Source organism: Pelecanus crispus, chromosome 9 (assembly GCF_030463565.1).
Source record: "Pelecanus crispus isolate bPelCri1 chromosome 9, bPelCri1.pri, whole genome shotgun sequence".
Classification (NCBI taxonomy): Eukaryota; Metazoa; Chordata; class Aves; order Pelecaniformes; family Pelecanidae; genus Pelecanus; species Pelecanus crispus.
This window is the reverse complement of record NC_134651.1, coordinates 30,070,003-30,214,181: the sequence shown is the minus strand read 5'-3', so window position 1 is coordinate 30,214,181 and position 144,179 is coordinate 30,070,003. Positions and strand designations below refer to the sequence as shown.

The 144,179-nt window shown below is 45.7% G+C and overlaps 2 protein-coding genes across 2 annotated transcripts; both read right to left on the bottom strand.

The window, feature by feature from the left end:
* Positions 1 to 1,933: 1,933 nt before the first annotated feature.
* SLCO2A1 (solute carrier organic anion transporter family member 2A1) lies at positions 1,934 to 31,417 on the bottom strand. Its single transcript, XM_009480722.1, has 14 exons — positions 31,328 to 31,417; positions 18,540 to 18,677; positions 16,336 to 16,498; positions 12,275 to 12,490; positions 10,052 to 10,150; positions 8,280 to 8,413; positions 7,082 to 7,163; positions 5,746 to 5,910; positions 4,996 to 5,185; positions 3,227 to 3,386; positions 2,694 to 2,863; positions 2,461 to 2,525; positions 2,184 to 2,304; positions 1,934 to 2,054 (listed from the first exon to the last, which is right to left on the bottom strand). The coding sequence occupies exons 1-14, from the start codon at positions 31,415 to 31,417 to the stop codon at positions 1,934 to 1,936; spliced, it is 1,914 nt and encodes a 637-aa protein (XP_009478997.1).
* Positions 31,418 to 73,476: 42,059 nt separating this feature from the next.
* Positions 73,477 to 138,660, bottom strand: RYK (receptor like tyrosine kinase). Its single transcript, XM_075716304.1, has 15 exons — positions 138,318 to 138,660; positions 117,458 to 117,579; positions 115,624 to 115,723; positions 114,626 to 114,760; positions 112,271 to 112,327; positions 110,728 to 110,872; positions 106,721 to 106,821; positions 103,344 to 103,478; positions 100,105 to 100,191; positions 86,809 to 86,878; positions 84,738 to 84,870; positions 82,854 to 82,963; positions 78,756 to 78,915; positions 75,178 to 75,314; positions 73,477 to 74,341 (listed from the first exon to the last, which is right to left on the bottom strand). The coding sequence occupies exons 1-15, from the start codon at positions 138,658 to 138,660 to the stop codon at positions 74,230 to 74,232; spliced, it is 1,947 nt and encodes a 648-aa protein (XP_075572419.1). The 3' UTR covers positions 73,477 to 74,229.
* Positions 138,661 to 144,179: the final 5,519 nt, after the last annotated feature.

The following is a 144,179-nucleotide window of genomic DNA, read 5'->3' as shown; positions in this document are numbered from 1 at the left end:
CACTGTGCCTACAGTCCACTGCACCCTGTCTGCAATGCACTGCCTGCAGCCCCCTGCACCCAGCCTGCAACCCTCTGCCTGCAGCCCCACACCTGGAACCCCCTGCACTATGACAGCAACACCAGGCCAGCAGACCCCTGCCTGCAGCACCCTGCTCACAGCCCCATGCACCTGGTACGCTGCCTAGAGCTCCATACCCAAGCCCCCTGCACTCTGCCTGCAGCCCCATGCCTGATGCCCACTCTACACTACCAGCAGCCCCCTACCATCAGCCCCATGTCTGTAGTGCCTCTGTCTGCAGCCCCGTGAATCCTCCCTGCAGGTGCCTGCCCACAGACCCTTCCCACTGTCCCATGAACCCTGCCTGTATCGCCATATGTGCCACTCCATGCCTGAAGCTTACAGCCCTTGCCTGCAGAGCCCCACAACCTCTCTGCAACCCCCTGCCCTCTGCCTGCATCCCCAAGCACCCTGACTACAGCCTTTTCCTTGCAACCCCCATGTCCAAAGCCCGGTGCCTGCAGCCCCCTGCACCCTGCCTGCAGCTCTGTGTATGACAGCCACACCAGGCCACCAGGCTCCTGCCTGTAGCACCCTGCCTCCACTGTCTGCAGCACCCTGCTCACAGCCCCTTGCCTACAGACCCCCCCTACCTGCAGAGCCCCCTGCATGCTTTCTTCTGCCTGCATCCTCATGCCCACTGTACCCTGCCTACAGCCTGCTGCCCACAGCCCCATGCCTGTAGCACCATGCCTGCAGCACCCTGGGCCATACCTGAGACACCCTACCCACAACCCTATGCCTGCAGAGCCCTGCACCCTGCCTGCAACTCCCTAGTCATGCTTGTGGCCCGCTGCCCGCAGCCCCATGCTTGCAGCACCCCCCTCCCCCACCCCGCACTCTGCCTGCAGACTTCTGCTGCTTTGCCTTTGCCCCCAGCTGAATTGTGCAGGTGCCTTTTGGCATGGGGTTCCAGGCAGCAGGCTGTAGGCAGGGTGCAGGATGGTTTAAGCAAGGTGCAGGAGGCTGTGGGTGGTGAGGTTTGAGCATGGCGCTGCAGGCAGGGTGCAGGGTGATGTAGGCAGGGTGCAGGGGGGCTGCAGGCATTGTGCTGCAGGCTTGGGGCTGCCAGCAGGTTTCATGGGGCTGCAGGCAGGCACCACTGCCCCAGGGCTGCCTGGCCCGTGAGGTGGCACAGCCTGCCCATCCTGCGCAGCCCCTCATCACGGGGGAGCATGTGCCCCATTCACCACCATTTCTTCACCTTTGCCAGCAAGGGATGCACTCAGCATCTGCCAGGAAGTGACCTGCAGGCATCCCCACCACCTTGCCGGTGGGGACAGCCCTCAGGGGGAGACCAGCAAAGCACCACAGTTGGAAAAGTGACCTTTATTTAAAAAAAAAGAGCAACAAAATCCCAAATGTTCTGCAATAAACCACTAGTGATAACTTTTCACAACACATATGCCATGTCCATGCTGATCTCTGTGAGGGGTGCAGGCAGGGGGCACACGGGTCAGCCCCACAGGGTTGGCAGCCATTGCCCCTGCTCCTGTCCCAGCCAGGAGGTCATTACCCATCTGGAAATGTCACGCCGGGGGTGGGGGGGCCATTGCCCACAGCAGGCATTTCTCTGGGTGTATGGGATGGGGCTGCACTCCAGCCCCCATCTGCCTCCTGCTTCAGGTCGGGATAGGCTGCCCTCTCCCCAAAGTGATGGGCAAGGCACAGCTGGAGAGCCTGGGAGAAGCTGGTCCCACGATGGGGCTGGCATGGAGCATCCCTCGCCAGGAGCACAGCGGTGCCATGGGCTGCAGGAGAGGAGCTCAGAGCTGCTAAGTTGAAGGCGCTCCCTTAAAAGGAAAAAACAAACCCAAAAAAGACAAAGTACTGGCAGTGGGTAACAGGGGTGCAGAGTCAGTCCTTGGGTGGGCTACACCAGCCCCGCTGCCTTCTCCTGCACGTTGTACTCCTTGCTCCTCTTCACCTTCCAGCCAATGAGGGCGAGGAGCACGGTGCCCACCACCTTGTAGCCCACCTGCAGCCCCAGGTATCTGGCGGGAGAAGAGCAGGGAGATGCCATGTCTGGAGGTGCCACCTCCAGCTGGCACCAGGCTGAGCTGGAGACCATCCCTGTGGTCATCCCTGCCAGGGGGGACATGGGGAACACACGGCAGGGGTACCTGTTGCGGAGGAAGTCATTGTTGTAGTAGGCACAGAACCGGCGCTGGGTGCACTGCTTCTGCCAGTGGATGCAGGAGGAGTCAATGAGGGCACCGAACATGGCTGGAGCCGGCAGCCAGGCTTTGGAGAAGAGAGGATGGAGTCAGGCTGCCCACCCTGCCCTGCCTGCATGCTTTGCCTGCTGTCCCCAAGGAGGTTCAACACTTCCTGGGGCTCAAGCAAGACTCTGAGCACCCTGCTGCCTCCCCCCAGCCTCATTAGGACATGGACACTCACCCAGCAGCCTCATTAGTAAGAACTGGACTCCGATGGCAAATGACTTCTCATCCTGGTTCACCACCCTGCAGGGGAGAAGCCATGTGTGGTCAGAGCTGGCATGGCAGCTCTGTATTTGGCCAAGCATCTTGGCCTGGTTGCATGTTTAAGAGTCCCTGTTGATCCCAGCATGGGGAACCTATCACATCATGCTTTACCCAATGCCTTGTGATGCACCCCTGCCCGTTGCTCACCGTAAAACCATCATGTAGAGGGGGTTGTGGGACAGGCACGCTACAAGGGCAGCAAAGGAGATGAGGAATATGGCAGGAAGAAGCATGTGGGAGCAACTGAGAGGACAGGAGCCTGTCTTGGCAGAGGACAGCCCATTCCCAGCAGGGATCAGGGAACAGTTCTTGTAGATCTGTTGGAAATGTTTGGAAAAAACAAACATAAAACTTCCAAAGCCAAGAGCAGGGTTTTTAGTGACACACCAGATCACAACACTTTGCAGAAGACTGACAAGAGCATCAGCTCCAATTTTAAGGCACAGCCATGGCATCTTGCAATGGGATGTGCTGCCATCCCCATTTGTCCACCAGACTCCCAGGGTGTTACAATTCTCCATTGCACCGTCTTCAGCTCCCTGGTAGACCTCCCTGCTCCCAACATCAAAAAGGTTCTACCATGTTACTGCATTTATCAGGTTCCTACAGCATCGCTGCAGCTTCCACTGTAACCAGCAAGCAAGGTGCACTCTGCTTTGCTAACCATTCATTTTACTCACCACTTGTTTGGGAGTGGAAGAATTAGCGGTGCTGTTTGTGCAGCCAGCGAAGCAGGGGGAGATGTACTCCACGTTGTTTTCTCCACACACTGGGTGAAAGATGTGCTCAGAGCACTGGCACCCACTCGGCGTCTTAACCTGCTGCTGGGAACTCAATGTACTGCCAAAAAGGAGCAGAAAAAGATTTTAAAAAATTAAGAAAGAGGACAGGAGGAAGAAAAATCCCTCTTTCTAGTTAACCAGTTTCCCCATTCTTATTTGTGCTGGGACACTGCCAGCAGCAGGCTGGCCTTCAGCCAGACCCTGATCCCCTGCAGGTACCTCTGCAAGTGTACAGTGAACTTAGCAGTAATTATGTTATGTCTACAAACAAGTACTCGCACACTTACTGCCCGCCCCCCCTCCCGCCCCACCCCAGCTGAAAACTAATCAGCCAAATGCCTGGAGAAATATATCTGGGCTCCATCCAGAACTGCACAAACAGATGTGCAAACAGCCCAAGCTGGAAACACCATTCAGACAGCAACTGGAAGCAGGGGCTTGTTTCCAAACAAGCTTGATGACAGCGTGAAAGTCCAGAGGACAAACTGAATTATCTGTCCTGTCTTGCCTTACTACCTAAGGGAGTTCATCTGCTGGAGCAGCAGGGTCTGTCTCCTGCAGGAAGCCGGCACCAGGGACCTACCCTTGGGCATGGTGGGATGGGGCAGAGCTCGTGTTCACCCATCCATGTAGCCCACAGCTACCTGGGCATCCAGGCAAAAGGCTCTTATGCACTGCTGCCATTGCAAGGGAGGAGGTCTCCAAAGTAATATAAGGCAACAGCCTCCTTTTCCATGCAAGTCCCTCCAGCACCTCCCAGTTACATCAGCAAAGCCCATCAGGACTGGTGTGTTACAGAGGAGCCGAGACAGGCAGTCAACCTGACACTGGCAGCAAGAAGTGAATGTTGTGAGGCCAAGGTGCCCTCCAAAATCTAGCACTTGCAGCACCTGATCTCAACCTGAGGGATCTCCTCTCATTTGAAGCCTTGCTCTCACACAGCTTGAGATGCCAGTGCCTCAGTGGACTTCCATACACTCCTGAATTCGTGGTGTGCAGATGTGCAGATCTCGGAGCAAAATATATTATAAACACGTCGCCCACACATGAGTTTGCAGAGTGCTGTTGCTTTCCTTCACGGTTATTTAAGTGTCTTTTAAGTGGGAGAAGTGCATGGACTACCCTATCCCTCACCCCCCACACACCATACCGCTGGGACAGGAGGCTTATGGTAGACAAAGGGAAACATTTGTACAAAAGCCCCTTGCTGGCAGTGCATTGGGAAATGAGCACAACACACTTGACAGCAAGCCTGAGGTTTAGTCTAAATGTCATTTTTATCTTAAAAAGACATGGTAAGAGCCAAAGGTTTCTGCCCAGGTGAGGAGAAAGGTGATGTCCAACTGGAACAAAGGGAGTGCGCAAGGTGCCCATGTGTGGGGTTGATATGGACACAGGCACTAATACTACTGATGTCCCCCTAGAAATCCAGAATGAAAAATACACCCTGCTTGTTTGGTATGGAAAATCAGGAATACATGCCCTCCCAAGCTTTTTGTGCAGTATAGCACTTAGATCTCCTCCAGGCAGTGGGATCAAGGAGCAAGCAGTAGTGTGGCAATGTCTACTGCCTCTTCCCCTCCACATACATGTATCCCACCCCGTGGATAATCAGGCCCAGAGTTGGAGGAATAATGAGCTGCAAACAACCCAAGCACCTGCATTACCTGGGGGGGTAGATCCCATCGATGCGCCCTGTGGAACAGCCCATGAAGAAAATGGGCAGGCAGATGAGGATAGAGAAAACGAGCACCACCACAGCAAACCGAGGGATGGCCCGGAGGGAGAAGGCAAAGCGTTTCATGATGATTCCTCCTAAGAGCATCCCAAGCGCTGCTGCTGGCAGGTTCACAGCTCCTGCAGAGGAATGAAGGCATTAGCTGGGGTCCTGCCTGCTGAGCACCTCTCTGCTGGCAGGGGGTGGAGGTAGCAGCTTTGCGGAACTTGTGGTTGTTGGGAGAACCCCCAGACCCCACCATTACCCAAGACAACCAAAACCCAAGGCAGTCAGCACCTATGAGAAAACTCAGCCTCAGGAATCTGGCTTAGAGATACAAGACCAAGCTTGGTGCATAGTTGTTTGCTCTTGCCAACTTCTTTAAGCATCCAAGTGATCCAGACCTGCTTCACCCATGTGGTAGGGGCTGCACGTTTTCAACGAGAGCGGTTGCTAGCCCACAAGAGAGAGCAAACAAATGTCAGTCTCCAAGAGGCTGCAAGACAGCCTGGCCTTCTGCAGCCACGTCAGGTCAGGAAAGTCATCAACCATCTCAAGGTGATCCCTAGGTCTCATCTGAAAATGAGTTTCCAATGACTTCCTCCCATGGGATTAAAAAGCTCAGGGCATATGAGCAGGTGGCTGCCTGCTGATGAATATGTTTTTTACCCTGTGGCTGCCGCTGCCTGGCTGTGCTCACCTATGAGAAAGTTGGCGTATGACGAGGAGGCACCATACTGCTTCTCCAGGAACTTGTTGAGGAAGGTGGCGAGGCCTGCAATGACTGAGGAGAAGCTGCACTGGGCCAGCACCAGAAGGATGAAGAGGGGGTTGAGGAGCAGCCTGAGGAAAATCTTTGGGAATCCTACAGGGAAACAGCAAGAAAAACGTGTTTTGGCCATGTGATTCTCATGTCAGCAATTCATACTGTGAAAAAAACCCACCCTTAGACTGCTCCCAGTGAGTTAATACAAGGGATGGCTAAGGCCATGGGAAAATGGAAGGGGAGACACCCTAATTTGGCCTGGCAGCTGTCATAACCATGGCCAAAGTGCCCTGAGAAGCAAGGTGGAGGGCCAGTTCTGCCCACCACCCTCCCTCCCACACTTGCCAAACTCGCAAGCCTCTGAAGCACTCAGCAGCCATGGTGCATTTGTTTTTCTGGAGCAGGGGCCATACCCACGGGTGGTGCAAACTAACAAAGCTGCAGGGGTTTTGGCAGAGCACTGCTGGCTGCGCACGGGCAGGGTCTGGCTCCTGCAGCTGATGAACACAGTGTATTTTAGTGGTTGGACATCATGTCCCCCTGCCCAGCCAGGACAGCCTTTCAGCAGAGGCAGACTGACTCCAGGGTCTTCAGGGGCAGCTCTGTTTATTTGGTCTTTAATTAGCTTTCCCCTTCTAGTACAGAGTGCTGTGAAGACCCAGTGTTGTTCATCAAAGCCCAATGAGAGAAGAAGGAGCTGACAACCGCAGGATATGACTTCAGTGGACGGAAAGGGAAGAGCCGGGGGGGGCTTTAGCTGGAAAGAAGTCATCACGGAGCTAAAAAAAGTCATTAAACTGATCTCTCTCATCAGTGACATCCCTACTCAAGTCCATTTCAGCTATTCATAAACAAACTGGTGTAAGCTGCAGTGCAGTGACCTCAAAGCAGCGGCTGGTGGCGCTGGCAGCCCCATGCCCTCTCCTGGGGCTGTGGGTTAAACCACCCAGCTAGCATTCTCTAGTGCATTCATGCCATTAAAGATCCTGAAACTATCTTCAGACATGATTCAGGCTCCACAGACCTCAACACGGCTGTCTTATAGCAAGAGGGAGGCTGTGTGCATCTTCCCATGGTCCTTAAGGAAGGGCGTGCCACAGCCCTTGAGGTGCCTGAGCTGGCCCTGGCATCTCCACACAATATGGTGGAGAGACTCAAATGCCCCCAACAAGCACCCTCAGCTTGAAAATGCTGGCATGGTGGTCTCCACCCACCCAGCATGACCTGGCATCCCCGATCACCCTCACTTTTTAAGTGCCCAGCCCTTTACTTTTTATAAACTCCAGCAGGGAGGTTTCTTCAGCCACCCCCTTCTCCATCTTCCTGAGCATGCCAGACTCCATGTTCGGGTCCTGGGGAAGGAGAGAAGAGCAGCTTGCGGTGAGAGGGGAACACCCACGTGTGGCTGGCATCTTCCTAGTGTGCAGCAAGGCTTGGGAGGAGCAGGGTCTGTTCTAGATGCCTTTGACGCCAGCCAAGCCTGATGGTTTTCCTGCCCATCACAGTAAAGGGGCGAATTATCTCAAAAATCACTGCAGCCCTTGAGCAGAGCAGCAAGACAAAAGCTTGTCCAGCTTGTCCTGCTGCAAGAGGTTCTAAGAGCTTGGAAAGATTTCCTCTCTTGAACCCTGACAAGATACCTCTTTCACGAAATATTTTGGGTTTGATTTTGACCTTTAAAGAATCGATGATTAAACAATTTCAAAACAAAACAAAACTATTTTTGAAACTAAACCAGTGGGACTTGGCTTTGAAAACACTGAAATGAAATGTTTTGATAGTTTTGCATCTTTTAAAATTAATTTTAATCGGAAACTTGTCTCTTTTCTGCAATTTTTTTCCCAAAGGAAAAGCCCATTTATCAAACCCCACTGCCCAGCTTTATCCCAGTGCTGCTCCTGTGTATACCACACTTGAAGATGCTCTGCTCCAAGCAGGGGCTGTCACTGGTGATGATGCTGTAGTATCAGGGGAGCATCACCTTGCAGTCAGTGTTGCAGTGGGGAGATAAGATACAGCCATCACCAGCAGAATCAGGTCAGACACCCCAGGAGGGTCGAGTCCCCACAGAGAGACCCCTACCAAGGAGGACTGCATGCAGGAACCCCAGAAAGACACCCAGCCATTGCTCTGCCCCAGGGAAGGCGCAGGCCTACCCAAAACTTTCCCAACAGATGCTGTCAATGCAGCTAGCAGGAAGGGCATGAGGTCTGTTTTTGGTCTGCTGAGCTGTGGTGGTTCTGGCTTTCTAGCTAATGGTGAGGAAGTGAAGGGTCTGGTCTTTCATGTGTTAGAGGCACAGAGCTTGTTTGGAAGACTTTTCACTCATGAGAAGTTGTAACCACATCTGAGAAGGGTTTCTGGGCTCCCTTCCTCTCTCCCACCCCTCTCCTCTGGGGACAGGGATTCCCTTCCCGAGCACAGCCCTGGCACCAAGATGTTCTGGCCCTCCGGAGATGAGGTCTCACCTCTCCTTTCGGCATGTACCGAGGGAAAAAGAAATAAGGAATGGACGTGAGCACCAAGCAGCCTGAGGAGATCAGCAGTCCCAGCCACCAGGCTCCAATCCATCGCTGGTCCCTTGGTGTCAGGGCCACTGTAGCTGCAAGACACAAGGACCCATTGTAAGAGGTCTGTTCCTAAACATCTAAGGGTGAAAGGGGCAAACGACCATGCAAATATGGACTGGTGGTGGAGCACAAAGGGTCCATGTGGGCACAGTCCAAGGGTCTCTCCACTGGCATGGGAGAGCAAATGGATGGAGGTGGGAGCTCCCACCAGTGCTGGTAGCAAGACCAGCCCTGGTGATGTTTGATCTCCTTTCCCCTGGCCAGGATTCTGCACCGCCACTCCCCATCCAAACTGTGCTGAGCCTCCCAAATGACTGTAGGATGGATTTAGTCAGCATCCAGGTATGCTGATGGCACAGGTTCAACTCTTTCCCGCCGAGCCAGCCAGCAAGGCGGCAATTACGGGGGCCTGACTCCATTCTCCTCTGCCTGGGGCATACAGTGGGTTTGAACCACGCTGCCTGCCAGGGATGCCGAGCTGAGACAGGGTCCAGGAAAGGGTATTTTCCTGGAAAAAATTGCTCTCCCATTGTTCCAGGCTTGGTCACTCTCTGCTTGCAAAGACGAAGGGAAGGACCCGTGCCGGCAGAAGAGCGCTGTTAATGAGCCTGGTTTCCGAGTGGATGAAACTCTGGGCGCCGTCTCCGGAAAAAGGAGAAGGTGAGAGCCACTGTGTCTCCAGAGCAGACATCCTTTGGCTGGGCCAAGCGATGCTCACGGGAGGTTGACAGATTGCTTGGCTTGGCATGAGGACCGCATCTCCCCATCGCCGGGATGCTGCGGCTGGGAAAGGAACCAGTAGCAGCCTCTGGGTGGGAGCCCCGTGCCAGGGTGTGGCAGGAGAGGAGCCCACGCCCCACCAAAACAATCGCCCCGCTTCCCCAAACAGGACCACTCCACTCCAGAGCTTGGACGTCATCACGGAGCGACTGGGCAGAGGCTGTTAAATCCATCTGCCACTGCAGGGAGCGAGCCAAATCTTCTTGCCATTTCCTGCCCCAGGTTAATTTATTATTCTTATCAGGCACCAGACAAAATGTCAGGCGAGCTCTGATCTCTCTAAGGAAATACAGGAAAAGCCACATTAATGATGGAGCTGGGGAGAATTCCTTAGTGATTAAGTTACCAGAAATAATAAGCATGCACCGCAGATAAAGAAAATAAGCCCTGCAGTAGTGTTGGCTTGGTCCTTCTCTCTGCAGATTCTGGTGAAGGGTGGTGGGGAGGAGGACAAGTAGACTTGAGCCTTCCCATGCACCCATAGGGCAATGGTTTCCCTGTGGTTATCTCCTCCGTCCCTGGATGCTTCAGGTGTCCCTGCTCCCCTCCACCACCATGCTGGGGTACTGTGATACTTCCTCAGTGTGGTGGCAGTGGGCAGACCTCAGCAATGCTCACCAATGCTTCACTGCAGCACCACATGTAGGACATTGAAGTGTCCCTACTGCAGGGCTCTGCTTCAGTGGTGGCTTCAGGACCATCTGTAGCCTTCCACACAAGGAGATGGAGTGGAGAAGTGCACTGGGGATGCTATTCCAGGTCAGGTCTTTCCAGGGGAGTGGGTTTTGCAGGTCACAGGATTGATGGCTTCTGCCACCAGTCATCTCAGAGTGGCCTTCTGACTCACAGAAGGCTTTCAGGAGGACCACTACTACTTGAGAAGTACTCACCAATGTCAACTCTTCCAATATCCACGAAGAGCCGCAGTACCACAGATCCCAGCAAGTATCCAAAAGCAGGGCCAAACACAGCAATGGCAAAGAGGATGGCTGAAAAAAGGGAGTAGCAAGAGCCGGTGTGAGCAGGGAACAGTAGCTTCAATGCAGATATGGCTTTTGTCTTCCCACGCTCACGCAGGAATGGTGTTACAACATGCAGGGGAGAGAAACCATCTTTTATGAAGTGGCAGATGATGAGGAGATCCCTATTGCTTATATACTGAATGTGGAGTTTATCTAACAGGATTAGGAGGAGGGCAGGCAGCTGCCTGCAGAAAAAGTCCCTCTGCTCTGCTACAAACAAGGCTTTGCCGATGTGCTAAAAGTTGTCAGCTACATCGTGAATATCCATGATTCACTGTGACAAAGGGGGGAACCCCAGAAAGCAGCAGGACAGTGGCATCCTGGGCTACTGCAGGTGATGGAAACCTTAATCTCCTACAGGAGGCCAAGTAAACAAAGTCATCTCAGTCCTTAGATCCAAGCAAAAATATTTGGTGCAAACTTCAGGAGAGGCGAAAGATGCTGAGAGCAAAAAGGCTAGCAGCTCACCCTTGGTTCAGCTGAACTGTCCCGTTCAAAAAATAGATAACTTGGACCTAACCCATAAGGTCAAAATGTTTCCTTTTGACTTTTTTTGGAATGAAAGGATTCAGGTTTCCTCCCTGAAAGAAACTCTTTGCACAGCCTTCTTAAGATGTTCAAAAGGAGACAGCTTGCTTCAACTGCATTGGCCATTTCTGTGCATTTTGTTGGTCTGGAGCCTTTGAGCATATGGGGTATGAAAGTGTCTGATCCCACTGCTATGCCTCAGCTGTGCGCCTATCTTAAAAGGTTTTTTTTTTCCAATTAGGCAAGGCAGTGCTTTTGTTTCCACAACACAAACCTAAGAATTGAAGGGCAGCATCTTTAGAGAAGGAGTATTTAACCTCATACATAGCTAGTAGTGTTGCCTTTCACAGGAAGATGCTGAGACCTAAAATAAAACAAGACTCAAAGGGCAATGATATTTATGTGGTATTGAGGCAATCCAGACTCACAGTAGCCATACCCCCTGACATGGACATTCCCATGGCCCTAAAGTGACCACCTATATTATAAAGAACAAGCCAGTCCCATTTTCTTTCATCTTCAGGACCTGCAGGTTCCGGAATCCAAAGAGCACGCAGAGGTCCTGGGAACAGTGACCCCTCACCGCAGGGAGAAGACAAAGATGCTCTGTCCCTCCTTTTGCCAGCCCAGACTCTATATTTGAGCTGAGAGGAGGAACTACTACCTGCACGGGAGACATTCTGCAGAGCTCTTAGGTGGTGCAGCAGCCCTGTCCAGCAGGAGCCTGGAGAAGAGGATGGCTGGGGTGGGTCTGGAGACCCTGCCAAGCACTCCAGTGCTTGTGCAAAGCCTGTCCTCGGGAGTCTAATTCCGAAGGCTTTTCTCTTCCTATAGTGCTTACCTTATTTTGGAACAGCTGCTTTCGACTCCTAAATCACTCTGATGCCTTTGGCTGCTTTAAAGACATTGTTTGGCACCAGGAGGAATTGGATTTTTAAATAACTTATGGACAGAACTCAAAGCTCACGTAGGCAGGCCAACACCAGACGGGGTTTGCCATTCACAGGGAAAAAAATGCAGTTTAACATGAAAGCCAGCACCTATCTCTTTGCAATCAAGAAGTCCTCCTGAGCCTGGGCAGGCCCCACCAGGCAAGGACTGATTCCACGGCAAAAAATATAAATTTTGAACCCTTGATGCAAAACTTGTGTTAATTGGCTCCTGCAGGCTGTCATACCTCTGGTTAACCCATGACAACCGATGCTCAATAAGAGCAGGACATGGCCTCTGAGAAAGTTTCCTTACTGCTCTTTCCCCCGATGGATGGCATAAGTTCTTACAGACACATGGGAGAAGCCCCAGCTCATCCATCTCATCTCTTTGCCCTGATTCTTTGGCTTCCTAACACCCACAACATAAATATAACCCTACAGAGAACAGCTGACTATCAAGGGGAGAGAAAGCCCAACCTTTTAATGGAGGAGGATCTCATCTGAGTCCCACCAGCGGCTCAACCCATGTCCACAGGTTCCTCTCCAGATAAGCACCTCTACATCTCACCTCTACATCTCACCTCTAAGGTCTGGAGGAAACAAAACAATATACAGCAACAGTCCCACTTACCAACGTACAGCGGGGAATTGTTCGCTTCTGCAAAGTCATCTACATAGGATATCCCAAAGGGCTGGATGGGAACTGTCCCGATTCCAGCCAGCAGCTGGGCAATGACCATCATTGCCCATATACTGCTGGCTTCCTTCTGAGGATCCTGGGTGGTGTTTGGGCACACAAACTTATTCTCTGCATAGCAGAGTTCAGCCTGGACCTGGCTTTTGTTACCTGAAAGGGAAAAGAATGAGCATCAGAATGCTGGGCACCTTCCCTGCCTCCTTCCACGCTAAATCTGTAAATACCGGGGATCTCCCAAATTTGCTGAGTAGGCACACACTCTTGGATTTCAGACGGATTGCTCATTTTATTTAGCAATTCTCATCACCTTTCCCTTCCTTTGGGGTATTATAGTGAGGTCAGCGTAGCAAACAACCAGGCTGTGATTTTTATCAAACTTTCAAAGACAGGCTGATCAGAGAAGATGGAAGCAAATTGATTTCTCCTGCAAGGGGTCAGCCCTGCAGCCCAGCTCCACTGAACTGCATTCGAGCTGTCAGCAGAGGATAAAAAGCTCTCCATCAAAGCTGAAGCAATGCTGGACCCAGCCAACTGACAAAAGCCTTCGGACAGATGGTGTCAAAGTGAGTGGAAAAGCCTAAATATTCATGGATGGAAAAACCTGTTTTTCATGCAAAATGAAGTTGTTACAGAACAAACACAGTAAGTCCTGGTCTTTCGATGCTAGCTCTTCCCACTCTGGCTTATCTTTTTTCTTTTTTTTATTATTTGTAATTAGTTCAACATTCCTATCACATCTTTCTCATTAATGTAATAACTGTGGATTTTCTACACCTCTGAGCAAACAGACACAAACCAAAACCAAATATTTGTCAGGTGATTAGGGGTTTTCACTGGCGTAGTGCGGCAGCACTTTCCTAATAGTAGGTGACCACAAAAATCCTTATGTAAGTCCATTCGAAGCTGCATTATCTGAAGGGTCCATGTTGCCAGACAGAAGGAGCCTCCTTTTCTAATAAAGATTTTATCACAGCAAAAGCGAAAGCCACAGAAGCCTCTCATGCTAGATTGCATGCTGTGGAGTGAGGCTGCTCTCGATTTAATGAGGGCAAACCCAACCCATGGCTGGCTTTTTGTTATCAATGGTCTTTGCTCCCTTGTGGTACCCCAGCAGGAACAGGGAGTGATGCTCTCTGGGGTGACCTGGCTGCCCTGAACAGGACACCCTGCCCCTTAATCTCTGTTGCCCTCATTGCTCAGGAGCAGCCCACCTCCTTCCAAAGCAAGGACCTTACTTCTTAATACCATCCGGACATGGGGAGGTCTTCACCCTTCTCAAGACTGCCATGCAAACTCCAACCACTACTGGAGTATGTTACTGGAGTATATTACTTCATGGGCTATAAATATCAGGCAGAGACACGTACAGCTCCAGGCAGGGAGCAGGATGATACCTGTTCCTTTGACTTGTTTTCTTCGCAGTAAGAGCAGTGTCTGTCCTGAATCCTGACCAGTTCATGGCCTGACACATGAATTTTAGCTGTCAGAAAACTTGGCATCTGGTGCCTGACCCATTCTCCAAACTGTCCAACTCAAAAAACATGGAGACATTTGAGGCTGTGCAGCAGGGAGGCAGTTGCAAGCCAGCAGAGAGCTTGTCTTCATATTTCTGTGTGAGTGCTGGCACACTCTCAGCCCCATGCTGGGCCATCATTTTTAATAACGTTTCATGGGATCTGGGCTTGGCAGCGCCAGAATTCCAAGAGCTGATGCAGCAGAGTAAAGCCAGAGGTTCTCTAACCCTTTGGGGGGAGCAGAGATTGTCAGGTACCTGTGAGAAGCTCTGTGCTGTCTGGGGTTTGCATTCTGCTGAGCTGCAGAAAAGTTGGGACCTAACTAAAGGGAGCAACTTGCTTGAGGCCACCCAGCAGCTCCCGGCACAGCCAAGGCTCCCTGAGCCCAGAGGATCAGGCTGGGATGCAACTCATGGGGCTCAAAGCCTTTCCAGGAGAAAGTGTCTGCTAACTAGAGGTGGAAGGCTTTCCCTGGCTGGCACTCCTGTGACCGCTGCCACCCCTCTCAGTAGCACAGGTGCAGGGGGAGCAACTTGGCACAGAGCCAAGGTGACTTAGGGTTTTCAGAGGTAGTAAGGAGGCTAGAGGTGCATTGGCATCCTGAGGATTTAGGGGCTCATGGGAAGACCAAAGCCAGCCTTGTGGCATTTGATTCAGGCTCTTCTGCATATTGCATTCTGAATGGAAGCTGGAGCTGTGGTCGTACACACTAGCTTGTTCCCAAAGCCTGCCCAGTTAAACCAGTAGCCCTCCTTAGTATGGATCATAAGGCTTACTGGCTAGAGCAGAACATGCCCTGGGGACAGGAAATCTTGACTCTGCTCTATCACCCACATACTGCTCAGCAGCAGGGAGACGACCTCACTTCTCATGCTGCAATACCTGTGTGACTCCAGTAAAGATAATGTTCCTTTCCTTTCCAAAATGCTTTGGGCTATAGGCGAACCATCAGCTGCAGTCGTGTTCAGCCTGGGCTCTCAGCAGGGCTGCAGGGAAGCCAGGTTGCAGTAAGAGTGTTTGCTCTTCTCCCTTGCACTGCCACAGCTCTCAGCTGCCTGCAGTGAGACCTCCAAGAGCAATGTCTTTCGTCACGCATAAAAACAAGGAGAAAGGAGAAGAAGGTCAAAGCCTAGCTGCTGTGACAAGGCACATCAAGACTGCACTTTCAAACCTTCTTATCAGCCAGATGAACTGGTTTGCCCCCAGAGCATGTGAAGACTGACTTACAGTGCCACAACTATTAACTACTTGAGCAGGAAAAGGCTATCCAAATGAGACTGATATGGCAAGAACTCTTCTGGTATGAATCCAGCTCAGTGTTCAGAAAAGCACAAAGCCTCAGTGGCAAGGTACTGCAGAGCCTTTGAGCCCCCTCAGGAAAGGCAACAGTGCCCCAAAAAAGCCAGAATTGAAGTGATTTGTCCACAGTCACACAGGACATCAGCAGCAGAACCAGCATCTCCTGCATCCCAGGGCTTCTGCCCCAAATCTGCTGCCCCATCAGCAGCCCTCTGCTCACAGTTGGTTTCACACTCTCTCCCTGGCTGGCTTTTTTGGATAGCTGAATGATGTGTCATTGTTAATAACAATACTGTCATCATTAGCCAGCAATGCAGCTTTAGAGCTGCAGCTGGGGCTCTTCTGATGCCACAGAAAGCAAATCTATTTCCAGGCTGCTCAGGAGCAGGTTGGAAGGAACCAGACCACCTGTGCAGAAAGCAAGGGCATGGCGTGCTTTGAGATCTGAAGAGAGATGGGTGGGCACAGCCAGGAGAGAAGCATATTAAAATAACATATTAAGCTAGTTAAACAATTAGTTTTCAAGTATATTTTATAGTATCCACATGAAAGGATATGCTCTCTCACTGAATGTGAAACCTCCTTACAAATATTCCTGAGGTGGCACGTCCATGTGGGGTCTCAGCCCTCCAGCAAGCTTCTTGTGCACTGATGGGAGGGAGAGGTGTCTTGGCAGCCTGGAGAGAGAAATCCTGCCTGCTGAACTTGAAACACAGACTGCTCCCTCTGGAGGCCTTCAGGAGCATCTATGGGGAATGTAGGTACCTCACCATGACCACAGCACTTGGCACCTGAAACCGTGGCTTGAACAAAATGCGCAGAAGAGGTGGAAGGGATGCCACATGTAATGATTGCATTCAGAAGGCATTGAAAAACTATACTGAAGTCAGGCTTAAAATAGCAAATCTCTGCCTTAAGTCTTTCCCTCCAAACACTGGATACAACCCCTCTTTTTGGGCAGGTATGAGTAACCAGCAGCTCAGTTGGTTAGAGCATGGTGCTAATAATGCTAAGGTCACGGGTTCAATCCCTGCTCACTGCAGGGGGGGTTGGGCTCGATGATCTCTCAAGGTCCCTTCCAACCCAAAGCATTCTATGATTCTATGATTCTAACCCAGTCCAGAGCAAGTGGAGATGGATTTGTGCTGGGACAGCTCATGGCAATAAGGGTGAAGGACTTACCAGCACCGAGTGTGGTGTATTCGTAAGGGTCTGATAGGAAGTGGGGCAGGGTAACCAGGAACGCTCCCAGTGCCAGCAGCAGCCCCCCAATGCCGATCACCCGTGGGCGGTGAACTCGGCTGCCGAAGTAGCTGACGAAGATGATGAGGACCACGTTGCCGATCTGGAAAGGGCACAGCAAAATGGGGAGAATGCTAGAAGATGTCACAGAGGAAGTTAAACCTCTATAACTGGTCCCCCATAACTGTGTCTGCGTGGATGGAGAGCTCTCTTAACAGGTGGTGTTTGACCCCCCACAAGAGCAGGAACTGGACAGCCATTCACCCTGCATGTTCACAGCAAGTCAGTGCTTCCTTCTCATCAAAAGACAGTGGGCCAACTCCTTGGCTTCTGTCACCTGTGTGCATCCTGTGTTGTCATGGACGGCTTCACAACCTCCCTGTGGTCTGGCTGGGGCTTTTTTCAGCACCCACACATGCCCTCCCACCCCATAGGATGTGGCATAAACTAAACATAGCAAGAAATGAAGCATATTGCCTCCATTCCCATGACTCTAAGCAGGCATGAGCCCAGCTACAAAGTCTAGGTCACTGCAAATGTTTGTGACTGGACATTTGCAACTGCAGATATGATCAGCTAAAAAGATATGAAAACATGCATCTTACTCATGCAAGGGCATGAACACCATAAAATTACAATTACATGGGCTTTGTCAGCTTGGGACAAGCTAAGCATTATTTTAACCTTGGCATGTATGGCTAAGAATACTTTCTATTTATGTTTGCGCGGGCTTCAGTGTTTGTGTCTCTGTGGTTTTTGTTCTTGGACTTGCTGCAGCCATCAATGTCAAAAGATTGTGGTCCTGGACAGGCAGGGGAGCTCACACAGAGCTGGAGTAAAGTGGTGAAATCCCTCTCATAAAGCAGAGAAATAAAGACATATGAGTTGTCTGAAAGCTGTTATTCTTTAACAGCATGGCATATGAACTATTCCAGTCCTTTTCCCTTTATATTCTTGCAGTAACAGACTGCTCTACATGTTTGCTTTGCTATTACTTTTCCAGGCATTAAGTCTCATAAGTAGAAGTAATTTCTCTAGCGGATGAGGAGCACATGGGTTACAGATGTATCACTGCTGTGGGTGGCGGGGTACTCTGCCAGGCTTAATTATGCTAGATGAGGATTACCAATGTTACAACTGTCCATACTGGGTCTCTCTTTGCATGGTTTGGACCTAGTCACATTCAGTGGGAAGTCCTTCATTGGTCTCAATAGGTTTTGAACCAGCCTTTTTTATCTCGGATGTAGGTGCTGGTTGGGGTAAGACCTGGGCATCTGCTTCCCTAAGGACTCAGGAGGATTCCCAGTGCTCAGCCTCTTGGTGGAGGATCCCATGTGAGAAGACCAGCTGTACACAAGGTAAGCTGCGACCAAGCACTTCTTTGTGTCATCAAAAGAAAGTCTCTCCCAGCAACACTTTTCCTAGTTGGCCTTGGAGAGCTACCAGAAAGGATACAATTAATGACAATGTGAACTAGAAAACTTATTCCAGAGGAGTAAGTGTCTGTGGGAAAATCCTTGGCCAGCTCAGCAATATGATGCCAGTGAAAGTCAGTCCTTTGCCACAGGGCCATCAGGAGGTGGGACCACTGAAGAAAGGCAGTAGATCTTGGAGAGACTGCTGGCCAGGGTCTCCTTTCAGAGAAAGCTGGGAATGACTCATGCCAGGGTCATTCCTAAAGCCAATGAGATGCCTATGAAAACAGATACTTTTACTGGAACTTGCTCACGGAGCTGTAGTTGTGTGGGTACTACTCATCATAAAACACTTTTCTTTGCAAAAGCTGTACGAACTGTGACCAAAGGAGAAGAATCACATTGCATGTCTCCCAGTTGTGTCTCTGCTAGAGATGTGTGGCATCCCAGGGTGGATTGGTCTCCTCTGACACAACCTGCTTTCTGCTGCTGCCCTCCAAGGCCACATCCTCACCACCTAACCCTACCTTCAACATCCTGGTATATAGTACAGCAAGAATGAAGTGTGAAGAGGTGTCCAAGTGTACAGCAACATCTGCTTCATCCACCATGTGTAGTCATGGCTGAGGAAGCACTGAGTGTGAACAACCCTGAGACCCTATTTGGGGAAGGTCCCCCAATTTTCTGGCCACTCCTGGGGTCTCCCAGACAAGTGTCTCACCCAGTTACCTCGTGCAAGCTGGAGATGAAACCCGAAGAGAGACTGGAGAGCCCAAAGCGCTTCTCAATGGTAGTGAGGCTGCTCTTGAAGTTGGCACTGTAGAGGAGCTGGGAGAGCTGGAGAAGCCCATGGCACAGCACAAACACCTGTGGGCAAAAAATATGCCGTCCCAGTTAGTACCCAGTTAGTGCCTTGCTGATGTGTAACTGCTGGAGACCATGCCTAGTGCGAGGAATTTGAGAGTCATACACACATGGATTCAAGTTGGCCAATATGGTTGCATCTCTGCCATGCAACAGATCTACTGAAGGGCTCAGTCCTGGATCCCTAATTAATTTAGCTTTGCAAAATGAGCGATGCAGTGTTCAGAAGAGAGGGCAAGGAGCTCTGGTTTTATTTTTCCTCTGCTTTACCGTTATTAACATTCATTATTATTTACACTGTGGCAACCCTTGTGCAGGCCTCAAGAGCAACGCTCCAACCCTAGGAGGACCTGTTGCACTGGGAGTTGTACAACAATAAATCAATGACACAGGCTTGACTTTGCATAGACTTGGTGGGTGCTCCTGAGACCATGTTAGAGCGAACCCTGCAGCTGCCGTGCTGCAGCTGAAAGGGAGCCATGCTGGTTTAGACTACCTAAGATCCAGTATTTCCAGTTGGCCCCTTGGATTCACTCAGCTGTAAGGCCAATTAACAGAACCTGCTCCAAGGGGTGTTGCAAGAAAATGTTGAAAAAGGGCTTTAAAAGCCCCAGAGGGAAAAGATGAAATATGCACAATGTAGTCTCACTACTGGAAGACCTCTGTAGTATTCTAAAAACAGCATTTTTCCCTTGAGCCAGGCTGTGAGCCGAGCCAGAAACCAAGCCGAATGGAGGCAGAGCCTGCCTGGAGCAGAGGAGGGAATACAGAGAGTTTACGGGGCAGGGCAGAAGCACGGTCGAAAGAGCCCGGGTGGCCTGGGAGAGGAAAGCGCTCTCAGCCGGGGATGCAAGAGGCAGCTCACAAGTGTCTTTTGATCTATATTTAGTCAGAACAGTTTTCCTTTATTTTTCTTGGAATGGAATGCATTCAGACAGTGCCAAAAGTATTTTAAAATAATTAAAAAAAAAAAAAAAGAAGGGAAAAGGTCTTTTTATTTAAATTCACAGGAAATCAAATATTTGCTGAATACCGGAAGCGTGTCCCACAAAGATAACAGTGGGAAGCCTAAGATGATGAATGGGGGATCAAAGGTACTTCAGGGCTGACAAATTCTTTACGTCCATGGCTAGGAGCACAGAAATACACATTATTAGTATTTATTTGAAATGGCGGTAGTGCCCAGAAGCCCTGACCCATTGTGTAGAGAAAAAAAAAAAAAACAAACCAGAAAAAGAATGAAATTGTCCACCCAACATGGAGAATGCAAATGCCGTAGGTGGGTGGAGTGGCTTTTTGGGGAGCAGAGTAGGACACAGAGCCCTGGGGATCTACCTGGGGCTGGTCAGGTGATTGCAAAAGAATTTGGGTAGGAGAAGATGGGCAAGAAGGTGGCTTCTTGGGAAGCTTCTCCTGAGAGGGAGGATAGCACCAGCCAGGAGACAGAGCTGGGTATCTAAAAGCATAAGAGATAGGAGAGATGCTGACAGACTGTGGGAGAGGAGAGGACAGAGATGAAAAGGAAGGAGAAAATGAGGCCCTGGCAGTGTGAGGGCAGGCTGTGACCAACCTGGAGACCACAGAAACGTAGAAGGAGAAAGACAGAAAATGAGGGAAGAAGGGTCACAGGGACAGGCTGCTGTCATGAACTCCCCAGTCACATCTTGGAGGGGTGTCAGCAGACAGGCTAACATCAGGCAGGTATCTGTCACCGCAGTAGCCAAGCAGGAGAGGACAAAGTCCCAGGCTGGGACTTTGCCCCGTCAAAAAGCTGCAGAGAAACAACGTGGGGTGTAACGTGGGAAACCCTCGCAGACAGGGACAAAGTGGAAGTGAAACATCTGAAAGTAAACTCCTGAAGCAGAATGACCTCTATACCCTCCAGCTATCAATTCCTACATTCAAAAACCCATCCCAGCACACATGGTCCTGCAGGTGATAGCTGGCTCCACCACCTTCTCCTTCCCCAGTCCTGACTTGGGATCACTAGGTAATTAGTCATAGAATCATAGAATGGTTTGGGTTGGAAGGAACCTTAAAGATCATCTAGTTCAACCCCCCCTGCCATGGGTAGGGACACCTTCCACTAGACTAGGTTGCTCAAAGCTCCATCCAACTTGGCCTTGAACATTTCCAGGGATGAGACATCCACAACTTCTCTGGGCAATCTGTTCCAGTGCCTCATCACCCTCATCACCCTAGTCCAGCCAGGCTGGTCTGGAGCAGAGAGGCAGCTCCTGCGAGGATGAGAAATGGAGAGGGGATCTTGTTGCCAGAGAACATTAGTTTTTGTTCCTGCAGCTCTGGCCAGACCCTACTGAAGTCATTCAAATAAGGAAGTGCTGGCTAAACAGCAGAGGGCTGGGATCGCCTGAGATGCAGAGCAGCTGGAGGGAGAGCTCTCCCGGTGCAAGGCGTTAGCTGGAGAAGCCAAGCTGTTTACCAACGGGGAGGGAAGAGGGTGGATCACTAAGGCTGAATTTAGCGCAGCAAATGTCAGCCTAATCCCAGGGCAGATGGGGAGATGAGAAGTGCTGGGGAAAGAGAGGATGCTGGCAGGGAGGGAAGATGAGGAGGAGAGGCAGCCTGACTCCCTGAAATGCTGAGGTTGGCAGGGGATGGGGAGAAGGTAGAGGCATGGAAGGATCATGGGGAACCAGCACTGGCTCTGATTCATGAGAGGATGGAGGGCAGAAGTTGAGAGGGACAAGCTGTGGTCAGAGAGGGCAGGCAGGAAAAGCTAGAGCTGGCAGGAGATGGCCTGAGATGGATTATGCATGGGTGATAATCTGGGGACAGACAAAATGGGGCTGTGGATCCTGAGATGCCTGGGAGCAAGCTGGGGCTGCCTGCTCTGAGGGAAGGCAAGGTGGGAGAAATGCAGTTGGAGAGCACCGACGAGGGGAGAGGAAGACTTTGGGGTGCGACTGCTCCCCCCTGCCCATGAGTCCTGCGAATCCGGCTCCTGCAAATAGGGTTAGCAGGAAAGGCAGAAGACCAGGAGGGATGCTCAGGGCACCCGATCCCGCCCCGCACTGCTGCTGGCACTGAGACCACACAGCCCTTGGATGCAGAGAGCCCGGAGGATGGGATAGGAAGGGCAGAGGAGATTTTTTTTTGCTTGGGAAGAAGCTGCCACCCAAAGCAGCTAGAGCAAAGCAAAACAGCCTTTGCTCCAGTACTTGTGCAGCTGGAGCTTGGCTTTTCCAGACACACTTCAACTGTCTGGAGGTGAGAGATGTGCCTGATTTAAGACTTCCCCTGCATTCAACAGACTCAATTCTAATTAAAATAATGATGGCCCAAACCTTGAAGGCTTAGACTGCAAATAGCTGGGGGAGGGGCTTACTTGGAAGGCTCCCCAAAAAGAGCCCATGCACTGCCTGACCTTGGCACTGGCCGAGACGCTCTGGCTGTGAAGAGCAGACCTCTGAAGCTGGTAGAGATGAAGGGCACCACTCTCCCATGTCCCCTTGCAGGTCTTCACAGGTATCTCCCAATCCCCGTCCCTCTCCCCATGCATTCCCATCCCCACATGTTCATGCTGACCAGCCACAGTGTGCTGGTCCATGGAAACCAGCACTGACCTGGTCCCTTCTGGCTGCAGAGAGCATGAGATGTGCTGCGCTGGCCCCAAGCATCTGTCGAGCAACCCCAGGAGGGATAGAGCTGCTGTCATCCACCTTCCATAACACTTAACGAAGAAGGAGGTTTTAAAGAAGAGCCAAACTCATCAGAAGGGAGGTTTTGCTGATGCAAAGCAGGCACAACAGCACCAAAGGCAAAGGCATGGTGGGAGGTTAAGGAGTTGGACACTCCCACAAATATGAAGTGCCGACCCTCTGGAGCAGATGTTCCCATCGGAACCTGGTGTATTTTTGGAGCTGCAGACAAGCAGCAATTGCGGGCAGCCAGGAAGCAGTGCAAACAGGCCAAAGGCGTACACCCACATGCGCCCATGCGCGTGCACACACACGCGCAATCCCCTCTTAATCATCCCTACATCTCCTTCAGAGTGCCTGAGTGATCCTGACTGCAGGCTGTTTATACAAGACACTTGACTCCTTTCCAAGACACACTTCATTTAAAAGGAAAGCAAATGCCTGGAGGACGGTCTCTTGAAGACATGCTGCTCCCCCCGCCTCCCAGTTCATGGGGACTAGCACCTCCCAAGGGCAATGCTTTTTCTTAAGGAAGAGAAACCCACGCTGTTGCAGGGAAGAGAGGGGACCAGTCCCTCCATGATCTGGACAACACTTCTCAGGCTCAAAGCAGAGAGCTGGCAGCTATTCGGTCAATCCCAACCCAAACCTCCTTCACAGAAGACATGTTTGACAAATACTCCACCTGGAAGGCTGGTGGGGCTGAGGCAGGGAGCAGGCTGGGCTGCAGGCAGCCCCCAGGCATGACGATGTGCCAGCAAGGCTGAGATCCTACACTGGCACCAAGACGTCCCTGTGGGATGACAGGTATGGCCACAGTGGCTGGTGCACTCTTGGGAGATGTCTGAGATCATGTTTGAGCCCTTGCAGCCACCACAGAAGACCCACTTGCACCCTTTCCACTTCTCTGAAGCTCACAGGGAATAAAATAAGGGTCTGGGAGGAGAAAGGGGGTCTCCCAGACTCGTGCTGAACCCATAAAGCAGACAAGGATGAGGAAGCCAGATCCAGGAGGTAAACCCTTCCTTGAGGTAGGTGTTCTTGGGATCAGAAGCTTTTGGGGTCAGAAGGAGGTTGCTGCTCCCAGGGCTAGATGCATGCAACGGGAACAGGCACTGTTGCGGGCAGTGCTGGTAGGCAGCAAGTACTTGCACTACCCCATGTCACATACTGGTTCCTTTCTCTCATGTCTCTCTCTTTCCATATTGCTTATATAAGATAATGCACTGTCACCACTGTCACTGACCTCAAACAAGTACACAGAGATTGGACTTTAGAAAAGCCTATTATGAAAGGTGGATTGTTTCATAAGAGGTTTTTTGGGGGGGCAGGCTGGGGGAGCATCCCTTGGTCACCAAGGCAGCCAATAAAATTCTTGGCAAGTTGGGTTAAACAAGACAAAAAAAAAAAACAAACATGAAGGGCTTGATAACCCCAGCATGCATGTGTCATGACCCATGGCCATAGGTCAGAGTCAAGGCCAGGTAAAAAAAATCAGGTTTCTTTTTATTTCAAAGGAGTAAACTGTCTCTATGGAGCCTCCACGAGCCAGGGGCCTCCTCCAGGAGCCAGCCTGGCTCTGCTCTGCAGGAACCAGGGGTTTGCGAAGATGCTGCTACATGCACCATGGCCACTGGCCCTTCCTCTCTGCCACCTGGAGGAGTGAGTTAAGGGTTAATTCCTTGCTCCGCTTCCACAGCTTCATGCTGTGGTAGTGGCACTCATGTCCAAAGTAATCTCTCACCTCGTTTTTCAATGTCTTCATCTTGGCAGCCCTGCCTGGAGATAGAGAACATGGAAATGTTGACAGTGCAGGTCACCCTGTGAGGAGAGAGCATTGGCAGCTTCTGGCTCTGGCTCTCGTGTGCTAACCTCCATGCCCAACAGCCTTCCCAGGGCAGTGCCTGTAGCAGCTTGCAGGGAAAGAGCCAGGGCTTAATTCATTAGATGGACACAAGAGCTGCCTGGGGAGCTGTAAAGAGGAGTGGAGATCCTTGCAGGACCTATCAAACTGCTCCCACCTGACTGATGACACTGAGGTAGGACATGGCCAAGAGCAGTCATTACAGGAAGGTGCAAAATGAATGTGGCCAGAGTAAATGTTTGGAAAGGACTAGGAATAAGGATGCTATGTTAGCTCTTTCCCTCTGCATAGTACTATTAGAGTTGCATTTTGAGCTCTGGAGAGCCAAAGCAAAATTGTTTGTCCTTAGTGGAAAGTCATAGCCCAAAGCAGGAGACCACAATGTGCCCACCTCTGAAGGCTTCTTCCACTTTAGTCTCCTGAGCTTCCAAGGGGAAAAAGAAAGGGAAGGAGGGAAATTTAGAAAGTAATAAGAATATCCCCGAAATTTTAATAGTCAGGGAGAAGACAGGCTGTTTATTTTAGAGCTTATATATGATCAACACTCACTACACTAAGAGATCCTCCTGCAGTAGGACAGCTGAGATCACTCAGTCCAAAAGAAATATATCAGCTGGAAATGAGAATTATGCGGACATGCGTGGGGAAATATGTCCCCTCCTTGGCATCTCTTTCCTACATGCAGCTGCCTAGATTTATAGATCAAAAAGCACCGTGAAAGATGAAAAAAAAAAAAAAAAAAGCAACATTTCCACAGAAGGAACCAAATACCCTGCCACACAGCACGTCCCTTAGCACAAAACCTCTGAGCCTGAAGCATGGTCCAATGGCAGAAGCTGGCTCCTAAATTTTATTTTTACTGCAAAAAAGAAACTAATAAAAAAACCTAAAATGATTAGGGATTGTCCGAAGCACACTGCTGACCAGATTATTAGTTGCAATGATGACTGTCTACTGCCAAGTAATCCACAATTTACAACCCCCAATTGTCAAGTGCAAAGACAATGTTTGCTCTTTTTGCAATGAATGTAGGCATGGGATTTCCCTGCACCATATCCCAATGCCCTTGCAAGGTCCATGCAAGCCTTGCTTTGCTCAGTTGCTGTAGAGGGAGAGCTCCAGGGGACATAAAAACTTGCAGATGTTGGAAAGAAAGGAGGTTTTTGGCTGTGTAGGATTGCTGAGACCAGACCCTCAGCATGTGAGGTGAGAGGGTTTGCTGCTTCCCAAGCTGCTGCTGAGAAAATACTCCTGCCTGCAAAATATGATGCATATCGCTAAACAGCCTTCTTTCTTCCTGCAACTGGACCGAGCGTGCAGGTAGGTTGTGTGGTTGGGTCTTTGTTCTTTCATTTTTTCCAAAAGTCTCTTTTCTTTACAGTGCATCAGGATCCGATCATGATTTCCTTGAGGGTAGCTTCAGCTTGGCTTTGTTTTCCCTGACCCACAAGTGTATGTAAACACCCCTCTCACACGTCTGCAGCCCTGGCCATGCCTCATGTGCCCTATCAGCGACACTCCTCTCCCATTTTGCTCATGGTAATCTTATCTACGCTGACCACTCCTTGGTTGTGTTTGGGCACTGAACCACCTCGCCCCTCATAAAATTATCTTGTTTCATGTCTCCTAGACCTTGATCCCACTGAACTTTCCAACCTGTTTTACCATCTCACTCTTCCCCATCTTTTTCCTTGTGCTGCTGCTGCTGTTGCTGGTCCCTTTTGAAACCTGATCCCACCAAAACCAGACATAAACACAGTGTTGGATCCATCCAAACCCAACCTTTGCTTTCTGATGCCAGCACCATCACCACAAATGCTGGAAGACCCCAGTCACAGGGGGTCCTTCTCCCCCATGCCTCCCCACTTGTCTGAAGGACCCTGCTTGCTGCTTTGCTACAAATACTCATCCAACTTGCCATCTCTCCTTGCACAGTGCTCAGTATCGGAATATCGTTTGATTTTCTTACTTAAACCAATGGTCCCAATCAACAATGACTTATCTCCTCTCAGTGCTTCCCTCTCCAAATCTATAGCCAGGCTGTCTTCAGACCAATGACTTGATGAACCTCCTATTCTTGCTAACAGCTAAATAAAGCAATTCATAATCTTTTCCAACAGGATATGAAAGCACAAGTATTACATCTCCAGGCTTCTGAAATACACTCCTCTTGGCAAATTCCTTTAGTCCCTTTAAAGGAAGGGACAAAAAACTTGCCCTGATGCTGTTGGGGCCTCAGACCCCAAGGCAAGGCTCCAGTTTCTTCTGTAGAAGGCATCCAGCCTCCCCAGGGAGGGGAGAGCTCCCCACTCCTGGCCATTGCACCCCACATGCCCCCATCATCTTCACCCTGGGATGCTTTAAAGCCTTATCACACTCTGAGAGCCCACGGTCTCCTTCTGACCTTGCTGTCCCCCCTCCTGCACTCTTCCATACCATCTCTCTCCCTGCCCCAATACAGCACCCAATTTAAATCTGCCCCTAAGGCTTTTAAATCTGCCCCTGGACTCCCTCCAGCTGACATAAGTGACAATAACTCTCTATTATCCTCCTGCTTCCTTTCCACGCCAGGCAGTCCACAGGGTAAACGCCTCCCCCTGCCTGCACTCCCAACCATTTCATGCTGCTCCCCTGCACTCTGCAGCTAACCACCTTCCACCTGAAAGCAGTTCAACTCCGCTAAGTAACAAGATATTCATGAAGATCTCCTTGTCATGTTTCTGGGGATCCTGAACAAACAATTATCTATCAATTAAAATAGCACAAACTCATGAAAGAGACAATAAAGGTGAAGAAGCAAAAACATCTGAGGCACTGCAAATAGAGAATGCCTTTGAAACAATCCTTTTTCAGTGGATGTCTGGAAGGGCAAGATGGACATAATGATTGGAGACAGCAGTTAGGACTCTGGACTGGGGGCCATCAAGGGGGTCCATGGCCATGCATATGGGTATCAAAAAGACTAACCATCCACTTCTCCAACTTTCAAACCTGTTTTATTCCTTTAGGCTCTGAGGTCCTTGGTGTCCCCCTGCCACTGGGTGCTGGCATCCACCTGAAGGTTGACTTCATCCTACATTTGCCAAGCAGCACAACTGCAACATCCCAAAATGAGGTGAACTTCAAAGTACAGGGCTGTCCTTGCTCATCATCACCCATCTCCACCACCACTGTAGGATTACCAAGATGCTCTAGGCTTCTCATAGAGGACAGTGCTCAGGAGCAGCCTCCCAGCCCCAAAAACTGAAGGCCTTTGGCATTCTGCTTTCTCTCTTCAAGGTGATTCAAGACCAACAGCCAGCTTCTAGAGGGGTTCAAGCAACCCTGCCACATCTGAGGGGGCACTCAAAGACATAAGCACAATGACCAGGTTTATTCCATCTGTGAGATACAGTGCAGACGGCAAACACACTGTTGGCTGAGCCAGGTGGCACCCTTAAATATCAGTGCAGACAGAGCCTTGGTGCTGTTCGGTGTAATTGCAGCTGCAGTCATTAATACCCACATATAACAGGGAGTAACTTCCACAGCAGCGACAAGGAACTGTCACCAACCACGTTTCCGTGGGGTACAGAGATCAGCTGTAATTGCCTGCTGTGTCAGAGCACAGATATGAGCCAGCGGCCACATCCACAGGGCATTGTCTCCCTGAGCGTCTGCTTCTGCACCGGTCCTCCTGCATCCCCAGCAGAGCCTCCGTACCATCCATTCCCAAAGCTGCCATCCCCATCCTGCTCTTCAAATCCCTGCAGAACCGTTAAAACTGCTGCTTTCCACCAGGGCCTTTCCCTCTCTGATGCCCATCCCCGGCACCATCATGCTCCCACACCTCCAAACATCAGTGGCAATGGGACCAGTGCTGAAAAACACCCTGAGAGTGATGGGAACCAGTGCAGGGAAGTAGTGGTCCCCGTCGTGGCAAACATGGAGGAGCAAGATGGTTTGCATAGAAAAATAATTTGATATTTTTGGCCCCAGCCCCGCAAAAGACACTCTGAAAATGATCCTGGCGTGTGAGCCTTAGGGAATAAATATGAGCTTCATGGTTAGGACTTGGAGCCTTCTACAATTAGGGGATTTTTTTTTTTTTGTGTTGGAAATACCATCCCCGTCAGAAACTGCCATCACTTATAGGAGGACGCTGCATCTAATTAATTTAAACCACTTTATAATACCTGTCTCTGTGTGGGATGATGCCAGGAGCTTCCCACACAATTAGCACTGGATGAAAACTTTATATAATACATTATTTGCAGCACCAGGGTCTTCTCATACAAACAAGAGCTATGACACCATATAAACTGAGATGTTTACTGTATGCCTTGCCCTCTGATGATCCATTCACAATCAAACAACTTCACAAACCTGGAAACTCAGTTGTGGCACTTAGATTTTCCGCTAATTTTGGGGGGCTGAGAGGATTGACAACTGCACACAGGCTAGTGCTTTTCTGCCTTGAAGCAGTTATTTTTTAAATGTATATATATTTTTAACACAAATGTCACAGCACAGGAAGAGTGAACAGGTCAGGAAAGGGTGGGGGATGTCATTGCCTGTCAATGTATATACATTTCCTCTTCAAAGCAAGAATTTTTCACCAAGGGGTGGGTGTCCTGACTCCCCACCATCCCAGACAGTACCTATCATCCATCTGATGCCAACAAGCATGTTTTGACAGAGCTCAAACTGTTCCTTAATGTGCTTGCATGATGCCAGTGTTGGGTTGTGCTAAATTGAAGGCTAGTTCCCCTTGATTTAGCAAAAACCTGTTGACTTTTTAAAACCAAAGTGCTTCTTTTCATGTGCTGTTTTTCCCTCAGTGCAGCTGTATTAGCACCAGCCAGGGCAGGCGGGAGGCAGGGGTCTCTGGAGGCATCTCCTGCTCCTGGGGTCACTTTGCATGTGGTCGCACACATGGTCGCCACACGGGGTGCTGCAGCACCACCTCTCCCTCCAAAATCACCTCCTAGGACCCTCCAGACAGTCTCAGTGGTGGGTGCCTGGTTGGTCTGGGGAGCTCGAGGCTCCTTGCTCATTTTGAAATTAATACTTGAGCCCTCCAGCCAGCACCAGATGCTGGGCGATTCAAGCTGGAGCTGATGGGCGCAGGCAACCGGCCAGGCACCTCCCAGTGCAGCCAGAACTCCTGCTGCTGGCAAAGTGACATCCCTGTGTCATTTGCCCTTGGCCAAATGCCCCTAAGGAGGTCCCAGACACAGCCCCTGACCAAGTGCCCTTGGGTGTGTGGGGTGCTGAGTGCCCAGCCTGACTTCTGCGGCACACACAGCCTGCATCCTGTGGCTGCCTTTGGGATGCAGAAATGGATTAACGTTTGTTGGAGCTTTTTTTTTTTTAACCCTGAAGTTTTACATCCTGAAAAAGGTATCAAGTTTGGCAGTGTTTTTTTCAGTTCCATGATATTTTTGCAAGCATGCAGCTGAAGGGAGCTGTACATATTTCAGGAAAGAGCATGAGCTGCATGAAGGTCTCTGGTTTTGGGTGGCTTAACTCATACTGAGCCATGGTCATTACTGGAGCAGCCCAGAGGGGTTTAGGGCCAACTTTTGCACCTCCACCAGAGGAGGGATCAGGTCACCAGTCCCTTCCAGAGGCATGTCAGAGTAGCCCAGAAGCAGCCCTAAATTATACAGGGTAATCTCAAGCTCTTCCTCCTGGAGTTCACAGCCAAAAAGGGCCATCAAGTCACCTGCTGGAATAGCCCAGCCTGGGCAGTGAAGACCTTCAGGGATGTAGGACTGGAAGACATCATCTGGGATGATGCCTGAGCCCTGGGAGCCCCCAGGAGGAGGAGCAGCCTGTTGGGAACAGCCCCATGGTACCCTACGGCACACCCACGGCACCCCAACAGAACTGTTGGGGCCCCACGATTTGGTGAAACTTTTGATGCCCAGAAACCAACCCTGAGCAAGCACAGCCCAAAGAGGAGCAGGTAGTGCCATCCTTCATGCAAGGTGAGGAAAGATGGGTGGCAAATAAAACCCAAACCAATCCCGGACTGCGATGCCCTACCCATGGCTGCACGTTCCTGAAAATATGCTTAGCTGGGAAGTGCCAACAAACCCTTCCTTGCAGCAAATACATGCTCATATTCAGTAATGCTAGTGGGAAATCACACCCCAGCCGTGAGCATGACCGGCAGCACCAGCACAAGGAGGTCCTGCCAGCTGGTGGCCCCTCTCATATACACAAAGCTGCTCTGCCCGTGGGCTGGTGCTGCTGGGAGCTGCCGTTCCCCAAAACTGCACCCGGCTGCTTCAGATACCGATGTGCTGAGGTGCTGCCAAGTGAGGCACAAAAGTCCCCCCCACCCAGGGAAATCCTGGCCAATGCAGGCAGATGTCCCAGGAACAGGAACCAGCACGTGCAGCAGCCTTAGTGTTCATCCAAAAATAGGCCAAAATGTGCTGCATGGGGAAAAACAGACAGGGTGAGGGGTGGTATAAAAGCACAATGGTTAGTAGGGTTTAAAACATGAGAGGTGGCCAGGGTGGCTGGTGTTTTCTCACGCAGGCAATGAGCTCAAGAGCCTGAAGCTCAGGCAGGGACCGGCTTTAAGATGACAGCTCTCACCTTGCTAATAGGGGCAGGTGAGTAACCAGGCAGCCAACACCAGAAAACCCACTTCAACCCGCCAAGATTTTGCTTCTGTCACTCAAAACGCCCTGCTCACCAAGGTTTTTAAAGCAAATCAGTGTTATTATAGGGCAGTGTTTTCTTTTCGCACCAGGATGTGGTTAATCATTCCCTAAACAGCAGCACACTGTGTACCGGACACTGTGGGTAAGCTCCACAGCTCACAGAGTGCTGCCCGTGCCGCTTCCACGGGGCATAACACCTACACGCCATGCAGGGTACCACTCCAAAACCCACTGAGCGCCCCAGCCCTTCCTGTGCGCCAAGCAGGACGGACCTCAGCAGCATTATCCAGGACTGCCCGAGGAGTTGACTTTCAGATTCTGCATCTTAGCAAACACCCTTCGTTTTACTGGCAGTTTGTATCACGGATGTGGAGACCCATGGGATGGGTTGGGGTCGCTCTCTGCACAAGTATCCTCCTCCCTCCCCGCTGGGGAAGCAGCTCATCCCTGCCAGGCACCACTCCTTACCTTGATGTTGCAGAAGATACTCCGGGAGCAGGTGCCGGACCTTTTGGGGACATCAACTGGGGATTTGCCAGCTTCTGGGTGGACTCCCATCGTGGGGACTTCCCAGGGAGCCCCGAATAGCTGGGCTGCAAGTGGGGTCCTGTCCCTCTCTGGCCTGTCTTGCTGCTGGCAGTGTGCACGGTCCGTGCCGAAAACCCTCCAAGCCCGCGACTGAGGCAGGCAGCGTGAGCGCAAAGTTTTTATAAGTCTGCTCTCCGGAGGGATGATGAAACCCTTTCTCCTCCCTCTTTTGCTTTGTGTGCCGAGGGAACTTTAAAGTCGCAGGAAGCTAACGCAAGCGTGCAGGGAGCAGGTGGGAGCGAGGGCTTGCTGAGCCCAGCTGGTTTCAGGATGGGGACCGTGGCAGTGCGAAGATGTTTGCCCACCTGTGGGGGACACCCAGCACCCCGGCCCACCACTCATCCCTGCAGCAGATCCCCTCTGCTGCGCTCACATCCGAGGCTGCAGGACACAGCTGGATGAGCCACTGGTACCGGCAGCACAGCCTTCCCGCAGGGAAAGCGGCTGGGGTTTTAATTCAAGTCCCCCTGAAGGGGTGAGAGGAAGGGGAGGCACCTTTCAGCAAACTGAGATTTGGCTCCCAGGTGGTGGGAGGGGTTAAACTAGGTGGCCAGACAGAGAAATCCTTCTCTGGGTTAAGGGGTTACAGAGAAAAAAAAAAAAAAAGAAAGGAAAAAAGAGTATTTCCCTTGTGGAAATAACTGCGTTTGTGGTCCTGAGCACTGGTTTTTTTCTGTTAATACCTCTTCAGGGCTTTCTTTATGCAAAGTACTGATTTATTCTGCAGGCTCCTCACAGGGAGGAAAAGTGTCAGAGGGAGAAGGGCAGGTTGATCCCAGCTGAGGGGAAGCCAGCTTCAAGTATTTTGTTAAAATTATTGCTTTTCCCTGCATAAAGCAGGGATGACAGAGGTGGGGAGGACTCTGTGGGAAATGGTGGAGCCCACCTAGGGGTGCCCAGAGCCTGGAGAAACCAAATCCCAGCTCCTTGAACAGCTTCCCTGTGGGAGGGCTGGCGGGTCCCTACGTACACCCCGTATGATGCCAAGCAGCCGAGCCCTGCTCAGCAGGCACCCACTGACACCCATGCCCTGCCCTGGCACCTGCTGTGGCCGCTCACCACGAGAGGGTGCATTGCACCCGTGGGAAAGGCTCCCTGGGCACTCCCTTCCTCCTGCCTCACCCAAGCTGTCCTGTGAGAGGACCCCCAGGTCAGGACCTTCAGGGTCCAGCATCGGTCTGGCCAGACGTAGGGATTGAAAGCAGTGTGAAAATTAGTGTTGCTAAGATAAAAAGAGCTACTTTTGGCTGTCAGCTTCCCAATTTCCTAACCCTGTCCCAGGAGCACCGTTTGCTGGGACATGTGGCTATCACTGGCCTGTGGGTGGCAAAAAAAGGCATCCTATTTTCCCATCTCTCTTTTTCCACTCCCACCCCCAAATTTGCTAGATTTGGGGTCAGGATGCAATGTGGAGAGACCCTTTTCCCCCCATCAGAGTTAGCCAAGCTCTTTTATCTGTCACTCAATGGCAAGAGACAGAGTTTCAGCCTCACCAACAGCAAAGTTCAAGCAAGCCAGTGTCTCCTCTGCTCGTCTCCCACCCTCCCCGTGAGTCTGATGAGCCGCTGAGCTCATTTTTCAGGCAATGCCTGACCCGCTCGCTAATGACCCTGTCTTTTCAGTTTATTCTGCAGACACCTGTGACACTCACTTTGTTATAACAACCATCTCCACGCAGCAGCTGTTTTGGCCAATAACTTCAGCTTTACCATACAAATTTGCCTCCATGCAGCAAATGTCCCAGGGAAGAGGCATGATTCCCGACATGCCTGTGCCCTGCCTGGCAGTGGGCAGGATGGTCAGTGGGCAGAAATGCCCCTGCCCTGATGCTGCATCCCATGGACAGGATTGGAGACCCCATGCCAGTGGGGTTAATAACTCCTACAAAGGGAAGCAAAAGGCTGTAGTGAGTCAAAAGGGAATCAGGGCTCTCTGCATGCAGCTTCTGGTAAACACCCCTGTGAGGTGGATGTCGCTGCCCCACAGGCATGCAGGTCCTTGGTGGGAACTGACCACACATCCTGGCTGGCCAAGGAAGGGACAGAGGCTGGGGCAGCCTTTGACGTGCTCCAAACCAAAGGACCTGGGTCCCCAGGCAGCACTGTGCTCCCTAGGTCTGGCCACTCCCCAGCAAGCCCTTGCTAGATCTCGGACATGGAAGGATGCCCCAGCAGGGCTGATTTGCTGGAGGGCAGGAAGAAATCATGCCGGCAATCCATGCTGCCATTGTATTTCTCAATCTGCAGCTCTTGCGATAGGTAAGGCAAGAAAACACCTGCTTCACACCAAGCTGTGAGCCACTTACAACACTGGGGACCTCCCCACAGGGCTGCACACCTTGCTTACCCACGCCATGCAGTGTCTTGGTCTACTCTCCCATGAATAAGCTTCTGGTGAACATTCTTCCCAAGCAAGAAGCATCACGAAAGCCTTGGCAGCTTATCTAGCTGTAGTAAGTAATACAATAAAAGCTGACAAATCTGAATTTAAAAGTCCAGTTGTGGTGGTTTCAGTTATTAAAGGCAGGCACAATTTAAGACTGCATCCAGTACTTGGTGTGCCGCAGCAGCTCCACGAGGTTCACCGTGGCCAGTGCAGGTGCTTTGTCTTGAAGCCGAAGCAAAGGGCTATCCCAAGCAGGCTCTGTCCACCTAGATGGGACCATCAGAGAGCACTACTGACATCTCCCAAGCTTTTATCCCACTGGAAGAGAAGTTCCAGCCCTTGGACACAAATTCAGCTCTAGCTATCTTACACCGACATTGCTTTTAAATTACGGACCTTAGAAAACAGATTAACAGGAGTAACAAAATGAGATGCACATAAGAAAATAGGACTCTTGCATCTTTTTGAGCATTCTCCGCTGTATTTTCATTCCCACAGGGTTACAGCCTTGGCAAGGAATGGTTCAGCCTGCAGAGGAGTGCACAGGAGGAAAGTGATTTACAGCAGCGCTGACAAGGGGAGGAGAGTTTCGTTTCAAATTCTTCTCATCGTGCTTTGTTAAGGCGATACAGCTGATGTTAAGTGCCTGGCAGGAAAGATCACACATCAACAGGGCTTGGTTCATTTTACATGGCTCCTGGGGCTGCATTCCTTTCTCACCCTTTGAAATGAGTTCCTCCTACAGCAGTTGCGCTCCCCTGGCCAAGACATAGGCTGGAAGGAGAAGACCTCGTTGCCACTAACTGAGCAGGAACCAGCTACTTCAACCAGCAAAGCTGAATCAGGCCCACAGCTCTCCATGTACTCTACCAGTTCATCTTCTACCCCATGACCTCCCCTCATCCAAAACAAGCCATCAATTGAAACTTGCCCATCAGGCATGTTTCCCATGGGCAGACCAAACTTACACTGGTGTAGCTATGCAGGAACTGAAGCAGGTCCCTCTTTGCTTCCAGGGGATGCTCACCTTGTTCGCAGAACATCAGAACCCTGAAAAGCCACTTTTCTGGGGAGTGCTGGGGAGGAGATTGGGTCAAACTCTTTCAACATGACCTCAGCTCTTCTCTTTCCCTGCATTACCCCCCCCCTTACTTCTTTCTACCAAGCAGTGGGTTGATGCTTTCATGGGGTGAGGAGCAGACTAGCTCTGCTTTACCACCTGGTTTCAATCTGGCAGGGACTGAAGCATCTCAGTTTTCCTCTACGGTATCCCCAACCTATTCTTCTCAATGACTACTTGCCCGATGGGCTTTAAAAGGTGAAGCGTACTCACCAACACTGAACCATACAATATCTCAAGTTGGAAGGGACCCATAAGGATCATCAAGTCCAACTGAGACTCAACTGGGAAGGTCTTCCTGGCCCCTGGGAAGACTCATTAGATGAAGAGTCACTGCATCCCAGCATGGAAGGTGATTTCCCGCTGTGCTATGCATGCACAGTAGGACAGTCCCTGCTATGTTTGAAGCTGGACCAGCAGATCCTTTTTAAAGGTGTTTCTTTCCCAGCAGCCTCCCTGTCAGTGACTTAGGACTGAGACTTGGACTTTTGCTATGAGTATTTAGTTTCAAACAGACTTGCTTGAAGCACCATCCGTGGTCTGGAGCCAGACAGACCTAGCCCCAAGGGAACGATGGGACAAGGAACTAATTTTCCTATCTTGGAGCTGGCAAAACGTGAACTGTGTGGTCAGACATCCCAAGGAACTTGGCTCCTGCTAGGTCAGAAGTTATTTCCCCAGATCCAAAGGTGTGGATCCAGCTGCCTTCCAAACTCTTTGGTGGCTTCATGTGATCCAGCAACAACAGGCAAGCCCATAGCAAGCCTGTATGCATCCCCCAGCCTGGGAAATCCTCTGTCATTGGATAAAACTAGAAGCTGGAGAAGGGACTGGACCTCAGGACCTCCTGGCTCAGCAGAATAAGGGAGTGAGATGTGATCCAAGCAAACTTCTGATCTTTTCAGAAATAGCAGCGATGAAGATCCTACCACAGATGTCAGCTCTGGGAGGAGATGTGAAGATGGACAGACACTTAGAGAGATATATTGTGTTGGGAAGATCTAGGGAGGCTCTGCAAGAGAGAGGAAGGAACAAAAGCAGGATCAGAGCCCTCAATACAGCTCATAAAGCAAGCAGCCCTAGAGGTTATCTCCCAAGATGTGCTGGGTCTCTTGCTTTATGGGTGGTGCTGTCGCAAGCAGGATTAGGAAGGGAGTGAAAGGTGATCCCTGTATTTACTCGGGAACCTCGCACAGCTTAAAAACAAACTTCCTGGAGCTGCATGACCCCCAATTTACTTGCTGCACACCAGCACCAGGACAGCACAAGCCTCTGCAGAAGCAAACATGAAGCCCCTGGGGCTCCTGGAGGGTTTCAGACTTGCAAGTACAAGCATTGGTCTGGGAATGCAGATTAAAAACAACACCCCCTGTGTTACCAGAGCCTGTCCCTGGGGTTGCAGACCAGCACGCCAAACCCACCCCCTTGAAACCCCGTTTGTTCTCCAGGGCTGGTGGTGTGGCACAGCAGTGGATGACAACCAAAGGGGATGGGGCAGGCAGTGTGCACCAGTGGTTCCTGCCAATGCCTGCAGCTGCAATGGAAATTACAGACCATGGCAGGCTGGGTTTAATTTACCAGCAATGCATATTTGATCTGGAGCAGAAATACTGGTCAGAGGGAGGTACACAGCCATACCTGAAGAACAGGCTTGGCTGGCTCATAGTCTGACCTGTTCCTGGGGATGGAGAGTGAGGGGAAGGTGGTTTACTGGCACCCAAGAAGGTGGTCCAGCCCTCAGGGAGGGGGCACCATGGTCCCCACCATGGAGAGGCACACCAGAGGAGCTTTTGGGACAAGCAACCGCCTAGCCCCGGAGTGGGATGTGACACTGCTTACCGTCCAGCTGAGGCCACCACCAGCCCCACAGGGAAGCCAGCCATGCCCACAGATTAGGACTGAGGTCAAGGTGGGATGGGAGAGCAGGTAGTTTGTACTGAAGATGATGGCAGAGGTGTGTGTCAGCATTAAACGATCCCTCCCACGGTTGGCTGCCCACAACCAGCTGACCTGAAGCAGACGATATTTGCAGTGGTGACTAATAAATACCTTAAGCAACTCTGTGGTGCTCTCCATCCCATACGCAAACCCAGTCAGTCAAACCTCTTGCAGGGCAACAGCAGGAGAAAGGTGCATTCTAGAGGAATAAATGGGAAGGCAAGCTTTGCAGGGCTGCAATCACACCATGAGGGTGATTGCAGAGCCTGGAAACTAGGAGGCTGTGTCTTTAAGAGCAGAGAGGAAAGCAGAAAGCTCCTCCGCTTTTAAGAATGCTATAAGTGAACAGGGGAGTGGAGGAAATACTTTTAAATGAGCCCTGGTAGAGCTTTATGTCACATCTCTTAAACAGCCACTTTCTTTTCCTCTGGCTTTTCTGTTTTAAGTAAGTCTTGTTTATAATTAGGCTACTTGAGTCTCGGAATCAATTGAATCCCTACCGTAATATACCAAAGGCTCTTCAGTTAAACTGGAGATGACCTGATGTGTGGATTATTTTGGTGGGTCCCTGCTGGACCAGCCAACTCTCCTTTCTCCGTAATACCTTTTCCACCTCTCCTCTCTCTGTAACAGATTTCAGAGACGCTAACCCTGAGGCATCATGTTTGGGACCTTTTGCTCAGCATGTTCCAGAGAAGAAATTCCAATGGTTGGTAAAAGGAGGAGGTGGGAGACTGGAATTAAGATTATTTATTCCACACCCTCCCCAGCTAGTCATTTGCATGACATTTGCATGCACAATAAATGCTGCCCCACCATAAACAAGAGCAATCACAGGGATGGAAGATAATGTGCATCACTCAGTGCAACGTGGGTCCTGTGAATACCAGGGGTCAGCACCCAGCAGGGCTGTGCCAGTGTGGACCCCATGACCCTCACACCCTCCAGACACCACGGTAAAGCCTTCCTGGCACTGTCTGAGTACAGTATTCAAAATAACCAGATGTTTGTAGTTGGGCCAGAGCCCTGGCCTTCACTGCAGGTTGTGTTCTGCAAACCCAGAACAAAGAGACAGTCGTTGCCTTGAAGGATTTGCAATCTAAAGCATCAGTATCCTGTAGTAAAAGCAATTAAATGAGGAGACAAGGATCTGACTGTGCCATTCAAAGCAGGATTGCACTTCCTTGAAACTGCTTCAAGTGGTCATGATGAGACAGTCTTAACTCTGCCCACTGCCAGTAAACTTCAGTTGGTAAGTATTTCAGGAACAGTGCTCCTAAGCAAGACTTCTGCAGCCTAGAAAGGTAGAGAGTCAAATATTTTTGTAAAATTCCTTAACCCTGCTTCCTCCATGGACCTACATACCCAGAAGAGGCAGACTTTTCCAGGCTCTCCTGTGCCTTCAAATTGATTGGAGGGCAATTCTGTTATTTCACACCAAAAAGACTGCATCCAGCAGCACCAAAACCTGCTGTTGCTCATAGATATGTTATTAAACCCCTGGTAGCAGGTCTAGAGAGGTGCCATCCTAAGAGGTGAGGGGAAGATACATGACCAAATCAGACCCTGAGCAGCTCAAGGAGGTTCCTATCCAGAAGGATATCCCACGCCCTGGCTGCTGGCAGGTAGCACACCCCAACACAGGGAAGGAGGAGGTGACATCTCAGCATCACCTACCTCAACAGCTGCTCTCTGTTGGGTGCAGTCCAGAAACACTGGCCTCTCCAGGAAAAGAGCTGATAGAGAGCTCACATTTCAGCCTCCTCCTTCTGTTGCAAAGGTCTGGCAAGTGATGTGTGAGATGCATCACCATGAGTGATGCGGCACCCTCTTATCTTATTCACTACTGGTGATGAGTCTCTGCTCTCTGACAGACAAGGGGTCAACATGACTACAGAGTCCCCACAAAAGCTCCATGAAGGTGCAGAAGGGCTGAGATGGTCTTCACGGTTTTGGAGATGGGGAGACCCGTGTGCCCACATCTGTGTCATCCCACTGGAAATCTTCAGCTCCTCACAGAGCTGATGCTTGTCAGATATATTGACCTTTTACCTTGGAAATGATTTTATTTAGCTGTTCTGCCACCTCTAAAAGACCTCAGAGTGCTCTGGCAGCCACCATTTGAATGAAAATTTAAAAAAAAAAAAAAAGTACACAAAAGCTTTAATGACTATTACCCCATTACCTGAAAGGAGCTAGTCCAAATGTGTGGCGATCATGGCTCCAATTTGATCCCTCCTGAAGTTGTGGTAAGGACAGTTAAACCACAAAGTTTGGATGCTTGTCTACTTCCCTCTAGAAAAAAGGTTAAAGTCAATAAAAAGAGGATAAAAGAGAGTACATTCAGCACATCTCACTCCACAAGACTGTATTCATATCACTGCAAGTCCTAAAGCTCTGGGCACCATTAAATATGGAATGAGAGCTGTGTGTTTGCAATGAAAATGGTTCATTCTCCACTAATATGCAGCACAATATTTTTGTGATACTACATATCAATTTATTTAATGTCAACAAGAGTGCCAAAGTTGCATAATCATCTAATTTTTTTTTTTCCCCAGCTACTTGGAAGTTTCATAAAAACTCCTTGTTTGGTTCAAAATCTTCCAAATTTCCCTGATACTGTGAGAGTGTGCGTGTGTGGTTTGGCTGTCACTGTGTAAGGGTCAACCCACTAAATAAAACAGCCTGAATTTCAATAAGCAGCAAACCAAAACCAAACCAATAAAACCTGTTCTCCTCACGCTGGACGTAAGAGAGGGGCGGCTGTAAGATGCTGAGATCTGGCAGCCACCAATCCCTGCTGACAGTGTTTTGTAGAGCTCTAATGGAAGTTGGTTTTGACAGAATCACTTTTGCATGCCCAAAGCAGTTCAGATCTCTTCATTCCTCTCCTCCTCCTGAGAGGCTTTCCCAGGAGATGTACTGCTACATGCTTTTTATGTCCCCATGCAAAATACCTTTGCAGGGTGCCTCTTCCCATGGAGTTCACCCCAGCATTGATATTTAGCAGCTAGAAGCCCCAAATTAAGGTGAAGGCTTGGCCATAGCTTGCTGCTGGCAGCCTGAGAAGTGGACCCGGGCATCACCCAGGGCTGGATGGAAAGCTGCTATGTCTGCTGTACAAAAAATGCTGGAAACTTTCTGTTTGGAGAAGCTGGAATAAAAACAGCAAGAAGGTTTTTGATCACAACAAGATCCTCTCCTAACTCTGAATGTGCGGTAGGGAAGGGCTGATTATGAGCTGGTATCAGCATTAGCCATTTCAAGTAAAAATGTATTTGTTTTCCTTGGAACAGGCAAGTCAAACTGGAACAATGGCTGGAACTGACATTTTGCAAGGAAAGATTTTGTTTCATCTTGAAAGGTTGAAACACCTTGAAATATTTTCCAATGGAAATGACATTTTGTTTCTGCTGATGCACATGGGAATCGTCCCATCACAGTTTCCATCCTCCTCTAGCCGCTCCCACTTCAGCAGCAGGGACCCAAGGAGACACCAAACACACATGGTGTGGACCAAGAGGATGGAGAGCCATCCAACCATCATGTCCAGGGTGATGGAGAGCAACACAAGTAGTCACCACAGGCACAGCTCATGAAAACACCCTTTTTAATAGGGAAAATGGAGGGGCAAGACATCCTGTAAGTTCCATTTTAATCTGCATGAGCGAATTATGAGAGGAACCATGAGACCTTGAGGGAAGGCAAACAAATAAATAATCCCCCTATAATCTAATGGGCTATGAGTGAGAAAAAACTAGGTACTAAAATGTGACAAGACCTCTCAATTAATAAAATAGGTAAACAGCAGGCTCAGGAATAGTTTTTAAAGCTCTTGATTTCTGCCTGAGAGGAGGATGCTGCCTCTTTGCATCTCTTCCACAGGGTGCTGGAGGAGATGAGCGTGGGAGCAAGTCCCTGTGAGAGCTACGTCCGGGGCACTGGTGTAAGGCTGCTAAAGGTGAAGAGAGTCTGTTTGAATTTTTGTGCAGTTACACAGGAATTGTACAGGAGCACTGGAAAGAAGAGAAGTCAAAAATCCTGCCAGTTTTCCATAAAGAAGTGGTGGTGATGGGAAAGTAAAAGATAATAGTTCAGAAATCTGAGTCCAGCTTTGTTGTAGTCTCAGATTTCTCATACCTGGAGAGCTTGAGAAACCTCAAACCACTTCCCATCTCAAATCCAGACAAAAAGCCCTATTCTTGAAAAGCTTCATCAGCTGAGGAAAGTTTCAGTCTCAGGTTGGCTGCAACATTTCCCTTTCACAATTTCAAAACATTTCCTTTAGATCATGGCTTTTTTAGTACTATGGGATTAGCTCACATTCCTAAACAATCATTTCAGAGCAAAGTAATCTGCCACTGTTTCCTTTCAAAAATGGGCTGATGACTCTGAAACATCTTTCTTTTTTTTTCCACATTCTAAATGAATGTGAAAAGTTTTGGGTTTGAAACAAAATGTGGTTTTTTTTTTTTCTTTTTAATACAAGAGAAAAAGAGCTTTCACAGTCAAACAGGTTGGAGACAAGATCCTTTCTTTCCTGTTCTCCTTTATTTTGTGAGGACAAGGCAAGGGATTCCCAGGCTGGGGAGATGCTTGGGATCTATTCGCGACAGGTTCAAAACCAGCCTGTTCACACAGCCAGCTCTTTCCTCCCTTTAGTGACCACTTCTCTCAATCTGGATGCTCTAAGTGAACAGTGAGGGCAGGATACAGTCCTCCAAGCATGTTGTGACCCCATGGAGAGAAGATCATAGCTGGGGTTTGCAGGAGTGGTGGACCTGAGCCTTGGCGTTCTGCCATCCCCGGTGCACTCATGAAGAAACAGACATTTAAGACAGAGCAGGGTTTCTTTTCCCACTTTCATTTTCTTTTTCTAACCACATGACTGAGGTTTTGACCAGCATCTGAAGTTCTCAGTACCCCTATGGTGGGTTGACCCTGGCTGGATGCCAGGTGCCCACCAAAGCCACTCTATCACTCTCCTTCTCAAGTGGACAGGGGAGAGAAAATATAGCAAAAAAGCTCATAGGTTGAGATAAGGACAGGGAGAGATCACTCCGCAGTTACGGTCATGGGCAAAACAGACTCGACTTGGGGAAAATCAGTTTAATTTATTACCAATCAAAACTGAGTAGGAGAGAACAGTGAGAACATGTGTAGGGTAATAAGAAATAAAACCAAAATCTTAAAATGCCTTTCCCCCATCCCTCCCTTCTTCCCAGGCTCAGCTTCACCACCAATTTTCTCTACCTCTCCACCACAAGCAGCGCAGGGGGATGTGGTCAGTTCATCACGCATTGTCTTTGCTGCTCCTTCCTTCTCAGGGAAGGACTCCTCACACTCTTCCCCTGCTCCAGCGTGCAGTCCCTCCCACGGAGAGACAGTCCTCCACAAACTTCTCCAACATGGGTCCTTCCCACAGGTTGCAGTTCTTCATGAACTGCTCCAGCATGGGTCCTTTCCACAGGGTGCAGTCCTTCAGGAGCAGCCTGCTCCAGCGTGGGTCCCCCACGGGGTCACAAGTCCTGCCAGCAAACCTGCTCCAGCGTGGGCTCCTCCCTCCATGGGTCCACAGGTCCTGCCAAGGAGCCTGCTCTAGCATGGGCTTCCCACAGGGTCACAGCCTCCTTCGGGCACATCCCCCTGCTCTGGTGTGGGGACCTCCACAGGCTGCACGTGGATATCTGCTCCACCAATAACCTCCATGGGTGCAGGGGCACAGCCTGCCTCCCCATGGTCTTCACCACAGGCTGCAGGGGAATCTCTGCTCCGGCACCTGGAGCACCTCCTCCCTCTCCTTCTTCACTGACCTTGGTGTCTCCTTCTTAAATATGTTATCCCAGAGGCGCTACCACTGTCACTGGTTGGCTCGTCCTTGGCCAGCAGCTGGTCCCTCTTGGAGCCAGCCCAGCTGGCATTAGCTCCATCGGACATAGGGGAAGCTTCTAGCAGCTTCTCACAGAAGCCACCCCTGTAGCCCCTCCCCCCCACTACCAAAACCTTGCCACACAAACCCAGAAGAACCTGCCCCGAGTCTTCCCTGAAAATCACGTTGGTTATGGTGACTGCAGTCACATCCTTCCTAGAACAGCCTGATGGAGAAAATGCTTTTGCTCCTGGACTGCCTCGTAGACCACTGTCTCCACTGCAGCGGGGTTGGCAGAGGGAGGGACTCACCCACCACATCTTTGGACCAAGTCCAGCGAACATAGTCCTCTACCTCATGTCTTTCAGCACTACCAGGTGAGCTTAGATTTAATGTCAGCAGAGAAACCTGACTATTTATAGCTACTCCAAAAAGAGTAATGATCATTGATTGACTTACAAACAAGGAAGTAGAGCATCAAGAAATAAATAGACCTGGTGAAGAGCTGTCAGCTCTGATGATCCTCACAGCATGCCTTCACACTTCACTGGTACTTGCTTCAGAGCCATCCCATCAGATGACTGATTGACTTCTCAGCCAGGTATGCCTCTGCTATGGCTGTTTAACTTCACCCTAAAAAACAAGACAATTTTTTTCTTTTTTTAAATGGGGAAATCAGTAAATTGTTCCAACAGCCATGATGGACCACTCTTGCCTAAAAGAACTCCTTTGGCCAAGACAGATACTGTGTTCCTGATGGGGCTGAATTTTCTCACCTTAGAAATTACTTGTTTTGAATCAGGAACATTGTGTTCCTAGTCTGTATCTGACAGCTGTGGCTGAACATTAGGTAAAGGACCTGCCATTAGGTTTGAATCCCAAAGCAAAAGGCATGGCTGAGATCCCACTAAAAGAAGCCATACTGGTTGGCTGCACAGAGACCCCACTCCAGCTCTCTGACATCCCAATGCAGATCTGGGAGCTTGAGGAACCATAAGGGGAGTTATGCTCCAATGTAAAAAGGATGTGGTCAATGGTGGTCCACTGAAGATCACCCAAAGACAATCATTTCAAGAGTGAGCTGACAGCTCAGAGAGCAAGCTACCTGTTTTCCCTTAGAAGCGGCATTTTAAATAGCTTCCTGCACCCTGAGCAAAAGGAGAGGTACAGGAGATGCTATTCTTTAGAGAGGAAACTCCCTTGAGCTCCTCACCTGAAGGGAGGACCACGCACCACCACCATATGGGTGGTATGGCAGAGGTCAAGGCCTGCACAAGGCAGGGTTGTTTGGTATCTAGGATTGCACAGTCCTTCTGTAGTTCCCTTCTTTCTTCAAATCTCCTCATGGAGCTGGTGTTAAGGAGGAGTAGCTTCATCTGGCAGAGTTGGTCAATGCCTGGTAAGAATGATGGAAATCTGCATGGACACCAATGCACTTTTTGGGGCCAGCTGCTGAGCCCTCCACGAACAGCCTTTGGGACAATGTCAGTGGGGGCTGTCAAACCATCCCTTCCTGAGTGCTGTCCTTTTGGTGAGGAACCACTGAAGTCCTCATCCCATTCAGCCCACACCCCCTCCTCCATGACACCCAAGAGACACCAGAAACCCCACACCCCCATGCTCCCCATCAGCACTGCGAAAGGAAAAGCTCTGACTCACACCAAATGGCATGTTATCCTTGCGAGTTCATTAATTTCAGCAAGGGATCGTTTCCTCAATGCCTGTTCCTGTTGTTTGACCCCTGACTTTGCTATTTTTTCTTTTGCAAGGACAGCCGTTGGTCCAGGTCACACCAATAAGAAATGTCAAGCCAGTTCTGGGAACCGCTTCCTGAAATGCATCCATTTGCGTTATCTGTGCGCCAACATGCTTCTGAAAGAGCCTCTTGACTGGAAACATTCAACTGGAAAGAGAAACAGGTCACCCCATCCTGCTTCTGCCTCCTCTCTGCTCCTTTGGGGAACCACTGTAAGAAACAAAAAACTGTCCCTCACAGAAGTGATGACCAATGGCAGGATGGGGCTGTTCTAACATGAGGTCTTCATCACATGATGGCTCGTCTCACCACGGCACCAAACATCAGACAACACCTTTCCAAACATGACTTTTTGTTCTTAATTTAAAACAGGACACAATGAGACTGCAAAGACAGAAACAGTAGTTTAAATTTAGGTAGAATAGACTGAGAGGCACCATTGACACTTCCTCGTTCAGCGGCAGTGCTCCACAGCCAGGAGGAAGCAAGCAAAACAGGAGAAGCTAGGCCAGCTGTAGGATGCAGTTGCTGAGAAGATAGTCAAGGAAAGAAGATACTATGATGTCTGTTCCGTGGAGACTCTATGGACAGTGACTGACTCATCGCTTATAGGCGGTATCTCTGGGCTTGAGCCGTCTCCCCTGCTAAACCAAGCGAGGCAGGGGTTGTAACATAGCTGGAATAGGTGGAGCCCAGTAACAATTCCTCTCTTGCATGACTCAGGCTGTAAGGCTACCTCCTCCCATCCCCAGAGGCCCTTGCATTTGGGGTCTTCCAGGGACCCAAGCTGCCCCCTTTGACAGCTCCCGATGCCAACGGAAGGCTGAAGGCACCTGGAGACCCATCTCCTTTTCCAGTCCCACCAGGAGATTTGCTCTCAGATAAACAGTGCTGACTCAAACTCTGTCTTGGTACAAAGGAAGCAGCAGTGGTGGGAGGGGAAGATGCCACGAGGAATTAAGACTAAGCCAGTCCCCCTCTGCTTCCACAAACAGCAGCACACATCTTAATCGGTCCATCCAAGCAGTGGGAAGCAAAATTAACTCACCCAAATTAAGAAAAATTAACTCCTGCAGAGTTTGCTGGCACTGGCTGCTAGCGGGGAGTGCAAGCTCACAGTAAGAACCCTGCTGAAAGAGAAGGCAAGAACGTTTCTGGTCTGTAGAGCATCAGCCTGCCACCGCATGCGCAGTCCCAGCCCCCTGGTGCGTGCTGAGCTCCAGCTAGGTCCCAAGCACCTGCTTCCCCAGTCCTGCCTGTGAGGGAAAGGAGCAGGACCGTGCAGCTGAGCTCAGGACCAAAACATGCAATGTCATTAAAAAACAGCAGCTCCTTTCCAGCCTCCATCATCCCCACTGCCTGTCAAAGGCTCTCTATGATTTTTCAGGACAGTGATAGAGCCAGACAGTCAGCATTAATCCCGACTCACCCCTGGGCTGCTGCGAAATCCTATGCCTTTCAGACGAATGCACGCTTGGTCTTCGTGCCTGCCTCCATCCCTGTGATGTTCAGCGTGAGATCGTGATCCCACCCAGCAGAAGAGCAATTGCCTTCAGGGTTGGCAGAGACCCTGAGCAGGGGCAGGTGCAGGCATCACCCTGCAAAGAGCTGCAGGATGTGAAACGACTGTCATCCGAAGCCTGAACAAGGCTGGGAGACACAGTCTTTGATTAGGATTCAATGCCCTGCCTTGGCACAGCTGCTGCCCCTCCAAGAGTTGGGGAAAGACCCAAGGACAGGCACATCAACCAGTGTAGTTATTGACTTGTCCTGTCAGCCAGGAGGAGACAGCTCCTGTCTGAGAGGAGACACCAAGGGTGCAATACAAAGCTAGGGATAAGTAGAAACTAGAGAGGCTTTAATAATTCATTACATCTGGAAGAAAGAGGGGGAAGGTTACAGCCTGGTATGAACACAACCCATTGAATAAGCACCTGCAATGGGTACAGGCAGCAGGTTCCCTGTGCTGTAGATGGTGCCATCCAGATGGACAAAGCAGCTGGGTTTTCCTGCGGTCAAGGGGCAGTGGTATGCCCTGGTCCATCATGTAATGGTCCAGAGAGACAGATGGTTGGGAAAATAACTATTATATCTCTGATATAAGAAACTGGGCAGCCTCCTCACAGGTCATCAACACAAGAGGTGTTGAAATGGCAGGGGTTCAGGCTATCTTCCCCTTCTTGCAGAGGACTCTGCTCCCCAGGCAACAAGCCCTCAGCCTTTCCCTGCCCTCATCCAGCCTGCACCCCTGGAGCCAGCCCTCACTGTATCAGCGCAGGTTTGGTTCAGCCAGGACTTTTCACAAGAGAGCCTGGCAGCGCTGAAATGGGAGAAATCATTCTGTAAACAGCCTGCTGTTTGCATCCCCAGCTGAAAGCTGTCCTGGGACTCCTCATTCTGCAGTGCAGCCATCCATTGCCAGAGATAAGAGGTTAAGCCACCCGCTAAGCAACAACCAACATCTCCTTGTCATGTGAACCTCATATTCAGCACCCAAATCCCTTGTGGACAAACCCCAGTGGGTTCTGCCCCTCATTGTGCCTGTAGTGAGGAGGGCATCTCCTGGGCACCAGCCGTGAGAGCTGGGGGCTGTGTTACTCCCACCTGCACCCATATGGGTCATTCCCTTCCAGGTGCTTGTGGCCATCTCCCTGAGTGCTCCTGGGTATGGCAGGGCTCTCCTGCAGGGAAAAGATGGCCTTGATGTGCACATGGTGCTGGGCTGGCATTGCACTGGAGTGTGGACTGTTCCAACCATCTTTGGAACAATCTGAAGATGCTTAATAGGGGGAGTTTGGTGCAGCTACAGCTTCCTGGGGTTGCTGCAGACAGGATGCTGTGCGTTGGTTGCCAGCTTGACCTCGCAAGTGCTGCTGGGTATCACACATGGACAGTGCAGACACAAGACCTGGAGTCTTATGTGTGGTTTGATTTAACGCACTCAGTATTTCTACACAATAAGGTCCTTTTACAAGCAATTTCTCATTCATTGCACAACATACCCTGGCAAATCCAGCCCCTCTCCTGCTCCTGCCATACTAGCCAGGAGCACAGGGCATCCCTGATGGGTTCCCCATGCCAACATTTCCTTCTGCAGCACAGAGTCCCTTTCCACTTACTAGACAACACTACTATTCACAGAAGCAGCATCTTCTTATGACACAGAGTAAACCTGACATATATGGGGTGAGAAGAGGGAAAGAGCTGTAGCTCATTACAGTAGAGCCTTCCCCACCACACAGTTCCAAGTCTCAGATGTTTCTTACCATCTTTTGCAACCCCCATCCCAGAAAGCCTCACCTGTGCTGCTGGCATTTTCTCAGCTCAGCAAAGTGCCAGGATAGGGTCTTACTTCAAGCCTTCCTAGAGTAATTGCCCTTTTCCTCAGACCAGGTGATGCTGGAACATCTCCCACCTTCTCCTGCAGCCTGTGGAGTCCAGTAAGAAAGGTAAACAGGACACTCGTCAGGCTCGAACAGAGGGTGTGTGCCCTTCATCAAAAAATATTTTGGAAAGACTGACTGGAATGCTGGTATGCTTTCCTCTGTTTGTCTGACTGGGGAATTTCCCCTTATTGCTGACAGGGTTTGGACCGGGACCAGATGAAGAGGTGGCTGTACACTGCCAGGTTGGTTAACACAGCTGGAGGTATGCATCTGGGTATTGGGTTTTATTTTCTCCCGCCAACACGTGTACAATAAACACTTGTGAGAAGGGTGCTCCTTGGTAAGGATTCAGTCCTCAGGACTGAAGTTGGTGATTGCAGCAGAGAGATACCTCAAACCAAGGGTGCACCCAGCTAAAAGCAGGTCCAAAGAGGCATCATTTTACCCCCCCAGTTTAACTCCCCAATTAAATGGGAATGTGGTGGGCTCCAGCACAATGGAAAATTGCAGAAGTGGGACAAAAAAAAAAAAAGGCAGAACTTAAGGAAACCAACATGAGCACACATAATTTGGAAAGAAGTGCTGTCAAGGAGGGAGGATGGAGATGGAAACCAATGACCCAGAAGTAGAGCACGCAAGGACCAAGGATCTACCACCACAGTTGTGTTCATGCCAGCTTGGCGGTGCAGACAGTGTAACACAGATACCAGAGGGGAAATCCCCTTGTTCCCCCAGCAGGACATTTGATGGCTTTCTGTGAGCAGGGTGACCACATCCCACACCTACATGCCATGGGGCTCCAGCGCTTTCTGGTCCTGCCTCCCAGTACTGGTCAGTGGTGGCCCCATGCAGAAACGTGATCCTGGACGCGGTCTGGCCTGATCCTGCCTGTATCCAACCTGGCTGGTCCAACCCCAGGCAAGTAGAGAACATGCAGGGGGTGCACAAGGGTGGCGCTCCTGACGTAGAGATGGAGCAATAGGGATGTCACTGTTTTTGGTTAAGCATTGCACACCAGGCAATTATGCCCTGCTATTCAAAATGCTCACTTCACATACGGCTTCAGCTTTGCCTGCCAGAGTAGCAAACCCGCTAATGGCAGGCTGTTATCTGTGCTGGCACTCATCGCAGGCTACAAGCGGATCACCTCCCCATCCTTCCTCTGCTTACTGAACAGGTCAGGGCCAGGAAGATGCCCAGGGATGCGATAAGAAATGCCTGCATGCCGTTAGCAAGCGGGAGGAGACACAGCCTCCTCTGCTGCTGCTCCAGGTTCAACTCTGCCACCAGCAGTAGCCCTGACAGCCATGGGCCACTGCAGGGACCTGGCCCAGGAGAAAACCTCCCTGAAGGACCTGTGATGCTGCCGCCTCTAGGAAGCGAGGGACTGGAAGCAATCCCAGCACTATTTTTTTGCTTTGGGAAGGAAAATGAAAACATATCACGGAGACAGACTATTTTAAACTTGCTCCGGCCTCTCTTGCCAAGTCTGAAAAGTCACTGCATAGCCCAGGGAGTCTGGTGGTCCCTTTCTTTTCCATGGTGGATGGAAATGAGTGCACTGTGAGTAGGATATTTTCCCTGCTTCATTGTTTTCAAGCCATTTCAGAAGTTAAGTGCGTTTCCAAGTAGAGGGGTGGATTGGCATCACCTTAATGAAAACTAATTAAACATAATTATTTAGCCTGTTGAAAATATTTGTGCTCCACCAGGAACACCCTGCAGTTGACTATTAAAAGGCATGAAGAAAGTACTTCTTCCAGAAGCAGGTTTTCATGTCAGTTACTCTGTGGCTAGAGCTTCTCATCAAGGCTTTTGATGCACTGTCTGCTTACAAACATCAGGGTTGCAAAGAGTCTGCACAACCAACCTGATCCTTGAATTTTTTGGGGTAGGGAACTCCCTTCCCCACCCAGTTTTGTGGGCTTAGGAAATACACAGGGAGGTGGGTAGAGTAAGGGGTGCAGCTTCATCCCCACCTTTTGTTTTTTCCCTGAAAGCTGCTGGATTTCGGGGTGAAGGGGAGTATTTTTAGAATAAGTTGATTCCTCCCAAGACATATTCTCTGCTAGAACAACACCAAAATGATGCAGGCATACAAACAACAAGCCACAATGGAGTCACTTTGACTAAATCAGCAAGTTTTATTGGATGATCTCAGTCTACAGGGAAGGTCATTTCTCAGAAGCAAACAGCCAGGAGCTGTCAGCCCCTGGTTTGGAGACATGGATGAGCACCAATCTAAGCTATTAGTTATTACAAAGACCAAGAAGCCTGGTTTCCAGTGCATCTGTGTTTATATACATTACTTTCCTCCTCTGCTATCCCACAGCTCTGCCCTTGTGATGCCCAGCTTGGGAGCAGAGACATGCAACAGATGACCAGCAATGCTCAGTGGTCCAGGCAGCAAACGACAGGGACATCCTCCTCACCTCTCTCTCTCCTTGGGCTGCTTCTCCATCTCTTCCCTCTGGCCATCCACTCAGTTTTGGGGAGCTGAGTTATTCCTGAGCCCTTTGTAACTCATTCAAGGGGGTATCTTGACAACCATGTCCCATGTTCCAGATGGGAATGGCACGAGTGGCATGGTGGGGTCAACGCTGGCAAGCCTGGCAGCTCAGGCAGAGGGGAGGGGAAACTGCCTGCACACACTCTGGGGCTGCCTGAAATGGAGGAAGCCATGAGCAGAAAGGCTGTGCTGCATTCTCAGCACCAGCCGTGCTCTTCCTGGAGCTGAAATAACGAGAAAAAGGAATTGCGTGTTGCAAAACTGCTGGAGCACGTGGGCAGAGAGTACCAGAGAGCAATCTAACCTCGGACAGGCTTTGCCCAGTGAGACCCCTGGGATGGGCGTGAGCAGCAGTAGAGATGAAACCCACGGATTCTCAGATCTCAGGCTTTTCACAATCCCCCTTCCATGGAAAACACACAATTTTTAATCGAAGAAGCCCAAGTTGCCACTGCTCCAACACCTGTGGCTGGTGTGGGGCAGGATCTGCTGCAGCCCCACCTTCTCCAGACATCTACAGATGCACAAGTCCCCTTCCCTCTGAAAGCCACCTGCACCCCATCCCACTGTCCTTGCAGTCACTGCCTCCTCCTGTCCATCTGATCTCACCCCAGGCCCCTCCCCCCAGGCCATAGAAACCAAGCAAACTGTGGTTTCCTCCTTGCCTGTTCTCTGAAGGCTTTCCAACATCCCTGCGCATGCAAAGCCTTGTCTTCCTTGCCTGTTGCTTGGAGCAAAAAAGCAAAGTGTGCCTGCAGGGGGAAGGAGACAACAAGCTTAGTGCGTTGCCTCCTTCCCTCCTCTGGTTGCTCTCCCTAATTACTGGGCTTTCAACCGCCTGACTTGTTGATATCTGTGCTTACCGACTGCTGCATGAGCTTCAGCAAGATTTTCACACTGGCTTGGTTCTGACAAAGCCCTGTTAAAATTGGGTGAAAGTGACAAAAATAATCAGGTTTCTAAGACTGTTACAAAAACCAACAGCTTCCATCTGACAGTCAAAGATTTTCAGTCCCTTCTCCAGACCAGGTGCCATATCCTTGAAAGGCAAGGGAGCTCCTGAGGGAACAGCCAAGCTAAACTTCTCAGGGTCTGTCCATCACCTCTGCCCACCACTGGGCTCTAAGCAGCCCTTAAGCAAAACTGGCATCTTATTCCCAGTAGAGATCTGCCCCAGGTACCCAGTAAATCTGTGGGTCCTGGCCCCCACAGCCAAGTGGGCATTTGTTAGCAGCTGACAAAGCAGAACATTTTTCCACCACACCTGAGCTGTTCAGAACAAGCTCTCCTAAACGGGACTGGTTTTACAAACAGGGACCCAGCTCCTCCCTGCATGCCCAGCACAGCATCTCTCCCAAGCTGCATGAACCAGGTCTTTGCTGCAGGTCCTCTATCAGCTGCACTGCCGAGCACCAGCTGCAGACCCTCTGAGGAGGCTTCTTCCAAGGCAGGTGGGGCTTGGCCAGCCACCACACATTGCAGGGCTTGGAAGCTTGCCTGCCCTAGCAAGCACCCTCCATGCTGGCACCCTGAATCCTACCCACTCTCAGCCAGACACTCCCTGGCGATGAGAGCTCTTTTGTGAGCAGAGCTGAGGGCATCTCAGAGTTTTTGGGCAGCCAGCGTTTCAAAGAGGGGTTTGGGACCACCAGTCCCTGGCCACCAGGGAGATGGCATCTGCCACTGTGACTCAGAGAGAAAGCCAAATCGTGATAAGACCCTGCTATTGAACTGTGGATGTGATTAACCATTTTAACTAGCAAGGGGAGGGTGAATTCCCCCTCCTGTGCAATCATCAAGCCAAGAGTGGCCAGCCCTCCTGGGGAAGGCATAGGCTCAGCCCAAACTCAGGCTGGGGGTGTTTTGGAGAGGGATCCCCTCAGCCTCTGCAAACCTGGCTGCACCAGCAGCAACTTACCCCCTGCAACATTCAAGGGGGTTTCAAAAGATGAGCCATAAAGAAAACCTGAAGCACAGATCCCACTTCTTAATGGGCAACAGAGCTCATGGGGATTCAAGAAAAGACCACACAAGTTCACAGAAGAAGAGGCAATCACAGCAGTGTTAGAGCTGGGGAGAGACCAGGGAAGAGCACCATGGCCCCTGATTGTCTGTGAAGAGGAGCACCTTGGAAAGGAGCATGGGACAAGGTGTGACAGGCAGGAAGACCTGGGCTGATCTTCTACAGTTCCCCCATGGGTAACATGGAGGCTGCAGCCAGGAAAAGAGGAGCTAGCTGTCATTGCCATGCCAAGATGAAGCATGCAAATACCACAAGCTTGGCCTTGAAGTCCAGCAAAAAGGATGTTTAAAAAAAGCCAGACCAAGCGATCACTTACTTGTGTGTTTTTGAACACACCTATCTGATCCCATTCTCACCCTTCACTCCTGTGCCATGAGGCTGGCGGCATCTTTTCAACATGATTGCTCAGTTTCTCTATCAGTTTCTCTACCTGATGCTTCAGGTGAGTGCAAATTTCATAAGTCATGGATAAAAAACACAGTACTTATCAATATCAGTGTCAGTCACCAAGTCAGTCGCCAAGAGCAGTGAGGTCAGGTCTGTAGAAGAAAGCAACATCTTTTATTACTACTTCTGAACAAAACATCACTTCTCTCAAGCCTTGGGTTGCTAAAGGTGTGCACATAACTTCCCAAAGTCTTTGCAGTTTAGTTTCTAGGGAAACTTCTGGCACGCTTGTAGTAATTTCTTCCAATTTGTTAATTATGCTGAGATATTCATTAAACTTCTTTCTGAATGGTCACGGGTCTCCAAAGCCTAGGCTGGGCAGCTGGAGCACATCCTACATGCATCATCATCCCCCTTGCTACAGCCTCAGAGTGGGTGCGATGTCCATACCAGTTTGGAAATGGGTCCTCTAGGAACATCTGTTCTTCATCCTACAGCATCTCCAGGACTCACCCTGCTGGGCTATCCCACCTCGTGCACTCACAACAAGAGAGTGCCAGGAACCATCACCCCACTGCTTGTTTGTGGGCAGGGAATGAGAGGCATGAACCCAGCCTCAGCAAGCTATTTAAAAAAATCCAGACAAATATTAGCTAGAAAATACTGGGTTTGCTACTGAACCCTGGGGTGCCAGACGATACACATGGGTTGGGCAAGAAGATAACGTGATAAACAAGAGGATGCTGTGGGCTCGTGCTGTTTTTCTTAGGGCTATGAACTCACATGCTATTTTTCTTAATGTCGCCCTGTTAAAAAAAGTGATCAAAGGAGGTTTTTTGGTGATTAAGTGCAGTTTTTGTCTACAAAGAAAAACGTGAGTTATACAGCCCAAATGTACCCGCCAGATCAGAACTTCAAGCAAGAGAAACTCCCTGCATACTTCTGGATGCCTCATTTGTTGGGGGAGGGCTGAATCATAGTATTTGACTAATCACACCGAGGAATCCAGCTTTCTCCAGAAAAACTCACCAAGGCACAACCTCTGTTATTTCCCCTTCTCCAGACCAAGAAATAGTCCATATATTTCCCCAGAGATCTGAAAACTCAAATGCTTTGCTAGAACTCTTGCCTGGTGGATATCATCCAACTTTCAGTTTTCAGGGCCTCAAAAATATGTAGTCAGGAAGGAACACAGACCAATGCCAATAGTGCAAACATAACAAAAAGACAACCGAAGTCAAGACATTAAGTAATTTACTCCAGCAGCTACTTACATGTTTTCACACTATCCAGGGGTGGGGGGCAAGAGAAAAGAAAACAACTTAGTTTGAAAAGTCAAAGCAGCAGAGTTACAGTCCTTTGACCCTCCTGGCCATGGGCTTTCAGCTCTATACATGGACCCAAAATGACTTTCAGGGTTTCCACTTCCCAGGTATGACCCAGGTTGAGCTTCAGAACAGTTTCCACCAAGATGCTTTCTAAGCCAGGAAAGAGGAAAAAAAAAAACAAAAACGCCAACCCCTTCAAGCTACTTATGGTAACTCCTGGCTTCCTCTCCTTTTGTCTCCTCACTCCCCAGTTTGCCTTTTTTTTTTTAATGAAAAGTATTTAAGGACATTAAAGCTAGTCCTGCTGAGCAGCCAAGCCCAGGGAGTGGAGCAGCTTATGCCAGAGAGGTGACTGCCGTCGAGCAGCAGGGCGAGAGTCATTTCCCTTGCGGGAAGGATTGACTGCATTGACCGAAGACCTCAAGCTGCTTGGGAGCACAAGTCCCGCAGCAGAGCGGACAGGATTTCCAGCTCAGAGAACAATTGCCATCAGGATGTGTCATTAAGGTCACAAGTGGAAGCAGAAGCGCCAGCGGCTCAGCCTGGAAGCTGTGGTCTCCACGCCAAGACTCCCCAGAGAGCCTTCTCCATGCTCCAAAGCTAGGCAAGGCTTTGCAAGACAGACACACAGGAGCTGGACCTGGACCATTCGTGCAAGCAGCAACAACAAATGCTCAGCCTTCCCCAGAGCAGCGAGTGCAATGCGGATCACCCTTTATATCTGCTGATGCGAGGAGAAGGGATAAGTCCACAGGACACCTAGGGTGTTGCTCCCATAATTTATTCTCTGGGAGAAAAGAGAGAGCTGAGCATAAGTTGGCCACTGCCAAAAGTGACCTGGGCACGGCTTCCAGGGAGCATCCTGAAATGGTCCCTTGAGGCAGGACAGTGATGTTCAGAGCTAGCACAATCTGGACAGGGATGAACGGCTTCTCTAATGACATGTAATAAAGGAAGGGACAAAACTGTACCTCTACCCTAGGCCTTGAGAATGAGAGGAGAGCAGCAGTCACCCAGCAGTCGAGACAGCATCCAGCAGCCAACGTCAGTGGTCTCAGCTGTCTGGAAGAGATAGAAGAGGTATCAGAAAGGCAGGCGAGATGCTTACGGGGCACATACAGACCCTCAGCACAGGCAGGGGAGGGAAGCCAAGCAGTGCTTCCCAGCAAGCTGGATGCATAAGGTGGTCTATGTCCCCCCATCAGGGATGCTGCCTGGGTGTGAGTCGGCCAGCAGCTCCTGGGGCTGGGCCATACCACAGATGAGCAGCGTCCCTTGGAGCTGCGCCCCCTTCTTCCTTTCTTCTTCTTCTCCCCCCTCTCCCTCTATGATTTCAGCACAATGTTTTTCTGCTAAGCCTGCAAGCACGCGTATGCGGAGACTTGCCCATTCCTCCCCAAAAAGCCCCCTGAGCCATGGAATTGACGTCAGCAGAGCACCAGCTGTCAAACAATGGAGATTAAAGCTTGGCAGGCAGTGCCAAGCCATGCGAGCGCATGTGCCTCCCTGGGCAGGTGAGCAACATTCCCCGCCAAGCAGGAACAGGCACATTGCATCAACCGGGCTGCCTGCACCTGGACACAAGACCTAACCTGATCCCCGGCAGGGGCCAAGTCATGCCCAGGCAGCCAACGGGGTTCGGCAGTCCCCTTGTGCACGCCCAGCAGGACCCCCCGGGGGGCGAGGGCAGCCCTGCCCTGTGCAGGGCTGGGAAGAGGCAGAGCCCTGGCACTGGCTGCTCGTGGCTCCAGCTCACGTAAAAGGTTAGCCTGCATGCCAAGAGACATACAGTGCCAGGAACAGGCCTGGGGCACGATCCCTCCCTGTTCTGCCCAGCACAGGGACAGAGGTGATGACATGCTGCCTCTTGCAGAGGTGCGGCTCAGCTCAAGCCAAGTCCTTGCTCCAGACAGACCACAAGAGGTTCAGCCCCTGGGGGTCTGGACCAGGGCTTCTCCTGGGGCAGAGGCATGTCTGCAGGACCTGCAGTCCTGACCCGCAGCACGAGCCTGGGCATCAGGGAAGGCGTGGGATGTGGCCAGGCTGGCACTGGCTTTGGGGAGCAGCTAGAGCCTTGAAAATGGGATGAGAGCTGCTCCTAGTCATCATGTTTGACCATCCCATGATCCTGCTTTGCACACTAACCCCTCCGGTTCCCACCACAGGCACAAGGAGCCCTGCTGCTGGCAGGGCTGCCAGGACCTGTCTTTTGCCAAAACAAAGGCGGGAGAACTGCAAAAACAAGAGGTCACCCAGCACTGCCTATGGTAACTCCTTTTTTCACCACTCAGCTCGCAGACGGGGCTTGACCCAGCTGGGACAGAGGACAGGCAGAAAAGTCCCTGTGACCAAAGCTGAATCCAAACCAAAGAGCAGAGCACCAGCCTTCCTCCCAACCTTAACTCCTAACCGAACAAGCAAACCCAGGAGGGCACCTGAGGTTAAACAAATATGATCTACAATGCCCAGATATATGAACGCACAAGGATTTGACAGTTCCAGCACTAACTACAAATCCTGCTGGGCTCATGCCCTGCTTGCTGAGAAAATGTCCCAGCTTGGTGTGTCTGCAGCAGAGGGGGTACGCCTGCTCAGGTGGCAGAAGCCTGCTGATGAGCTGTGTCCCTCCAGATGCACGAGGAAAGCACCTGGCTCACCCAAGTGAAACAGATTATCACTGCCTGCAGACAGGAGCACAGCATTCCCCACGGGCATGGACAGCCAGTGTCCAGGTCCTGCCCTCTCCCTCTGCACCGGGCTGGGAACCCCCAGACCCTGGGGCAGCAGAAGGAAAGCCAGGCTGCTGCGTCTCCTTGCTTGTGCTAGGCAGGGCTCCTGTAACTCATGCTACCCACAGAAACACCCTTTGATGAGGTCCTGCCACTAACAATGGTGACATCTAGAGTGACACAGGCTGGCCCATGCTTCCCTGAGGTGGGGCAGAGCCCATAGCAGCTCTCAGCTGGACCAAACCCAGAGCATCCTTCCCCAAAGACCCCCAAGCACTTAGGAAGGAGGACATGCCCTTCAAAAGAAGCAGCCCTGAACACCACACTGCCCTCGTGCCCCAGGGTTTAACGTGGCACACAGCAGGAGCCAGCAGTCAGTGGCTCACTGCTCTCCACAAATCAGCTCTGCTGATCTGTGGGTCTCAGGGGATGCACGGCTCTCCCAGGCTTGCCTTCCACAGCTCCAGGGACCAGGACAAGTATGGAGAGGTCAGGCCCAACCCAAACTGCCCATGTTTGCTGGAGTCCCTGCCCTACAGCCCAGCCCAGCCCGAGTGGGTTTCAGGAGGTCCACCAAGAACAGAAGGCAGAGGTGCCCAGGGCAGGAGCTGCTCCAGGGGCAGCAGGCTGGGAGGGACAGCAGTTTCTCACAGGCTCTGTTGACTTCTGCTCCCCAAGACCAGTCCCTGGCCTGGTGGGACTCCAGAGGCCCCTATCCTGCATGCTGGACCTTCTCACGCCCTTCAAGCCAAACCTCCTGGCATGCTTTGTCCTTCACCCAACCTTATCGCAGGGCCTGGCCCAGCACAGCCGGATGGGAGGGGAGCAGATGGCCTGTTCAAGTCCTTCCCATTTGTTCTCCCTCAAGACACTCTCAGAGGAAAACCCTTGAGGTCATTGTTCTATTTTCATCAAGCGAGGGCATCCAGCACGACTCACGTTAGGAGGGACTATGCTGAAGGCAACTACTCCAGGAGAAAAGTCTGACCAGAGAGGCTCAGATGGAACAAGCAACGCAGAGTCCGGACAACCACGATGACATCTTGCCCACCTGCCTGGAATATCTGCCCATGGCTGATGAGACACTTTAAATCCTTCACATCAACCCCACTAAGAAGGACAAAAACCCCCCAAAACCCCAAAATCCCCAAACCCTGCATTTGCCCTGTGCAACCCATCCTGGCAGACCCCTCATCAGGAATCATGCTTTGCAAATGTCAGCGTTCAGTGGAGATGGTGCTGGAGTAACTCACACATGGGTAGCCTTGCAAGGAGCTTTGCCGTGCTTCAGACACATCAGCTTGGTGTGCACCGACAGATCATGCTGCCTTTGTTACCCCCATATGTGGTGGTCTGTGGCATCTCTGCATGCACAGGCAGGCAGATAGCCAAACCTCCACCAGCTCCAGTCCCCCACCATGGCTGTCACCACCCTCCCTGCAGAAAGAGCTCCGCCAAGACTGTTCTGCAGATCACTAAGATGGCAGTTTTGACACCATGGTTTTTTGTCCTGTGCTTCTCAGTCAAGACGTTTCCAACCTGTACCAGGAATGTCCTGAGGGCTTTGCTGAGCAACCAACTTGAAGCATCTGTATTCAACCCCAGCTTCTTTAACCGTGTGGTGCTGTGCTGCTCCTCTCCCAGGGCCTCAGGCCCACCAGTGTTACTGTGTCAGAGCTGATCTGTCCCATCAGGTTCCCCCCAGGAGGTGGGACAGCAACAGGGATGGACAATGTCAGGAGTCAACAGCCAGGTCCTCCTCTCTGCAGGAGCATCACCAGGGCTGGCAGCCAACACCAAAGCCAGGGGTGGGGGGGGATGACAACAGCAGAGGAGCACCACGCATATTCTGGGGTGCTAGTCCACCAGTAGCAGATGCCCACTGATGCGATGCACAATAAGGACATCACCACCAGCACCACTGGCAGAACTGCCAGAATTGGCCACAAGTGAGAAAACTCAAGAGCCATAAGTAGGGGCCCCAAAAACAGATAATGTAACATCAAAAAAAGAAGATGTGGGACCACCAAGCCTGCAGACTGTGATACCTCTAGTGCAGGGAAGAGCAGCAGCTGCCACCAAAAGCCCAGGGTGAGATTTTTTCAAAGAAAGATGCAGTGAACGTGCCAAGCCACCACCAAGGCAGAGCTGCAAGTAAGACCCACTGTGCCCACAAAGCCACCAAGCAAAGCCCAGCTCTGCTCTCCTGGGTGGGCTTTGGGTCATCACAAGGTCCTCAGCACCCCAGGAGACCATCTTCCACCATCACCACTGCAGCTGAGAGGGCTTTTTGTGCCCACACGCTCCCTGGATGGAGATGCCTCCCTGCATAAAGACAGTACAGGGAGGGACCACATGACCCATCCTGACACAGCACTTCAGTAAACACCAGGCTCCATCCCAGGGCATGATGCAGACAGGTGGCAGACAGCCACTGAAACTCTGACACTGTGTCACTTGGGTCAGATGTTTTCTGCTCCCCAGCCCTCCCCACATGTTCTTGGTGCTATCTGAATTTCTCCCAGGTCCAACTCCATGCTTCCCTCGTGTTCCCCACTGGGTTTGCTATCTTTAAAAACATACATCTACGAGTGCTTTGTGCTCCACGTTTTCCTCCATCTTCTAGGCTGAAGTTTTCCTGCTAGGAGATGGACCTATTTCAGCCCTGGTCAGTACATACTACCACTACCTCTTCTGAAGCACCTGTGCAGAACCCAAGCCTTCACTGGGCACTCCTCCTCTTCTAAGGGCACAGCTTTCTAGGAAAAAGCTTAACCAAAAGTCTGTGCCAACACTGACGTTGGTAAAAAAAAAAAAAATAAATATAGCATTTCCACTAAATGGTACAGACAGGGATGAAGGAAAGAGGAAGGAATAGTTTGTTTTCATTCACCCACGTGTTGCGCAACAGACCAATGTCCTCTGTGTAGTTGTAGAAACCCCATGTGCACAGCAACGTCTCCACGCTGGTGAGCTCATGCTAGACTTACCTTTGTCAGCAAATAGAAGAAACAGTCGCTAAACAACTTCAAGGGGAGGATGTTTTCCAGCTCTCCCTTATCCTTGACCACAGAGTGAAACCACCCAACTCACGTGAGCCCCATCTCCGTCCCACAGGGACGCCACTCAGTACACATCTCGCATGCTACCTACCTCCACAGGATCATGCTGCCGTGATGCATTGGGGAGGTCCCCTGGGCCCGGACCAGTGATGCAGTCAACATCTGCCAGCTCTTCCTAGCCCAGATCTGACTGTCCTCAATGCTGCTGGGCAGGAGCATTTCTCTGCCAGAGGGAAAGCTGATGACCGCTCTGCATGGCAGGGGATGTGGAGCAGCTTGGAGAGATGCTGGGAGGGCACAACATTTCCCATGCTCCTTGCAGAGTGGGGACTGCCATGCTGTCTCCTTGCAGACTGTCCCACCATCCCCTCCTCTCTTGCAGAGGTTTCTCAGGTTGCATTTGCAGCATAGGGGACTGCACCCAGCTCTCAGCCTGCCACAAAGAGATATACAAGATAGTCCAGGACCTGACATGCAGAAGGTGCTGCTGCATCCTTACTGCTCTGGTTCTGATGGTCCTGGAGCACCCCTGGACACAGCAGCAAGGACAGGTTACCCAGTGCTGTGCTGGAAGCCTGGGGGACATTAAGGAAGCAAAGCCAGGTCATCTCTGGGGGCTCCCACACCTCTGCTGGGGGCAAATAGAGGGTAGCATAAGACAAGCCTTGCTCCTGGTCATGACAGTCCTGGGAGCATAGAAATTAGGTGCCTTCAGCCTGCAAGCCCTCTTGTCCCCACATCGCCCTCCTGCTGGCTGTTATCTCAGAAGCTGCCACATAGGTGGTGCTTTGTTTGGCCAGGGCACGTGGCACCATCCTCGGGGCATGGGGGAACTACCCTGTGGGTGCTGCAAGTGTGCCAGCTGTTCCAACCTCCCTCTGGGACCTGCCCAAGTTTCAGACTGGCAAGTAAGCTGTTCTGCTTCTGGAGGCCCTTAACATAAAGGTTACAGCACCCATCCCTTTATTTTCTTTAGGCTGACCTCCAAGCCTCACTAGTGCTTCCTTCAGTGACCACATTAACCATGTGCCTTTGTTTAAACAAGCAAGGCAACAAGGCTTTGCAGGACTACAGCCTGCTGGGCTGGCACATGCCACCCAAAGGGAAAACTGCTTGGCAGAAACTGCAAAGGGGAAGCAAATTTTGAAGATGTCAAGCAAGTTCACATGCCTTTGGGGACACTAAACCCTCTGCAGCAGGACCAGGATGCAGCCCAGCAGGGTAAAAGTGCCCTGTGTGGCCCCAGGGGAGCACAAGGTACACAAGGACTTGGGCACCCCCTGCTCTTGCCTGCTGCCCTCCCCAAAGCGCAGCCAAAGGGCTTGGAAAATTTTGGATCCCTTTGTGTAGGGGGGACCAAGGGCCCACACAAGCAAAAAGCATTTACAACTCATTCAACAGTTTTGCATGGCTCAATTACAAAATAATTTACCCTAAAGATCCCTGATGAAGTAAATCCTGGGGTGGGTGGGATGCCCACAGCCAAATCTTGCAGAGGATTCACAGGGTCAGGGAGAAGACACACCCCTTTGCACCACTTCCCATCAGCCCAGCAGGATTCACATGTGGGGGGCCGCACCTGGCAGCTCCTTGCTGTGCCCCTTGCTGGGTAACATGCTTTCACAGTGGGGTAGGAACAAGGGGAACCTTGTCCAGCCTTTTCCCCCCTCATTTACCTTTATGGACCACCCTGGAGTATCATCTGCCCACAGCCCCAGGCACAGCTGGGGAACAAGGGCTCTGCTTTACAAGGTACAGCGACAATGAAATGCTGCATGGCATCCCTTTCCCATGGCCTGCGCTCAGCTTGGCCCTCACTGTTGGCAGTGGCACAGCAAGCCTGAAGCATCCTAGGGATGGATTTCCCAAAGGAGCAGCTCATAAAGTAGCTCCAAGCCTGTCCTGACAGGAAATCCTCTGAAGGGAGAGCCCCAGGACAAGCCACCCTCCTCCCAGGACATGCAACCCCCGAGGATTAGCATCGTCTGCTGCAGGCAAGGAGACACACAGATGCTCCTCCTGCAGCTTTTGAGTTGCATCCCACAGCTCTTGGAAAAGCTGTGGGGTTTTGCAATGACAGATGGACACACCACCTGAACAAAGTGGGTGACTTGAGCAAGTATCTTGTATGGGGAAAGAATGAAAATTTGAGACTGGGAAATTACATATTCAAGACAAAAAAAAAAAAAAAGCCTGAGCAATTAACCAACACTTAAAACCACTTCCTCCACCAAATGGTATCAAAAGATCACAGTATTTTTGCAGTCAAACACTAAGCAACAACAATTTCCCAATTTCCTGTGCTAGCACTGTCCAAGCAGTCAGGGCGATGCTAAAGGATTTACGTGTTACCGGTATCTACTCCACGCGTGACTGAAAACACTTTTTCTCTAGCATGGGTAAGGGGGAAAAAAAAAAAAAGCATTAAAGGCTTTTTGTGCCAGGGTGAAATTAAGATGTCTCCCCTATTTAGAGCCCATTTGCTTTCCAGTTTTTGTTCTTCAGGGCTAGAAACTTGCTGTAGTACTTTGATGAGATGTTCACATAAGGATGGCACTCCAGACCTCAGGATTTTTAAGCAAGCAGATTTGAAGAAATGCTAAAAAGCATCATTTGGCAGTTTTCTGCTTTGTAGCTACCCTTCTGCTCTTTGCAGAGCTCACATTGATGCTGTGGTGGGCTGTCACAGGCAGTAACACCAGTTAGCCAAATCTGGGCTCTGTCCCTGGCGTGACCCAACCACACAGGGGCAGGAAAGCCAGGAAACCCTCAGGTTTCTGAGCCACGGACACCTGCCAGGCACCTGTCAGATGACAGAGGCCCAAATTGACTTTTAAAGCAGTAAAAGGAGATGCTGCTCCCGGCTGAGGAACAAGCAGGGGGTTTCTGCCTGGGCCAGCACAGCCAGGATGAAGATGGAGGAGGTACTCTGCACATACCAGCCAAATATCAGCTTTGGACCCCAACCACCAAGGCTCCCGTTGCACCCAGGTCAACTGGAGACATGTCTCCACCAATGCCAGCAGAGCAAGGGGAGGAACAGTTTCTGCTCCAGGGAGCTGGAGGCAAATGCAAGTCTGACACCAATTAATGTCAGATGAACTTTGCCAGGACTCAGGAACATGATAAGAAAAAAAAATGGCAGCACTCAAGCTTCCTGCGACTACGCGGCATCTCATTGACAACTTGCAAAGAGAAAATATATTCATGGGAGGGACAACTGCTTAATGTGCTCTCCCACCCACCTCTCCTTCCTATGGCTCCAAATTTCCCCACTGGGATTCAGCATCTATTGAGCAGACATGCTGAGAAATAGGATATTAATTCACTAAAAGCTAAACACCAGAGTTTCAAGCTGCTCTGGTCCAAATCAAGCAGAGATTTAAGGAGGGGATAATGGTAAAAGATCTCTGATTTTTTAGTGATCACTACATAGGGACAGAAATTGGGGATTCTGTAGCCAGTCATGTAGTCTGGGTACCACACTCAGAAGCACCACATAAGAATACACATAAAAATTGTTTTAGTTACCTTAATTTTTCTCCTTAAAGCTCACAGATTTCAAGATTAGAGAAACACACCCAGAATGGCTCTTGCTATCCAAAGGAACAAAGCAGCTTTGCAAAAGTTATGTGTTTCTATAGACTCGGACACAATATCTGCAAGTCCCTTCTTGTAGCAAAACTTAGAGCTCTCCAGGTACAACCAAGGTCATTAATCTGTTTGTTATTATTATCGTTAAAAATGTTGTGGTGGTTTTTTTTTTTTTTAAACTTGTTTGGGAGTCATACTTAAGCTTTCCAGTATAGATAATTGATCATGATGAGATGCACTCCTCATTACATGAGTGTTACACAAGGAAAAAGGGCAATCCTAATGCAGCTCTGCAATGAGGTGTTAGAAACAGCATTTTAATTTATCCCTGAAGACTTAGTGTACTTTCAATGCTCCATGAAAATGCCAGCTTGCTCCTTAGCAGGAAACTGAGTGTGAGGTGTGCAGAAAGGATCAGATGAGGGAAAAAGATGACAAATTTCATTACACGGCTAGGTAAAATCCACAGTCTACCCGCACCAGGGATTGTGTAGGGTTGATACAATTTGCTCACTAAAGCCAAACAATAAAAGGAGGATATTCCAGGGAAAGCACCAAAGCACCTGAAAAGGTGAGCTGGCATTCCCTCTACTGGGAGGGTGGAAAACACACAGCCCCACCAGCACCACTGCCGAATTAAAATCCAAATTAATGCAGAGCATCTCTTCCATAGGTCCATGAATCACACTGGGAGGCCATTGTCACAACTGGACAGAGAAGTCAGCTACAGAGATGGTCCTAGCCTAAGTGAGCACACATCTTAAGATCTGTGACATTAATGTGAGGGCATTTTTGTCTGACCCAGGGAAGTCCTCCTGTTTCTAGGAAGAAGTATTCACATTGCTCCCAGTGTGGGAGCCTTTGTGGCCAAGTGTCTTCAGAGATCGCAACTGAAAAGCCAAGACTGAAGTTGCAAGCGCAGTCAGATGTTCTGCAAAGTTGGCACCGCAGAGAGAGAGAGACTGGGTAGCAGCCAACGTCATCCCAAGCTGTATCAGTACAGAGGAGCCAAGCACACATCACTACAGATTCCCCGAGGCACAAGAACTCCCTGCAGAAACCCAGAATTGGCTCTGACGTACAATAATATTGTTTTCCCCAAATGCTGAGCAGAGCTGGCATTCACAGCTTTTCCCAGAACCCACATTCTTTGTTATATCCCAACATTGCCAAAACAAAGCTAGGAACAGTCTCCACAGATAGAACTGAGATATCCCCATTTAAAATAACATTGGGGAAGGAAAGTTGACTGACCTGAAGTAGCCTTAAGTTTAACTTGTCCCCCAAGAACAGCTACAAGCAGCTACCATTTCTGTTGGACATACTGACACTGAAAGTGACTTTTTTGATGGAGAAGGCCTTGATTCACACCCAAGTTGCTGCCATCATACAGCCTACAAATGGCATTTCTGAGACCAGCTGGACCCATAACTCAGCTGCCAGCATCATCCTACCTGAAGAGAGGATGAACTCAGATGAAAATAGTTTTACTAATAAATTTTTCAATGGGTTTTCATCAGCCCAGTGTGTTGTTATAAGAGTTCAAGACCAATGGTCTCTGTCCCCTCAGTCCTTTTAATAACACTCCTTTGTTTCAGTGGCAAAATTTGGTAGTTAATTTATGATGGCACCCTGTGCAAGGGCTACTTGGAGATGCAGTACAGGTTTTCACCCTCCCACTAGCCCCAGAGAAGCTGTCAGCAACTCCTTCACATGTTTTATTTCCCCTGCACTACTAGCAATTCACTGACAACTCTACCTGATTAGAAGCTGGGAGAAACTACCAGTTTTCTTCTATTTTCCCTTTGCACAAGACCCCTGCAACATAGCCCAGTGCTTTTTGCAGAGGAAACGAAGATCTCATGAGTTTGAGCAGGCTATTTAATGTGGCAGGAGAAGCGTGGAGCAGAGCAACTAAATGACTCTAGGTCTCTAAATCACAGGTTAGCTAATTTTTCCCCCTCTGCCCTTTTGCCTATAGCAGACATGGAGATTTCTACTGTTCCCCCTCCCGGAGTAGCAATTTTACTGCTGATGCACTTTGCTATGTCAGCTCTGCCCTTACACTTTGGCTGTATGGCCCAGGCTGCCTTGCTACCCCACCATTCCTTCCTGCTCCTATAAATCCTTCAGCGGGGCAGCCTCAGCCACACATTTCTTTCTCTTCTTTATTATGTAAAATTAAAAAAAAAAAAATCTTTTTTACACCACAAGCCTGTCCTTAGTCATTGCTGCTTTTTGGGAGCCTGAATACTGCAACACAGCGAACAGCTTGTCCATCAGCTGCCAGCACTTTGTTCCTTCTCAAAACCCTCAAGAAAAAAAAAAAAAGCAGAGTTTTAAAACAAGTAAAACTGACACTATTTAATCTGCCTGAAACCCTCCCTTTGGCCTTACAAAGCTGGCATCACCAGTCTGAGTATGACAGAGTGCACAAACAAAATGAGCTTTACAAAAAGAGTGGAGGGAAAAAAAAAAAAAGGCTGCTGCTCACCAGTGCTGCGCTCTCCTCCCAGGCAAAAGCAGTCCTACGTCCCCCTCCCGCTTGTGCTTCTCGGCTGCAGATGCAGTTCGGAGCAAAGCACTCTGCTGCTTCTCAGTACCCTCTGCCCATGCTCTTCCCTCCCTCCACGCTGCTGTAGCCTGAACATCATGACACACCACCACTGAAGACTTCTCATGGCACTCCAGTAGCAATATCCAAACAGTAGCATGATCTGCCCCTAAACTTCAAAAATATCATCTATGTGCTTTTTATCTGTTGACAGGTAAATCTCTACCAGCTGAAAGAGGGCATTTAAAGCTTGGATTTTAGCCCTCTGGCCAGCATTCAAACCAGGAATGGAGTCCTGCAAACAGAACCTCAGAGCATGTTACCTAGGACACCTTCCGACAGGCTTTTCTTTTTTCCTTAAACCGCTTTTGGTTTTATGCAGTTACCCTTTCAAAATTAAATGCCAGTTTAGTTTCGGTTTTTTGGTTGTAGGATTTTTTTGTGGGTTATTTTTCCTTCCCCGCTTTGCTCTCTTGCGTTTACTGCACCTGCAAGGACTGCAGAGCTAAACATAGTTTGGTCACTGGTACAGAACAGCTCTCCAGCAATTTTATGGCTGGCCCTGTGCATCATCCAGGACCAAGCTGAATCAGTTTCTTTCCGGGTGTATTGTCCAGCTGTTCCATGAAAACAGCCATTTATGCATCAAAAAGAGAAAGTCCAAACATGACATTTACCTAACAAAAAAGACTGAAGCCTCCTGTCAGGTCAACATACCTGTTCTCAGCTGGTATTTCACTATCTCGCTATTCATGTATCATCCTTCTCATATCTTGTACCATCCTTCTCTCAAGCCTATCATATCAATATTCTCATTCAAAGCCAGCTTGCTGTCTCCCCACCTCCAGGCTTACTCCTAAGACGTCTGACATTTCTGCAAAGACAAGTTTAGTCAGTCCACTTCCCTATTCCTTCAAGCGCCATTTCAGTCAAACACTATTATTCAGTCTGTTCTTCAGCATTTCCTAGGGAGGTGTTGCCAACATCTGTCCCATTTGCATCACTGAGGACACAGAATTCATTTATTTTTCCTCCTAGAGCATGAATAATCCCCAGCACAGTGCTTTCCCTATCTGTGGATTTCTCTTAGCTCAAAAACAAAGCTTGGAGAACAGTTTTGTTTAAAGTCTCACCACCTCAGCTCCATTTTGGTTGAGAGGGAGGCCATTACTGAGGGACAGCCTGCTTCTCTGGAGGCAAAGGAGCTTGAAGAACCAACAAGTGCTCACAGCAGCATTAGACCAAGGCTGCCTGGACAGAGGTGTGGGACACAGAGGGACTGGGCAGGTGGCTGAGCAGCCCTAAGCAGGACCTCTATGACTGGTTAAGGTTGAAGATAGCTTTTAGATGTTAGCTACAGCACTTGATTTGCATTCTGCACAGGGTATCCAGAAAAGGTTCCTATTTGCTTTCACCTGAGCTTTGCAGCAGAAATGCACCCACGGCTTTGGTTTCCAGCCTTCTCCAAGTCTATTCCAGAGGCTGAAGCATCACAAACATATTGTAGCCACCTACCTTCACCTTCAAGCCTACACCTCACTCTTGGAGAGTGATCAGCTTTTGTTGGACGAACAAGCATGGAATCTGCACAGAACTCTGTTAAAAAAATAAAATTCTGAAAATGCTTCTTTTGAAGGTGTTGGACAGCTCCAGGAAATGATCCCTGAGTGGCCGGCCTCTGCTACAGGTCTCTCCCACACAAGCTGCACAACACCAGCTTCTGCAGTTCTCAGCCTGCCAGATCAGAGGGAACCCCTGACTTGTGTGCCAAGGGGCCACAAAAATGCAAGGGGGCTTTCACCACAGTCTGAATAGGGTATCTGAGGAGGAAGGGGAGCCATTCTTGTGTCTACAAGCAAGAAGGGTTCCATCAGAAGCAAGCTCTCCTGCTGGAGTACATGATGGGATACAGGGCACATGCCTACAGACCAAGTGACTTCCATCATGCAAGGTGATAGGAAGCCACCATATATATCCCCACCATAGCTGCAGTATGTCTCTGGACATTGGTGGGCACATACATCAGGACATAAGTCCAAGCCATTTTCATTGTCGTCTACAGGATGACATGACCTGCACCACATAGGTCCTTCTCTTACAAACTACAGTTTCAGCAAAATTGATCTTGTCTCACTAACAAGCCCAAGTTCTCGGATTGGGGGATTGCTTGCAGCCAGTGCCAGGGTTTCTGGTTGCTTGCAAAGTGTTTTGGCTCTGCATGGATGCAAGGCACAGGAAGAGTTCTTGGATCCTGGAGGGTTACTCCCAGAGATAACCCAGCTTGTCAGGTTAAAAGCTCAGGGGATGGTAACAAAACAGGAGACAACATAATAATAGGCTGATCTAAAACTTACTAAGCAAAAAAAGAGCTAGAATAAACTAAAATAAAGTGCATCTCATTTGAGCAGGAGAAAAAAAGGTGGAAGCTGAGACTACAGATGAGACTGAGCTGAAGAAGAGGCTGGGGACAGAAGGGAGGGAGAGGAGACTGGGTTGATGCATGCAGCCTCTCCCACCCTAGGAATGCACAGAAGCCAGCAGCTGAATCAGAAATACACTCGGGGTAGTTATTTTGTTTAACTTTGCATATTTCTTGGGTTTCTTAGTGGAAAAAAGTTTTGATTTGGAGCTTTTGTAAAGCTGACATGTCTGGCTGCTTCATCTGCCTTGCAGCTCTGAAAAGGGGATCTGCTATCTGGAGCATCAGACTTGGAGCGAGAGCTGGTCCTTGAGTTAGTGAGCCACACTTGTTTATGCGACTGAGAACAGTTTCTGTGCCGTGAAAGGAAGGAGACAGAACTAGCATTATTGCCTTTTCCAGCCAAGGGAAGCATGACAGCAGATGGCTCAAATGCGAGACAGCACAACCAAAGGAGTATTCAGCTGGTGCAGTTCTGGTAGGGCTGTAGGACACTGACAAGCCAGCATGTGAGAACACATACCAAGCTTTCCCGAGTCCTAAGCCTAGTACAGTCAGCCCCAATTAGGCCAGTAACTGACCCCCAAAACCCACTGAATCTTACAATCAAACCTTGCCTTCTGCTACAGAGCTACTGCATGGTAATACAAGCCTCTTCTTTCTATCAAATAGATATTACTTAGCAAGTGCTTAACAGCACTATACACGAGATGTTGCTCCAAGGCAAGACACAGAGGTCAGGAAAGGCAAGGTTCATTCCTGACAGGAACGAGATGAGCCATTAGAAATTAAGCATGTTCCCTCCACCCCCAGAATATTCCCTCCCTGTAATGCCATTTCAATCTGATATTTGCAAGGTGGCACCCCAGAGAGGATACATTCTCCACATCCTTACCAGGGAGGAAGCAGCAGTTACCAAGAGCATCACCACATGGAGCTCACAAATGGCTGCAGGAATGTCCTTATCTGGTTGCAAGAACCTGGATGTGCAAGGGCATAAAAGCCTCACTTCCCCAGCAGAAGCACTGCAGATTTCAGCTGCCAGATCGGCTCCTTATTGGGCACTCTGTGGCTCCAGTAAGCTATTTGGATCAAACCTCACTCACATCAGTTCTCAGCAGGCTGCCAGGCTCAGGAGGCAGCCTGCCCTTTTTCCTATTTTAATCAGATTTTTTATTTCTTCCAATGGCTTCTCACTAAAATTCCTGTGCCGAGATCAAAGGCTGGACTCACCTTGCATCCCGCAATAACAATCTGCCAACACCAAGAGGAGTTCACCTGACAAACAGAGATTTCTTAAGCTGAGTTAACACAGCCTTGAACACACACAATCCTTGGGTCACAGATCATTTGCACTACAAGTCACATGCCATGTTGAAAAAATACACCATGTGTTAGCTAGAAAACACACCAAGGGCTGCTTCCCAGAACACTACAGAGAGGCTTGCATGAACACCCTTCATACATGTTCACTTTCATTTGTGTCAAGTGGGGTTTTTTAACACTGGCATTTGTATTTGTGTGTGGTGTGTGTATTAGACTACTTTCAAAGGTAAGCATTTCAGAGTTGGCACCGTGGGACTTTGGGACTGAACTGTAGAAGACGGCCAGCTGCAGAAGACCTCACCCCAAGTACGCAGATTTACCTGCAAGGAATGTACTCATGCAATATGAGGTTGATGCACTCATACCACTCTTTTCACGGAGGACTTTTTTTTAAATCCTCCTTTTCTTCAAAATGATTAATATCCATCAGCTACCATAAAAATGCTCAAAACTCAATACCTTACACAAATTCCACAGTCTCGGCAATATTTCCGCTTTCTTCTGACAGGCACCAGCTGACTCAAGCCCTTTCCATGCACGTAGTTTAGAGTACACCACATACATGCCTTTCCAGAGCAAATAGTTGAAAACCTTCTTACAAATCCTAGCACAAAGCCTGTCAGACAAAAACTCTGGGGTGGGGTGCCAATTCTTAGTGCCAAACTCAAGCAAGCAAGCAAAAAAAAAAGTTAAACTTCAATAAAACAAGGTCACCTCTAGTAGAAACAAACAGCACCATCTGCATGTGCACCTCCAGCTCACCCTTTGCTGAAAACCTGGACACAGCTGCAGTGGGAAACAGAGGAAAACCTGAATGTGAAGGCTGGCCAAGACAGCCAAGAAGGGTGCTTTGATCCTCTAAGGCGTTTCTTGAGTAACATGGAAAAACTGCCCATGGAGCAGCCATTCTCTTAGCATCGCTTTCCAGGTGCCCTTATTTAGCACCTCCACAGCTCTCAACCCATCACTGTTGACAAATTGCCTGCTCTCAGCCTTCTCCCCTCTTACCATTGCTTTTTCTCTTCATTATTTGATCCCCTCCTTCACTCTGGAGCCCTGCTCCATCATAAGTCCTCTGAACCAACCCTGACCTCTGCTTCCATAAGGAGTCCCATGACACCCTGCACTTAATCATAGAATCATAGAATGCTTTGGGTTGGAAGGGACCTTGAGAGATCATCGAGCCCAACCCCCCTGCAGTAAGCAGGGATTGAACCTGTGAACTTGGTGTTATTAGCACCATGCTCTAACCAACTGAGCTAACCCGGCTGCTCAACACCTCTTGTTTTTTACCTCTTCTTGCCTACTTTTTTTCTTTAGCTCCTCTCTCCTGGCTCTCCCACATACAAAACATCTTTTCTACACATCAAGTCCACAGGTTGTACCTCTCTGCCAGACCCTGTTACCTCCTGTTCGAAGTCAGACACATGGAAAAAAGATTGAAGAAAGACTATTTGATATGTTTAGTACAGCCAAAACAGCCACTCTTCTTTCATCCTCCTCTTGTCAACACAAAATATGCCTCTATCCTAGCCTGCCCCTGGAGCTTATAAACCTGACGATTATCATCAACATGCTCTTGATGCCTCTCCAGCACGAAATATGGTGCCATACTGGACCTTGGTAAGAGGGTGTATATTTGTATTCAGGTAACAGGTATTGATCAACCCAAACTTCAATACTGTGACTTTTCTTGTGTACTTTAAGAGTAGAGGCTACCAGTAACATCTTCCTTCCAGAAAGTCTGTATTTTCAATCTACCCGAGTGAGCTGCTCCTCAAGAGCTTTCCTAAAAGACCATGGAGCTAAGATATATCACTTGCAGCAGTGAAGAAAAATGCCAGCATGAAAGCTATTTGCAATCTTAGGTACAATAAATGCCTGCAAGGCATCTACTCTAGGTAGTTCTGCTATCAGCAGAATGCCTATCTTCGCTTTAACCCCTGTAGGTGAAATGTGTTTAAATCAAAGTAGAATTTCCAAAATTGATAGTTGTATCTATACCTTAACACCACACTAAACCACTCCTCAGTCTCTACTGATGTGCATACTCATCTGGGAGTAGATGAGAAATAGCCTATTGAAGGAAAAGGTGACGTGGTTTACCATTCCCATAGCTCATATTGATTGAGCAGAGCAGCTTGAAGTGCAGTACATCCCTAACCCGCCTTAAGGCCACAGCGGTTAGATGTCACTTCAGATACATATCAGATGTGAACAGATCTTGCAAGATACACATCTTGTATACGACTACTACAGTGCACTCAGTGAAGTGTATGCTACCCTGTGAAGTACATACAATATGCATACCATTTTCACCCTGGGCTGATTTTCAATCTCAAGTAAATCTTACAGCTATGACCTCTGTAGATCCCATCATAACACAGATCTGGATAGGAACAACTCTGCACTGATAGCTTTAACAACCAAGTCATCATAAAGAAGTACTGACACTGGGTAGTTTTCCTGGGTCAGAAAGGAAAGAGACCACAGAAAGCCTTACTGGTATCCCCAAACTCAGCAACTCCAAAGCCAACCAAATGAAACCAGTTTCAACTGTTTGTCAGTTTCAAGCAAACACAGCCTACTGTAGCACACCCAAACTTGAGCCAGCAGGAAAATTTCCTTCTAGAATAAAGTAAGAGAGTTGGTTCACTAGCCAGAGATAACCAACACCGAAGTACAGATAGGAAAGCTCCTGCATTTTGAGGGACACTCCATTTTAGCTCAGCAATGCACAGGCACAGCCTGCAAGACTGAGAAACAACTGCACAAAGTTCTGCCTCAGATGATACTAATTAGAAAGGATTAATTTTCTTCAGCAACGTTCAGAAGTCTGGAAAGAACAAAAGCTACACATCTGCATGACACAGCCAAATCCAGCTGCCCAACACAGTCAAATCCAGCTGCTTGTACTTGCAGACCAGAGTCTCCCAAAATGCTACGATTGCTATGGAGCCTGTCAGGGCAACGCTCCCAACCACACAGTTGCACAAACACTCAAGATCACAGGTGCTTTACTCTGAAGATGGTGAGAGACAAAAGGCAATTTTTCACATTTCACATTGTGCTAAAGTGCAACCTGCCTCATGGTGCCACCATGTAGAGGATGCAATCTACACTTAATTTGGAGAACTGGAAGTTATTCTACAAATAACTTTGTTATATACAGAATATGAAAGTTACTGAGGCTGAATCAATGGATCACCACACATTTTCCTGAAACACCTTGTTTGGTCCTCTTAAGTAATGTTCAACTCAAAATAACCTGGGGTGGAATGGATATTTGGGTTAACGAAGGCAGCAGAACAATATATTAAGTCTCAGGGACCAGTTCTGCAGGAAGGGAGGCAGGCAATCCACCTTGTCTTCATACCAACTCCAGACCAACGACAACCACCAACCTGCATGTTCCAATACACAGGGCAATGTAAGGGACCAAGCTTTCACATTAGATGTAATAGAAAAACATTCTTTACTCTGCAAGCGTCTTTACAAATATATATATTTATATATTTAAGCCCATTTCAGGCCATAAAAGCCCATAAAAAACAACCAGTACCTTTCTGAACAAGAGAAACTGCAATCCAGAAGTCTGAGGTGAAAGACTCCCACAAAAGGGCTGCTTTGGCGCTTCTCTGAAGGCCTCTATTTAGCACACAAAACCATCTTAAAAATCACATCAGCCTTTTATCTGCAAGGAGGGGCACCACTTTTACCCCACCTTTACTACTCTCTGCATGAGGTAAACCGGAATCACTTTTACATAATCACTTACTGCTTTAAAAAGGGGTATTGTATCCTGAAGACCAGCTTTTCCAAAAAACATTCATGAATGGGTTAAAAAAGATGCCGCTTGTGGATCCAACCACATTGTGCTGTTGTCTCAACATAGAAGAAGTTGATACTAGAAAGCTATTCCAGATACATACAAGTACAAACACTAGAGCTGGTCAGAAAGATTCAGTTTCAACATTTTTAAAAAGCAGGGAAAATTTTCTGCAGTGTGTCTTTTGCATTAATTTCCCCTACCCTCACTTTTCTACCAGTTCCATATACCCTTCAAAAAAATCACGTGTCTGTTTTAAGAGTGCAAAGTCCATCCAAATCTTGTATTTAAGTCCACTATCACTACACTTTAAAAATCCTGATGGCAAACAAAAAGGTCTTGATTTAACTTAGCAAAAGTGATATCTAGAAAGTATTCAACATCAAGAGGTCTTACAAAAAAACTTCAGACTACTAAAGTATTCTAAGGCACAGTGTTTTGGAAGAAGTGCTTTCTCCCTTTGGTGTTGCTTTATACACATCACATGTGTGAGTCCAAGTGATGCATGGAGCTGCAGATGTATGCCATGCTGTCTCCCCGTCAGTGAATTGAATCTTCTGCAGTTTCAGACATAGGCTCCCAATGCTGCATGAAATTCAGTTAGACATTGCACCAGCTGCTGAAACTTGGGTCTTTCTTCAGGATCTAGGGCCCAACAGCAGGCCATCACAGCAAACCTGCAAGATAAAGACAAATGGAAGACATGAGAACATAAGCCAGGCGACCACCATCTCAGCCTGAAAATGAAAAACAGTGTTTGCCACTAGAAAACCTGCTGACCAGTGAGAGAAAAGGAACCCTGTATCTTCTGATACATGATGCTGAACAACTTCAGAAGACAAGACACCTGAACAACCAATAAATGTGCTGTGACTGGAAGTGCTGGTTTGATTTAGGATATGAGTCAGAGGCAATCCAGGAGGAAGCAATACATAGTTCATCGGAAATTGCTCAACTATTGTAAAAGCATAGTTCAAAGTGTTTCTGTGGTAGGTTTATGGGAAGGGGATTTGGAAGAACACATGAGGCAGAAGGTAGTGCCTGTGCACTTGCACTCTCCTGTACCATTAGGATTATGAATAAACGTCTCAAGCACTGCCGTTTAACTCCATTACACACAGTACTTCTCTGTAGTCTTGCTGAGAGAACGGACATTCCCTCTACCTACAAACCTAGTGGCTTCATATACCACAGTCCCACAAACATTAAGCTGAAAACCCCCTCCTCCCATCCTGCTGATCAACCCCATTTCTCCCATGTGTCAGAATAAGAAAAGGAGTTGGGTCAGGATTAAGTGAAACTCAACAACAACAACAACAGAAAGCATTTAATTTTAGCCTGAGTTCCTTGATGTTGGTCACTGAAGCCACACAAACACTTACACAAGGGTCAGCCTAAAAGGCAGAATAAACAGGCAGGGGAAAGCAAACCTGGCTCTTTCATTGGTAAGGCTGGCTTAACGTGCTTGTTACAAAATAGACATTTTATCCTCTCTCCAAAAACATGCACTTACAGTTCATCAGGGCAGTTGATTGGCTGAGCTATTCGATAGCCATCCTTTAAATAAGCAGCCATCTCAAAGGGGTCAATATCAACATACGGAGTCTGTCCTAAAGTCATCAGCTCCCACAGCGTTACTCCAAAAGCCCACTAAAAAAATAGCATACAGCATTAACACAGCATACCAAGTTTTGAGAGCTCCTTCAGACATTCCACAAAATCAGTCATGAATAAGTCTACACAGAATAAGAAAGCTTTACATAAATGCTATATATAATATCCAAGTTCAACATGAGAATACTTTGTCTTGAATAGGGACAATTAAGAATCACAGAACAGGTGTTAAGTTGAACTAAAATTAAAATCTTTGTGCACTAAGATTTAAGTGCTAAAAAAGCATGTATTTACTGCATTATTCCAGTATGACATTTCAAAACACTTAACAAATCTAAGGAACATTAAACACTAAACTCAATGTTTTGAAAAAATTAACAATTTTATATTACATTTTACCTCTTCAAAACACTACACGAAATTCCTCAAAAAAGGTCTGCGAAATTCAAAGGTTCAGAAGAGCAGACTGAATGAAACCATGTTTTTTTTTTTTAAATCAAAGTCATCTGTATATTTTGAGTATATGCTCAGAAGTAGGACTCGTGAGAAAAATAAAGATTTCATCTATGTAAACCTGACAGCTGGATCAGCATTCACCACATTCAACTGACAATACTTGCCAAAAGGAGCTTAAGGTGATGAGAGAGGAAAAAAAAAAAAAAATCATCAATCAATTCATGTGCAAGCACAGTACAAGTAAAATGATTTACTAGCTGGTATCAAGAGACCAAACATAGATGGTGCTGACACTGCATACTGATGATTCACTGCTGAAGTTACAAGTGCTGCAAACATCATGATTTATTAAGAAGGGGCAGAATTCTGCAAGCCTCAAAAGATTCCTGGTTTTAATAAAAAGAAACCCTGCTCGCCTCTTGACCAAAGCCTTAACTAAGGGATGCTGTCAGTGAACACCGATGGGAAGCTCAGAGATGCAGAATGGCAGGGGCACAGATGTGGCCACGCTCTGAACAGCCGTCCATTAGCAGTGTGGGAAGGCAGGGGAGGACATCCTTTTTATTTACAGTTAAGAAAAATGCTGAGGGACAAGTGGTGGTGCACCTAGAACATGATAATAAAGAGTGATTCAAGCAAAACTACTTTGACAATATAGCTATTTCTAATTTCCGTAAGTAGCTGCATGAAAATGGCATAAAGAGATGCAGAGCTTCATGTCCAACAGAGAGGAAAAAAACCACAGAATTAAAATTCAACAGGAATTGTGTTTTGTTTTTCTACGCTTTGGCCGACTGATATAACTGTTGGCAGAGGAGGAACACATTAGGAATGCTTCAAGCCAGCAAAATGATTTTAAAGAAACACATCCAAAAAACAAGCCTAGAACACAAGCCAATTGCATCTTAACAGACACCACCTAAATTGTAACAGATTTATTCACCGATTATAAGTTACATGCAATTGATAACTAGATTTGTTCCTAGCAAGCAGACAAAAATGTATTACACCATATTTGTGAAAAGTGTCCAGGTAAATACAAAGATGATGTTTAGGGCAGATAGTATTTTCTACACCCAGAAAAACTGTCCATTTTTGCACACTGCAAAATTCAGATAGCCACATATGCAGTTAAGAACGATGTTAGAAGCTGAGTTGCATTTACCCCTATATAATGCAAAAAGGAGTTCTGTGTTAAAATAGTGCAGGCTATATGCTGGATTACACCAGAGTTTTCTGAAACGGTTATGATACTGCAGTGCCTTCATCCTAATAAAATTCTACATTTCACTGTCAGTGTTACATAAGCTTTTATTTCCAAGTCCAGTCTTCATGAACAGTGAATGCTTTCATGTCACAGATTTTAAAAAAAAAAAATTCAACATTTAATTGGCCCCATTTAGTATCATAAAAACATGCTTTTACAGGCAACTTCTATTTCCTGTTCTGTCTTCAAGTTTGGTATAACACAAAACCCCACACATTTTCCAATGAGTACAGAAGTATTTCTGGAGCAGAGCTGACTCCTATCCTTCCTTCCTTTTTTTTTTTTTTTTTTTTTTTTGTTTATGTGGCTTGAGCACTAGTACAGAGACCATGGCAATGGGGGAAAAAAACCCTAACAAACCAAAACCAGAAGTTTTCTAAACTAGCACATTTTAAGATGTAGATTACAATCACTGGATGTAGCCATGTTAAGGAAAGCATCATTACCAAAGAAAATATCCCCTTAGCAGGAAGACACAGATCATAAGGGGAAGTGGTTTACCATTAATTAGCACAGGTCGATCTTCAAGGACAAGCTCCTGTAAGCACATGAACAGTCCATTCTGATGTGCAGGAAGCTGAACAAGGATGGTAGAAAGCCACCACAGATGTACTGATTAAGCTCAGACACTAAGGAAGGAAAGAAAGGGTGGGAGCAAGAGAAGGCTACTTGAGGAATACAGTGAGAATGCATCAGCATGCAAGGATGGAGTTTGGAAAACCAAAGCTCAGCAGAGAAACTACCAAGAAATGCACATAGAGGAAAATGGCAAAAGCATTTGGGAAAAGGCACCCTCTTGAAGAGGTGGGATCCAGGAAACTATGGGCCAGGTGGTCTAACATCAGTCAGCTCCTGCTAATGTTGGGGAGCACATGATCCTGCAAGTCACTTCCATGCATATGAAGCATAAACGTGTCTGGGAACAGCCAGTGTGGATTTATCGAGGGCAAACTGTGCCTGACCAGCAGCAGTAGTACAACCAGCAGCTGGTTACTAGTGGCATTGCTCAGGAATCAATACTGTTTTATCTTCAGTAACAACCTGGACTCTCAGGAAGTTCGTGGATGATACCAACCTGGGCAGAGTGGCTGACAGGCTGAAGGACAGGATTCTGCAGAAGGACCTCAAGGAGCTGGAGGAATGGGCTGACAGGAACCTCAAAGTTCAAGGAAAGCAAATGCAAAGTCCTGCATCTGGAAGGGAATAGCTCCATGCACCAGGACTGGCTGGGACTTGCTGCCTAGAAAGTGGCTTTGCAGAAAAGGACCTGGGGGTCCTGGTGAACAAGCTGAATGCATCAGCAGCATGCCCTTGAAGCAAAAGAAGCCAGCTGCATTCTGCGCTGTATTAGTGTAAGTGTAGCCAGCACGTCAAGGGAAGCAATTCTTCCCATGTTTTCTCTATCTGTGAGACTGCAACTGAAATACTCTGTTGCAGACTCTGGATCATTCAAACAGCACACAAGTCCCAGTACAGATTGCTCACTGAATTTAACTACCTTTTCTGCTAACTCTACCAAGGAGAACAGCATACAGTGGACATCTCTGCTGTGCAAGGAGGGCCTGCTTGACCTTTGAGCTATCTGCCACGAGCAGCGAGTTCAGGTAGTAGGTGTATAGATGCTGTTCTGAACAAATCATTGTTATCTATTCAGTGCCATGATTCTCCAACAGCTGAAAAAAGGGAAAGTCATCAACAAAACACACTTACAAAATGTAAGAGGGGAGGAAAAAAAACCACAACAAAAAACTTACCACATCACTAGCACTGGAAAATTCATTGTTAACCAGGCTTTCAAGAGCCATCCATCGAACTGGTCTATTTTCATTATCTCCCAGACAATGGTAGTCCATAGGAAATAGGTCTCGAGATAGCGCATTGTCTGTAATCTTAACCTGAAGTGCATCGTCAATGCTAATTTAAAAGAACAGAAGTATTTAGCAAACTTGGCATTACAGTTTTACAGAAAATATTTATGCTCAACCTTAAGTTCCAGACTTGGGATTTAATTGGGGAACGCCAATCACGCTATCAACATTTCAAAGGACTAGCATCCTTCTAGTCCATTCTAGGTCAAAACACACTTATTCTGTGATTGTAAAATATTATCAGAGAATGTATTTATTCTGCGTTAACAGATAAGCACTAGAGAAATCAGCAGTGTTAGATTAAATAAAACCAAACATTTACAAGTGCAAAAAAATACAGTTAAAGCAAACAAACAACTACCTTAAATTATTCCTGCTCCCTTGGAGATCCCCTATCAGATGAATTAAACAAATTTTAGCTATAGTACCTCTGTAGCAATAATGAGCTAAAGACTTAAGCAAAGCAAGATCTAGTAGTATCTTGTTAAAGCAACCGATATTATTTGTAGGCTAAAAGCTTGTCTCTAATGAAGCAATCTGGTAAGATATTATTTATTCCCCTCAACAAGAGATATTCATTCCGACTGTTGTCAGAAATAGGATACTGGCTAAGGAAAACTTACTTTTAATCAACAAAAGCTGACTCAAAAAAGCACATGGAGCCTACTGATTCCCCCCCGCCCTGGGCTGTTAATTCATATTCTTTTGCAGTGCGTAATATAATTCAATGTTCTCATAAACAGCTGACTTCAGAATATGCGTAAGATGTTGGCTTTAACATCTCATGACAAAAACACAGAAATTACATTGGGTTAAGGGGATTGTAACAAAATGGTGTTTGCTGTCTTTTCACCTTGTCAATTATTTCTTTATTTTGACAAGAAAAATTAAATAAAATGCTCAATTTGTGTGTTTCCCACTTCACTATCTCAAGTACCTTCTTATTTATCCCATTTCTATGCACCTTCAGGTCAGTTCATTGCCCTTAAAATTTATAGACCAGGAAATTTCCATATCTAATCACTCTTAAGAGTTCAGAGAAATTCCTAGAAGACCTGTCTATAAACAAATATGATACAAAGGGTTATTTCCCAGTGATTAGAGAGCTCTGACTTGTGTAATCCACGTGTCCACTCTAATTGGGCCCAATTGTGCCATGGCCACATGAGACCAAAAGTATCTGCTCCCTTAACAAACCTGCCAAGACCACTGCAACCCTGGCTCCCTTCCCAAAATTAGGGCAGGAGTACATAGGTCTGATACTCTTCATATCTACTCCTCCCAGCCTTTCACCACACAGGAATAGACTTGGGGAACAAAGTGGTGGCAGATGAACCAAAGCCCTTCAAGTGTTCTGGGTTACTGGCACACTTTCTCTTTAAAAACCTAATGCTAGCCCAGGATTTCTCGTACTGTGGCACAGATCAGCAGATGCTCAGCTCCTGCCTGCATTTCCCATGGAAAAGGAGCACCAGGTGCACTATGAATTGATTTTTATTACCAGTGCTCCAGATCACACATGACAACTAAAGCGAAGCTGGACTTTGTGCCGGGGGGCAAGGAGTCAAGCAGTCTGGACTGCCGACCCTCTGCACAGCAAGGGTACTAGGCTATTAATGCACTGCACAGAAATGAGAGGTTGTCACAGGATAATTTCCCTGGACCACTGTTTATGATCTTTGTCTCCTGTGGTACCACTTGTTCCTCAACATGTTCACCAGAGAGGAAAAGCAGTAAGAATTAGGAACAGTCTCTCAGGAACTCTGAGCATCCTTCCTAGCACAAGAGCCAGGAAAGGTTCTGCTGGACTAGCTCAGTGTCACCAGTTCAAAAGCACAAGGGATGGCTTCAGGGTGGATCTCACTGCTCTCTGTCCCAGCATTTGCTACACCAACAGTGTCTGATGCCAGTGGTGCCAGTACAACAGGTTGAGTAGGTAAAAGAATATCCTAGGACAAGCATGAGTGCTTAAGTGTCTCCCAGCTTTTTCTCTTAGCCCCTGGGATGCAACATTAGAAGCTCTGTTGGGATGTTTGAAGAACTAGGCAAAAGACTGCACCCGAGAGGACCAAGTGGTTTTGTGGACAGAAGCACGAAGGACAAAAATTGTAGCAATAGTGACCCCTGACAATCCTGAGGGGCGAGGCAGGGAAGTCAGTCCAAATTTCAGGAGCAAGACCTATCCTGGTGTGGGGACTGTGACTCATATTTTACTATCAATTGCTGAGCCAGACGTGCAGAACTCTCTAACAGACACCAGTGGCATGGCCCCAAGGCAGACCATACACTAGAAGGGCATGCTGTCCATCAAAAGTGCAAACACAGAAACTGGGCTTCCACTTCAAGGATTATGTGGGAACAATCAAAGCAAACCCCCAATCCAAAAGGGGTACAAGGTGGTTCAACAACTGTGCCTTGCATATATTGGAGGGACTGATGCCTTGAGGATCCTAGGAGGTATTTCCAAGGGTATACTGGAAGGCATGTGGGCAAATAAGGCAAAACAAAGGCTGCAAAAAGTTGAAAGAGATGGAAGCCAAAGAACAGGAACTGAGACTGTAACCCAGTCAACTCCTCCTGCCTGGGCAACTGAGAAACCTGAAATTTGGGAGCATGCTCCAGTCTTTACACCCTTGCACTGGCAGAAAACAGGCCTGAGAAAACCCTGTAGGTATTGCTAAGGCAAAAGGCTTCTTGGATTACATGTCATGCATGCCCCACGGTCATCAAGAAGATGTGGGCAGCAATTCTGAGAAACTAACTAGTTTATCAATAATACTTTCATAAAACAGACACAAGAAAAATCAAGCAAATTACTAGACCATGAGGCATTTTATTTTCTTCCAAAAATAAATGAAGCATTGTAACTGAAGGAATGCAAAATGTGCATTCATGCCAAGTGATCCAATGATGATGTACTGTTTCATCAATAATTTCATTTATGATCAAGCAATGTTCATCAAATCTCAAAATCATCTCTAATAGCCAACTTCAGGTTAAAGACTTTATATTCATCAGTAGTTCAGTTACCTCATTAGAACTTACTTCACTGCCCAACAATTTGTACACAGCTCTGTGGTATAACCCAGAGGTTGCTTCTTTCTCCTTTTCTTTCATTGCTAGTTCATTAATAGACCAGTACATGTCCTTTGAGGGGAGGCAGAAAGAAGCGTATCTCCAAATCAAGAACTTGAATTCAAGGCTTCAAACGTGGTCTTGAATTCTGAAGAGTAACTGTGTTACTTCAATTATGACATTATTTGCAGATATCATAAGACTAAGCTCACGGACTAACTGCCCCTTTAGGTATTTTTAGATGTTTAGTTAAGTTTAGGCAGAACCCTGTATTTTCTATGTTTCCCCCTATTAGGTATGAAAGCAGGTGGAGAGAGACCACCAACTGTGCTCACTGAGTGATTTGGTTTATAGAAAGCCACCAAATACCTTAAGCAATTTCTACATTTTGAGGGCATATTCGAGTCAGAAAATTGTCTCAAACCCTACTTCAGCATTCCTACCATTTACAGAGCACATTCATATCTATCCATCATTTGCCACCTAAGAAATCTACCAGCGATCAAAGCCATTAAGTTATATTTTTAAGGAGAAAAAAAAAAAAAAAAAGAAGAAAACCAACTTCATACAAAAATCTATCCATTGGTAAACAGCCAAACACATTCCAAATTTTTATTAAAAGGGAAACTTAGATATTTTTCAAGCCTTTGAAAAAAAATATAGACAGACAAAATGTAGCAAAAGTATTTAAGATGAGGATATTCTGCTTTCTTGAAAACAATGCTTTCTGGTTCACCTTATGTTTAGAGAAAAACACTGACTAGATTATCCACCCAAAATTTGGAAAAAAACCCAACACAGCAGTATATTTTGAAGTAGAGATCAAGGTCAACTGGAGAAAGCTCATCCTAGCTCTAGCTACTGATGTAACATTGTCTGCATGATGACTCTACCCCGCTGAGTACTTACACACAGTTTCTAGCAGCCAGGTCTTTGTGAATGACCTCCCGTCTGGCCAAGTAACTCATTCCACAGGCAATCTGAATAGCCATATGTACAAGATCCTGCTGGGAAATTGCCTGCAACAGCACAGAACAACAATAATTGCAAAACTGCAAGCCCAGTGCCTGTGAGATTAGTGGTTCTGTCGTATTCTACTGCTCCCTCCCCTCACCTTTAGTGGCTGATGCTTTCTAGTAGCTACAGACACTACCACCTGTTGAAAACTTAGGAAGACTCCTTATTCTAAATTTTAACTTTTTTTTTTGAGATGCTAGGGGCAAATGTTTCCAGTCTGCAACTGACTCACTGCTACACAACCTTTCCTTTGATTAGTGGTGAACACAGGCAAAAATGGTCAATTTTACCCTTCTTACCACACTTTTTTCACTTTGGAAACCAACTCATTTTCAGGCAGTGGAGCACAAAAAGCAGTCAAAATTCTTGTTGCTATCTACTGCTGAAAACTAGTATCAAAGGCTGTTGCTCCATCCACTTCTACGGTTTCACAGTCCTATATAAATTAAACCCTTGCACATATTTATATATGTAAATATATTTACATATTTATGTAGGTGGACACACTAACATTGCAGGACTGGGGTTAAAATAAACCAAATACAAAATTAAAACAATAATAAACTGGCTTCTTCATTAACAGGTTGTTATTAAGAACAATAGCCATATATAATTTCAGAAAACTCAAGATTGCTTTAGGTATTTGTAGAAAAGCTCCATCTTAAAATAAGTATCTAGGACACCAAATGCCCCATTTTTTGATAGTTAAGTACAGTCATACCTAGTTACTAAGAAGCAACTCCTGTTTGACATAATACAGATTATAAATACAATTTCTGCTTGAATTCTTGGAAAGGAATATTGGTGCATTGCATAGGGATTTAAAACCCAGATTAAGCAGCAAAACAAGTAAAATCAAAAGCTGAAAGATACTAGCAGCTTATCACTTGTAAATTAACAGAGGTAGGTGGCCCTTGCTAGTTTGAAATCTGGTACATAACAGGGACAAATGCTGAACTCGGGAAACAAGATTTCATTTTGTGCTTGATTTAGCCTAAAGACAGAAGCCAAACCAAGGTGAAGTTGAAGAAAAAGACAAGGTAATCCTAACTACAGGGACAGTTTTACTACATATACACATCCATCACTAAAAACTTACTCAGATTTTTAAAAATACACAAAACATGTTCTCATCTAGGAATATTTTCTCACTTATCATGAAATTTATACAACAGGTTCCATTGAAACACAGTAAAGTTATGAATGCTAAAGAGCACCCACAGCAGTAAAAAAAAAACCCCTAGCAGATTGCTTCTTTTCATATCTAAAGTTAAATAAATCCAATTATTTTACTTAATAGCAAATCTACAGCAGCACCTTAAAAGTTTAACAAAGTGCTTTATGCTTACTATAAAATAATTAAGAACTGCAGTAATTAAAGGGATAATCTATTAATTATACCAAAAATAAAATCAGTAAATCTGAAATTTCTCCACACAGAATTTTCCCCTGTGTATTCTAACTTAAATCCACAATCATATACCATTTTCTCTACTTCTTAATTTTTTTTTTTTTAAGATGTATTGATATACCAGCTACTACCCTAATCAGAGTTTAACTCAGCTTCATGGCCTCTGAACGTCCATGACAAACGCAGCCAAGAATGTTTTCCTTGTATGAATCAAGACAAACACTTGTTAGGGAACCTGCTTGCCAGTTCTCTCATTGTCACAACAGAACAGGTGAATACCACAACTATTTCTTTTAAGGCACAGACACAGATGACAAACCAAGTCTAAGTTTAATGGGCAAGAAGTCACAGATTTCTGAGTGTACCTGAGGATTGTTGGCCTCTACCAACTTGCACTGTCGCAAAAATAGTTTAAGGTTCCCCCAGTTCATGTATGGCAGCAGCACCATTGGTTTCTCTCCCTCTTCTATACAGACATGAGTGATAGGTAGCAGATTCCTGGAAGATAGGGAGAGAAATCCCTAATTTTATGAAACTGAAATTTGATAAAAATCTTCTCACTCCTTAAACACAGTAAATGAAAGTAATTCAAAACTGAAGAAACGCACCAATCTTGCATTACAAATTGCAGAGCACAAGGTCTCCAAATAACTGAAGCCCTCAACATTTAAAAAAAAAAAAAAAAAAAAGAAAAAAAAAGAGAGAGAGACTTGAGTACTTTCCCATTAGGAAGAACCCTCCACATTTTTTCACTTGGTCCAAAAGGGCTGAAATAGATTTCTATGAATACAAGTTATCATTTATATTAAGAAGTGATATATCTTCAACTTGGAAGTGTATCATTCTAAATGCAGCTACAGATATAAAATATATAGCTACATTACAGAGTGGTTTAAAAGTCAAAACATCATGTTTGAGTCACTTCAAAATGACTGAACAGAAATTTTTAGTCTTGAATGAGCTAAATATTAAATTGCACTCTAAATGCAGAAGTATCTCAGGAGTTTTATCACAGGTGTTTTACTCCTCCTTATGCCTCAGACTACCCCCATGCTGCATTGCTTAAACATCTTCCTATAGTATCAACATATAAATTTGTAGAAACTTGAAACAAACTGTGTATAGTTTCAATTTTAAAAACCCTCTATCTTCTATTGAAAACATAGTAGGAAATCTTCAATGAGTTATAATGATTTCTAAAAGGGAACTTTGAAATTTCCTGTTCTTACTTGAAGAAGTCTGGTAGTCAGATGTCACACCCATAAGCTCTACATACCCATGTAGCTCTACCTTCGATCAAGATAAAAGTCCCAGCTTTATAGGCACTGTACAGAAGAAAAGCTTTTTGAACTATTTAAAGTTTGACTTGTAAAAGGGAAGATAACAACTGATTTTGAATGATGAGACAGGGGTTGTTTCATTTTGTTTCAATCTTAAGTATGTTTCCCCAAGAACCTACTACTCCTCTTAATTAAATAATCCTGTATTTTAGGCAAGGTCTTAACTATAATAATTCTTAGAAAAGCAGCTTTTAAATGCACTGTAAAACTAATAATTCTGCTTGAACTATTCTAATTTCTTTCACATTACCAGCAAAATGATCAATTACCAGTCTAGGGACTTGATAATGAGTGCAGGTTTCGTCTTACCTGCATCCTTGCCAGTAATGAAGATCTTTAAAAGCCAATTTCAGCCTTCAATCCAAGCTGCAAAACTGCCACTAACTGAAGCTGTTTGGGGCATTAATTTAAAAACTTAAGCCATCACTCCAGAAGATCATGCCAGTAATTCTTAAGGAACAAATCCCATCAGAGATGTTACAATGCCATACCAGGACACCATGTGTACAAGATTGCTAAAATGCATTTCCTCATCTCCATGTGGGACGGTACCTAATCACAGTACTTGTCTGTGCCACGTAGAAAATTATGAACAATACGAAACAGACTAGTACATTAGCTAAACTGATAATCAACCTCCACATATACTTACTCTCATCATCACTAAGATCCCCTCCACATTTAACAACTAGTCTGTGCAAGAACCAGGGTAAAACAACACATGCCTGCAGCACCTTTTCCAGTAATTGTAAAGAATATATAAAAGGACTATCTACCCATATTTCACTGCAAGGCTTGGAACACCAAACCAAAGACTTTCCCCATCTTCCCACACACTGCTACTATTTCATTTTACTGACTGCAGCTGGAAAAAAGCTTATAAGCACCCTTTGCAATAAGAAGCATATATAGAATTTTGTATTTTAAAGTGACACAAAAATAGTTTCAGCTCTTTATGGCTTAAAAAAAATTCCAAACATATAAAATATTGCTGAGTTCTGAAAAAAATAATTTCTTCTCCCTCTAGGGATCTTTAAGCACAAGTATTTTCAGCTCACACAGATACAGTTTTGTTTATAAACACTGCTTAGCTTACCTGTGATGAAGTCCTCTGAGTTTACAGCTTTCAGTCAGCATCATTGTCACCTGTACCTCTGAGGCTTGATCTAATTTAGGAAAAAAAAAAAAAAAAAAAAGAACTACAGATACAATTTTGGAAACAAATCAACATATTAATTAAGCTTTGGTCCACATGTGCAAGTCAGTTGAGGTCATCTGAGCACAAACAGAACTTGCTTACTTTTTTTAAAATGGAATTTAAAAAACCCCAAACGAGTAAGCCAAGTTCTAGGGCATATTTCTGCTTAAACAAATGGGGTGAAGCTGAAAAAGGAAATAAAACACACACCAGGTGCCGACAGACTGTACTTTTGCCACTTCCTGACAGCTTCTGGGCAGGCATGAACTGCCTGCACTAGGCAGCACGGGTCACATCCTGCACATGTGGCCGGTGGTGCTGGAAGAAGGGGAGGGTGCTGTGTATTTCCCAAAAGCACAGAGGTGCTCAGAAGACCCATTTCACTGCTGAATTACCAGTATAGGCTTCTGCAGATTACTTCCACACTGATGGAGACCATTTATTTCTAGACTTACTTATTTACTGCTCTCTACTTGAAACACTTGACTCTTGGTAACCTCAGAAATGTTTGCTGTTCTCTTCCCCACCTTTCAAAAAAAAAAAAATCACTGCTGCCAGCTAAAATTCAAGCATCTGTGATAACTCCAGTAACCCAGAGCAATCAGAACATCTACTAGGCAGAAGCAAAAGTATTATCTGTAACCCTTTCCCCACAAATACTTTTGTGTTTGGGTTCCCCCCCCGCCCCGGTGGCAAGAAGCAACAGGGAAGCTTAACCAAATGTAAATCAGAGCTCTCACAATCCCACCCTCCTCATACCTGGGTGCATTTTCTGTCCCTCCTTCATGCTAGAACTAGTACTGGTGTGCCTAGGCAGCAAGCTAGCACAGGAGAGAGCCCAGCAAAGGCCTATCAGTCTTCCTTGCTGCATTAGGATGAATTTGCATATTACAGGTGAGTCAAACCAACATTTTACTGGCCTGGGAAGAAGAGGAGGAAAGAACTCATCTGCTCTTTTCCCTTCTTCATTGTCTACCCTCCTCCCTGTACCAGCTCTAACACCCTTTCCTAATTGAACTTTAACGCTGCCTTTTGACTGAGTTAAGAGCACAAGGTAGGGAAAGAAAGCACAAAACCCAGAGGGAGAGCACAGCCTTCCCCCTCATGGCAATGGCAAACTAAATAGATAGGCTCTAACCATAATACACAAATTGGTATTTAGCTTTCCCCTTCAGGCACAACACAGCTCCTGCCTAAGAAGGGTTCATCAAAAGAGAAATTGTGCAACTCAAGAACCTGTGAGCCACAAAACACTGGCTGGATTGAGAAAGTTCCCCCAAGACAGGGAAAGGAATGATACCCCAAGGCAAACTACTTCAAACTACCACCTCGGCTCAGGAGAGATTAAAAAGGAGGCATGCCTTCCCAAAAGCATACAGGCACTTAAAAAAAAAAAAAAAAAAAAAAGGGGTGGGGGGTGGGGGGTGGATGGAGATCAGGAAACAGAGGTTATAAATGCAGACACAGGTCCCAGCCAGAGGCTGAACCCTGAGCATGCTTGGAAACCGCTAAGGAGCATCACTGCCTAGACCCTGTACAGGCTGGAAGGACCAAGACTACCAAAAGCCAAAACACAGCACTCTAGAGAAGTCCAGACACAGAGGTGCCATGAGATTAGTGACAGTTCTGGCTGTGGTATATTATGGGATGCATCAAAACAGTGCATTTCCTTGTATTTGATAACAATTATGTATGGGGGGAGGGTATGAACAGGTTCTTGCAGTGCAGGAGGTCTCACCTGGCCATACTTAAGTGTCTCTAGTTTGAACTCCAACACAGAGAGGCATAAGAAATAGAAGGTCCTACCTACTGTGCAGCAACAGCACTCAAGTGTTTTATACATGACAAATTTGATATATAGGAGACAGACTTCAAAGGTTTGTAAGCAGACAAGAAAAAACAAGATACTACATTAAAATGAAGTTATATGGGCATGAATGGCTGAATTATCCAACTGTTATAAAGGGCAAGAAGCATTAAAAATAGAGGTGTAAAAGCATATTATAAGAAGTTAAAGGAACTGCCACCAGGCTACTAGTACACAGCTTCAGGCTTAAATGTATTAATTACTAGAACTCAAAACCACAACCTCTTCATCCCAGCATACAACGAAGGCAAGAAAGACATTACTAGGTGTGAGTTTAAGGTGATTAACTTGCTTATAGATTTTTTAGCCCTTGCTTGCTTAACTGGTTTGCTTTTAATTATAAGACCCACCATGCAAAAATTCGAAGCTCTAAATCAGACATTATTTAAGACTGGCTTTAAAATCTACATAATGAGTTAATCGGGTTCAGACAATGCACCTATTCATATCTTCGTGCTAACACTGTAAGAGACAACACTTCTGCTGATGCCTTTCCCTTTCCATCACACAGGGTGTTTTTCAGCAGATCACTGTTATGTTTCATTTTTTTCTTTCAGCTCAGAGACACTAAGCTATAGTTGTTGAGCACCCAAAAGGATGATTGACTCCCACTCAAGTATATACGGAAATCTAAATCTTATCTTGTGAAACAGTCCCAGCATCCGTATTGTGTTTTCTTATCAATATTATTTCCTTGTTTTCCGTATGGAAAAAACTTACACAACACCAACAAATTCAACATGCTCAAAACAAACAATAGCAGTACAAGACTAATCTCCCTCTAGCTTAGACTGGTGCCAATTTAGAACAACCACAAAATTTGATTATTGTTGTTTCATACTAGATAGAATTAAAAACAAAATATAAATCACCACCTGTTTGAGTGTTTCTAGTCAAAAGGGGTAAAAAAACATACCAAAATAATGCTACTGCAATAGTACCCACTGCAATTAGATTTCCTTTTAAGGCCATTTTCTTTAGTTACCCACAAAAAGTACATTTAAACAAATTGTCACCTTTAGTAGATTATTATAAACACTTTCGAGCATCCAGGTCTTCATAGATTAGGACGGTGATTTTTGTAATAATACATTTTGTTGTAGAGGACCTGGTGAATCTGACTATCCTGCACTGAAAACCCTTAAAAGTAATCCAGAAAATCCACAGCATTTATGGCTTTGATAAGATAAATACACGGGCCCACAGCAAAGCCAGAGACAGCCACAACCCAGCAATTCCAGCTTGGTGAGACATTTTTATGAGGACATACTAAGGTGAATCCTACAGATTTCATTTTCCTGCCTAGGTCAAAGTGTAATCCTGTACTGAAACCATGTATCAAATCTCCAAGTATTACATGTAAGTACACACACGTGGGTGTTTTACTCACAGAATTGTTTGTGTAGTCACACAAAATAAGACCTGGGGAATGATCTTGTCAAACACGCAAGAATGCCTACAGGCTTTCGCAGCTTGTTTCTTCTGTACCAGATCCGTGAAGTCATTTGATATGAACACAGCCACACACGCAGCTAAAGAGGGAGGAATGGAGGGAAAGCCTCCCACAGAGCCAGAAACCTCTTAAATTAAAATAGCAACTTAAAGCCACGACAGAGGAGGCCATAGTCTCCCATATATTAAGTTTGTGCATCAAGAAATATGCATGAGTTTAAGTCAAACACTCCAGGGCAAGGCAACAAGGGCTTGTTGCACAACTTCTTCAAAGCCCTAAAAAAAGCTAAGCTTCCCTCTGAGATATTAACACTATTTGTGATTAAGAGTACATCAGTGCTCAACAATTCATGCAGTTGCAGCCTGATGATCACGAGGTGTAGACAGGTCAGTGCTTCTTAGCCATGAAAGAACATCACCTCTTTTCACAAGGCTATCACACACCAACAGCTGAGTAACTGAACAGCAAAGACTTCAGGTCACATAAGTTAAGAGAAAGATTTAATACCCAGTAGTAATTCTAGATGTTAACTTAGGACCAAAAAGGTTCAACTTTCAGAAGGTGCTTAAAAACAAGACTATTTGAGATAGATGTAAATGCATTCCAGAACTAGGAACATGCTTTTAAAGCACTGGTTTTACCCTTTCTGTGCCAAGAGCCTGGCTGTGAAAGTCTACCCTAAGGCACAGAGCAAGAACAAGCTAGGATTTCAAGAAGCTTTGACACATCTGCAAGTTTATCTCATGATATTACGTTATTTGTATATAGCCAGGCACAATGGGGCCCTTGGCGCTACTGTTTTAATATAAGAGGCTAATCTCTCCATACTACTCTGGCAAGTATGATATGTGCTGAGGCCCTTCCTGGTTCATGGGGAGAAAGAGCACCTATTTGATTTTTAACAACTTCTAAAGGCCATCTGCAAAACTGCATTTTAAATCTTTGTTTACCATCACTCATTAGTCACATGAATCATTGTGACACTCACATGAAAAAAATCTCTGGCAAGTTTTGTGACGACATTAACATTGCAGCAATTTGCTTGCTACAAGACTGGGCACTCGTAACATCATGCTCTACATTCACTAGGTGGTAGCATATCGGAAGAGAGTCACTCCACACCTCAAATTACTTACCAGAGATGAAAAGCAGCAATTACCTGGATATTGCAGTGGGTTACCCGATTATCTGGATGGCTTTCAAGAATAACATTTTAAGTAAGACCTCCTAGAATCTCAAAATAGCAAAGCAAAGCATTATAACTTAAACACTTTAGATTGTAGCACAGTCGCTGAAATCTGTTTCTTCAGATGGAAGACAAAGCAGAATCTTAAAAGCAATATAACCAAAGGTTTCAAAATTGAAGTCATCCCAGAGTCCTTTCATAGCCTACTATTGGCAGTAACACACAGCAATTTCTTTCAGCACTCCTATCAGGAGCAGCTCCATAAACACTACAGCTAGGAAGTCTAAGGCTTCTGATAAACAAGTTTCCTGACAGCAATATTTAAAAAGATGTTTTACCTGAAGTTTTTCTCACCTTTGGACCATTTGTAACTATTTGTTCCTGTGCAAACTTCCTTCTGTCTCATATTGCAAGCTAATATTCCCCAACATCAGAATACTTATACAACCCATTTTCTATATGGCTACCTGTTTTCACAAAGCTTGTATTACCCTTTTTATCTTTCAAACTTGCGGGCTTTGCCAAATATACTGCGACAAAGTCCACAAGCTCCAGTTATTGAAGGGTGAAAAGCATACAGGCAGGCACAAAGGTCACAGACTCTGTGCCCATAAGGAACTGAGACTGTAGTACTAGAACTGCCCTAAGCGTTCAGCTTTGGGTAAGAAATGCTCCTAGTATCAACGCATCCTTTTTAATTACTGCTGCTTTTGCAGAGCCATTCATTATGTAAAATTTCTCCCAAGGCAGAATTCAATCCCAGTTCAAAGAGAATACATGCCTGAAATACTGCTTTAATCCTTCTACACAAGTCTTTGTTTTTTTGGAAGAAATTCAACACCCAAAGACTATCTTGAGTTCATGTCTGTTGTACATGACATTTTTAAGGCTGCTAGCAGACATTTTCAGAGCTTTCCTTCAACAGAAGGATGAATTGCTCAAGGAATGCAAGTAGTCATGATCCAGTCTGCTTTTTTATAGGTAGGAGGGGAAATACATACCCAAAAATATTTACGCTTTAGAACTTCAAAAGGCCCTAACAGTTAGACAGTGACAAGTTACTGTGGAAGCCAGTAGCACATCTGATCACTTTCTGCCTACCACAGACCTGAAGGAAAACCACCTTGCTCCTGTTTAGCCGCACTATTGGATGCACGAGTCTAGACAGCTACAGAGGCATTCAGGTAATGGTTATACTTTCATGCATCAATGTCTATCTGCTTTACAAGGCAACCATGCATCCTAAAGAATTCAGTGGTTCTGTATCTTAAGACATACACACACAAATGACAACATAAGGAGGTTACAACATAGGACACTACACTTAGTCTTGTAAAAATTTCAGTAGAGCAGGATTTCTCCTCCAATCTTAATATCAAGGCTATTTATATTGAAATGTTTGTTTCCACACCACAACCACACAAGTTTATTTTTTAAAGCAATGCAGTTAATATTTTCAAATTCAAGCCTAATTTTAATATATTCTGGAATTGATTCAACATGACACTGCTAAAACTGAGAATGCTGTTCTGGTTTTCCTACATTACAAATGCACATGCAATTTTAAACCACAGATAAGGGCAGAGAGAAGTACAAATGGGGGATAGTGCTGTTTCCCTACATAATATTACTAGAATCCAAGGAGCAGCAGCAAATAGCAAAAAGTAAAAGGCTCTTTGCTCAGTAATCCATTTTACTTAAAATGAAGCTGAAAGTGTAAGTAAATGTGAAATGAAACTGGGGAAGCGAGACACAACTGACAATGTTTCAAAGTCTATCAACTGCTGAAGGGCAGCAGCTAACAAAACTGAAATTCAAGTAGTGATTTTAACTGTAAGTGAAAATGTACTGTAGAATACGATTTTTTTTTTCCTGCAGAAGCATATGGAATAGCAAATCTTTAAATTAAGAAATACAGTACTTTGGACATCAACCTCTGAGAGCTGCTACTCAATACTGTTTTAATGTATATTGCACTATTTTAGGTTTCCCAGGATCCTTTCCTAATGAACTAGGATTGAGTGACAAATATAGTGCATTTTTAAGGTGATATTCAGAAATTTGCTACTTTTCCCTAATTCTTTAAATTCAAGTATCTTCCTTTATGAAGACACTGCTAAGAATTTAGCTCATAGTAGAAGCAGCTCTTTTCTTGAAATTTTTTTTGTCATAAACAGGATCCTGTACTCTGATTTTGGAAGGTTAAATACTTTTAACAATTAACTTAAACACTGTACATTTAAGGCATGAAGTTAAACTTACAAATATTTTCACAAGGCAGTGCTTTTAAGAATGAACTACCCAGAATAGTAAATTCAATGCAATTTAAAAATGGTACCTTGGGAACAACTGTGTATGCTCCAGGTTGCAGTACACTATATGTCTAATATGAACAAGAAACCCTTCAACTTGGTATACACACTTGTCACCTAAGTACACCTATTGCTTTCCCCTGCTTTACACAGCCTAAGTGCTCAGGATCTCTATTCCAACACCTCCTAACTGTACTGAAGAAGTCCTAAAGGGTCACGAACATGCACTCGGCTAGGTCGTAAGCAAGGCAAAACAGGTATCACATGAATGAAGGCAGTAACAGGTCTGCACACTATGGACAGTTAAGTCCCACTTGTTTTAACATACATTTAACATCTAATACGTTTCCTCATACCTACAACTCAACACAAACTTGCACTGCAAAGTGTATGTTTTGACTCATACTAGAAAAGTCTTGCGTACTACAAATACTCTGAAGACGGCTGCAGTCCTGAGATGTACCAGACAAATTCATGGTAAGGTCCTTCTCCAAGACTTCCATTACAGCATCATGACCCATATTGTCCATGTGGGTGCACTTTGAACATCCCCTCTTAACTAGATTAACAATAAACAAAAATTTTTAAAAGTATAATGTTAGAGATAGCCAAGAATGCTGAAAGAGTCCTTTAGTGACCTATGAAGACATGAACAAAACTCAAAGCTTTGTTAAAGTTGGTAAAATTATGAAGTCTTAAGAGTTAATCTCCACTCACACTATGACTTTGTTTCCGGTGCTTTTCATGGGTGGTTTGTTTTCAAACACTCCCTTCTTGTACATAAGAAAAATTTTATGTCATTAGAAAATGAAATGGAAGCAGTCAGGTTATCTTGAACAGCACGATCAGTTGTTTTTAACAAAAATGTACCTTGGCCAGAACGTACTAAATGAGTCAGGGCCCTGCACAACTCAAACTCACTGCGTATGTTCCTGGAATAATACAATTCCATTTGTTCTGCAAAGAATTTTCTCCTTCACAGGAAAAGCACCATTAAACAATGTGTTCTTTCAATCAAAGGTGAAGACTGTGTGTTTTCTTTCTCTTCTGACATAAGATGATCTAAAAGATTCACAAGAAAGTCTATTTCATGCTATGTAAAGGCAGAAGAGATCTGTCAATTGCTGGCAAGAGATGCAATGCCAGCTTTCAGAAACATGCCAATCGAGACACTTCCCAAAGTTGAGTGATTGGAAACCTCCTATTGGAAAGGAAAGCAGAGCATTACAACTTCATAAAACAATTCTACTGTAGAGCAAGAAACACAATGAAGAAAGCAAATGCCAGCCAAGTCTCTCATCTTTCTAACAAAGAACTTATTCAGGTTGTGTTGATCCATGAATTCCAGCATCCCAAATACAGTGCAGATCACATATTCTTGTTCTTACCGCTAATGAGACACACATCCTTAATCTTCATGAACATCCATTTAAAGAAAGAACGAAGGCAAATTATCCATAGAAAGTCTAAATGTGAAAGAAGCTAAAACTTTTACAACAATGACTAGCAAATTAATACACAGTGAAACTGTAAACTGCAAACACAAAACAACAACTGGATGGCTAACATGAAGGGTGAAAGTATGAACAAGTGACACCTTTTGCCTAGGGCTTGTGATCTTTGTACTCTTAAAGTTATTAGAATTTCCAGAAAACTACCTCTGATTTTGCCAACTGATACCCATTTTTTCTTCTAAGCTCACCTCTTTGGCACAGAGCACTGCACATAATGGAAGACTCAGACATCCAGACACACACTCTAAAGTGTTAGATGATACAGCATTAAAAAAACTATTATAAATTAATGTATTTCATGAACACGCAGGTAGAAGCTTTGTCACTACCCAGGGCATGTTATAACTTTTCTCTAGAGAGCACTACAGTTAGGTGAAAGAAAAACCTCTTCCAAGGGATCTGGAGTGAACTTCTGGCACTTAGGGATTAATTCTGCCTTCAGACTATATCTTCATAAAAGACACGGCACTGAGATTTTAAGAAAAGGGTCTCCAACTTTTCAGTTGTATCAATTTGCAAGCTATGGAACAAGTAGTCACTGAATCGGTTGAAAAGCACGTCAAAGACTTAATGAACGGGTCAGATGAAAAACCTCAGGCAAGTTCTGTAGTGTAGGAGAAACTAGTGAAATAATGCTAAACAAGCAAACTCCAATCTATTTGCCTCCTGCGCTGATGTCGCTTTATTAGGATCAAACTTGCCCTTTGAGAGTCTGAGCTAATAGGTCAATTGCAGCTTGAGAAAATGGGGAATACAATACATTCCTGGAAACTAGTCTCACACTCTCTGAATGGCCTTTTTCACTTCAAGAGTTTCTCAGGACAAAGGTAGGCAGGTCCAGGCTTTCTCAGTTTTTATGTATTACCGATTCCTTTAACAGTGGATCACTTCAGAAGGGAGAACAAGTACTAAGTTCAGAAAAATCAAGGCTTCTTGATTTCAGTTAGCACTCTTTCGGTTTGTAGTAATGCTCAACACCTTACCAGAAGGCTAGAAAACATCAGGGAAGGAAAGTGGGAAGGGCTGCTGCAGTTACTCCCATAACCAGTCAACTATCTTTGCTTTTTGATCCTTTGCAGAAAAGGATCAACCCCAGGGCGAGGTAAAAAGATAGGAAAGAGGCAAGCTGACAAGGCCGCAAACACACCTCTCTCAGAGTGGGAAATACTCACAGCTATAACTATCGTCCGATAAGCATGTCAGCCACAACATTCATCTTCTCCAGGATATGAAATGAGAAAGCTGACAGCGCATTCCCCTCTGTCTACGTTATTAGGAAGTAACCCATCCTGAAAGGATATGGATCTTATAAATACACTAATATGAAGAAAGAACACAAGAAAGAAGAGATCCATTATGATACACACCTGCTGTTATTTCTATGGCATGACCTTTCTTCACAAGTTTTCTTATGAGAAGTATTCAGAAATCATTACTTGAATGGCACAATAACCATTCTTTGACCCCTTTCCTGCTACAGCAGAGGTCTTTCCTAAAAGCCAACATACATGAGCTGGCCATGGTGCAAGGAAGCCTTCCAATTCCATGTACACTACTTGTTGGGCTTTCTTGGGCATGTCCAGTGGATAATCACTTAATCCACTAGCTTTACCACTCTGCACAATGCAAACTTGCTATGATCAATATAGCTTGCAATGGTAACACCCATCACAAGGCCACTTTGTGCCAGTACACTAGTGTTACTCTGCAGGGGTGAAGGCGTATATCCGGTAACACAGTAGACAACTGCACCAACTAAGGTCATGTCTAGACAAAGTTCCCAAGTTGAGGGAGGTGATTCTCCCCCTGTACTCTACTCTTAGCTACAAAGACAAAGCCTTTTTCCCTTGTTTCTTTTCCATGACCCTCAGGCTCCTTTCTTGCCTTCAGCAACAGAGGTACTTAAGTCAGTTTAATAGTTCTCATACCCATCTCGCTTTTGTGGTCCTGCCCTACTCCTGTGTTTGTGCCAAAACAGCAGTGTGTGTGTGGTCACAGAAAGAACGAGATCAAGGGAAAAGTCTAGTTAAGAGAGAATTTTTATAGGTTTTTTTTCCAAGCAGATCAAATTCCCAACTTACTATATGACCCAGCTGCACACACAGCTATCACAGCCAGGGTACGAAGACAAAGCTGCTTAGTACTAGCACTGCAAATGAACTGCTGTAAGGATAACTGGGGATGTTTATAGTTATTTTCCTAGCAATGTTCCGCTGCCCAAACCAGTGCTATTTCACAGACAAGTATCAGCAAAATCTATTATAAATTTTGTCCATATAGACCCTTTTTAAAGCTGAGAAATTTTCCACAGACAACAATTATATGAATACCATTACTCCCTTAAGACCATGCTCCAGTTCACCGCAGCCAGCAAACTTTTCACTGCAAAGGGAAGGGCTAGAGGAATCAGAATGCATGTTGTGTCAAAGATACAAGGCACTGCAAGGGAGAAATGCAGCTGTAAGAGTGGATTGGAAGGCCCATTTTGGCAAAGCAATTAGACATGTGGTGATGGGAGGCAGCTAAATTAAGATCTGTTCTCACAAATGTTGTCTTGTCATTTAATCCAATGCTGTAAAAAGTAAGCATGCTTAACTAGTGCCGTACAGACGTCAAACTGCCCCAGCTCACAACAATTGTAGGGCTCATAAGAGCCATAGTGTTTGTTGACTCTGAATCAGGACAGAGAACCACCAAATAACATAGCGAAGGGGATCACAGGTTAAGAGAACACTGGTGAATAATGCCCCAGGTTAGACAGCCTTGTCATACACAGGCTTACCAGGCTCATGTGATAGGGGATAAGTCTTTTGGAAACTATATAAAATAAAACCAAAATGACAGTCAGAACTGTTTGGCAGGGAGGGGCAACAGAAGAGGGCAGAATTTGGGAAAACCTCCCAAAATACTGCAAAGCAGCATACTTTTTTTTTTTTTTTTTTAAATTGAGGATGCTCCTTTACTTCTTACTAGAAATCACTACAAGAAAATACTTTCCTTTTTACAAGAGGACCATTACTTTTGTTACAGCTATGATTACTTCAGCAGACACAGTTCTAGCTACCACCATCATGCTAAATGGTAGCTACCAACATCTTCCAAAGGGGCAGCATATCTACTTTTCAGAAGTCCTCTCTGGACTCAACAGGGAGGAAAAGTGCTACAGAACAAAAGTGTACCACCTCAGAGGCACTCCTGAAGAATTAATGCAAATATCTTCTGCTGAATCTAGGAATGCCCTTGAGGATGTACAAAAGCAAAAAGCAGGAAAAGTGATAGCAGCAAACCCGCACTGTTCAGCCCTCCATTTGCAGAAACACAAGGAGTTGTCCCAGAAAACAGATCAAGCTCTGCTGGCTGACTCAATGCTGAAACAGATTTACTCACAGGTTACCCTCCTGCTACCCACAAAGCACTACTTCCCTGTTGGTACCCATCCCACTAAGGTGGAGGGACATTACAGTTCAGGCATACTAGGCTGATTACAAGGTAAGGATTGTTAGGCAAGAAAGGAGGCTAATTTCACACTGCCTATGTTGATTACTCACAGCTGGTACTTGGCTCACAGTACTGACAAGCTAGACCTTTTTAAGTTCAACACATTTTGTTAGAGCAACAGGTGTGGTATCAGGCACTGACCTGTCTTCACTGCCAAAGCACACCACCCTTCTATGCCTACATCAAGAACAATGAGCAGCTGAAGAATGCCACAGCATCCATCCCAATCTGCTACTTCAGACTGTTTCAAGACATAGCGACCCCTTTTTCAGCTACCTTTATTCCAAATCAGGTTGGCTTTAGGAAATCCCTCTCTTTGAAATGAACATGAATCTTTTTCTAAGTCACTTTCCACCTAAACTTTTTTATTATTGTCACAAGCACACATCTGATTGTGAGAAACATACCAAGAATAATAGAAGGTTGCTTTCTTTAAGCAATGTATTTTTCTTAAAAAGGCACAGAATAAATGGGTACCAGAAAGATTCAACAACAACAAAATTTAGCAGCTTCACCAATTCCCACCTTCCTCTTTAAAATGAGTATCTTTAAAAATTACTAGCCAGGCAAAAAAATTTAAAACAAGTTGAAATTCTTATAGAAGCCTAATTTATTTTTTTAAAGAAAGAATTAAAGAAGTTGTAAAATGAAAACCCAAAGGCAATACTACACGCAATTAAAATGACAAAAATAACTGATGAAGCAACTACTGTACATGGAATTCAGCAAAGTTGTTGTGACCTACTAGAGAACTCGATGAGTGTAGAGGAAGGGATATATGTTGGATAGATGTAATATGGTTTTCATCTATATTTACCTTGTTGTTTCTTTAATCTACCTATCACAATTTAAGTCACTCCCACAACATATTTCTTGAACAAAGATGCTATATTTGTATAAATTAAGTTCTAAATTACAATTCTCATGCTTCAGTAACAAAGTTTAAGGATGGCAGAAACTATGCTCTATCTTTTTTACAGCCATGAGTGTTTATAAAAGATTTTTAAGCGGTATTGCAGGTACCTTTTTCAGCAATTCACAGGGGAAAAGGCTGTGGATGGAAAGAACAATGACATGCTAGGGGAAAAAAAACAAATACGTTTTTTACATAGAAGAATAATAAGCAAAAGTATTCAAGACGCAGTAACTGAAGGCACTAGTGGAGAACATGCATTTTTCTTCCATATAAGATTTCTGTTCTCTCTGGCTGAAGGCAGCATCCAAATTGTTTTTGCTTTTTAAGCAGTAGCCATTTACGTACTTAGAGGAGGAGGGGTTTATTTTTAAAGATAGACTTGATACACTCAGCATGCACCAAAATCCAAACAACTGGACACAAAACAAACTCATTTACGTAAACATACCTTTAACAGTTTTGACAAAAACTTGTTTCTCTTTACTGGGGTCTTTTTCTTCTATTAGAATCCCATGGAAAATGCGCCCAAATGTGCCTATGAAGAGAACATACAATTAGTAAGTATTATGTGGTAAAAATACACTGGTAACATTAAAATGATTAAGCCACAGCAGAAAGTTAGGAACAACAGCCATTAAGGCGTTGAATATCCTATTATGTCAACAATATATATAATGCAACCACCTCTTCAGCACTGAATCCAGTTCTGGATTCAGAACTACATGCAGTAAATGCTGAAAGTTTAGAAAACTAAAACTTAGGGAGACAAGCGTGAGAGCGAACTAATGATAGCAACAGAATCCAGTTAAATGAAGTATCAATACTTCTGATGCGTTTATTTGTGGCAGTTGAGTGTCAGTTGTCTGCACTAAAAACTACAACTCCATCCTTTTCTCATCCAGCAGGTCTGGAATTCTCCAGTCAAAACATTTCTCACGAAGACGAAATATTTTTGGAAACATTCACAGGAAAATAGTGGCTTCAGCCAGCCAGTATACATGGAACAGTTTGAAAAAAACAGTATCACATTACTGAAATGTTTCACCTCAGCTGGAAGGTGTTGGGTTTGTTTGGGGGTTGGTTTTTTTTCAGTGTCTCCAACATTCGTCCATTCACAAAATTTTAATGAAGCCATTACAGGAAGAGGAGCTATATTGAACAGCTGGAGTAAGAACAATTGCAGCATGGTAACACACAGAGAATTAACTTTTTATACAACTCAGGTTGGCAACACTTTTCTGTCACACTATTACCATGGCACCACCATGTGCATCATCTTCATGCAGTCTGTTCATATGTTGCATCCCTTTCCCATTGATTTATCCTGTCTGATTAGGTTGAAAGATCTTTGATAGGGATTGCCTTAGCCTGGTTGTACATCTTCTGGCATAACGTGTGGGTCTCATTTGGTTTCTAAATACTTAACAGGGACAGTGCAACACATCTATCATCTACCCTGGAACTGCAAGTAAACCCTGCAAGACAGGGATCTTCCAATTGTAATCTCATTAAGAAGCAATTTAACTAGAGACTACAGGCAACTGTAAATACATAGCTTAAGTTATTTAACAGTAAACTAAAACGCTCCCATCTTGGTTCTTGTAGACATCATAAGAGTGCCTTAAATACATATTTCCAATAAACAGATACATGTAAAAGTCAAAGGGAAGATAGCATCTTGTACTGAAACATGTTATGGTATCAAGCTATCTATCTATTTTTAAATGCTGAAAATAAAGATAATGGAGATGCATGTAAAAGTGGTTATGACTAGAAAATAATTTTCATGCAACTCAACATCTAGACGTAGTAAGACTGTAACACAGCATGCCTGTATGGTCCATGGCTTAGGGTTTTGTTGTTTTGGTTTGGTTTTTTAATGGTACCCTGAGAGACTTGCACCTTAGCAGGAATTGCATGTCACCGGTGTGCTATAACATTTAGAGACAGCACTGTGAACACACTACTTCTGCCTCACTCTCCTCCTGGGCTTTTTGCAGATTATGCTGTTTATTCTCCAGACTGGATATTTAAGCCATTTCTCTACTTCACTAGAAAATGGCAAAGGTCCACTTACTGTTAACATCTGCTCCATTTGCTAAAGCATAGCTATTCCATTTGAAACTTTCACAACACCTACATTTTTGTCTTACATCTAGTACAATATGAGCTTGATGCAGGTTCAGAATCAAGTGCTGCACAGCCCAGCAATACAAAAGGCCCCTACAGATCCTTCTTCCTTTGTGCGCTCTCAAACTCTGGTGCTTTGTATTTTCCAACTGGTTACACCACAGCAGAGCCATAATCTCCCAAATTTATAAAATATTAAAGTAGGTTATGGAAGCTATCTGAAGTTTACAATGAATCTCTGGCTAAGACTTGTAAAATATATTTTAAGTTTTGCAGCACTTAGGAATTCCTGAAAATTTTATGTAAACATTTCTACTATTCACTTCTTCCCCTCTGAAGCTCATTTTTCTTAGATGACAGAGGCTCAACTCTGCTACAATCCTGAACTAAAACTGATGATTGTTAATCAGGGTCTGTCTTCTAGTCCTCTGACTAACTTTTGAAGGTTTTGACAGACTCAAATACCAACTGGAGGCCAAGAAAGCAGATCTCACTATTAACAGGGTCCCAATTGCATTCAACAGCCATTTAAGCCGTGTGTTGCAGAATAGGGCAGCTCTGTCACTCCGTGCTAAAGATCTGAAGCGTAGCTGCGGTACTGAGTCACTTCTGGTCATCAGATGACTCCTAACATCACAGCTACAGGCAACAGACAGTACAAAGGAACACAAAACACATCCCGCATGCAAAGGAAGCTTTTTCCAGAACAAACATTGGAGTTGAGCACAAAGCTACCTCCTTAGGGATTTAGAGGCATACATTAAATGGGGAGTGTTAGCATTCTCCCATTGTTTTTTCAGACAGTAATTCAAAGCATTTAGCAGTTCTACCTCCAAAGGATGAGTATCTCAGATCTCTAGCTTTGGAAAGTTTGATTTCTCATGAGGCTCAGGGAACACAGACTTGAAGTTGCAGCAGTAAAAATTAAGGACAAAAAAACCTAAATATTTAAGTCTATTTCCCAAATTAAATTGGTTCTTGTTGATGTTGAATGTTGTGCATGAACATTTCTAAAGTAAACATTAAACAAGACAAAAGAATCAGGTAATCTCTGAATTTTTCAGATCAGAGCTATAAATGTTGCATCTGCTGATCAGATTTCCAAGTCAGAAGCTATTAAATTGAGATGATGAGTTTAGACAACTGAGGTTTTTGTGGGCTTTGGGGTTTCCATTTTGATTTTTTTGTTGTTGTTAAGAGCAGCTCTCCTGCAGTAACTTACAAAAGTGAGTTACTTTGCCACTTACAGCCCCAATTGATTACCTCATTCCTTAGCCATCTAACCCCTACCTTCATTTAAGGGACCAGATTATTAAGACAGACAAGCTGAATGATCTACTGAACACGATTAGTCACTCCCCCCATTCCAATGAGTTCTGAAAACTGCTTTCTCCACCCCCCACACCCCAAATGCAAACATCATTCAACATTCTTCTCCTTCACCAAGGTTACGAAGATCAGAAATGTCATCCATGATTAATTTCAGAAAAATCTAGCTATTAATATATATTATAAACACCATGTTGTAGTCAACAAGTGTCCGAGTCCTGTAAATACCTTCTTGGAGCACATCTTTTAGAGTTATTCTCTCCCTGGAGATGGCTATGTCCTTCACTTTAGCTTTTGCTTCCATTAGAGTGACACTTTTAAGATCATTCTTCTCTATCCGTAATGTAGGATAACCTGAGGAGCCAGCAGAGCCAAACAAACCAATATAAATACCCTTATAATGAGAACACAAGCACATTGCTTCACCTCAGCACCACCTACAGGTACAAAGACATGCTAGCAGCACATACGTAAAAAGATATATTAATCTTAAAAAAATTATCGTATTAAACAACAAACACAAGAGAAGACATGTGAATACAATAATCCATGGAGGAAAAAAATTAACACAGGAATTCTATATAGTGTCATGCAATCAAGTCTCATTAATAACATCAAGTAAATAAAACTTCTCCTTATTTACCGAAGCTGATTAACAAGACACTGCACTTCCCTGACAACACGGAAATAAAGATCACAGTTGGAGACTGTCAGAAAACTTGTTAGAGTCAGGAAGATGCCCTACCCCAGCAGGACGTAGCCAAAAATACCAGTGCCCTCTTCTGGCACTTCTAGACATCTAGATACACTAGTATAGTCAGAAAGGTCTGAATATTTTTGTACCAGTTTATGAATCACTAGAGAAAAAGGTTGATAATTACTATGACGATAATTTATTTATTTATTTAAACATGTGGCAGTTTGACCCTGGCTGGATGCCAAGTGCCCAAAGCCACTCTATCACTCCCCTTCTCAAGTGGACAGGGAGAGAAAATATAACGAAAAAGCTCATGGGTTGAGATAAGGACAGGGAGATCACTCAGCAATTACCGTCATGGGCAAACTCGACTTGGGGAAAATCAGTTTAATTTATTACCAATCAAAACTGAGTAGGAGAGAACAGTGAGAACATGTGTAGGGTAATGAGAAATAAAACCAAAATCTTAAAATGCCTTTCCCCCATCCCTCCTTTCTTCCCAAGCTCAACTTCACTGCTGATTTTCTCTACCTCCTCCCCCGCCGAGCAGCACAGGGGGACAGGGAATGGGGGTTGCAGTCAGTTTATCACGCATTGTCTTTGCTGCTCCTTCCTTCTCAGGGAAGGACTCCTCACACTCTTCCCCTGCTCCAGCATGCGGTCCCTCCCACGGGAGACAGTCTTCCACAAACTTCTCCAACGTGCATTCTTCCCACGGGCTGCAGTTCTTCAGGAACTGCTCCAGCGTGGGTCCTTTCCACAGGGTGCAGTCCTTCAGGAGCAGACTAAGCCAGGGGAGGTTTAGACTGGAAATTAGGAAAAATTTCTTCTTGGAAAGGGTGGTCAAGCATTGGAACAGGCTGCCCAGAGAGGTGGTGGAGTCACCATCCCTGGAAGTGTTCAAAAAACAGGTAGATGTGGCACTTCGGGATATGGTTTAGTCTAGTCTACCCTTGATTGGTTTAGGTGGGCTTGGTAGTGTAGGTTAATGGTTGGACTGGATGATCTTAAAGGTCTTTTCCAACCTAGACGATTCTATGATTCTGTGCTCCAGCGTGGGACCCCCACAGGGTCACAAGTCCTGCCAGCAAACCTGCTCCAGCGTGGGCTCCTCCCTCCATGGGTCCACAGGTCCTGCCAAGGAGCCTGCTCTAGCATGGGCTTCCCACAGGGTCACAGCCTCCTTTGGGCACATCCCCCTGCTCTGGTGTGGGGTCCTGCGCAGGCTGCACGTGGATATCTGCTCCACCAATAACTTCCATGGGTACAGGGGGACAGCCTCCCTCACCATGGTCTTCACCACAGGCTGCAGGGGAATCTCTGGTCCGGCACCTGGAGCACCTCCTCCCTCTCCTTCTTCACTGACCTTGGTGTCTGCATACTCATTCCTCTGGCATATTGTCACTCCTCACTCCAGCTGCAGTTTGTGTCCTGGTGGGTTTTTTTCCCCTCCTTCTTAAATATGTTATCCCAGAGGCACTACCCACTGTCACCAATTGGCTTGGCCTTGGCCAGCAGCATCTTGGTCCATCTTGGAGCCGGCTGGCATTGGCTCTATCAGACACAGAGGAAGTGTCTAGCAGCTTCTCACAGAAGCCACCCCTGTAGCCTCCTTGCTACCAAAACCTTGCCATGCAAACTCAATACAAAATATTACTGAAAACAAGGTTAATATGATTGTGGAAGGACTAAGAATGTTTTTCCTGTTTATTTCATGACATTTGTGCAGTGTTCCCTCATGAATTGGGATGGTCTGTATCACTAAGTAGAATGAGAAGAAAATGGGAGAGACTTTTGGGTCTTATTGGTTGCTTTAAAATTTAAAAAATAAAGTAATTAATCATTATTTTTACCTAGCTCTGAATAACAGCTCTACATTAACATTTCTACTCATTAGATTGCTGAACAAAGTCTCTTCAGGAAATTAATACTATACTATTGAGTATTACAGAAGAGAAAATCTCTGGTGGCAGTAGATGAAAACAGGAGCCGTTTAATTTACACCTTCCGCAAAGGTCAGGAGTGCCAGGGTACTATTCCAGCTTGGCAGTTCCCACTCTATTGAGAAAAACAGCAATTTAACAGAGAGACAGTCTGATCCTCTGGCCGGGCTCCCCCATTTTTCTCATTTTGTAATATAAACCCTTACCTCACTTTAGATCTTTTAAAGCAGGCTCTCCGGCAGTAGCTTAAGCCAATTGATTTTGGGCTAAGTCCTGCCTTCTTCCAGTGCTCAGTCATGCAGACCCACAGCCTCTAAGCACCAGTCTTGGTGCTCATACAGCTAGGCTACAAGCCAGCTCAGAGACCCAAGTCAACCAAAAACCCATCACTCTAAAAAGAAGTCAGTTTTGGCTGACTCAGCTCCCTGAATCGTCTTGCAGCCTAGCAGCATAAGTGCCAGCACAAGGGAAATAGCAAACGCTCATGGTCAGTCCAACCTTAGATGAGACTGAACCACCAGGGAACAGCACACCAAGTGTACTCCTACACTGTCCAGCTTCCCTACAGTCTGAACAGTCCCTTCCCTGGAATGATGCTATATGGGATATAGAAGACTAGAGAAGACAGACAATAACTGCAGGAGTAAACATTCTGCAGATAATAAATACCTTCAGTAATTACAGAATTAACACAGAACATAGCTAGTATCAGTCTATCAGAGTATATAAAACACTGCCACCCTTCCTTTTAATTCACTGCTCTTTTTAACTATTTAATATACTTTCAAGCAAAGCTGTAAACAAAAAGAAATCACTAATATATCACCCTTATAAAGTTTTTTCCCCATTCATTTCCTTTGCAGCAACAAGATGAAAAGATTAATTGGTGAGACACCTCCCACCAAATACTCCAGCTGTGTCCAAGAGGGGCTGTTGCAAGGGTCTGTAATTAGATTAACACTTACTGGTTACTGGCGTTGCATTGTTTGGCGTGTCTGCTCGCAAGTACTGCGTCGTCTGTGTGGACGGTTGGGATAAACCTTGTGAGCTACTGCTGTCGCTAATGCTGTTTTAAAACAGAAATGGACACGAACATGACTTTTTGCCACTCTAATAAATGCAAAATTAACGTATCAAAGTTAAAACCAGAAGACTTTCCAGGCTAGACTTTGAAGGAATGGCATTTTTAAAGTCTCTCACACATTAACATGTATTTCAGATGAGTCAAAAATCTTAGCGCTTCTGTCCTTTAAGTGTGAACAACTTCTTCCTGTTTGTTTTGCAGAATTTTCTCTCTTTCCTCACTTTTGAAAAATCAAGGGGACAAAACATTTATTGCAAGAAACACCCTGTCATACCAGAAACAAAACTATCATATTCCAGAGAAGACTTGTATGCATTTGTTTCACAGTACCAACATCCTACCGAGAATCAGTGATGCCTACGAAAACTTGAAAGCGGTAGCCTGAGCCAAATGGAGAGACAACCGTAACACCCTGCAAAGCTTAACTAGCTTTTTCAGCCAGAGTGATCTCCTCTTGCTTGCTCTCGGCATGCCAGCTGCTAGCTCTATCTGCTGCGCTTTAATTCCTGTGCTGGAGCAAATATCAAATAGATATTCCCTAGTTCACTGTTGCAAACAGTTGTTTGCCCTATACTACTGTACCCGTCTCAGCTCTTTTACAGACCAAACTGCCCTAGTCCACTTTGTCATTCCTTTCTCTAAGGTTACCTGTTGCCCCTTCCAGGGCCACCTACAATGTGCTTTTGAGATATTTTCTTTGGAAGTTCTTTTTCTTCTATTTTTCTTCCAGCTATGGAAGGACCATAGCTGCACGTAGTATTCAAGAGACAGGCAAACCATAGCTTAAGCTGTAGCAGGATGTTTTCTATCTTATCCTCATAGACAAAATCCTACAAAAAGAGTTGTGGTAGCTGTAATGGCCTAAGAACAGGTGAGAAAGTTTGCAGGCAAAGGCAGTACCTGTTACTAGCTCAGATGGCAGGGCCGGAAGAAGCTTTTTTGATCTCCCTCCCAAACACACACAAACACCCCCCTTTTTTTGAAACTTAAAAGCTTCTCCACTTCTGCTGACTGTATAGGGAGAACAAAGACAACATCGTTTTTGGGTATAACCCTCCACGTTGCCAAATAATCAACATTCCATTTGCTTCTTGGGCTGCTACTGAGCACTGACCAAGCAGTGCTAGCCACCCTTGTAGGATTTTTAGACATGCTTGGTGATGCCCTCAAGAACCACTGTTAACTTTGAAGTAAGACTTCCTGTAAAAAAAAGAAAGCCAAGGTAACTCTTCCCCATTATACCATAATCACAGATGTACTTGCTGAATTTTTTCTTTAGAACAGAATTTACAAATTCTCACAATACAATCATTAGGCTTCTACAGCATCTATAGCTGGCCTTGATCTCTCTCTGGAAACCTTTTTTAAAGTTATTCCCACATTCACTGTCTTCCAGGTGCAGGAGTCCAGCATAGTTTTTAGCGCAAGGTTAAGAGCCGCAGTTGGTGGTCTAGCTACTCCACTTTAACTTCCTTTAGTTTCTGAATGAATATTCTCTGGCACTGGCAACTTATTACTGCTTATTTTAACTGTTCGCACTATTCCATCTACAAGCTGCTTTAATGTGATCCACTCCCCAGCAAGTCCCCTGGAAAGAAGTGTCCTGGCATGGTCACTGCATTAAACACTGGTGTGGAACTTGCATTTTGTTTTCCTGCTCTGACTTTATCTTCCCTGGAAGCTCCTTTTGTAACTTGATCACCTACCAGCCCTACAGATTTCTTTGGCTGCCTTCCTGCTGCAGGCAATTTTGAAAAAGCATTTATTCTTTTTATGCCTGTTGCAAGTTTGAAAAACAACTTTTTTGGTCAGATTCATTCTGGGTTTTAGGTTTAACTTGTTCATGTTTACGAGCTTTCTTAGTTTTCTCACTCGTATACTACTTCAGCTTTTTGAATGGTGCCTTCTTGTTTTTAATAATCTCCATTATCCTGCTGTAAGCCATGCCAACTTACTTTGGCACTTTTTCAAGTGCCTTTGATAGGAGGTATGCAAGCATTTGCTCTGAACTTTCTATACAATGTTCTTAAATAGTCCATGTACAGCCTGTAAACTCAGCTGCCTCGTTTTAGCTTCTATTTAACAACCTTCCTCATTTTTATTTAGTTCTCATTTTTTAAATTAAGAGCAACATTAGTGGGTTTTTCAGCCTCTGTTGCTCCTGGGAGGTCGTTAACCCTAATGATGTTATCATCTTTGATTCAGAACCCCCTTACAGCAATGCTTTGAGATTGTTACGCAAAACCAAATCAAAAGTTGCTTCTTCTCTCACAAGTTCCTTGACTAGTTGCTACATCAAGTAGTCACTGATCATATGTAATGCTAGTGCGTAACATTGAGGCTAAGTTATAACACTGAACCAGTTTCTCAGCCAAGCACTGAAACATCACCTCACAGTCTCTTTGCTGGCTCCTGCACGCGCTGCCCATTCTGAAAACAAAACTCCCCAGATCCTGATTTTCAGGCACATTTTGCCTTTTACACCTTTGCTACAACACTAGTTGATCACAGCTCTCATGCAGGAGCCCTTCCAAGGTTTTGTCACATCAGGCAAAAAAACAAGGGCTCAAAAAACAAGTCATCATTCTCTGAAGAGCTAAATCCCACTATGCACAAACTTCAAGAAATTATCAGAAGGCCCTATACTGATTTAGAGCAAATTCTTTAATACCTGCAAGCCATGGAGTATTAACATTAGATGAATTTTCAGCTTGTATCTCCACAGAAATCAAGTACCATGGAGTGGATGGAAGGACATTTGATCACACTGCTAGGCTGAAACAGCCTCTCAAAAACTGGCAGATGACACTATTCACACACTCTATAAACATAATGCTTTTCCTTTCTGAATTAAAGAAAGCTGCACATCCTTTAACACCTTCTATTGATTAAAAACCCTCAGTAGACAATTGGCACAAATGAATTGAGGAAAGCTGACAAGTTTTGCTTAGATAATCAGGCCTTGAGAAACCATTACTACTTAGTACACTGACACCCCCCCAAAACCCAAGTGGTCTCGGGACACCAGTGGAGTAAAGCAGAAAGAAAAACAGAAAAAACACAGATGAACGGATAGAGAGGAAGATGAAAAGATAGAGCTACACTGAGAGGCTGCAGGCAGGAACAGAAACAGTTCAAGATATCCTTTCAACGGTGTGACCACCCACAGGCCTGACTGTTTTCCAAAGTATTCAGTTTCAAAACTGCCTGCTTCTGAACAGTTTGATCTGATGTAGCTTGTTCACACAGCCGCAGTATAGCCTCAGTCCACCTGCTTCTTCAGCCTCCCTTCTGCCTCAGTGTTTAATCCCCACTCAGACGATTATATTGCCCTTGGGTTCATGTTACAAGTCCTTTTTGCAGGCATGTGCCAATTTGGTTTTTCTGGATTGAAAATACGCCTGGGAGAGCTGCCACATTTTCAGCTTTATAACCAACCAGTTGTAATCCCCAGACTTTACCCTAAGGCCAAAGTGAACACCGGTAAATCAATCAGAATAGAAAAAACTGAAATCCAGTCTCCTGTAGAAGTCAGTAAAAACCAAGTATTTTCAATGTGCCTAGGTATCTATCAAATTTTCCTTCAATTCTGACAATCCCTGTAGATCTGATTCTGTCCAAATTTCCCCAGTGTGTGTCCTCCACACAACTATTCTGGCAAAAACCCAACAGCCACAACCCTCCCACCGCATAAACAGCTGAGCACCTGCAACTGCTGCTTTTCTCAGTATAGCACTTACCACAACTCTGCACAGGTAGTAATTGTCACAGCTTGACATCAAGAGCAGAAATTGCAAGCAACTACAGAGTGCTCATTTTGAGACCAGAACTCCCACAAATCTGGGTAAATGTGTCCCAAAAATGCACTTGGAAAGCTTGAATACATACCTGTCATCCAACTCTATCCTTTTCATGCTGTGGAGATGCAAGACAGCTAATATTATTGCCACCAGGAATATAACAGCACAGCACACGCCTACACTGATATAAAACACACGGGTAGAAGTGGTGGGAGCTGTGTTTACAGGATCGACTGAAACAGAAAGGTGAAAAGTTACTGAACCTTTCTTAAAAAAAAACCCAAACAAAAAAAAAAGAAAACAAAAAACCCCACAAACCCCACAACAAATGACATCTCCTTACTTCCCAGCAGGCTGACATGTCAGGAGAGCAGTGCTGCTGTCCCCAGACTCACCCCTGGTGCCCTGCCACCCAGGTCTGTCAGGAGCAGGAGCCAGCCTGCAGAGGCAGACCATGATAAACCACAGAAGAGTAGGCACCACAGCTCCTGCTGCAAAGCAGGGCAGGGCCCAGCAAGCCACTCAATGCCTCCATTTATTTACTGGGACAAAAGGAGGGTTCCTACTGAAGGATAAAAGCTAGCCAGGAACCTCCTAAAATGGTCTCATTGGTCCTGCTGGTTCTACCTTGCACAACCCCTCGACCCTTCTCCATGGCTCCCATGCCGCAAACACAGTAGGAGCATGGACAAACCCGGCCTCCAGCTCAGCTGAGCCCAAATGCAGCAAGTGGCATAGACTTGCCAGTTGTGGCTGGAAGAGTCACCTGCACACCAGGACACACATCAATACAGTAAATAGAATGAGACTAATACCTAGGTGCACTTTGATAGTGGTCCTTACTCACTGACCAATCATGCCAGAGCACGCAACTTCAGCTTTGCCTCCTGATTTTAGGGTATGATGGGTGGATTACAGCCCCCTGACCTGAATCTTAATGCAGCAGTGTTAACAGGGCAGTTAATCCTCTTTCTCAAAATAATCTCAACTGTGGCGAGTTTTGCAGCAAAATTCTGCAGTTGCACCTTGGCAGCAGAGGGCTGTCTGCTGTGCTGGCCTTCATCTGGTGCTGAGCAGCAACACAGGCAGAGGGATGGGAGGCAGGAAGAGGCAGTAGCCCTAGCCATCCCTAATTTTAAATCACACATCGTGGAGAACAATTGCCCTGGAAGATACAGCAAGTAGGTGGTAAAGAGAAAACTGAGCAATGCGCTCCACTGCTTTCCAAAAGCGTTTTGGCAAAAATGTTTACGTTTGGGGTACTACAGAGGCTGAGCATAGTCAGTCAATGATATTTCCAGCTAGAAGAGGAGTAAAAGAAACTACCTCATTCTATTCATTCAATACTGACAAGTTAAAGTCAAGAAAATAGATCAGTCATGTATGGAAACCAGAGAGCCTAAGACGCGATTAAAAAAAAGTTGTTAGGAGACTTGGAACAGATTTTTTCCTCTTCACTAGTACATATTCCCAGTTAAAATAATTAATTACAAAAACCCCCACTAAAATACTGGGTATAGTATAGACTACCTGGGGAGTGTTTTCATAGGGAAAGCTGTAGAAACAGAAAGAACGTCACAAGTTTTTCATTTTTTACACCTAGAGTAAGTTGTACACTCAGAATTACTTACAGATAGCCTTGCTGCTGTTTTTATCAGATGTTGGAGATTTTACTTCTGGTTCAAGCTCTAAACAGATGAGAGAAAAACATTAAATTTGGTATAGGTTTATTACTACAGCCCTTCACAGAAAGTCAGTTGCCTCATTTATGGAAAAACCAATCTGCTTTTCCAAATAGGTGAGCTGACTTAAGGACTATAGTTATCTCTAGATTTTCATTTTAAATACCTAACCAGTGTATAATAAAAATCATACTTAAGACACATGGGTCGGATATATTTTACCACTGATGCACATGTCCATTAAGGCCATGCTTGAACCCACTGAATCTACCTACCTCAAAAAACCCTCCGGCTTGTCCACCAAAGTCCAAAGCAGCAGACAGTAGCAGAAGGAGGTGCAGAGTATGTAAGTGTATGCTGACACTAAACAACAAAGACCTCACAGAATCAGTTACTACAGGATAGAAAATAATTGCTTGAATGTTCAACCAATATTACACCCTGACCTTTTGGAAGAAATTCTGGCTCCAGTCTAATGCTACTCATGCTAGGAAGAAGTCAGAGATGCTGCCATGGGCACTGTGCCTTCTCAGCTGATGCTACAGTCATGAGTGTTTTAAGAACCGAAGGATGAAAAAGGTAATGCCTATTTAAATACTCATAAATATGGAACAAAAGGCACGAGGACAATACTCAGGTTTGTGTGTGAAAGCAGTCCTTTAGAAAGGGGATAAATCTTCATTAAGCTCACTTTCAGTCTGGTCACTAAGAGGAGCAGTGCAAACCAAGGGAATGCAGGCTGTGGAGATGACTTCAGATGAACCTCACTGAGGATTCACACGCAGTTGAATATATGGATTTCTGTGGCTGCAAAGGTGCAGTCCCACTTGCACATCCCCCTTCCTGCTCCCAGCTGTGAAAAGCTGCTTCCTCCCCAGCACAGCCCCTTCCAACTCCTTGTCAAGCCAGTTCAGCCTGATAAACTTGTGAAAAAGTAATCTGGGGAAGGGGGAGGGAAAAAATCCGAGATTTTCCTCTCCCCCCCCCCCCCCCTTTTTTTTTAAACTTTAGGAGGAACTATTACGAATGCCTTGAGCAAAACTTCTAGCAAGTTTCTGCATATTTTTAACTTATGCACTAAATTAAATCAGAAATCCCCAGATGCTCTATACCAATCAACACACATCAAAAAAAGTTACTGACATTTTTATGAACCCACAGAAACATGATCTTTGTAAGAATCACTCCTGCATAATTTAGGAAGTGGCCCTATCTCTCACACCCTGATAACTGTGTAGTGCCTATAGAAACCTCCTCTGCTCATTCAAAAAGCTATGAATGCATAAACAATGCTGACTTCCCCCACTTAGAACATTTGAAAGAGTACCTAGGAAAACATGAAATAAAGGTAAAAATGTCAACATTATCAGCCAGACCTCCATTTTCACTAGAAAAAATAGAAAGGCTTCAAATTAAGAATGATCTTCCCGTAACATCTACGCAAGGAACATGAATATCACAACATTATGTGCTAAAAAGCCACGCTAGTTCTTTCACCCACACCTTCCAGAAGTTCATCCTTAGACATTCATACTCAAGAGGTGCGACAAACTCCCCTCTAAAAAGCCAACTACTGTCCTCAAAGGCTCCAAGTAAACTGAACAGTGCCAGGAGGAGCATGTAAATAGAGAGGAGGCCATCCTCAAACGCTGCCTGAGAACAGGACACCACAGCCATTTTTAAGGAGGACACAGTTATTGGGATTCTCCAAAATAATTTTCTCCTGATGCCTATGAAAATACTTCTAGGAAGCAGCAACAGGAGATAGTAACAATCCAAAAATAAACTGTGCTTGCAGATTCCCACGTCAAAACACAGAAGAGTTGATCTGCATTCTCTTAATTCCGCATTACCTACCAAGATCATTTTGTACTCTGAGTGTGAAAGACTAACACCTGCTTACATTCACTAAATAGCCAATTTTAAGTTTATCACAATTTATAAACTAAGTAGAAATTGTTGGTAATTCTTAGAACAATTTGAATATTCAGAGTGCTGCAGTTCTGAGGAAACTAGTTTCTTCCTTCCAAGCACAACAGAGAAAATGCTTTTTGCTGTGTATCTAAAAAGGTCAGTCAATGCAGCAGAACACTCGGGGAATTTGTTCATCCCTCAGCTTCTGCTTTTACCAAAAGTCCCCATTCATCTCCAAAAGGCAAAATTTTACCTGGTTTCTTCCTGTCCTCTCCAACATTCACTCTCGGGAACTGTTACTCATGTCCTGGATCATATAACTTCCCACTCATTTTTCCTATCATACTTTAACACTAAAAACTTTTTAAAATTTGAAACTTAATATCTTACTTCTGTAGCACATTTTCCTTCGTTTGAAATTTAAAACTGTGATGTTTTTTGATGAATTTATTGTCAAGTTGAGCTGCATTAGTATTGTGACCTCAGAATCGAGTCTGCCAGTGCAGGAGAGTTCGACACGGAACACTGAAAACAGACAACAAATATGCATTAATTACAGTTAATTTTGAGCACTTTTCAGACATTGTGGTGACAGAACATTTAAATGATAAGAGTCTTTAAGTGATGTTTAAATGTACATTTTTAAAGAACTTGCTATTAAGAAATGCTATTTTAGCCTTCATCCCTTGTAATTTCAGACAAGTATTAAAGTATTAAAGAGCATAGATCTCAAATTAATTTATGTGAGTTATGTTAAAAGTTTACAGATTACTAAAATTGTATCTGTGGATAAATGACCATTATCCATCCATTAGCTTTGGAGTTAAAGTGCTATAACAAGAGAAACCTCCATTACCACAGAAACCCAGAAAATTTAGTTTTCCTCATTGCTTTTTCAAATGCTATGAAGGTTAGCTTTTTTCACAACTGTTATGTTTAAATATTTTGGTCTCTGCAAATCTGACTGGAATCAAAGCTTAAACTAACATGACATTATTTACTTTCTAGCTTAAATAGGAGTATTACTTATGCCAACAGAGCAGACACAACAAGCCTAATTCCCTAGCATCTGCTTTCACAAAAAAGCAGTACAAACCCAAAAAAATCAGTATGTATTTTATTGCCCTTTGAATATCTAACAGAGTACAGAGTTGGACTTGATGATCTTAAAGGTCTTTTCCAACGTAAACAGTTCTAAGATTCTAATCTATAATGCCCTTTTAGCAATGTCATAACTGTTGCAGAAGGCCTGTAAACATATTATGTTTAATAGAGAAAAATTACGCTCTTATGCAACACTACACAGATTTTGGAAAAAACAAAGTACCACCAGAAAGCATTATTAGTATCAGCACTAGCTGTGCACTTTCAGGGGGTGGGGAGTTTACCTGAAAGGGTGCGAGGAACTTCTCCTTGTAGAGAAATGTTGGCCTGGGGCATAGCCATAGCCATTGGATTATCTACCTGAAATCCCAGTCTATACTCAACCTGCAACAAAAGTTGGGAGATGGAGAATGTGTAAGAAATCTCTACAGTAGTAAAAGAAGTGCTACATACCTTTTCATAATTCTTCTTGAAATTAAAAAAAGGTATCTTATTTTCAAAGAATGCCGGTGATTTTAGGTGCTTAAATTCAAAGTTTCTTATATGAAGTCTAAATATCAGACAGTTCAAATTAAGAAAGCCAAACTAGAAGCCACTCTTGAAATCATTCTTGAAAATTTACAGCAGAATTTAAAGTGCTGTATTAAAAAGACCACCACAAACCTCACTTGCTGATACTTTTAAACTTAATTGTTCAAAAGCCAGTTTGTTAAAACTACAGGAATTAAAAAAATTCCCCCTCCTCTAGTCAGTTTTATAAACTAAAGGGCCAAAATTGCTTACTAACAGTTTATTCAACTACAGTCAAGATTTTGTTTCCACTTAAGAAGCTGATTCTGCAAATATTCATTCAAAAAAGTACAGGACTTATTGTAACTAAGTAATAAGTTCCTGCTGGAAATTCATCCTATCCCTGCACACTCAGCTGAATGAATTTGGTTTGACTTTGCCATTAGTTTCTTTTTACCCCCCTTTCCAAAACATAATAGGATGCATTTATGTCATTAATTTATTTTTCAGTCAAGATGCCAAGGGTAGAAACATAACCCAGTTTCTGAGTTCCTATAAACTGCACTACACCCATCCTACAAAGTTAGCACAGAAGATGTCAAATGGTGCAATCACAGTAATGGAAGCAGGGAAGCTCAAAAATTCCTATTCAAAATTCACAGACAGGCCCGAGGAAACTCGGGGCAGGGACAGCAACGCAGGTAGCTCATAGCTGAATTTGTAAAAACAAGGAAACTCCTTCAAAGGTCCTACTCAAATGGCAAGTGACTGAACTGTCTGTGAAGGTGGAACGCGCTATCAAGTAGAAGGGGTGGCTTGCACTGTACCCAATACCACTGCAGGCCAAAATTCACATCTCTTCAGAAGTTACACCTCAAAGAGAAGAACACTGGCAGAAGGAATCTTCAGAAATTGCGTTGGTGGAGTTGTTAAATATTACTGTTCCTACTGCAGTCTCTCCTACTTAAGGACAGAAGAATAACCATCCCTCAAGTTTTAAAAAAAAAATTAACATCTGGCAGAGACTGAAAAATATATTTTTGTATATGAAATTATAAGTAACTGGAAATCCTTCAAAATGTAAGTCCATATACAATCTTTATGACAGCTTGTTGCTGCATGCTCCAGCCATGGTGATAAAGTGAAATAAAAATCCCTTTCCATTTAATCAGTGCTCAGTAGTAACACACTAGAATGCTACTTTCATAGGTTCTTCTCGTCTCCAAACATGTTTCTAGACATCTCTAAAACACAACTGCTCTACATTTGATTTCCAGAGGCTTCAGTTCATGGCTGCCCCTTCTATGCATTCAATGCACCACCAGAAGAGATTCCACAGCCAGTAGCTTGTATATATACGTGTAGCTTGCCAGAAGCAGGAAGTATAAAATACTTTAAAAGTACTTAACCTTTCTAAAAGAAGAAAGGAACAGTTTGGATACATATCATCTTAACTTATTGCCTGCAAGCATATAAATAAATCTTTTGCACCTAGTATATGCTAATTTTTTCCAAAGAAAAAAAGACATTAAATTATAATAGTGGGTATTCACTAAGCAATACAGATCATGTATCAAGTACTCAAACACAGAAGTTATGCCTGCTTACCTTGGATTTAGCATGCCAGCTGAAGTGAAGATTGTTGGTCTCGCTGGGTATTAAGAGATTGAAGGACAATGCATAGTGATTAATCACATCATTCCTCACATAAGACAACTCTGCATCAAGACCTGTAGTGACAAAGAAAAGAGTAAGATGGGGAAGAACAGGACCAACAGTAACACACCAGAACAAACAACTTTCCGTGCCACCAGCTCCACTTGTATTTGAACGTTTAAACAAATACTTCCTCAAGTCCATAAATTCAATTGCAGGTTTGGAGATCAATGTTCATGCACGTCAGCATTAACAAGAGTGCTTCAAATTCTTACAAAGCAACAATCTCAGAGAGATTCCACAGCCTAATAAACAGGTAAAAGTTAGAATGTAACGGAAAGAAACACACTTGCCGTACAGTCCTCCAAAAGAGTCATTACAAGACTTTCCTGAATGTACCCCTGTCTGCTTCTGGGAATCATGGGTCCAGTTTTGCTCTTATTTACAACTACGTACACTCAAACTGTTTTGGACTATCAACTCATTAGCTGCAGGTAATTCTTCCTGGAATAGCTCATTTCTTGAGCTGACACACATAAGCACTAAGAAATTAACTTCAAGGTAATTAGATCATAACACAAAGCACATAATGAGAGGAGGAATGACATTTGTACACCGAGTAATACTAATATTTTATGTCTACCCTTTGCTTTCTAAACTTTTAAATAAACCTAGATAATTGAAAGACCTACAAAACTATTTACTACAGAGCACTAAGGTGCATTTTCCTAAATAAGGTGCATACTCTGATATTAAAAATATGAAGCTGCCATCATCTTTTGCGGCACACATTCCAAGGCCACACTGAATACAGGGTAGGACCCTACAGCTTGCCCTGGGTGTCATTAGCAGTTAGTGTTATAGTAAGCACTACAAGTTAACGCCCTTCCCTGCAGCTGTAAAACTAATCCCAGCTCCATATCCTCAAGACAAAACCATACTGTATTTGTAATCAGTACTATTTTGTCTTGTCTCATACATCTTTTCCTCCACTGCTCCCAGTTAAACGCTATCCAGGCTTGGCAATATATTGACATGCTAAGAGAACAACTGGGCAAATCAGACACAGGTGCACACTCCAAGCATGATCTACACAGAGGGAACTGAGTTGAATTAAAGTATTCACAGCACAATTTGGAACCTGAATAATGGAGTTATTTTTATTATGGCTAGAAAGTCAAGAAAACTGGAGAGGCTGTGACTCCAAGACAACAGCATTTAAGGCATCCTGGAATTATTCCAAGAATCTAGGGAATCATGAAAGGGTGGGGTGTTTTTGGAGGGGTTTTTTTTCTGTTTGTTTGGGGTTTGTTTTTTTTTTTTTTTTTTGTTAAGAAGGGGGGGTGGATCAAAGATAACTCTTGAACTGCGTAGACAAGCTGCATTTGAAGAAAGGGAGAATTAGCTTGAAGGAAATAATTCCTCCTATTTAGTGCAAAAACTGGGCACAGATCAGTGCAAAGTGATAAGCATTCTCTTATTCCAGAACTTGATTTAATCCACCTTGCTTTCACACGATATACAAATGCAGCCAAGACATTCCTCTTCATTCTTGTTGCTGTTAACAACTTTTACTCCCTGCTGGCTCGTTAGTGCCCTGAAACTTAATCAAAACCCAAGAGTATATAATCACAGATACTGGGGGTGAGGCAAGGGGGAGAACCCTAGAGACTGGATGCATGAAAGGAATCAACAGAACAGAGTAATCCCATGGAGAAATGCTCTCAAACAAGATCTTGAACAGAAAAAGGTGCAGGCGATGCCTTAAGTGCTGAATGTAATCAGCCTGGGACAGTATATAAAAAAATTTAAACCTTTCTTCTCCAATTTGTCCATATTTCCAATCAATAACTGGCAAATGCAAGAGCTAAACTTTGAAAACACATAAAAGAAACAGCAAACTTCCAAAATAGCTTGCTCAGATAATTTTTTACATGTGCACATGTCTGCACATGAAATCTATCTCAGATTTAGACAACATGGAAGGAGCATGGAGAAGAGCTCACAACTATCAGACACTTGCCATTAGATCCGACCAAGAAGATGGGAAGCTTTATGGGCAAAAACTTACTAAACAAAGTATTAAAATCAAACCCAGTAAGCACAAGTTATTAAAAAAAAAAATTAGGACAACAGGATTAGCAGGTGAGACAATGTAACTGGAGCAATGAAACTGCTTTTGGGACAAAGAAAACCTTCTCTTGCTGATAAATGGCCACACCAGCGATTAGAAGTTCACAAAAACATTCCAGAACTCGTAACACCATGAGATTTTCAAGGTGATGCTCCTTGATTTAAAATAAGCTTTCTAGAGAAACTGGTCATAGAAATCAAATGGGTACACAGCAATAAAATTGCCTATTATAAAACCTGCCCTTTATAGAAGTAATGTGTCATGGTTTAGCCCCAGCCAGCAACTAAGCACCATGCAGCCGCTCACTCACTCCCCCTACCCCGATGGGATGGGGGAGAGATTCGGAGGAGTAAGAGTGAGAAACATTCCTGGGTTGAGATAAGAACAGTTTAATAATTAAAATAAAAGAGTAATGATAACAATATAATAATGATAATAATAACAACAATATACAAAGCAAGTGATGCACAATGCAATTGCTCACCACCCACCGACCAATACCCAGACAGTTCCCAAGCAGCGATCGCTGCTCCCCGGCCAACCCCCCCCAGTTTATATACTGAGCATCATATGGTATGGAATAGCCCTTTGGTCAGTTTGGATCAACTATTCTGGCTGTGCCCCCTCCCAGTTTCTTGTGTACCTGGCAGAGCATGGGAAGCTGAAAAGTCCTTGAGTAGCAGAAGCAGTACCTAGCAACAACTAAAACATCAGTGTGTTATCAACATTCTTCTCCTACTAAATCCAAAACACAGCATCATGCCTGCTACTAGGAAGAAAATTAACTCTATTCCAGCCAAAACCAGGACATAATGTTAAAAGCAATCCTAATTGAAGCTGTCAAGAATAAGTATCTCGATGTGCAATAATATCTAACGGTGTACAAAACAAAATTAACCTACAGAAGAGCAGTCAAATCTTGAAGCTTTAATAGCAGTACAACACTGAGTAATTTGATTACATAGACCACTAACGTTTTAATGTCTGTACTGCCATAAAAAGCTATACATGACATGCAATGCTAATGATATGAATTTCAACAGCACCATGTAAGAGCAGCATGAGAATCAATGTCAAGTTTTATTGCTTCAATTATGCTCTAACTAAAAGACTTGCATATAAAAATAATTTAAGAGGTTTTGTAGTATAGCTCTTAACTCATAAAAAAGGCAGAAGATTGCCTGGCTTAGTGTTCTGTTTCTAACAGGGGTCTACAGAAAATGCCTTGGGAAGAATATAAAACCAAAGTAAATACACAGTGACACTCTGTGCTTCTAGTGTTTGTGGATCGCAAACCTCCTAAACTAGTAGGCAGTATCTTCCAACAGCTTCTCACTAGATTTTTTTTTTTCCTCTATGAATTTGGATAAATGCTTTCTCAAACCCTGAAAACTGACAGATACATACTTGGGAAATGTCAGTGTTTCAACAACATATGGTATTTTATCCTTTTAATTTTATCAACAATTAAGACATTTCCCCTATAGCACATCTTTTCCCATCAGTGAACTACAGACAAACTCAATTTGCCATGCACAGCTAAGAACCTGTGTCCACACCAGACAAGCAACCTCCCATCTCCCTACCTCCCTCCCTACCTGCAGTTTTCCTTCTGGACCATCCTTCCAACCCTAATTTTTCATCCCCTCACTGCCTCCCCCACCTCAATCCTGAACTCCTGAAGCACTTTGTCTGTATAATTTATCTCAATCAGGCCAGCAAAACACACAAAAAATTGCAGTTGAACCTGCCAGTCAAAAAAAGTACCTTGCCTGTGCTCCAGGCAGGCAGCCAGGCAGGAAGGTATGTTCTGCCTGACACAAAGGAGCCCAGGTGCCGATCACCAGCAAAGCTGGGAGTTGCACTATCTCCCAGCTGTAAGGGAGGGCACTGGGAAGGTATGTACAGGCAAGGAATCGCGCAGGGCACTGTGGTGTGCAGTGGTGAAAGCCAGAGCCATAGCTTGCTGATCAGTTGTGCGATCCGAGTATTCTTGATGCAGGCTGCCATTGCTTCACTCACTGCATTCCTGGGCTTCCTCAGTTTCATGAGTCTTCCACTTTGAGGAAGAGAAGATTTCCCTATACCCACAGAAATTGCCCAGGCAATGCTGCAGCACCGTGCATGCTCAGGAGCTCCACAGCAGGTGGACTCCAGACTTCTACAGTTAGCAGATTTTAGCCAACACAAGGTATGCTTTTCTCAATGTCACATAGGTTGCACAGGTTAAATTCTTACCAAGAAATACCATGGCACAGCCTGCCAGGCTCAAACAGCCCTGTGCTGCTGAAGACAGATGACGAGGATACCGCTGCAAAAACGCTGGACAGATCACATCCAACGCCTCTCTTCCCACAAGTTCAGATCAAGAGGACAATGATCAGCCTCGGTGAAGTGTCAAACAGGTTCAGTTAGGTTCACTGTCAAACAGGTTCAGTTATGGTGACCGAGTACTGGCTATGAGCTACCTCTATTCAATCAGATACTTTGTTCCCTGTTATCTACGTACCTTTTTACACACAATGAAATGGTGCCTCCTCACTGCTTAGAGTTCCAGACTAATTAAGTGCTATTATTAACTCTCTCTGGAGTAGGCATTAAAAATGGCTAAGGAGTTTGCAGAAAACACTTTAGGTTCCATTACAATGACAGTTTAAGTCTAACTCAGAATTGCTGTCATGCTTTTTCTTCAGACATGCATACTTAACACCTGCCTTGCAATGTTCCTTATTTAAGTCTTCAGCAAGCCAAGTTCAAGGAGTCAAGCTGGCACTACGCAGGAGAAAAAAAAAAAAAAAAGCAGAGGAACACTCCTCAGTCAGTTTAACTCCCTGAATTAGTGAGGATGCTCAGGAGCACAGGACAGCAAGACTGCAGCAGCACTAACTTAGATGGAGCTTATACTAAAATAGTACTGTTACCTTATCCAGATAGTCTAGGCTTTTTTTCAAAGCATGCTTTGAGCATATGTAGCTTCGAAAGATGGTATCAAATTAAGCAAGTCACAGCCTAAACCAGTGATCTCAATTTTTCTTTTTTACTTTTTTTAAATGCCTAAATCTCTTTCATACAAAGTAGCAGCATAAGATGTAACCAGCCTATGCAGCAGGTGGCTGAGGAAAAGAAGATAGAAACAAGGTTCATTTTCCCAATTGTTTCAGATTTCAAGAATGCTTAGTAAACTACTAAACTACTACACTAAAACCTACTGACTGGTAAGGGGGAGGGAAAATGTAATTCTGCAAGATGCAGGGTTCCTTCTCAGGTCTTGAACACTTTCACCACCTTGCACTTTAAGTAGGGCAAATACACCAGCATCCTGGAACAAACCCAAACTGGTATGTAATGTTTTATGTCATATACGTAATGATAAAAGGAAAAACACAGGTGGCTCGAAGAAAAACACAGTTGCATTACAAACAGCTAGAGAAAACAGGTAGTTTTTCAATAGTTTTCTAGGCAAAGCAGTAAAACACAAAGAAAGGGGCAGAGAACCTTACAAAGAGATACCAAAAAATTATTGGGTTACATAAACTGCAGAGGAGGAAAAGAAGCTTTCAGAAATGCTTGTTGGTTTAAGCAGTATACTGGTGATCAGCGATGAACAGTTTTAAAACACAGGCTGCACTTTTGCTTTGGCAAGCCTCCTTAAACAAGTCCACATGCAGACAATGCACAACACTAAGGGATCTAGTTTCTCATTATTTGGACTCGACTAACCTACACCAACCCACATGAAAACAGTAAGACTAATACTTTACTTTGATTTCAAGGCAAAAAATGCCACCCTTTTACCCAGGCAACCCCTAAATCTCATTATTAACTTCCACATCTTTGTACCTCCCACCCTTGGGCGTAAACTTGAAAGAATAAATTGAAGTTGAACACAAACAAAAAGGTAAATTTAAGCTGCCCCATAGAGTCTGTCAATCTTTGCACTGTTTAACATAACAAAACATTTGAAGAAGCTCAGAAAGGAAGGAGAGGGGCCAATTTTCATTCCCAAATGCAAAAGATGCTGAGCAGCCCTTGTGTTCATGACAAAATTAGATCACATCAGTCTAGCAGCCTAACAAAACTCTTCTTTTCAAATGCCCATGTGTAAATGCAGTCTAGCTTCAACTTTTTTTTTTTTTTTTTAATTTTTAAACACAATATACAAGAGAAACTTGCCGCTATCAGCATGGGACAAATTAGATTTTATTCTTATGAAGCAAGTCTATCCTACAACATGCACTAGTAGTAACACATTCTTCTTAAAGACGACGATAGTATTTAGGCATCTGTTACCCCAGGTAACAGACTTCAAATCATCATAACGTAATTCTGGAAGATTATGTCTAAAAATCAAGAATGAACGTGCAATCCAAGAGTTAGATGAGATTGCTCTTACTGAAATACTGCTTGCTGCAATATGAATATTAACTAGTCTAATAGCAATCTGCTAATGATAGCTGACATAATTGGCTCTCCCAGCTGCCTACCCAACTCACTGGTAGATTCCTCTCTGTGTACAGAAATGACTGAAATTAGTGCCTGTTTTCTTAATACACTAGTCTGTAATTTGTAAGAGTTTCTTCATAAGCAGATGAGAAATCTCTGCAGCACGACGTCAAACCACCACAGCCCTCACAAAGCAAGCCACTCCTGCTCCTGACTCACAGCCACTGAAATAGATTAATTGAGAAGACTTACACAGTTAAACAAGTTATTATCTTTATATAAATACTCCATTTGTTCAGAGGTTTACGTGCTCCAGAGAACGATACCTCCACTCCCAAGCAGCTCATCTGCGTTAGCCCTCTGGCCAGACCAGAAGCTTCCACTCCAGGGTGAACATCCAAATGGAGAACCTCAAGTTTCAACATTCCTTCAACACCACCCACTTCCCAAGTCTGTACAACGTACTTCATAAACACATGGGATTCTCCCAGCACTGGACAATTTACCTTGTTGAAGAAAGATACAATTTTTTTTCCCCCTTCCATTTTCTTTCCATTAAAAATGCACCATAAATCTGAAACACTGACTTTAAATCCTAAGCTAGCTTTCTTTTTTTTTTTTTTTTTTGCAACAGGTTCTACTATTTTTATACCATCAGCCTAAGCACAAGGAAATGTAGCTGAAGAATTAACAAATCAGCTCTTAACTACTGAAACTTTTTTTTCCAGGGTAGAAAGAACACTTTCCCAGAGCAAGCCTTCTTAGTTTGAATGTATTTAATTAGTTCACTTCAAACAGCTTACACAGGGCTGAAACTACAACTGGGAGTTTAAAAATGAGAAATCAAATACCAACTGATCCACATGGATCAATCTCATTTAGAAAACAGCAAACCATTGGAAGTGTAATGCTAAGCATCTGAATATATACACACACACAAAAAAACCTTCTTATATCCTATCTGTACATGTCCAGTATATACAACAATGAAAGTGAACTTTCCTTTAATAAAACAAATAACAGATTATAGCCTTCTACTTGCATTTTTACTTAAGTTTTCCACAATGCTACAGTCTGCCAGTTAATAGCTGTTGGTCAGGAATGTAGGCTGAAATACTTGCTTTTAAACATCTTAGAGGCCATGAGTCTCTAGAAAAGATGACTGATGAAAAATATCCCAGGAAAAAAAGTTAAATCTTAAGTAACACAGATATGATGAAGAAACAGCTTTTCACTCTCATAACACAGGTGCCAGAGAACAAAGGACGTTCACTGTCAAGCCTGAAAGACAAATCAGCAGGCACAAATCCATCAATACTCACTAACACACTTTCTACCTTTTGCTTAGAAACATTTCTCCCCTGACTGTTGAATAGTCCTTCTGCTCATCACCCACCTAACACTTAGAAAAAAACCACCAAGACAAAAGAATCCCCCATTTTGGGGGGACAACTTCCTACCTCTGCGTGAAGTTCTTCATTGCCTACATGCATCTATCTCACAAAACAGCTCTTCAATCCTTTCTTTCTAAACTTCAGTCTAAGCTTTGCCAGGAAGGAATATCTTATAATCCAGTATCATAGACCTTGGGGGGGGGTGGAGGGGGGGGGTGACACACCAAACTACAGTATCAAGTGCATGGAAAACAGACGAGAAATAAAATCACAGCTTGACACATCACCAAAGCATACAGAAAAGTGCAACCTCTTTGTGGAATTGCTCTAACATTAGGTTGTTAACATAATACTGATTGGTGAGGCTCCAGAATTAAATCCATTCTCACGTCCATGGAACACTTCTCCCACCAGAAACTGATGCCTCATTGCAAATAGCACAGTTGCTTTGTAAGCTCACCTAACTCTCCCCAGCAGTAGCAGAGAGCATACAGGTTGTGGTTATTTACACAAAGGACTTTGCTACCTGCACAGAGTTAACTTTCCAAGAGCTGGAGATGGAAAACAATATGTAAGGCATATGTCAGGAAATACTCAACATAACTTCAAGGCAATGATTGCATCCTTGAAAACCAACCAAGACTCCCTAGCAGGGAATCTTAGTAGGAAACTTCCCAACACCTAGCACAAAGGAAGAAAAACTCTCAGTTGAGAGCTCTCATTAAATCCTTGTGAATCTTCTCTGACAGATCACCCACAATTCACCTTATTGATGCTGTTAAATAGAATTTTAAGTTCAACATCACAGGCAAACAGGATTTTTCTCATTGAAAGGACTTTCTGAAAGTCACAGAGTAGACCTCTTCCCTTCTAGGGGAAGAAGCTTCCCCCAGGAGATGGCACTTGCTGAAGTGAAAGCATAAGGCAATATTTAACTCAATCCATACCAAAAGGAAGACATTCATAGAATCACAGAATGCTTTGGGTTGGAAGGGACCTTTAGAGGTCATCTAGCCCAAGCCCCCTGCCATGAGCAGGGACAGCTTTAACTAGACCAGGCTGCTCAGAGCCCCATCCAACCTGACCTTGAACGTTGCCAGGGATGGGGCCTCCACTACCTCTCTAGGCAACTTGTTCCAGTGCTTCAACCACCCTCATTGTAGAAAATTTCTTTCTTATGTCTAGTCTAAATCTATTCTTCTTCAGTTTAAATCCATTAGTCCTTGTCCTGCCACAACAGGCCTTGCTAAAAAGATTCTCCCCATCCTTCCTGTAGGCCCCCTTTAAGTACTGGAAGGCTGCAATAAGCTCTCCTCGCAGCCTTCTCTTCTCCAGGCTGAACAACCCCAACTCTCTCAGCCTGGCCTCATAGGAGAGGTGCTCCAGCCCCCAGATCATTTTGGTGGCCCTCTTCTGGACCTGCTCCAACAGGTCCTTGTCCTTCTTGTGCTGAGGGCTCCAGAACTGGACACAGTACTCCAGGTGGGGTCTCACCAGAGCAGAGTAGAGGGGCAGAATCCCCTCCCTCAACCTGCTGGCCACGCTTTGTTTGATGCAGCCCAGGGTATGGCTGGCCTTCTGGGCTGCAAGCACACGTTGCTGGCTCATGTCCAGACTTTCATCCACCAGTACCCCAAGTCCTTCTCTGCACGGCTGCTCTCAATCCCTTCATTCCCCAGCCTGTATTGATATCGGGGGTTGCCCTGACCCAGGTGCAGGACTCTGCACTTGGCCTTGTTGAACCTCATGAGGTTCACACAGGCCCACCTCTCCAGCTTGTCCAGGTCCCTTTGGAGGACATCTCGTCCTCCTCGTGTGTCAACCGCACCACTCAGCTTGGTGTCATCTGCAAACTTGCTGAGGGTGCATTCAATCCCACTGTATGTCACTGATGAAGATACTAAACAGCACTGGTCCCAGTATGGATCCCTGAAGGACCCCACTTGTCACCAGTCTCCATGTGGACATCAAGCCATTGACCACGACCCTCTGGATGCGACCATCCAGCCAATTCCTTATCCACTGAACAGTCCACCCATCAAACCCATATCTCCCCAATTTAGAGAGAAGGATGTTGTGGGGGGACTGTGTCGAACGCTTTACAGAAATCCAAGTAGATGACATCCATTGCTTTTCCCCTGTCCACTGATGCAGTTACTCCTTCATAGAAAGCCACTAGGTTGGTCAGGCAGGATTTGCCCTTGGTGAATCCATGCTGGCTGTCTCAAATCACCTTCCTGTCTTCCATGTGCTTGAGCATAGCTTCTAGGAGGATCTGCTCCATGATCTTCTCAGGCACAGAGGTGAGGCTGACAGGTCGATAGTTCCCAGGGTCCTCCTTTCTTCCCTTTTTAAAAATGGGCACAACATCCCCTTCCTTCAGTCACCAGGGACTTCGCCTGACTGCCACGACTTTTCAAATATCATGGAGAGTGGCTTGGCAACTACATCAGCCAATTCCCTCAGGACTCTGGGATGCATCTCATCAGGTCCCATAGACTTGTGTACATTCTGGTTCCTCAGGTGGTCTCCAACCTGATCTTCCCTTACAGTGGGAGGGGCTTTACCCCCCTGGTCCCCATCTTGCAGTCCATCGACATTAATTGATCCTAGGACCCAACTGCTTACCCTTTTGTCTTTGAACAATGGCAACAATTACATCTCAACAGCCTGCCTGCTTATTCTTCTCTCCTTCACCTACAGAAAAAATGTTCATTTTTCTGATAGATAGGATATAAAGACAGCTGTGCAAATCATTAGATGACACTCTCCTTAATGGGGAGGGGGGAGAAAAAAAACGAACCAAACCAAAATACAAACCAACACATATCTTGCCTCAGAGCAGAATACAAGTAAACTCAGCTCCTGAGAACACCTTCTAAATGAAATTTGCCCATTTGAAACTTAAAAAAAAAAAAAAAAAAACACCAACAAACCACAAACTAGTAAAACTCCCAATAAAACCAGCAGTCACTTTGCTATTAATAGCCAGGACAGTGCATAGGAGTTACCTGAAGGGCCAATTCCAAAGGAAAGATGCAGTAGAGATGCACGAGACAGCTACTTGAAGGCAGAGGAAAATTAGTGCCAGTGACCTATACAGCAGGCAAGGGGAAATGGGACAGATGGGAAGAGGAATGATGCAGGTACATGGTTGGATGCAACTGAAAGGGAACTCTAATATAAAAATATAAAGCTAACTTTAAAGAGCAAATTAAACAACTTTATTCTTAGCATATGGAGTAGTTAGGTATATTTATGAAATAAAAATTTAACTTATTGTAATGGCAAATGTCTCAATTATTTTAACATGAAGTTTGATGCTCCTTTTGAATTAGAATGAAAGTAAACACTGAGAATAAAAACAAAAAGAAAGGTTCCACCCATGTGAACTGCAGTTGCCCAAGAGCACACACCTCGAAATAAAATAACTTCAGATCAAATGCTTACTAGTATCACAAAGCTTCTGAACTGAACTGCTGTAATCTTCCCAGCCAAAACTCAATCACTTAGTAAAGTTATGTCAGATATCATTTGGACTTGTGAATAACATGCATTTGCAGTATTTTTGTGTCACCTACCCCCAGAAGTTGTGCCACTTTTTTTTTTTTTTAAAGTTATAGTAATGCACCCACATGTTGATTCAATTATCCCAGTAGGCAAAACCGTAAGGTACAATAGAGTAAGTCAACTTTAGAATGGTGTCCCTGCCAGTGGCCATGACTATTTCAGTAACAAATACCCAACTGAGTACAAATAAAAAAAAATTTTTTTAAAAACCCCACACACCTCTCCCTCAATGCATCAGACCTCTCAGCCTCAAAACTCATGCTTCTGGTTCTGTGACTAACGGGACTGCTGAAGGGGTGACACACCCTCCACATCTCTTGAGACACTTTGGAAGACTTCCATCACAGTGACACTAATTGTTTAGTGCAAAACCAAGCTCCACAAGAACTAAAACAGGTTTATTCGCTTCTGTGGTAATCTCTGCAACTCAGGAAAGCCACAGAGCTTAGTATTTTTTTCTTTTAGTAGGAATTACTCTACAAGGCCATCCACTAACTTCATAAAGGCTGAACAGTTCTGATAGGATAACTATCTTTAGTTTTTCAACCTGCTCAGCTTCACCATACGTACCACTGGCATTACATATTCTGAGCGGCTGCAGCTTTTCAAGCCTAGCAAGCAGCAGCTCCAACACTTATGTTACTGCTCTTATCTTTCCCAAGCAGCATGGTGAAATCAATATACTGGTTAATTTAATTATGGCTATTCAACACCCCATAAGCGGCAGTGAAATTCTAAAGCATCACATTAGTTTCATGCTGTTGCTTCTGCTCACCGATCTCCAAAGCAGTCAGTGCAAATATGCGAGTTACCCGCTTGAAAGAAGGACAAAGGCAGAGATGGAAGACAAATAATGCGTTTGAAGCCTCTATTATCGTGCCCTTTGTACTGCCACAAGGCATTTTGAGAGAGTGTTAGCATTCATTCTTACATGGGATCTGCTGGTGCTGCTGCCATTGGGGGGGGCGGGGAAGGGGGGAATCAATTCATCAGGCACAACTCATTAAATGCACTTCACCCTTTATGCACTCCCTGCTTTCACAGTTGAGACCTCAAGTACAATTTTAATACTGCACAGTAAGTTACTAGAGGAATGTGTACCTACTTCTCTTCCACTGCAAGAGAAGTAGGTACCTCAGTGATATTTCAGTCTGGATAGTTTCAGGTAGAAAATAGTCATCAAGCCATCCCATTTCGCTAGACCTCAGAACAACCATGAACCAAGATACATTTTGAATTTGTCTCATTAATTCAGCTTTTCCAGTACCCAAATACAACTCCGAACAGCAGAAGGTGAGGAGAAAAACACAAGACTTCCCCAAATAGTTCATCTTTTAAAGTACCCACACACCAGAGTATACAGTATAGCTGCCTCCACAGCTCCCACTCTCAGGAAAATGCCGCCCTGGGATTTTTCATGCCTGTGAGCATGATCCTTATCTCTTGTATTTCCCTCTGCCCAAGGTGGTGTTTAGGAGCAGTTTCAGTCCCTGCCTTCCTCCTAGTACCCTGACCCCTTCTTGCTGGCTTCTCTCATGCATGCTCGGAGCTCTTTGCCTTCATTTCCTCTCTCTTGTTCCTATTCTGTCCATGCGCTGGAGGGAGAAAGAGAGCCTGTATTCAAAGAGACCAAACAATCAACAGTGATAAAGAAGATGCTGCCAAACAGAACACAGGTGTAAAATCACAGCAGTGAGGAATGCAGCTTTGGGATTTTTTTTTTCCCCTCCTCATCAGGCTAGCCTTCAGTCTCAGAGGTCAGATTTCTTCCAAGACCCTGACACACAAGTGTTACAAGAGCCACAAACATTTATCACTAGACAGACCTTGGCCTCTCGGGAGCTGAAATGGCTGCTTCCTCCCAGGGCTGAGTGCAGACAAGAGTGCCACACGAGGAAACCTAGCCACCTGCTGCCCATGCAGTCCCTCCTGAACGGCAAACTGCGTTCTCCGGGTAGGATTCGGACAGAGCCCCCAGCATTTTTAAGTCCCAGCACATAAGCTGGTGTGATAAATAAAGCAGGCTGCAGAAATCAACCACCCATCCCATCAATGCTGATTAGATCAATACACACAAGGACTTAAGTGTTTCCCAGACTTCCCTTGGTCACACAGAATAAATTATTCCAAAGCAATCCTAACCCAGGCTAGAAGCTGCCTCCGCTGGCATCACTCCCGATGGCCTTCCACAGGCTATTTCAAACTCCTAGAAGCATATTCTTCTGCCGGTTTGCAAGCATTACAAATACTGCAGTGGATTTATATGACTACATGCATCTCCGAAGAAAAAGCTATTCACACACTATTTGAACTTTGCAAATTAAAAGTGAGGTAATAGAATGGAAAAGGGCAGAGGAACCCCAAATGCAGCTTGTTCTCATAAACCTCAAAACAATATTGACATGAACTGTGGTACTTAGTAAATCAGGCGGACAAGCATCCAAGCACACTGAAAAGCTCCAAAATGAAAACAGATTGCTCAACTCTGCAATGCAAGTAACTTGTCGCAACCTGCTGCAGCCTGCAAGCAGACAGACATTGCTGCATGCACCCTCAAAACACCCTGCCAGCCTTAATCCCACTATTTCTCCAAAGCAGACTTGAGTTGACGTTCGTCTGCAACACTAAAAAGCCTGTCTAATAACCACCCATCATGGACTATCATTAGACTGAAGGGCTTTACAGGGCAAAGTAATAAAATAAATATCCTAAAACCAGCACTTCCAATTAAGTGGAATATATCAGAATATTTTCAGGCCATCATCAGCAATTCAGTTTTGTTACAGCACATGGCATCTGTCAACATTAGAAGCTTGCTTTCCATCCAGCAGTGTGCACCTACAGTAATCTTTAAAGACCCTTTTGAATGGTAAAATGAAGCAGTAACATGCAGGTTTTTGCACTTCTGCAAAGACAGGTGTGTGGACCATAGCAACACAATACTTATTTTTGCATACAACATGCAAAAAGCTACCATTCTTCAGAGTCAAGCACTTAAAAGCTAGAAAACAAAGATTTAAGAACATGTATACAACAGAGCCAGGTTCTGAACTATAGGTCTAATGCCATATAGACACTTGCTTCAAGACCTTAGGGTACTCAAACACCTGCTCTTCCGTGGACATCTCATTCATCCTCCTGCAGCTACACAGAGGCTCTTTGGTATATTTTTTCTGTCCTGAAGAGGCACCATGTACATTCACATGTAAGCTACCCATCTCACATGGAGATTTATCTTGGGTGCTACTAACAAAACTCACTCAGAGCACAGCATTAGCTCACTGGCGGGGTATAGGTAGCAATGCTGTCAAAGACACGCACTGTCAAAGACTGGGCTTTTAACAAGGCTCTGAAGCATTTCAAGAATCACAAGAAAGAAGTACTTCAACTTTTCAATAACTTGAACATCCAGCTCATCCTAGCACACTGATTTTCAGCTCCCTTTCATAACAGGGACAACTAACCAGGCAACAGACAAAGGAACAAGAGGATTTCCAGTCACTATAAACTCTGTGCAAGTACCATAAAGCACTTTTGATGTGAACTCCTGTTGCTAGCTCCCCAAAATACTGACATTAAGAAAGCTGTTTCACAGTATAAAATTAAGACATCTTAATTAAGATCAACTGCTGCAATAAGCAGATGTTCAGCCTCCGTCTAAAATACACAAAACTGCATTTGGCCTATCATTTACCAGGGCTCCGCTCAGCCCTGTTGAAGCCACACCTGGAGTATTGGGTCCAGTGCTGGTCTCGCCGATATAAAAGACATGGAGCTACTGGAGAGAATCCAGCAAAGGACCACAAAGATGATTAAAAGGACTGGAGCATCTCGCCTACGAGAAGAGGCTGAGAAAGTTGTGGCTGTTCAGTCTGGAGAAGAGAAGGCTCAGGGGGTTCTCATCAATGTATATAAGTATCTGAAGGTGTGTGCAAAGAGGACAGAGACAGGCTGTGCTCCTAAACACCACAGACAGTGGTGTCCAGTGACAGGACTAGAGGCAATGGGCACAAACTGAAACATGGGGGGGTCTGTCTGAACATCAGGAGGCATTCATATACTGTGAGGGTGGCCGAGCACTGGCACAGGTTGCCCACACAGGTGGTGGAGCTTCCATCTTTGGAGATGTTCAAAAGCTTCTGGATATGGTGCTGCACAACCAGCTCTAGGTAGCCCTGCTTAGAGCAGGGCGTTCGACCAGATGACCTCCAGAGGTCCCTGCCAACCGTAACCACTCTGAGTCAGCAGTACGATTTAAAAAAACCCAAACAACCAACCCTTGCTATGAAAGATTTTGCATCTCACAACCAGACAACTCATTTCAGTAAGCTGCACTCTGGCTTCAAATGAAATTTAGAATACATAACAAAAAAAGTCACATAAGTGTTAATTAATTTAACTCTGTAATTAAGCAAGTGTAAATATAAAACCAACAGAAGATGGCATTCAATATGATTACTCAGAAGAAACTAGGCCAGAGAACACTAAGTTTGCAAACTCAATGCAAACATTGTAGGATTTCTGACTTCAAGCTTCTCCTGCAATTCTAGTTTAGCCCCCCCCCCCCCACCGCCCCTTCCCATATGTATGCATTATGATAGTCCTTAGTTTCATGGTAACATGGTATTTTCCCCCCATGGGGCTTAATGTTCCCATTTAAGCGTTTAGGGGAACACTTTAGTGTTCAGGCTAGACCTGTCTCTAAATAGAACCAGAGCCATGGGATCACAGAATCACAGAATGCTTTGGGTTGGAAGGGACCTTTAGAGGTCATCTAGCCCAACCCCCCTGCCATGAGCAGGGACAGCTTTAACTAGACCAGGCTGCTCAGAGCCCCATCCAACCTGACCTTGAACGTTGCCAGGGATGGGACCTCCACTACCTCTCTGGGCAACCTCTTCCAGTGCTTCAACCACCCTCATTGTAAAAAATTTCTTTCTTATGTCTAGTCTGAATCTATTCTTCTTCAGTTTAAATCCATTAGTCCTTGTCCTGCCACAACAGGCCTTGCTAAAAAGATTCTCCCCATCCTTCCTGTAGGCCCCCTTTAAGTACTGGAAGGCTGCAATAAGCTCTCCTCGCAGCCTTCTCTTCTCCAGGCTGAACAACCCCAACTCTCTCAGCCTGGCCTCACAGGAGAGGTGCTCCAGCCCCCAGATCATTTTGGTGGCCCTCTTCTGGACCTGCTCCAACAGGTCCTTGTCCTTCTTGTGCTGAGGGCTCCAGAGCTGGACACAGTACTCCAGGTGAGGAAACAGAAAGGATTCTCCACGCTGCTTAAGCATGTTGTTGCAGCCATGAACAACTAGAATGCTGCAAAAGAACTGCCTGCAATGCAAGAAAACCTGCTTAAGCCAAGTTTTCACAGGTAGCTATTGATTCTGGTCCTTGTACTCAGAGGGTATAACCCAAGGTCTCCTGTGAGGCTGAGCTGCAGAACCACCGGGAACTCACAGCTGAAGGTCTAGGAGATATACCATGAATGCACTGAGTGCTAACATAATGCTATGTACTGTAAACAGATCGGATCAAATCCTTAATTATTAAAGCTAGCTACCTAATATTAATGGATATTTTTTACCTTATTCTCTAAACTACCTGCCAAGCCAGGGATACATGTGCCTTTATACCACAGGATCCTGTGAAAAGCAGACCAATGGAACATTTCAGCATTAGGCAAATACCACATTCTGATTTCACAAGCAAATTTGAATGGAAGTCAGTAAAACAAGTACAGACCCTCTACTGAATAACTCATCGCTAATTTAATACCATCGGCCCTGCATGTTTAGCATCACAGGGCAGCCACTGGAAAAAAGTGATATGATCAGGTGGTATTATCATGCCTATACAGTTAGCCACTCCATATGACTAACACTACTTTCTTCAGGTTTATGTGCAGGCCCAAACATGATTGTCCATATAAACCAAATACAAAAAATTGTGAACCAACTCCAAAAAGCTACAGATCACAGTGCTGCAAGAGTTCACAGACGCCCCTAAAAAGCGTTACAGTACACTGGATGTCTCTCCCCAGTAAGCAGTGCTTCTCTTCCTCCTCCCTGACTCCCCATCACCCTGTACCTCACCCCTGCTCTCACTCAAACACCTCTGACTCCTGCAGACATCACTGAAATAATCTCAGCCAAGTCCCCTTGACTAAGTTCTCTCTCTCTCTCTTTCTACCTTTATGTCATCTACTGCTGAATCCTGCCTGATGTGAGTGTAATCTGACACATCCAAGTATGTGAAAACCACATTATTATTTTTTCCAAAGACTTAACAGTTTGGATGACTGTGAACATTTTCCATGGGAATGGCAAGAGATATTTCTGACAGAGACACACCATCTGCCTGCCATACAGCAAGCCCTGCTTTCAGACCATGAGAACGCTGCAGCTTTTCAAAATAAAAATCCATCTCACACAAGAAGACAAGCCAGTTTTCTCTAGTTTTCTTCTCTGCAAAGTTCTGAAGATTTCAAAACAATTTCTCCTAAGGGAGACACATGGTCAGAATCCCATAGCCTAACAGCAGAAATCTGGCATAAGTGTACAGGAAAGTAGGGGGCAGTTTTCACTATAAGCTGTAGTATCTGTCCTGCCTCCATGCCACAGAAAGAACAGCAGCCACAAGTAAACTTATGCAAGTCACTATTTCATTTACAAGAGCCACAACGTAATTAAAAACACAGGCCACAGTTCCATAAGACAGTGAATTCTGGTTTTGAGGAGAGCAGGAGGACTGCAATGTGCCACTGAACTGGTACAGCCTCACTGGTGGAGAGACCACACATGGGTACAGCCCCACAGACCTTACACCAGACCCTGTGGATGCTCCAGCTTTGCACAGAGGATGCACCATATCACTGCCTATGGCCAATTCAGCAATTCGCAATCGCATCTTACATTTGTTCCACATCAAATTTGTGATCTAAAGATGTATGGGGACGATATTAAGAAGCATGAAAACACACCACAGGCTGTAGGAACTCTGTGTAACATTTGGGTTTATGAGCACTTCAGAAAGTCTAAGAGTTTTCTGTTCAACCACAGCAAGACAGTAGCAGAGACGGTTTGTTTAGAAACAAAAAGGTGAAATAAACATAGAAGCTAGTTTCTATTAGCAGCTTCACTGAACCTAACAGTTCACATGTAACATCATTTTCCTATCCACTGTGAATGACTATTCTAGCATCTGCTGAACCATGGCTTTCCTCGAAGTTACAGAAGCTGAAACACCTCCCTGCTCTTTGAAGGCTCATGCACACCGATACAAGCACTTAAACCATGAACTTGATTGTATGTAAACACAATTCAGATACTACAAAACTGAACATTTTAAAATACCTTGTTTTCTTTTCAGAAGTGTGAAGAACTGGCACAAACCTGTCCATCCCTTTGGACTTTCTTCTGCCAGAGGAATACATAAAGTTAGCGGAGATTTGATTGCCTGTGTCTAGATGCCTCATTAAACTACACCTTACCTACAACAGCTAGTACATGTAAAGGATACCCCTAAAATTAAATCTGCTTATGCCAATAACATAAGGTAGATGCTGAAAGTTTAGTTTACAACAGATTTCTGGTGATCTGAATCCCACTAACTGAAAACAGTGCCAGTTTATCTCCGCATTAGACTCCAATTTATCCAAGCCTTTGGGGTGGCAAAAGCAGAACAGATCATTGAGCATCAGATAGTTAAAGTGATACAAAGCAGCTACAAAACAGCTTGAGTAATAAGTGACTTTAGTCACATTAGCAATAGACGCCCATAAGGGAGGTTACAGGATGCAATTTAACTTAAAAAATAACAGCAGATCTTCCCTCCTCAGTTGTTACTTAATGATGAATAATTATGCTAGTGGACCACGGAAGTCTGAGCAAAACCAACTAACACACATTTCAGGCACTAGACTCAGGATAGCTCAAACCGTACCATTCAGTATTTCCAAGATTAACTACTTGTTTAGAAATTCAGCTAAACAGCAAGCCTGACATTTTTATCCTCTATCTGCAATGGAGCATCTGGCAGCAAGCACATGCAATGTAAAAGTGACGGCAACAGAACGCTAATCACCAGAGCAAGCCATAAGGGAAAAAAATGTTTACAGTGTTATTCAGTCCCCCAACTTCAGTCAACTATGTTCTTACAGAGTTCAAATTAACTGGAGATATTTTTATTTTGTCCATTTGACACGAAGTCTCACACTGCCTGTTTTTCTGCTTACAGAGATACAGGACACTTGCTGAAAAACAAATCACTGGGGATACCAACATACTTGTTTTGAGACTCCAGCCACCAACTCTAAACAAGAGCCTAAGCAAGCCAAAGCCTACAAAAAACAAATCTTTGTTTAAATCAGAGACTCTCCAAGCACAAAACTACTGCAAAAACCTTCCACAGTGGGCCAGATGGGGGACTTCATGAACTGTCTCCAAGTACTCGCGCAGCAATTGTCAGCCTGCCTGGAAATTAAGATTCCTTTCACACACACACCCAACTATTGCCCGGTCTCTCTGCCCTCTGAATGTCACTCACCTCGCTAATTAAATCACCGGCCTAAACTCACCTCTTCCACGGCTTACCCTGCTCCCATGGGTCACCACCCCCAGTCCCTTGAACCCAGGGAACCCCCCACCACCATGGTAAAGCCCAGGACCCTTTTCTTCCCTTGACCTGCCCGCCACACACACACACAAGGCAGCACAGAGACTCTTTCCTGAGTCCTCAGACTCACTCATTTTCCCCATAAGCCCCTGCTCTCCCGGTCCTACAGAACCCCACACGGATCCCCAGATTAACCCAACCCCACGCCAGCCCCATACATCCCCATCCTCTCCTGAACCACAGGTCCTCCATCCTTGCTCACAGTCCTCTCCATCCTCCCCTGCACTCCCAGATCTGACGCCCTTGCGCCTGCCCCACAGACATCCCCATTGCCCCCTGGTCCCCCACAGCCACCACCTCAGTCCTCCAGTCTCACTGACCCCCACTATGCCCATCCCAGTCCCACAGACTCCCCATCCTCTTCCAGACCCCCAAACTGCCATCCCAACCCCACAGAACTCCCCTCATCCCCTTCTGAGCGCCCGGACCGCCAACACCGCCTCAGTCCCACACACACCCGCCTCCCCCCCGGCCCCTGGACCCGCACCCCCCCCCAGCCCCCCGTCTCCCACAGGCCCCCGACCCACAGGCCGCCCCACGGCCGGGCCCAGCCCGTCCCCCCGCTGGGCCTGGCGCAGCCCCGGCCCCGGCCCGCACTCACCGATCAGCCGGCGAACCTCCTCCTCGCTCAGGTAAAGGCTGAGGCTGGGTCCGGGGCCGGCGGGGGGCCAGTCGGGAGGCCCCGCGGCGTGCGGGCCGGAGCTGGGGCCGGCCTGGCCCTCGGCGCCGGCGGGCAGGAGCAGCAGCAGCGGCAGGAGGCGGAGGAGATGGCGGCGCGGGGCCGGGGCCCGCACCCGGCACGACGACGACGACGACGACGACGACGACGACGACGACGGCCGCCGCCGCCCCGCGCCCGCCTCCCCCGGCGCCGAAAGGGGCCGGCCCCGCCGCCGCCGCCCCCCGCCGGGCTCGCGGCCCCCGCCCCGGCGCCCCGGCACCATCGCTCCGCGGGGAGGGAGGCAGGGAGGGACGGGGGGGGGGGAAGGCAGGGAGGGGACCCCCCGCCCCGCCGAACCCCTCACACGCCGCAGCCGCCAGTCCCCGCCCCGCCGCTCATGGCTGCGCGCGCCCGACACCGCCGCTGGCGCCGCTTCCTCCACGGCGCCGCGCGTCCCGCCCCGCCCCGCGCACGCGCGCACGCGCAGCCCCGCCCCGCACCCCACCCCCCCCCACCCCCCCCACCCCCCCCGCGGCGCGAGAAGCAGCCGGCGGGCGCCGCTCGCCGCCGCCTCAGGAGTCTCTCGGCCCCGGCTCGGCGGGGGAGTGGGGTCCTCTCCCGTCCCTCGCCTCACGCCGGGTGCCGCGGAGGAGGAGAGAGGCCCTGCCCGGCCCCTGGTTCCTGCCGGTGCCTCACAGTCTCAGTGCCTGGCGCCTGGAGGTTCTCTGGGCCGGTCCTGAGGGAAAGCTGGAAGGGGGTGAACATCACACCCCAGGCAGCCCGCCGAATTGCCTCACGCTCGCCTTTAGCCCCCTACACGGCCCTCCTCTGCTGTCATCTTCTCCATCTTCTACCCTCCCAGTCCTGAAGATCTCCCACCTACCTGGCCGGCGGCAGGCCCGGCGCTGGGCGTGTGGGGTCTCTTACACGTGGCTGGAAACACTTTGCCAAAACATGCCAGAAAAATACAGCCTAAAATAACTGACACTGATCAGAAAGTTACCCAACTGGAAATACTTGTGGAATACCAGCATTTTAGTTTAAGAAAACGTCCTTTTTTGTTGTTTTTTTTTTTTTTAAACTTTGTGTACTGATGTTTATGTTTTAATCTGCTTTTTGCTTTTATTTTGCACTTACACTCCTTTCAGAGCTAAGAAATAGCAGCAGCATTTCATTTCACTGTAACAAAGGAGGACCTTTGATCTACAAAGGATGGTTATTTTAATCCCAGCCAAGCCATTGCTGCCTATAATGATCCTAAAGTAAAATCTAAACTGTAAACACGTCTGCTGTTTTGTTATAGTACAAAATGCCAGCTGCATGGCGGCTGATGTATTTTGGAAGAATGCGATAATAAAGTCAAACGACAGAAACAACACTAAATTCCAGCATGAGACTTTAAATCTCCTTTACAAACATTCCCGACCTTTCCCCAAAATCCTCTTCTGTGCAGAATTTCAAAAGTAAGCTTCTGTTGCATTTTGGCACAAAACCCCGTTTCAGGATGTCCACCTTTCCCCTGAAACGCAAAACCTATGTTGCGATCGGCTCTGAGCGGATCTTGTTTTTCTGAACTGACGTCTGACCTAAATGCGCCTGGTCCCTCATCCCTCCAGGCTGATGATGGAAGAGCTGCCTCCATCACCACCTTCCTACCTGCTTTTGGACCTGGCTGCTTTCCAGCTCCTCTGGACTCCCTGAAGAGCAGTTAACAGCTTCAGTCTTAGCAAATTCATTGCTGGTAGCTGCCTGCTTGATGGAGCTTTTCAGCAGATGTGTCACAATATTCATTTATGACCATTAAATCAGTTAATAGCTTTGAATTATATGCTTCCTTCTGACCTGCCAGGAGGAATTTCGTACCTACACGGGACACCGTGACAGGAGGACACTGCAGGCTAATTGGCCAGGGAGGGTTTTTAATCAGTGAGTCTTTCAGCTCGTAACCATAAGAGTGGAAAGTGTGTAGGAAGTTCTGCTCTTCTAATTGCTGTGGTGAAAGAGAAATTGCTTGCACACCTCCCCACAATAAACATCACTTACTTAGCAGCATGAGGTGTAAAAAAATAAAATGGCAAACTGAAAATGGAGTTGCAAATTACACGCAAGTCTTTAGTTGGGTGGATGTGGACCAGCCTGTACAGCGCTGGTTACTGAGAGAGAGCCCTCCATACCACAGGTTCTCCACAGATCATTTCCTCAGCCTCTAAACCCAGAGTCTGGGCCTGTGTGTTTATTTACTGTTCAGACAGTCTAAATTTCAGGCTCCAGGTATTTTCTAATGCACCTCACTTAGGGACTCATGGATGGCAGCTTGTGTGTCTAAAGTGTCCAAAACCAAAACTGAGGCTCATCTTTGGCTTAAGATTCTTGAACTGCATGTGATGATACAAATCATCACAAAAGCACTTGCAAAACTAATGCACTAAATGAGTATGAATTTGCACCAAGCTCTGTTTGAGAAATGCAGAGAGTAACAAAATCAGCCTGTTTCAGCAACAATCCTCATTTAGTCTCTTGAACTAAAGAATCTGTGCACAGTAGCAATAACTAACCATGCTTCAATTTGCGAGAAGGCTGTTAGCATCCTAACAGTGTATTGCTCAAAGATAATTAGTGCAGTGTTAGCTCTTGCACTTATGGTATTTTCTCAGGCAGAGCCACTCTCACCTGGGTTTCAACAATGAGCAGCCTGAAAGGCTTGCCCAGAGACCAGGAAAACTTCTGATAGTCTTCTGTGGTGAAGTTAGCAGGCAGCTTACGTGCTGAGATGCTGCCAAAGCCACCTGAGCATAGGCATGGATTTATCACTTTGAGAAATCCCTGCCTCACTCGCAGTCTTTTTGGAGCAATGAGGAAACAGCAAGAAATTGCTGCTGCTCTCTGGAGGTAGGATGAGCCCAGCAAGACCAAAGAATGTGGGGTAGGCACCAGGCAGGAGACTAACAGTTCTATTTTTCCGTGGGCTTATCGAAGGCTTGGCAGAAGAGACAGGACAATGCAGGTGCTCCCCAGCTATAAAACAGCCTATGATGGTGATCAGATCCATAGGAAGCCCCATATGGTCACTGGGGCCCTGTTTCCCCATAACCCATTTCTGGGCTGCCATTCTTCATTAGGAACAAGGGGGCAATATCCATGCACCCATCCTGCCCACGGATAACATTACTTTAACTTTAACCTTGGTCACCCCTGCCTTGGACACAGGGATATGATATTCAGCAGAAATGTAATACTCAGCAGAAGGACCCGTGCTAGATTATTCTACTGCATTTCTTTTTAGTGAGTATGTAACTTGCCTCCTGGAAGTCACTCACTGATTTTAACAAAAGGTCACCAAAACCACATAAACCAAATGCAAATAAACACATTCTTAGGATACATCTGCCAGTCTGCACACAGACGCTTTTAGGGCTAAAGTCATTGCTGGTGTGTCTATTCCGTTATGCCCATGAAGTTGATTGCTTGCTGAGCCCTGAAGTTATAATTAAAATGCAGTCTGCTACACTTAGAAGAGTAATCAGGGGTATTAGAAGTCAAATGAAGGTTTCATGGATGTCAAGAAACAGATCATTGGAAAAAGGTGAAAAATGCAACTCATGGGCCAGCTCAAATGCTAAACATCTTCTGTTGGATTTTTTTTTTTTGCTGCACGGACTATTTTTGGCAGCGTCGAATTTATGGTCTTTCAAAACCATTCTTGGTAAGATTATATTGCAAGACGATACACAGAGTCTCTCCATGGAAAGCTGCTAGCAATAGCTGTGAATTCACAGCACTCGTATGGAAAGGTTTTGCTTGGCTAGGCAGCGGGATGCATCATTGCTTGTGCTCTGAGCATGATTGTATCAGCATTTATCACCACTGTGTCCCGAGAGGCAGGGAAGAGCTGGTACTCATTTCTGGACATAAAACAAATCTGCAAAAGCAAATATCTGACAATTAATGGCACTGATGAGAATTTGATACATTAGAACCTCATGGAAGACATACAATATAGGGATGTTTACATGGGTGCTGGAAGATGGGAGACAGGGCTTTGGTAATGACTGCTCTGTTTCCAGACTTGCTTACACACACTGTTGCGATAAAAGGTGGCTTTTCCCACCTCTCCTTTACGATTGTAAATGACTGTGTAATGTTCCCTGTAAAGGAGAACTGGCCCCTTCACATAGACACAGGAATGAACTCCTTCTGCGTCCTTCAATCCGTCTTCCAACATTTTTGCCTTCCAACAGTTTCTGTTCTTTACGAGTACCAGGTGACCTCAGCCCTTGGATGGCTTCCAACAAAACTGCATGTTGGTTACATGACCCAGAAGCCTTCATCTCATTGCTTGCACAAAGACCTCTGCCAGCTAGGCTTCTCCACAGAAATGCTGTGGAGCTTTGGCTTTGCTCATGGACAGTCATTAGAAATGGACAAAAGGGATTTTAGTAGATGTAGGAAAAGCCTGTGTAAGCACTAGGCTTTCTAAGCTATTTAGTATTTATCTTCTCAGGCAGCTTCTAAAGGGCTCTGTAATGTCAGCAAGAATCTTTTTCCATGGGCAAGGACGTGTGTGTACGCTTCTGAGTAGGGATAAAACCTATTCATTTGCTGTGCTTCACCTGCTGCCGTTTCCTGAGGGGTGTCCCACTTCTGTCTTTCACAGAGCAAGGTGTCCTGGGGTTTCCAGTTCTTAACTCTCGTCTGGGTGGAACAGACTGGGAGCTGACTGCTTTTTTTCTCCCACATCTCTAAATTTGCCATCCCTTTTCCCACAGCCCAAGGAGGAGAGCTGAGAATGAGGGAATGGACTACATACTGAATCGTACAAATAGACAGATGGCTTCACTCAGATCAGCAGTCACCCATGGACTCTTCCAGGGCAGGGAAGAGCTGAAATTTCAAAGTACAAAACATTCAGAACCACCCCCCCAAACTCTTTTTACCCCATCTCATCAGCCATAGACAGGAGGCACTAGCTGGGAAGGCTGGTGTCCCTGTTTCTGGAATAGCAGAGACCCAGCAGTGAAGCAAAGATAAAAAGCCTCAGACTTCCAGCCTGTTCCCTTTTGCAACAGACTTCTACTTTTTCTTTTTTTTTCATTTCTATTTGTGCATGCAGGTCCATAAAGCTGCCCTTGAAAAGGAAGGGCTGGCTGATCAGTTGCTGCAGAGTCAGACCACTTGGGCTGGAATATATAAAGAGAGGACAAGTCGCTCATGCAGCAGCAGAGGGAAATGCCATATGCAAGTTCCTGGAAATGTAGCATTTAATGGAAAAAACATCCCAGGAACATTAAGCTAACTGAGAGCTACCATGGCATTAAGCAAGCAGAGGCTGGAGGAAAGCAGAGCATCAGAATATGATTTCAGCGTGTGGTTGTTAAGGCACATGCCATTCCTTTGTTTGCCTTATAAGGGGAGTGTTGCATGCCATGATATTGCTAAATACAAAATAAATTGTTTGCATTTGGGGGTTGGTCATCTCACCTCTTCCCTCCCCAGGACACCCAGGGGATGCTGGCTGGGGTGTGTGTCAACTGAAGTGTTTTCCTTGCCAATAGATGCTAGGATTTGGGGCCATTTTAAGGCCTGGATTGCACAGTAAGGCTTGTAATGCTGTTACACTTTGTTCTGCACTCAGACAATCAGAGCTTAATGCTCAGGAGAGTTGGTATCAGGACAGGCCAGAAAATGACGAATAAAACCATTTTGATTACAAGCTTGAGGGGAAAGTCATGTGATCAGTCTTGCATTATAGCCCTGCTATTGTTGGTCTAATGCTATTCCCAAAGAGAGTGAGGCAGGCCGAGA

Excerpts from the sequence above, each read along its gene's own strand:
- RYK (XM_075716304.1), bottom strand. The coding sequence starts at position 138,660 with ATGGTGCCGGGGCGCCGGGGCGGGGGCCGCGAGCCCGGCGGGGGGCGG. Across the intron at positions 114,761-115,623 it reads AGTTCCTCGCACCCTTTCAG|TGTTCCGTGTCGAACTCTCC; the intron begins GTAAACTCCCCA and ends GTCTGTTTTCAG. Across the intron at positions 103,479-106,720 it reads CAATGCAACGCCAGTAACCA|GCTCCTCAGGTTATCCTACA; the intron begins GTAAGTGTTAAT and ends TTGGCTCTGCTG.
- SLCO2A1 (XM_009480722.1), bottom strand. The coding sequence starts at position 31,417 with ATGGGAGTCCACCCAGAAGCTGGCAAATCCCCAGTTGATGTCCCCAAA. Across the intron at positions 18,678-31,327 it reads GTATCTTCTGCAACATCAAG|GTGTTTGTGCTGTGCCATGG; the intron begins GTAAGGAGTGGT and ends TTTTGCCCACAG. Across the intron at positions 3,387-4,995 it reads GATGGGATCTACCCCCCCAG|TACATTGAGTTCCCAGCAGC; the intron begins GTAATGCAGGTG and ends CCTTTTTGGCAG.